At 44.2% G+C, this 143,619-nt stretch overlaps 3 protein-coding genes across 5 annotated transcripts; 1 reads left to right on the top strand and 2 right to left on the bottom strand.

The window, feature by feature from the left end:
- Positions 1–39,366: 39,366 nt before the first annotated feature.
- On the bottom strand, positions 39,367–102,397 carry LOC136606382 (speriolin-like protein). Its single transcript, XM_066589005.1, has 4 exons — positions 102,325–102,397; positions 80,870–81,183; positions 40,259–40,401; positions 39,367–39,736 (listed from the first exon to the last, which is right to left on the bottom strand). Exons 2-4 carry the CDS (start codon positions 81,021–81,023, stop codon positions 39,407–39,409), a joined length of 627 nt encoding a protein of 208 aa, XP_066445102.1. The 5' UTR covers positions 81,024–81,183; positions 102,325–102,397; the 3' UTR covers positions 39,367–39,406.
- LOC136586763 (speriolin-like protein) lies at positions 93,280–103,966 on the bottom strand. 3 transcript variants are annotated; one of them, XM_066584982.1, is made up of 5 exons: positions 103,938–103,966; positions 95,399–95,712; positions 94,300–94,329; positions 93,967–94,109; positions 93,280–93,670 (listed from the first exon to the last, which is right to left on the bottom strand). In XM_066584982.1, the coding sequence occupies exons 2-5, from the start codon at positions 95,589–95,591 to the stop codon at positions 93,341–93,343; spliced, it is 696 nt and encodes a 231-aa protein (XP_066441079.1). In that variant the 5' UTR covers positions 95,592–95,712; positions 103,938–103,966; the 3' UTR covers positions 93,280–93,340. The 3 variants fall into 3 exon arrangements, with proteins under 3 accessions (XP_066441079.1, XP_066441071.1, XP_066441087.1); XM_066584974.1 differs by lacking the exon at positions 103,938–103,966 and adding an exon at positions 102,276–102,344; XM_066584990.1 differs by lacking the exon at positions 103,938–103,966 and adding an exon at positions 102,194–102,213.
- Positions 102,379–141,628, top strand: PAN2 (poly(A) specific ribonuclease subunit PAN2). Its single transcript, XM_066584961.1, has 26 exons — positions 102,379–102,493; positions 106,303–106,613; positions 108,268–108,437; positions 108,554–108,674; positions 109,652–109,729; positions 110,963–111,230; positions 113,000–113,342; positions 113,585–113,681; positions 115,756–115,866; positions 120,632–120,751; positions 121,457–121,585; positions 123,982–124,184; positions 124,890–125,038; positions 125,957–126,066; positions 129,534–129,632; positions 132,993–133,084; positions 135,234–135,381; positions 136,738–136,881; positions 137,211–137,270; positions 137,363–137,453; positions 137,539–137,696; positions 139,114–139,257; positions 139,335–139,514; positions 139,596–139,689; positions 140,372–140,569; positions 141,432–141,628. The coding sequence occupies exons 2-26, from the start codon at positions 106,332–106,334 to the stop codon at positions 141,464–141,466; spliced, it is 3,624 nt and encodes a 1,207-aa protein (XP_066441058.1). The 5' UTR covers positions 102,379–102,493; positions 106,303–106,331; the 3' UTR covers positions 141,467–141,628.
- The last annotated feature ends 1,991 nt before the right edge of the window (positions 141,629–143,619 follow it).

The following is a 143,619-nucleotide window of genomic DNA, read 5'->3' as shown; positions in this document are numbered from 1 at the left end:
TCCCTTCGCTCATGCATACGGATCAAGCTGGGTTTGTGCCGGGAAGGGAACCCAGAGATAATACAATCAAAACACTATCATTGATCAACAAGGCTCGTGGTTCACAAATCCCCCTGTGTCTCCTGGCAGTGGACACCAAAAAGGCCTTCGACAGGGTGAGCTGGACCTTCCTAGAGCAGGTGCTGAGGGGAGTGGGTCTGGGCTCGAGAGTTCTTTCCTGGATAATGGCCGTACATAGTTCCCCCTCCACGCGTATTAGGGTCAATGGCCTCCTGTCTGAGGCCTTTCAAATTCGGAACGGCACTAGACAGGGCTGTCCACTCTCCCTGACGTTATACATCATGGTGATGGAGCCGCTGTCAGTAGCCTTGAGAAACAATCCTGACATATGGGGGGTAAATGGTCAAGACGGGGACCATAAATTATCTATCTTAGCAGATGACCTGTTGCAGTATATCAGGAACCCCAGGGTCTCGTTGCCCGGGATTATATCAGAACTGACCAGATATGGGAATCTTAGCAATTTCAAAATAAATCCCCCAAAGTCAGAAATCCTTAACATATCCATACCAACAACTGAGGCCATTCGGCTACAAAAGATCTTCCCTTTTGTCTGGAGGGAAGACTCCTTAAAGTATTTAGGCATTCATATCCCAACCAATCCTGCAGATACATATGAACTGAATTTCAGACCCCTGCTATCTATATTTGAGACGGAACTAGAGGGATGGTCCAAGATGTATCTCTCATGGTTTGGAAGGACTAATGCTCTCAAGATGAACATTCTTCCTAGAATCCTATATGTTTTTCAGACAGTACCCTGCGACCTCCCCAAACGTTTCTTCATTCAGCTACAGAAAGCCCTGATGATATTTGTATGGAGGGGGTTCTCACCTAGAATTAGTTACAAGATCCTGACTCAAGCCAAGGGGGCGGGAAGAGCGGGCCTCCCAGATCTTGAGTTGTACCACAAGGCGACAATTGGAAATTGTATTCTAGATATATTCCACCACTCAAACAAAAAAGCCTGGGTGAACCTGGAGAGTGAGTAGAATCATTTAAAGGGGCGCCTTTTGGGTCCCCGGCGGGGCAGAATGGAGGGGAATTGGGGCCTCACCCTTCACCCTGAGCCTGCTCAGAGCGTGGAACCGTATAGTACGAGGCAGACAGGTGGTGACGGTACCAGGTCCCCTAACTCCACTAACTGGCAACCCTGAAATCCCCGCCACAATGGGGATAACAGAACTATCTTTCTTACCAAACAGCCTCTTCCCACAGGCCCGAGATTTATGGGGCCCTGGCGGTATGTGCCCATTGGGTGCCCTGGACGGCGGCCACAGACTGAATCCAGGAGCTTGCATACAAGATTTCCAGGTGAGGGACTACTTGGGGTCGTTCAAAGCTCGCGGGCCCCTGAAAGCTGGTCTTACTCCACTTGAGGAGCTTTGCGTTGCCCCAACCCCACCAACTCACGTGATATCTCTGCTGTACGGATTGCTGGTCGATGAGAGGATGAGAGGGGCCCGCCTGCCATGGCAGACGAGATGGGTGGAGGCGCTGCGTGTTCGTTTCTCCGGAGAGCTCTGGAACAAGTCATACATCTTAACCCACAAGCTGTCGATTTCCATTAAGGCAGAGGAACTCAATTATAAAATAGTCTCGCAATGGTAAAAAACTCTGGACAAACTTCACACATTCTTCCCCACGGTACCAGATGAATACTGGAGATGCTGTTCTAAGGTAGGCTCAATGCTTCATATCTGGTGGAACTGTCCGGTAATTGCCTCCCTTTGGGGTGATGTTGCCCGGCTGTATGGAGAGATATGTAGGTCCCCCCTGACCCTGACTCCTGAGATTGCTCTCCTCTCCATGATACCAGGCTCTATCTCACAAACCAAAAATGGTCTCCTAAGACACTTCATTATGGCCATGTGCCACATTATCTCCCAGCGTTGGAGACGGAGGGAAGTGGTCCCGAGAGTTGCCTAGGTAGAGGCTGTAGATTACATCAAATATATGGAAGAGTTGGGAGGCTCTGATCTCGAGATGGGCTTAGAACCTGCCAACACCAACGCCATCTGGGCGCCGTGGATAGACCTCAAGGGAACCTCTTCGCTCCCTAAGTGGCTGGAGGATGGATCCTTATAAAAAGATGTAAAGGTAGCCAAGGAAACTTAATGAGAGACTGCCGATTCCCTCCCCCCTCCTATCACCCTCCCTATTTTCCTCTTCCTCTCCTTACTGTTTTTCCCCTTTCCTTCCTAGTACTTTCTATTATTGTTTATGTTTGCTTATGTCTTCATATTAGGGTTTAGTTCTCTTTCATTATATATTTTTTGCAGTAAGCACAGTTTTACATGAAACAGTCAAAAGGGGAAACCCCCGCTGCTGGTTGGGAGATACCGGGAGGTGGTTCGCCCCCTGGTTGATTCCCTGACGACCAGTAGCTGTCTGGAATTCAAGACTTACGATCAACATTGTTTGTTTCATTGCTTCTAGAAACTAGATGGTTTTTGTTTGCCGTAGATACGAGGAGAACACATAATCTATAGGTTGATATTTCCATCATTGACCATTTCGTATCCCCTGTAACATAATTATATTGATGATGCCAATACATCTATGTAACCTCGAATTGAAAATTGAATAAACGTATTTTGAAAGAAAAAAGGGAAGAAGGTGGATCCAGGAAACTACAGGCCTGCGAGCCCTACTTCTATACCAGGAAAGATCTTTGAACAAATTATTAAACAGCATGTATGCAAGTACTCAGATAAAAATGGAGTACTTAACCAGAGCCAGCTTGGGTTTGTAACAAACAAGTCATGCCAGACTAATCTAATTTCCTAATGACACAATCACCGACTGGGTTGATCAGGAAAATGTGGTGGATATAGTATATCTTGACTTTAGTAAAGCATTTGACAAAGTATCTCATACCATACTTATTGAAAAAATGCATAAATATGGGATTGTCAAGGTAACTGTTAGGTGGATTCACAACTGGCTGAGTGATCGTACTCAAAGAGTGGTCACAAATGGCTGCACATCCAAGTGGAAGAATGTATCAAGTGGGGTACCACAAGGCTCTGTCCTAGGCCCAGTGTTGTTCAACATTTTTATAAATGATCTGGAGGAGGGAATTGATGGTAAACTGATCAAATTTGCCTACGACACAAAGGTAGGAGGGATAGCTAACACTAAGAAAGAAAGGGAAAGTATTCAAAAAAGATCTAGAAAAGCTTGAACAGTGGGCGGCGACTAACAGAATGGTATTTAACAAGGAGAAATGCAAAGTCCTACATCTGGGGAAGAAAAATGAAAAAAACACATATAGAATTGGGCTAAGCAGCAGCACATGTAAAAAAGATGGGTATAGTAATAGATCATAGATTGAACATGAGTCAACAATATGATGCAGCAGCCAAAAAGGAAAACACAATTCTGGGATGTATTAAGAGAAGCATAGATTCTAGATCACATGAAGTAATTATCCTCCTCTACTCTTCCATAGGCCGCCTGCACACGGGCGGAAATCCCGCCGCGGGATTTCCCGCGGGATTTCCGCCGCTGAAAGTTTGCATAGGAGTGCATTACAATACGCACTCCTATGCAGACGGCCGCGGTTTGGCAGCGCGAAATCTCGCGCGACAAACAAACCGCGGCATGTCCTATTTTTCTGCGGGGCTCGCACTCACCCGGCCGCCGGCTCCGGTCTGCGCATGTGCCGGCTGCGCGGCAGCCAGCACATGAAAGAGCTGGGGCCGCCAGGCGCTGGAGAGTACGCGCTCGTCCCTGCAGGCTCTAGGGTCGGGTCCCGCGGCGAGAATTCTCGCTGCCGGATCCGACCCGCTCGTGTGCAGGCGGCCTTAGTCAGACCTCATCTGGAATACTGTGTCCAGTTCTGGGCACCCCACTTTAAAAAAGACGTACACAAACTGGAGCAAGTTCAGAGAAGTGTCAATAAGATGGTGAGTGGTCTGCAAATCATGTCCTATGAGGAACGGTTAAATGATCTGGGAATGTTTAGCTTGCAAAAAAGAAGGCTGAGAGGAGACTTAATAGCGGTCTACAAATATCCAGTTAAGGAGAGCATCTGGACAGCATAGAATCATAGAATGGTCGAGTTGGAAGAGACCTCCAGGGTCATCGGGTCCAACCTCCTGCTCAGTGCAGGATTCACTAAATCATCCCAGACAGATATTTGTCCAGCCTTTGTTTGAACACTTCCATTGAAGCAGAACTCACCACCTCCTGTGGTAACCTGTTCCACTCATTGATCACCCTCACTTTCAGAAAGTTTTTTCTAATATCTAATTTGTGTCTCCTCCCTTTCAGTTTCATCCACCTGCTTCTAGTTTTTTCTTGTGCAAATGAAAATAGGGCTCATCCCTCTGCAGTGTGACAGCCCTTCAGATATTTGGTCAGAGCCATGGAGACGGGGACGCCAACACCGGAGGGGGTAAGTGTATAACTTCTGTATGGCCAATATTTAATGCACGATGTATATTACAAAGTGCATTAATATGGCCATACAGAAGTGTATAACCCCACTTGCTTTCGCGGGACAACCCCTTTAATTATTACCAACTTAAACACCTTGTCAAGGAACTGGCTACATTCCTGTCACTCCCAACCCTATTGGTTGAAGACTTTAATGCAGTCCATAACACCTCCCTAGATAGTTTGAACTCCCTGGATCCGACAAATGCCCCCTTTAATCTGTGCTTCTCTGCATTCAATTATGTAAATAACTGGCAGTGGAAATCCCCAGCAAAACACATTTATTCTTGCTACCGTATATACCGGCGTATAAGACGACTTTTGAACCCCGAAAAATCTGCTCTGAAGTCGGGGGTCGTCTTATGCGCCGGTAATACAAAAAAAAAAAGTGTAAAAAAAAATAAATTCATTACTCACCTCCCCCGGTGTTCTGTCGCGCTCCGGCAGGATGTCGCTCGCTCCGGCAGGATGTCGCTCGCTCCTCGTCCCCGGCGCAGCATTGCTTTCTGAATGCGGGGCTTGAAATCCCCGCTTCCAGAAAGCTAATACACACGCCGGCAGCCATGACAGCATTGAATGGCTGTGATTGGCTGAAGGCGCACGTGTTAGCAATCACACCCATTCAATGATGTCATTGAATAGTGTGATTGGCTGAAGCCACGTGTGTTTTAGCCAATCACAGCCATTCAATGATGTCATGGCTGCCGGCGTGTGTATTAGCTTTCTGGAAGCGGGGATTTCAAGCCCCGCATTCAGAAAGCAATGCTGCGCCGGGGACGAGGAGCGAGCGACATCCTGCCGGAGCGCAACAGAACACCGGGGGAGGTGAGTAATGAATTTTTTTTTTTCTCCACTGTATACCGGCGTATAAGGTGAAAGTTGGGGGGTCGTCTTATACGCCCCGTCGCCTTATACGCCGGTATATACGGTACTTCATACCCCATAAGATGTTATTCCATACTAACTTAGCCCTTGCTTCTCTTAACCTGTTACCCACTATTTCTGAAATGGGTATACCCATAAAGGTGACTCAAATCACTCTGCTTCAGTAATCACCCTTCAGACTGGGCCTTTGTCACAGTTTAAGTTATGGCATTTACATCCTGGGTGGTTACAGGGCATTTTGATTAAGAAGGTTAAGACTGCACATAAGGATTTTTGGAAAGATACTGCTAACCATCCTGACCCTTTCAGGATGGTTACAAAGCCACAAATGGAAACTTGTAAGATGTTTGACTCAATAGAGTGGTCATATTTCTGGTCTTTTCTTACCCTCACCATCATTTCTGTACATGCTCATTTTCTCACTATAAGACCTCTTTCACACGGGCAACAGCTATATCCCCGCTACAAAATCACGACAATATCGCCGCTTTGTACCTGCAATTTTGTAGTGACAGCGATGCGTTGTCTTGTGAAAAATCTTGCATCATTGCCGCCCGCGATAAACTCACGTGATTTTAATGCGAGAGGGTTAAGCCCTACCCCAAAAATAAGCCCTAGCTGCATTCCCTGAGAAAAAGGAATACTTACCTAGCAGGCTCAGTCCGGGTCCTCCTGCTGCTGTCCGGAGGTCCGCTGGGCAACCTGCAGTCCTCATTCGCCCACAGAAGATCACCTCCTGGTTGCGGGATTCATAAATCCTGCCTCCAGGAAGTGATGGCTCTGATTGGTTCATCTAGTGCTGCTCAGCCAATCAATGCAGCACTCAGCTAACATCATTTTTATGGAATGAATACAATTTTCTTCTTTTAACTAAGAGACTACCATCAATGCTGCCACTCTGTACAACTATTTTGGCTTCCACATTCTGACCCAATCATCAGGCCATGTAAAGGGCCCCTTACAGAGAGCCTGCAGGCAGGAAAAAGGGAACAACTGGCTACTGGAAGGTGAGAAAGATGCCCTTTAAAGGGGTTTTGCAAAGTTATAAAGTTATGCCTAATACAAAAGATTGGGGATAACTTTATAATCTTTGGAGTTCTGATCACTGAAACCCCCACTGCTCCGGAGAACAGGGGCCTGGTCGGTCCCAGAGTGAACGGAGCGCAGATTGCACAGATGTGCTGCTGCACCATTCACTTTAATGAGAGCCTTGGAGATTGCCAAAGTACTTGAGCTCAGTAATCTCCAGCGCTGTCATTGAAGTGAATGGAGTGGCAGTGTACTTATGCAACCACTGCTCCTTTCCCTTTGGGACTGACCGGGCCTTCATTCTCTCGAATGGTGGGGCTCCCAATGGTCAGTCCCACACTGATCATAAAGTTATCCCCTATCCTGTGCATGGGAGATAACTTTATCACTTGGCACAACCCCTTTAATTTAAAGGGAATCTTCCAGCTACTTATCACCCTTTAACAAGATACACTGTACATATACTTACATGTACTACTGATTCAGGAAACAAAAGAAAAAAAAGCAACAGGTATGCCTTTAAAAAACTTTGCCAGTTGTCATTTATGTTGTATTTCCAATAATATCCAATAGATTGTTATTACAGGTTACATTAGTTTTTGAGATGACGCAGTAGGGAAAATTGTTTGAAACTGCTGAAGCTATTGTCATATGTACCGCTAGCTGCAGAATAGAAATAATTTTCATATATGCATAATACATTACAATAAAGAGAACTTTGCACATAGTTTCTATGTGCAGCGAAGCTTACAATGCAATTATCCATTGCTTGAATACAGAGAAGCAAGTTCTTTAGTTAGTCTTTTGATGCCGGTGTCTTTCATCGTCAGCTCTTAAGCAAATTCTGTTATATGAATAAATCCCTTCAGGTGCTGAGACTGACATTATATCACCGTACACCAACCTCCGTAGCTAATGTTGCCCTTATTTGCAGCTGAGCAACCAAGCAGATGCATTGATGCCTATCTAGTCGATGAAATCTTGATGTGTGCACATTGAGGAGGCAGGAAGCAGGATGTGCCCTCCTTGTTCACGATCTGACTTCTACACCTGCTACCTCAAAAGCTCTGCTCCAAGCAGTATTGCAAATACTGTAGTCAGATGAGCAACTGAGTCAAAACTTATTTGCCTTACAATGTGAGCCACTTGAGTAACATACTGCATACGATAAAGGACATTTCACTGTTGTGTTGCACAAACATATTGTAAAAAGAAGGGCCTGTACAACAAATTATGGGGAAGATTTAGATGTTAAAAACATTGCCCTACTTAAATGGGTTGTCCAGTAACAAACTATTGATGGCCTTTCCTGACACCCAGGATCTCTACTTATCAGCTGTTTGCTGAGTTGGTGTAGGTGTACACAGAGCTGATTCCTATAGGAAGCAGACAGCTCCATTTTCACTGCATTAGCGAGGCTTGGTATTACAGCAAAGTTCCCATTCACTTCAATGGGAACTCTGTCTGTAATACCAAACCTGGCCACTGCAGGGAGGACATTGCTGTCTGCTTCCTGTTGAATTAGCTAAGTGCACAACTGCTTCGGCCTAGTGAATAGCTGATAGGCAGGGGTCCGAGGAGGTGGACCCCTGCCAAAATACTATTGATGGACTATCCGGAGGATAGGCTATCAGTAGTTTACAACTGGGCAAGCCTTTTAAGTACCAAAGAAAACAGCAAAAAAAGATATATATATGTTACCATGCGGCGGCTGCCGAGTGCGCTCGTGGGTCCGGGCGGCGATGTGTGCGCGCGCGCCTCTAAGTGCAGCTCTATGCACGAGCCCATGGTTATGGGATTCTGCTGGGAGGTGTCGCCTCCCCTTCTCCGCCCCTGGGCGAGGCTTCTGTTTATAAGGCTGGCAGTGAGGTCCATTCACTGCCAGTTATTGGTTTCTGTCAGTGTGCTTGCATCCTGCTCTGTCAGTCTCCTGTTGTCAGCTTGTTTGCTATATCTGCCAGGTTATCCCATCCGCCTCACTCTGCTTGTATTTTGTGTTGGTTTGTTCATCTGCCCATCCTGTCGGTATTCTACCCTGCTCCATCTTGGTACACCGCCCAGTTGCCCGCCTGTGGTTAGCCAGGAGTGGAGGCAAGCAGGCAGGGACAGGTGTTGCGGGTAGTTCTAGGGCAACCCTGGCTGGTGTATCATCGGGTAGGATACCGTAACATAATAACTGGCCCTTAAAATTACCCTGTGGGTTTTTGTTTGCTCTCCAATGGAGACTATGAATTCCCTTGCTAGTCAGTTGCAGGGTCTAGTGGGCGTGATCCAAGACCTGTCCGCTCGTATGGTGGCCCAGGAGCAGCGGGTGTTGGCGCAGGTTCCTGCCGCCCCGTCTATCCCTGAGCCCAAGTGTCCTCTCCCTGAGGTGTTTTCCGGGGAGAGAAGCAAGTTTTTTGTTTTTCAGCAGGCATGTAGACTGTATTTCCGGTTGCGGCCCAGATCCTCCGGCTCAGAGTACCAGAAGGTGGGATTGATTATGTCCCTACTGCAGGGTCCCCCCCAGACATAGGCCTACTCCTTACCCGAGAGTTCGGCTTGCCTGCAGGCTGTTGATTCACTTTTTCGGGAACTAGGAGGTATTTTTGATGAGCCGGACCGAGCGGGGTTAGCAGTGTCTCACCTCATGGCTTTGCATCAGGGGCAGCAGTGTGCTGAAGACTATTGCTCTAAGTTTAGACAGTACGCCGGTGAAACCTCCTGGAACGAAGGTGCCCTCAAAGATGTGTTTTTGTTGGGTCTTTCTAATGCTGTCAAGGATCTAACTATTCCCCATCCCGCTCCCGCAACACTTAATGAGGCGATGGAATTGGCAGTGAAGGCTTACAGGAGACTGGGACCTAGAAAAGGAACGTCAGGCCTGTAAAACTAGGGAGTCCTGCAGACCCGCTCTCACTTCTCCTATGCCAACTCCTGGGGCCGAGCCTAAGAAAGTGGACCAGCTAAGTCCCGAGGAACGGCGACAGTTCCGGATGACTCACTGTCTTTACCTCTGCTGTGGGGAAGCCAGACATCCGGTAGCAACCTGTCCATAGAAGCAACGGCAACATCAGTCTGAACCGGCGGAAAAACTACAGATCCTAGGCGATTGTCGGGAGGATCGCCTAGGATCCTAGGTATTCTCTAAGTTGTTGGCTTCCGGAATTTTATTCGGTCCGGTCAAGCCTTTATTGATTCGGGTGCTGCCGCCAACCTGATTAATTTAAATTTTGTCAGACCTCTGATGATCGAATTTTCCATGCTGAAGCCCCCCATACGCTTCATCAGTATTGATTCGACCCCTCTCTCCGCAGGTGTTGTCCAATGGAGGACTCCCATTCTACAGTTCACTGCGGGTGCTCTCTGATTGCCGACAGTCCCATCCCTAAGGGAGCCATTTTCAATTTGTCGTGACATGAGCACGAAGCCCTTAATTCCTATATCTCGGAGTCTCTGGCCAAGTGACATATCCAGCCGTCCAGGTCCCCTGCCGGGGCAGGTCTCTTCTTTGTTGAGAAGAAGGTTGGGACATTGAGGCCTTGTGTGGATTATCGGGCTTTGAATAAAATCACAGTGAAGAACAAGTGCTCCTTGCCCCCGTTTCTGGACTTGTTGAATCAGGTGGTAGGGGCCCACTGGTTTTCCAAACTGGATATAAGGGGGGCTTACAATTTAATTCACATTCGAGAGGGAGATGAATGGAAGACCATGTTCAATACCCCGTTAGGACATTTTGAATGTTTGGTCATGCCCTTCGGACTCTGTTACGCCCCCGCTGTGTTCCAGGGTTTTATGAACGCGGTCTTCCACGACTTCCTGGGGGTATTTCTGGTCATATATCTTGATGACATTCTAGTGTATTCTCCAGACTGGGATTCACATGTGCGGCACCTGAGGTTGGGTCTGACCCGTTTGCGCGAGTATCAACTTTTTGTCAAGTTGGAGAAATGTACATTTGGTACTAAACAAGTATCTTTCCTGGGTTATGTTGTCTCACCCACGGAGATTCAGATGGAATCTGATAAAGTAGCAGCAATCTCCCAATGGGTCAGACCAGACAACCCTAAGGCTCTCCAGCGTTTTTTGGATTTCGCAAACTTTTACCGTAAATTCATTAAGAATTACTCGGTTATCGCTCAACCTTTAACCGATCTGACTAAGAAGGGGGACGACTTAGTAAAATGGTTGCCTGCGGCCCTAAAGGCTTTTAGTCGTCTAACAAGGGCGTTTACTACTGCTCCGGTGCTAGTACAGCCGGATGAGCGATGACCCTTTTTCATTGAGGTAGATGCGTTTGAGGTGGGGGCAGAAGCTGTATTGTCTCAGGAAGTCAGTGGGAGATCCGGGTATAGTCCATGTTTTTTTTTTCGTGGAAGTTAAGTTCAGCAGAATGCAACCACGACATGGGTAACCATGAGTTACTGGCGATCAAATGGGCTTTAGAAGAGTGGCGACACCATCTTGAGGGGGCTAGACACCCCATTATCGTGTATACCGATTAGAAGAATTTGGTATATCTCGCTAATGCTAAAAGACTCACAGCTCGTCAAGCCAGGTGGGCGTTGTTTTTCGCCAGGTTTAATTTTGTTATGACATATATCCCAGGTGAGAAGAACGTGAAGGTGGACGCCCTGTCAAAAAAAGTTTTGGGGCGCCGGAAAGTGAGACCACGACTCCCGAGAATATCTTGGCACATGGGGTGGTGGTGGCAGCTGTAGTATCTAACTTTGTCCCTCAACTACAGAACTGTCAGCAGGACGCTCCTTCAGGGGTGCCAGAGGGCAAATGGTTTGTGCCAGAGACCTTACGTCTCAGAGTCATTGAAGAATCTTATTTGTTGGTTTTCGCAGGCCATTTGGGGTTTCAGGGGACCCTGGATCTTTGTTCTAGACACTTCTGGTGGCCAGGCATGTCTCAGGAGCTCCGCGACTTTGTTAAGGGATGCTCTGTCTATGCACACAATAAAAGTCGGCGGTGTCCTACGGAGGGTCCTCTGAGACCTTTACCAGTACCTTCTCATCCATGGTTGCAGTTCACCACTATCTTAGTGGTAGCTGACCGGTTCTCAAAGATGGCACATTTTGTGGCGTTAAAGAAGCTACCTTCGGCAATAGAATTTGCCAAGATTTTTGTAAAAGAAATCATTCGCCTACATGGGATTCCCCAAAACATTGTATCTGATCGCGGGGTTCAGTTTGTGGCGCAGTTTTGGCGAGCCTTCTGCAGAAACCTGGGAACGTCGCTTTCCTTCTCATCAGCATTCCACCTGCAAACTAATGGTCAGACTGAGCGGAAGAACCAAGATTTAGTGCAGTATTTACTGTTTTTTTGCTAGCGAAAAGGCTCATCAGTGGGCAGAGTTCCTGCCGTTGGCGGAGTTTGCGCCAAACAACCGCACTTGTTTTTTTACCGGGGTATCTTCATTCTTTTGTGTATATGGTCAGCATCCTTGCTTCCTTACAGCGATCCCTACTTCATCTGTCTGTCCTGCAGCTGACGTCGCCACAGATACGCTGCAGGGAGTATGGAAAGAGGTACAGAAAAACTTGGAAGCAACGGGGGCTTGTATGCAGTTGCATAGTGGAAGGAGTCTGTCAGTATCTGAACCTTACAGGGTGGGGCAGAAGGTATACCTGTCTTCTAAAAAAAGCGGGTGTCCCCGCTTGTCTTCTGCATACAGCTGTTCCCCCGCTCTGGGCGCCTGGCCGAGCGCTTGGAGCGGAGGATGCAGAAGACATGTCTTATGTACCCAGATCCAGATGTTTTCTACACAGAGTGCCCGGCTGTTATACAGCTGAGCGCTCGGAGCGGAGGATGCAGAAGGCAAGCGGAGTGTCCCTGCTTGTTTTCTGTATCCAGATCCAGATGTTTTCTGCACTGAGTGCCCGGCTGTTACACAGCAGAGCGCTCTGTGTCCGGTATGGAGAACAGAGCTGGACCGCTCTGTTCTTCATACCCAGCTGTCATCAGGGAACGGGATACAGCTGAAACAATAGTGTCAGCTGTATCCCGCTGTGAATCCCTGATAAGACTCATCGTTGTCTTTCAGCACGCTGAAAGACAACGATGAGCGACGGCTTACCAAAAACTGCACAATGTCAGTGCAGTTACACACAACGATTATCGCTCAAAAGCCGTCTTTTGAACGATAATTGTTGTGTCTAAATGGGCCTTAAAGGGGTTGTCTTGCGAAAGAAAGTGGGGTATACACTTCTGTATGGCCATATTAATGCACTTTGTAATGTACATCGTGCATTAATTATGAGCCATACAGAAGTTATTCACTTACCTGCTCCGTTGCTAGCGTCCTCGTCTCCATGGTGCCGTCTAATTTCAGCGTCTAATCGCCCGATTAGACGCGCTTGCGCAGTCCGGTCTTCTCCCTGGTGAATGGGGCCGCTCGTGCCGGAGAGCTGGTCCTCGTAGCTCCGCCCCGTCACGTGTGCCGATTCCAGCCAATCAGGAGGCTGGAATCAGCAATGGACCGCACAGAGCCCACGGTGCACCATGGGAGAAGACCCGCGGTGCATCGTGGGTGAAGATCCCGGTGGCCATCTTGCTAAGGTAAGGAAGAAGTCGCCGCAGCGCGGGGATTCAGGTAAGTACTAAACGTTTTTTTTTTTAACACATGCATTGGGTTTGTCTCGCGCCGAACGGGGGGCCTATTGAAAAAAAAAAAACCCGTTTCGGCGCGGGACAACCCCTTTAAGGCTTCATTTGCACACTTAATTGCTACTAAGTAGCTGTGTAGCTACTAGAGATGAGCAAGCATGCTCGTTTAAGGCTGAGCACTATTCATTTTACAATATAGTCTACCCAAAAGTGGCACCAATAAAAACTACAGTTCGCTATGCCAAAAACCGCATCAACAGAAAAATAAAAAAGTTATGGCTTTTGAAAAATGGCATGAAAATCTACCAAAAATCGTTTGGTCTTCAACGCCAAAATAGGCCATATCCTTAAGGGGCTAAACACATGAACGTGTTTTAGTCCCGTTATGTGGTCATGATAATCACAGCCGCATAATCAGACAAAAGTAAGAAAAACACTGATTTTGATTGATTTCAATGGTTTTGTTTTCCCTAACGAGATTCTCGCTCGTTAATAGTATGGGTGAGAAAAGATAGGACACGCCCTATCTTTCCAGCATGTAGTTAAAGGGGTTGTCCCGCGAAAGCAAGTGGGGTTATACACTTTTGTATGGCCATATTAATGCACTTTGTAATGTACATTGTGCATTAATTATGAGCCATACAGAAGTTATCAGAAGTTATTCACTTACCTGTTCCGTTGCTAGCGTCCTCGTCTCCATGGTGCCGTCTAATTTTCAGCGTCTAATCGCCCGATTAGACGCGCTTGCGCAGTCCGGTCTTCTTCTCTTCTGAATGGGGCCGCTCGTGCCGGAGAGCGGCTCCGTGTAGCTCTGCCCCGTCACGTGCCAATTCCAGCCAATCAGGAGGCTGGAATCGGTAATGGACCGCACAGAAGCCCTGCGGTCCACCGAGGGAGAAGATCCCGGCGGCCATCTTCACCAGGTAAGAAGTCACCGGAGTGCGGGGATTCAGGTAAGCACTGTCCGGTTTTCTTTTTTAACCAGTGCATCGGGTTTGTCTCGCGCTGAACGGGGGGGCTGTTGAAAAAAAAAAAAACCCGTTTCGGCGCGGGACAACCCCTTTAATACTACGCGCAGGAAAGTTAAGGCAAGATCTATATTCCTGCTACTTTTTTCAAAGTCCTGCGCTATGGCAGGGAGTTTGAATGGTCGGCAAGGAAAAAGAAATCTAGTTCATGCACAGCTACGCTCCATATTGGAGATGGCCATATGCGCAAGTACGCTCGCCGGAGTGTAGTTGTGCATGAACGAGGTGTTTTTTTCTCCTCTCTGGCTGAAATCACGTGCATGTGATTCCCATTATGCAGCAGTAATTATCATGGGACGTAACTAAACCATTGATTTCAATGCTTTCGTTTTCATTAGCAATATTCTTGCCCGTTAATAGTATGGGCGAGAAAACATATTATCTATCTATCTATCTATCTATCTATCTATCTATCTATCATCTAGCTAGCTAGCTAGCTAGCTAGCTAGCTATCTGTCTCGTGTCTATCTATCTAATTTATATCTATGTATCTATCTATCTCATATCTATCTATCTATCTATCTATCTCATATCTATATATCTCTGTCATATTTATGTATCTCTTTCATATCTATCTATCTATCTCATATCTATCTATCTCATATCTATCTATCTCATATCTATCTATCTCATATCTATCTCTGTTATATTTATGTATCTCTTTCATATTTATCTATCTATCTCTTTTTCTCTCTCTCATCTCTCTCATATCTGTCTCTCATATCTATCTCTGTCTCATCTCTCTCTTTTCTCTTTCTCTCATATCTATCTATTGCTGGTATAATTTATACATCTCCCTGTATATACTGTATATAATTGCACACTTTACACACAATTAAAAAACACATCAAAAACACACGCGGTTTTTATTAGTGTATACAATTTCTTAAAAACGTTTGTGGTCTTTAAATGCCATATGCAGTTTTTTTATTGTGTTTTTCTTTATTGTGGTTCAAAAGTACAACAAAAAAACATGAGCACACCCTAAGGCCACTCTCATACGTGTTTTCGGAAAATGCAACTTGAAATCGTGGCATTTTTATCCCAATTTCGAGCAGCAGTTTTGAACACATGGTATAGTGCTTTTAAATGCACCTCATCATTGTGATAGATAATAATAATAAATAATAATCTTTATTTGTATAGCGCCAACTTATTGCACAGCGCTTTCAGGCATGGATAAATGCAAAACAATACAACAATTGCAACAAATACAATGTGAGGTACATTTGGTTAGACACAAATGGGTTGAGGGTGGTACAGGAGGTGCAGGGGTTGGGGAACACAGGCAATAGGAAATTTCATGTACAGATCATTTATTAGAAGGCAAACAGGGTGGGGCACCTTAGGAAGGGGCGAGGGACTAGGTCAGGAGATTTGGTATGCTTCCCTGAAGAGGTGCGTTTTTAAGGCACGTCTGAAATTTCGTGCATCAGGAATTGTCCGGATGCCTTGGGGTAGTGCATTCCAGAGGATGGGTGCTGCTCTGGTGAAGTCCTGTAGGCGAGCATGAGAGGTTCGTATTACAGGGGTGTTTAGTCTGAGTGTGTTAGCCGATCGGAGTGAGCGGGCTGGGTGGTGTACTGACAGTAGGGAGGCGATGTATGGTGGTGCAGCGCCATGCAGAGCTTTGTGAGTGAGGTAGAGGAGTTTAAATTTAGTTCTGCAGTGGATGGGCAGCCAATGCAGCGACTGGCATAATGCAGAGGCGTCTGAATAATGACTGGATAGAAAAATGAGTCTAGCTGCTGCATTTAGTATGGATTGGAGCGGAGCGAGTCTAGTGCGAGTTGCAGTAGTCAAGCCGGGAGTGGATGAGGGCAACCACGAGCGTCTTTAGCGTGTCCGTGGTTAGGAACGGACGTATTTTAGCAATATTTCTGAGGTGCATGTGGCATGTTTGGGCCAGAGATTGGATATGGGGGGCAAAGGAGAGGTCAGAGTCCAGTGTGACCCCAAGGCATCGGGCATGCCGTCGGGGGGTTATGATGGTGCCAGACACTGGAATGGAGATGTTGAGGGGAGGTCGGTTAGAAGGTAGAAAGACAAGGAGGTCAGTTTTAGAGAGGTTTAGTTTGAGAAAAAGGGAGGACATAGTATTAGAGACAGCGGACAGACAGTCGGTGATCTTTTGGAGGAATGGTCCAGAGATCTCACGAGAGGAGGTGTATAATTGGGTATCGTCAGCATAGAGATGGTATTGGAGGCCAAATTTGTGGATGGTTCGTCCAATTGGGGCAGTATAGATAGAGAAGAGAAGGGGACCAAGGACTGTACCCCAACAGCGAGAGGAAGTGGAGCAGAGATAGAACCAGCAAAGGAAACACTGAAAGAGCAGCAAGAGAGGTAGGAAGAGAACCAGGAGAGAGCAGTATCCTTTAGACCAAAAGAGTGGAACATAGTGAGAAGGAGGGTATGGTCGACAGTGTCAAATGCAGCAGACAGTTCAAGGAGGATTAGTAGGGAGTAATCACCTCTCGACTTTGCAGTCATCAGGTCATTTGTTACTTTTGTAAGGGCAGTTTCAGTCAAGTGTAGAGAGCGGAAACCAGACTGGAGGGGGTCAAGGAGTGAGTTGTCAGTGAGAAAGCGGGTAAGGCGGGAGTAAACCAGGCGTTCCAGTAATTTGGAGATGAAGTATACAGAAACCAACAAACCCCAGCAGAGAACCAAATCACAGACTTCTTCTCCCAACTTAAAATACCCCATCTGACAGAATCGGGACTTTCAGACCTTAATGCTAGCATAACAGACGAAGACATTGACTGGGCAATCAAACGCCTCAAACGAGGCAAAGCCCCAGGACCAGACGGGTTTACGTCCCTATACTACAAAAAATTTGCCCCAATATTAAAACCCCACCTAACTGCACTCTATAATTACATCCTATACAAAGGCCACATTCACCCAGATTTCCTACAAGCCCTGATCACAACCATCCCAAAGCCAGGAAAAGACCCCACTCTCCTCTCTAACTACAGGCCCATTTCCCTTCTCAACGTAGATCTAAAATTATTTACCTCCATAATAGCAAATAGGATTAATAGAATACTCCCCTCACTAGTGCATCGAGACCAGGTGGGCTTCATCCCAGGTAGACAAGCACCCGACAATGTTAGAAAAATTCTTAACCTTATCCACATTGCAAACAAAACCAACACCCCCATGTCGATCCTAGCATTAGACATAGAAAAAGCCTTCGATTCTCTATCATGGCAATACCTCCAAATAACCCTTAACAAAATGGGATTTGCAGGCCCATTCCTAAAAATAATTTCAGCACTTTACTCAAAACCTACAGCATTCCTTAAAATCCCATCGACCCAGCCAGCCCCAATACAAATCCTTAGAGGCACCCGACAAGGATGTCCACTCTCACCCGCTCTTTTCGCACTGGCAATGGAGCCTCTGGCAATTGCCATACAAGAAAACCCCAACATTACGGGAATCCTGACAGGTAACACCAGCAATAAGCTAAGTCTTTTTGCTGACGACTTACTCCTAACAATAACCAAGCCATTAACTTCCCTACCCAACTTAACTGAATTACTGAGAAAATTCAGCCTCATTTCGGGCCTGAAAATCAACCAAAGTCAGAAATCCTTCACTGCAATACCCCCCCCAACACACAAAAACTAATTGAAATTAATTTTCAATTTAAAACCCAGCGACAATACCTACCTTACCTAGGAATCAAAATTACAAACACACTAGACTCACTATACAAACACAACTATGAACCGCTCTTTCGCCAACTAGGACTAGATCTAGAGAGATGGGACTGCCCATACCTCTCATGGATAGGCCGTATCCATAGCGTCAAAATGACTCTTCTACCCAAAATACTCTATCTATTTAGAACCCTCCCAATACCTGTCCCAACCGCGGACCTACAATCCTTCCAGAAAAAAATATTCGCCTTTATATGGGCACATAAACGGCCCAGAATTCCCAAATCCATTATGTGCCTGCACAAAAAATACGGTGGCCTATCAGTACCCTGCATCGCGAAATATTACAAAGCCGCCCGCATGGCACAAATCCCACCCGTTTATGCTGGTCGCCACTCCCCATTGTGGACTTCAATTGAAGAATCTCAATTTACCCCAAATACCTGGCCAACTCTTCTCTGGACAAAAACTCCCCTCCCGCCTGGGCTCAAATCAAGCCCATCCTTCACTTTCTACTCCATTTTACTTTGGCGGTAAGTCAGATTCAAGCTTAATACCAAGAACACCCCCTCTCCTCTCACCCCTTTACTACACAACCAAGAGTTCCCGCCGGGCTTAGAGGGAACCCAATTCACGTGGTGGAAAACAAACAAACTGACGACCTTGTATGACTTCCTAATACATGACAAGCTGACCTCGATGTCTACCTTTACCAACCAATACAAACCACCCCCACAAGAATGGTGGAGAAAAACCCAGGTCTTCCACTATTGGTCCTCTATTCTGCCCTCCGGGACGAAGACAAAAATGACGCAGATGGAGGCAATGTGTAAATTCTGCCCCACTCATCCAGGCATTCTTTCCCACTTCTATAACATGCTAAATACATCATTACGAGACTCTAAACTTCCCTAAATGTTACAGTGGGAATCTGACCTACATTCATCCCTATCAATAGAGAGATGGCGTCACTGCTGTGATACCTTGAGCAAAAACAGCTGGCAGGTCTCCCTAACAGAGACTTCCCTGAAGGTTCTCCATAGAGCATACCTAGTACCAGAAAGAATAAACACAATCTACCCGGAGACATCCAGCCAGTGCTTCCGGGGATGTAACGAGGTCGGCTCACAGCTCCACATTTGGTGGACATGCCCGGTGGCACAGCAACTCTGGAAAAGAGTCTCCCATCTTATAGCCACAGTGAGCGGCACCTCCTTTAGACCCAATCCTTTTGTGCTGCTGTTGGGAGACAAACCGGTTGGAATGCGTAACGCCCCCTTTAAACTTCTTCAACATATTACAATGGCAACACGAATCCTTATAGCACAAACCGACACTCCCATACGAGAGGCTGGAAAACCGCATCAACAAAACCCTCATAAACGAGAGGCTCATTGCCATACGACAGGACATGGTCCAACAATTTGAGAGGGTGTGGAATCCATGGATAACACATATTAACATACCAAACTTGACCTACGTGGTAAGATTATAAATGAAAAATGGAAAGGTCACACCCCAAAAATAACAAAATAGACCCCAATCCCACCCTGCACACCTATTCAGCCATTACACAACAATGGATGGATGACATCGAGGTCAGCTCCCCTCCTCTCTAAAGACAAGGCAAAATGAGATGGCGTTAAACATGAGCATATACCTAAAAACTGTACCCTGTATATATTTCGTTTTGTTAATGTTTATTGTTTCCCCTTCCCCCCTTTCCCAGCCCCCCCCACCTTACCACCCCCCCTCCCCTGCTGACAAGATCGCTATACAATCAAGAATCCTCAACCTTTCCCCCACCCCCCTCTCCACCCTAACACCTTCCCAATATTAATAATGCACATTCGGTTGAATTATGAGAGCTCTGTACTGCAAAATATCCTTAGCCCCCTGCGCGGGGACTCCGAGGCAGAGTGTTGCTAACTGTAAGTTTAAATTCAATAAAACCTTTTGAAACATAATTTGGAGATGAAGGGCAGGTTTGAGACTGGTCGGTAGTTGGCAGCATCAGTTGGGCCCAGGGTTGGTTTTTTAAGCAGAGGGGATATAATGGAGTGTTTGAATGAGGAGGGGAAAGTGCCAGAGGTTAGGGAGAGGTTGCAGATTGTAGTGAGGTGAGTAATGAGAGCTGGGGAAAGGGATCGGAGGAGGTGAGAGGGGAGAGGGTCGCTAGCGCAGGTGGTGGGGCGGGCAGCGGAAAGGAGCCTGGAGACTTCTTCATCTGTCGTTGGTTCTAGCGTAGATAATGAGTGGGTGCTGGGTGCAGTGCTGATGAAACTGGTATCGGGGCTAACCATGCAGCTTTCAGAGATTTCTTTTCGAATGTTGTCGATTTTTTCTTTGAAGTAGGCAGCTAGTTCTCCAGCAGTCAGGTCTGTTACAGGGGCCTGTTCTTTGGGGCTGAGGAGGGAGTGAAAGGTCTCAAAGAGTTGTTTGGGGTTGTGGGATAGTGAGGAGACAAGGGAGGTGAAATAAACTTGTTTGGAGTGGTGAAGGGCTAGGTTATAGGTTTTAAGCATGAATTTGAAGTGGAGGAAGTCTACTGGCAGCTTTGACTTTCTCCACAGCCGCTTGGCGCACCTAGAGCACCGCCGGATGAAGCGCGTTTGGGACGTGAGCCAGGGTTGCCGTGGTCTGCGTTTGACAGCTTGCGTCACGGGCGGTGCCGCTTCATCCAGGGCATGGCTGAGGGTAGTGTGGTAGTATTCGGCTGCCAGGTTAGGGCAGGGGAGGCGAGAGATACGCGATAGGGAGGACTGAATAGTTTCGGCAAACTGTTTAGTGCGGACAGACTGGAGGTTCCTAGAGGTGCTATATATAGGAGGGTCAGGAGAGATGCTAGGGTGCCTGATGGAGAAAGAGAGAAGGTTGTGATATGAGAGTGGAAGTGGGGAGTTAGTAAAGTGAGCTGCAGAGCAGAGATGGAGGAAAACTAAATCTAGAGTGTTACCATCTCTATGAGTGGGGGAGTCAGAGATTAGCGATAAGCCAAGGGAGGAGGTAAGTGTTAAAAGCCGAGAGGCAGATGAGGAGCTAGAGTCGTTAGTAGGGATGTTGAAATCGCCAAGGATGAGGGTTGGGATTTCACAGGATAGGAAGTGGGGGAGCCAGGCAGCAAAGTGGTCTAGGAACAGGCGGGTGGGACCTGGGGGGGCGGTAAATAACTGCGACACGCAGAGGCAGTGGGCGGAAGAGTCGCAGGGTGTGGACTTTGAAGGAGTGGAAGGTAAGCGAGGGAGCTGAGGGAATGACCTGGAAGGTACAGTTCGGGGAGAGGATGATGCCTACTCCTCCGCCGCGTCTGTCATCCAATCTAGGGGTGTGGGAGAACTGCAGGCCATCATAGGACAATGCAGCGGGGGAGGTAGAATCAGACTGCTGTATCCAGGTTTCCGTGAGGGCGAGCAAGTTCAAGCGTTTACTGGTGAAAAGGTCATGGATAGTTGGGAGTTTGTTACATGCAGATTGGGAGTTCCATAGGGCGCATTTAAATAGGGCAGGGGGGGCATTTTGGTAGGGAACAGTACGCGGTGGGCCTGGGTTGGAGGATATGTCCCCTGCAGCTAGGAGTAGCAGAGTGGCAAGGGTGAGCGCATGGCTAGGTGATTTGTGTTGGTGGCTGAGGTGTTTCTTTGCAGTATTGGGGGGTTGAAGGCGTCTTAGGAAGTTGAACAGTGCCTGGGAGCCATACATAGGTGAGGAAAGGAGGGAGGGGCTGATGTGGATGGAGTGTGTTGGGCCTGGGCGTTGGAAGAAAGTGTTAAGGCTTGAAAAGAGGATGGTGAAGGAGATTAGTGCAAAGAGGAGAGTATTTTCCGCCAGGCTTTGGACAGTTGTGCATGTTACCTGTCTCCTGCTCTGTCCAACTGCGCTGTATAACTGCATCATTCGACAGCATAAAACACTTGTTGCTAGATGAGGAGGTGTGTTAAAAAAACGTTGAAATGCAAAAAAAAAACAGACAGCCCTAAAAAATCGGGGCGTTAAATCTGTCCAAAGATCATCTAATTGAGAAACTTTCAAAAAATTCAGTTTGCCCAGACTTGGCCACCCTTGAAAGATCAGCCTGAAAGCAGAAAACAAGATGCTGAAATAATCAAATAATTTTATCACGGTGGCTCTTGCCACTAAATAATGTCAAAGTGGTGGATTCTATCAATGAAAAGAGACTTTTCCATTTTTCCACATGGGAGGTGTTTTAACCTTTGCTGTCCAGAAAGAATACAGAGACAAGACTAAAGCTTGCTAATGAACACCTAAGCAAATGTGAGGATGTCTGTAACAAGGGAGGCAAATTTACTAATCCTATCTGAGGGTCTGTTTACACTGGACCAGTGGTTCTCTACCTTTTTCAGCCCAGCCGCCCCTTTAGGTATTGGGATGGTGGCCAGCGCCCACCAAGCCTTACTAGTTTAAACCTATTCAAAGTTTATCTTGTTTACAGAGTTAAAAGTGCAAATTAAAATACTGAATACTTTTTTTTGGAAAATTTGATAGTGTTTAACAGATTATCATTAATTGTGAAAAATGTCTCTAAAAATTACCAGAGAAGTGTTTTAGTCATCTAAATTTGAGCTGCTAAAATGTAGGTGCTAAGTAATTAAAAACAGGTTAATTGCGGAAACAATAATAAATAGGATTAATTGCTGAAAATATTTTTTGGGGATGCAAGTAATAATACCATATTTAATTAATATCATTCGATAGAAACGTACAACATATAAAGACAAATGCAAGATACACCTTAATCCTTAATGGTCAGAAGACTAATTAAAATGCAAGAACAATGAAATTCAACTAATAATAATGTTTGCCACAATCAATCTGTGTCATTAATGGCTGCCTTGGGCCTGATGAGTGGACGCCAATTTTGCAATATCTGGTTCTATCTACGTCAACCGTAGTCTCTAGTCGCCCCTTACACATATTTGAAGTTTGTTTCTTGGTTTTGTCAGGGGCTGCTGAACCGCACTGAAGCCCCTCTCCACTAAGTTGTAGATAGAAAAACTAACACAAGAAACTTAACTTCCTGCCACAGAAAAGGATAGGAATTCTTCCCTTTCACCCAAAAACATTTATAGCCACATTATTGGAAAAGTGCTTGGGCTTCGCTATCGTGTTTCAAGTCGATCAACTGCTTTTGTAATCTGGGATGAAATTCTCCTGCGCCTGCTGAAAAGGGATTGAGTACCCACGTTGATATTTCAAGGATACATAGATCATGAAACCTAGTTTGCATGTCTTCTTTGGCTTGTTTAAGGTTTGAGCAAAAAAACGTTTAAATCAGCATCTTGAAGTTTGTCTCCGTCGTCGTTTTTGAAGAGTCGGAAACTGGCAAAGCTTGTGTTGACTCAGGTTATTGGTATGAAGGTCTAGTTTGGCAATGAAGGAAGAGATTATACCTTTAGCCTTAATGAAATTCATTTTGTCTCCTTATAGATTTATGTTGACCTCATTGAGTTTGTCAAATATGTCTGCGAGATAGGCAATGTCAAGACATTGTAGTTTGATTGCATCACAAATGCTTGGGTCAATCAACCAATCAGCCACCTCACTTCGATGTGTAGGAATAGACAATCGAATTCTTCGTCATGGTCTTGACAGAGCTTGTCGAAAAGAAGACTTTTCGATGAAAACTGAGGTATCACTACTAGAGATGAGCGAGCACCCAAATGCTTGAGTCCACGTTATTCGAGTCGAGCTTTTCGTAAAATTCGAGAGCTCTACTCGAGTAACGAACCCCATTGACTACAATGGGAGACTCGAGCATTTTTGTATGTGGGACGCCGGGTCCCGAGCTTTTTTTTTCCGAGGTTCGTTTCTCTCTCTCTCTCTCCCCTGCCTGCCAGACCAAAAATTTGCCAATGATGCGCGCTGCGTCACGGCGGGGAGGGGCCAAGACAGGCACATCACAGCGGGGAGGAGCTAAAAACTGGGGCGGGCTCGAACATGGCTTAATGCTCGTTCGAGTAACGAGCACCATCGAGTACGCTAATACTCGAATGAGCATCAAGTTCGGCAGAGTATGTTCGCTCAACTCTAATCACTACTAATTTTTAGAAAAATGTAGTTACTAGACAAAAAGAATAATAGACAAAGCAAACACAAAACACCCCCCTACCACCCCCTTTATGTTCCAACACCCCCCTACTGCCCCTTTTCATTCCACCGCCTCCTTGAGAAGTAAAATTGCCTCCCAGGGGCCAATAATGCCCACATTGAGATCCACAGCACTAGACAACTGTTGGGTGCTTAAGCGCCTAACAGTTGTCCCAAAGATTATCGCTCCTGTGCTTTCACACTGGAGCAATGATCTTTCACTGCATGGAGGTGGGGCACGCCAGAGATCTCTTCCAGGTGTCTATACACCTCTATGAGGCAGTCTTCAGCTGCTGGGAGGAGTCGAAATGCAACAAAGACAGACGTAGGGTCATAGCTCTCGGGTTAGCGACCAGCAGGGGTCTCGGCCGTAGGACCCCCACTGATCAAAACTTTTGACGTTCCTCTGTGATATCAATAATTTCACAAAAGTACTATTAATGCATAAACATTGCAAAGTTGAAAAAAATGTCCATGAAGTTATAAGATGTTTTTTCTATATATTAGAAACCGATAGACAGGTATCAGAAATATCTGCTGGGAATTGTTTTGTCAAAGAATGTAATGCCAGATATAAGAGCCACAGAAGGACATGGCATATCTATGATTTTTTTCTTCTTCAAATTTACGTTTTAGAGCAGATGGGAACAAAAAAGCAAGTGTATGAATGGAAAACAATAATTATTTTTGTGGGTTTGGAAAACCCTCAATCTGTGTAATGTGAGCACATTGCGGCATAGGACAGTAGCATATTGATAGCGTGTCCATTGTATCCAGAATGTATGATAAATGTGTGCCTGCACTGGAAGAGTTTTGGAATTTTGGAAACCTGGCACTTACTGAAATGGCAAAAATATTGTCAAATGGAACAAACACATAATTTCACTTCTTTGTCAAAAAGACCTCCAAAGAAGCTTCCATCTCACATATTCACCACTAGAGTCTGTCCCCATCAGTCCTCATGAAAGACGGAAACCAGAATGGAACCAGCGCTGGATTCACAAAATGCAATTTTGTCACAATCGGGTTTGTGTTTTGCCTAGCAAGACCCAGGAGCTCTGTCATTTGATAGTTCTCTGCTGGGACCAATGGAGTCAGAAATGCTGCCTCCGTTGTATACATAGAGTTCATTGAACAGTGGCTATACAGAGGCTAAGAAGGTAGAAATGGTAAAAACATTTCTGGAGGTCTTGTGGAGTGTTCCAGCAGTGTAGTGGTTAGTACTTACCAAAAGGGGTCCAAGGAGAGGCAACTAGAAAACTGGCACCAGCTCTGATAAATCATGTTTTCTTTCAGAAGGTGTGTGTTGATTGCATACCTTGGAGATAATAAAAGGATGCACTATGGGAAGAAGGCAAGCTGGTAGAGGTAGTGTGATATATTCTGGGCAATGTCCTGCAGGGAAAACATGGGTCCTGGCATATGGATGTTATATTTATACAGTATGTGCTGTACCACCTTTTAAAAAATTGTTGCAGACCGTGTACATTCGGTCGTAGTTACATTATTCCCTAGTGGCAGTGGCCTCTATCAGCAGGATAATGTGTCCTGCCACATTTTAAAAAAATGCTCAGGAATGCTTTGAGGTGTTTAACAGAGGTCAAGACATTTATTTGGCTTCCAAACAAGTTTTATCCATGCAGGCTGCACTTCGCAAGTATTAGGACTTAAAGGGAACCTGTTATGTCCTATGAGCACCATAAACTAAGTTATGGTCAGAGGACATTGAGTTTAGAGCATCACTCTTTTCATCAGTCGGTGCACGTGCAATACTATAGAGTAGAGTGGGTTCCGCGGTTGGTTCTGGGCTTTAATCCAGATTAATGGTAAAACTATTGCATGTTATTAAAGCTCCTGCTAGATTAAAAATCTAGCAGGAGTAGGTTGGGTCCTCGGCTGTGACCCGGAGGAGAAGGCAGAAGCGGTTAACTGCTTCTGCCTTCCGTTTTGCAGACTGCACAGACAGTCAATGAGTGCTATGTAGTGAATAGAGAAAGCAGAAGTGTCACTGATGCTATTAGACCTAGTGATCACATGACCACCAGGCGCCCCCTGCCACAGCAGAGCGGCAGGGTTCTAGCAGACCCAAAAATGCTCTGTCAGTGGCTACTGTCACTACAGGGGGATGTTTTACCCTGTAACTGGGGCTCCTATGAATTCACCAACATGAGTGGAAAATTGTTAAATAATTAAAAGAAAAGGACAATGGGAATGACCCCCCCCCCCCCCCCCAAGAGGTCTTATATGGCGTCATGGGGGACATAGATGTTAAAAAAATAGTTACAATAATAAGTAAAAAAAATTCAATATATATAAAAAAGAAACAACCCATTGCCAACGCCAACCCAAACTGTAACCACATGCTCCCTGTAATCCGAGACAAAGTATATATCAAAACTGAAACAAAATGAGAAACCCATTCCTGTACTTAATTGTCGCGTAAATATAGTAATTTGAAAATGAACAGCTATAAATTAAAAAAAAAATCTTTTTTTTAGCTTTTTATCCCTAATAAAACAAAAACCTTTTATAATATTCAATGAAAAGGGATATAAAAAATGTCCCGGAAAAAAACGCAGCAAAAATTATTTTCTTCACTGAAAAAAATAAAATAGCGCAGTAAAATCACCACATCGGTAAAACCTCCTAAAAAGTATCTGGTCCTTTTGTACCAAAACACTTTTGACCTTAAAGGGGTTCTGTCATTAGAATAAAAAAATCCTATACTTACCTATTCCTCCCCAGGCAGCCTTTTTACTAGATCTTCTCCTCGCTGATATTCTCCTAGCTCCTCCAGTTCCCCCCGGGTCACGTCATCGCAAACTGGCCGAATCTTCTCTTTCTGGTGATGTAGCGTCCATTTGCAACATTTTACTTCCTACATGTCAGTGTACCCAGTCACTAGTGACCTAGCGTTCACTACCTAGGAGGGAATGCCGAAACCTTGGTAGCCTGTTTTAGCGCGTAGGCGCAGAATATTGCACAAGTGTTCATGTGCTAGGAATGGACAGAATTAGCCCTATGAGGGCAGACGTAGCTCTCCAGCGCTAATGCTGCTGGGAAGTGACCCTGCCAGCAGAAAGGAGGAAAAGCTGAAGATGTACACTTGAACATGAAGCTTTAAAATGGAGCATAGGTAAGCATTACTTGTGAAAAATTTGTATAGCTTATGCTATGCAGGGCAAAGTAATTGTAAAAGAAAAATACATATTGTATTGACAAAACCCCTTTAAGGGTTAAGGGATCTGATAACATACTGGTGCCAGATATCACAGGACACCTTCCGAGGTCTTGTGGAGTCCATGCCTCTACAGGTAAGAGTTGTTCTGGAGGGCATAGTGGGACCTACCTATTGTACGTAATATTAGGCAGGCCATTTCAAGGGTAGGTACTGGTGCATAATGTCTCCACTGGAAGTATGCGTGGGGTATAGGTTGGCCGGGTTGAGTTATAGGGGACAGTCAGGTGACGGCCACAGATGCAGACTGGCACACACACCTCCCAAAACACACACATGTACCTGCCATCCCCACTGACAGCTCACACATGTCTTTGGCTTTCTGACATCTACGCTCCTGGCCCCACTGTCACGGTCCCTGGCAGGCGGCCTCCCATCTTCGCTCCTGACCCCCCCCCCCCCGTCACTCTCCCCTTCTGGCTCCTGTTGTCACTTTACCCACCAGCCTACCATCTCCCCTCCTGGCTCCGCTGTCACTCTCCCCGGCAGCCAACTATTTCCGCTGCTGCTGTCACATGTAGGGATGGATTGAGATAACTGCCAGCTCACCTCACTCTTCCCGTCCCCCACCCGCCAGGTGTCACCTGCTGTATTCAGCCGCCGGGAAGGTAGCTAGTCACCAGGTTTGGGCATTCCCTATAACTCAACCTGTCTCAACCCATCTCTCCACCCATACCTTTGGTGGAGACATAATGCACCAGTACCTCAAGGGTATGGGTGATTGGTGTACTGTTTGAATGAAAATTAAATATTGATATAGCCACATACATTTAAAAAAAATAAAGAAAAACTCTTTCATGGGGTGCCTGTGCTTTTTCAGATGACTGTAACTGAGATTTGTCCTCGAGTACAGTAATGATGAAACCTGTGATGTAGACCTCAGAACATTTCTCCTGTAAATTACAATAGAAAGTCTTTCATAAATAAATAAACTTGATAGCATTGATGAGGAAGTTAACAGAGTTAACTATAAATGAGTTGAGTTTAAGTAGTTTTTGTCTTTATCAAAATGTTTTGAATTTACATTAATTGTGATGAACTAAACAAAAGAGAGAGAGAGAGAGAGAGACTGCTAGTAATATAGTTCAAGAAAGCACAATGTCTCACCTCTTACCCTCCCACGGACGGAAAATTTAACCGTAAGCATCATATGTACCTCAGGCGACTTGAAGTTCCCCTGTAGTCAGCAGCATCATTTCATATAACATGGGAGATCCGTGGGTGGAGCAACAAAAGAAGGCCATCTGATAAGATGAAACTTTTGTTTTTTATTACTGAGAATGAATCACCTTCTATTGCTCATTCACGTTTGTTTCTTTTTGTTTCTCCTCAAATGTCAAACTTTTTCTAAATTTTGTGTATTAAAAAGGTAAAGCTGTCAATTCTCGGTACAGATAGTAATCATGTTTATTACCATTTATCTAAAAGAAGACTCAAACTCAAACTTTTACTGACAGTGACATGCCTGCCTACTATATATTCTGTGCTATTATGTACCTCTTCTAGATTGTCACTGTGCCTACTAAAGAATCTTCATATTTATGAAACCAGTACCGCATATCAGAAACTCCAATTCTTCTTCTACTTGGCTTTACTGATTTGCTGAAATCTCAGTCTCCACCACCTCTTCTCTTGTGGTAGTATAGGTTGTTGTCCTTACTCTCACTAAGGACAGAAAAGAGACGATGGTGTACCTGGATGGAAAGGGTAGTATACAGACAGAAAAGGCAGATGTGAATAACCAACACGAACAATACAAAGCAGAACTGAGGCAGATGGAAAAACCTGGCGGACAATAGCAGAAAAGATGACAGAGGCAGGAGACCAACAGAGGCAGACTAGCTAGCACACTAAGGGAAACCAATAACTGTCAGTGATTGCAAGTCTCTGCCCGACCTTTAAACAAAAGCCTCTGCCCAGGGGCAGAGAAAGGGAGACAGCCAATTCCCAACAGAAAATAATAAAAGGGAGCTTGTGCACGGCAGCTGCACTCACAGATGTGCGCACGCACGGTGCCACATGCCACCAGCACCACGCTGGCCAGGCACCCGCGCCCCCCGTCAGCCAGACAACAAGCCAGGGGAACACGCCCCCACCTGCGGGACCCCGCACACCACCGCCCCGGGAGGGACCAGCAACTGCCACATGGTAACAAAAACACTTAGGAAGCAGGAGAAATCAGGGAAGATACTAAAAAGAAAACAAAAAAGCAACAGTTATGTATTGATAACTAAGTAGCAAGGTTCACTGAACCCGAAAGTCAAAGCTCAGCTACACCCAGGACTAACTTCACAGAGACTGGCTAGTATACAAGAGTATAACCAGCATCCTGTGAAAGGAGGAGCTAGTATAAAACCCCTAAACCTCACACTGGTAGGCTGACTGGAATGTATGGCAGCCTAGCCAACCTATCAGGGTTAGGACCTTCTGAGCAGCAAGTGAAAGAATGATACTGCAGGGGTGTGATCAAGAAATGACATTGTGGCTCTATGTGCGAGCGACTGATTGTTTCAGCAATCACATTGAGTGTGGCAGTATGATTGTGTGAACATACAGCAGAAGCGGAGGCTTTTCAATTTCATGTATGACCCTCATCTGTCACGTTCCCCTATAAGGTGAAAATGTAAAATGTAAAAGTTTCAGATATAAAGGTATAGTCACTTACAGTTTTGGATGTGTTTTGGGTTTAAAAGCACTCATGTTCATTCAGAGACCTGCTTACATGACTGCCTGGAGCTCTGATCAATGAAGAAAGAAAAAGCCTTGTGTATTAAAATTTACTTGTGTATTTACAGAAAACTGAAGGTTATTCAGCCAACGTAAAAGCATTTGTACTAGATGTTCTGCTAATTCGCTGTTTGCTGCATAGACACTGGGATAAACAAAGGTGTTATTACACAATAAACAGACCTGTATCTAGAAGGTTCAACAGCTTCATAGCAAAACAACACCAGGATTACAAAGTAACAGTCCTAGCTACTCTGCAACAAAGTTATTGAAAAGTATCACTTGGGGGACAAGAATGGCAGGAGCCCTGCATACAACAGACCATTACCAAACTCTCAGTCACCAATAGTATTAATTAGGTGTTTTGCCAGTAGTAACTTTATTGGAATTTGGTAGAGAAAAACACACAAATTTCAACCACAATTTGCCAGAGACACGTGAGAGTTGCAGAAATCAAGTGTAAAAGATTTTGTTCTGATGGGACAAAAAGGGTCTTGGCTGGTGAAAACCTGAGTTTGGCATAAACTAAGGGGAGGATTTACCAAGTCTGGCATTTCCAAAATCGTCTGCGCTGGAAGAAATAGCGCTGCACGCAGTGTTTTTCTTCCAGTGAAATAGCCAATGGGATCCGTTCTGTGGTGTTTGGTTCCATTTAGATTTGAGTGAACTTACTCTGTCGAGCTTAATGCTTGTTCGAGTATTAGCGTACTCGATGGTGCTCGTTATTCGAACGAGCATCACGCCGTGTTCGACCCTGCCCCAGCTTTTGGCTCCTCCCCGCTGTGACGTGAATGTTTTGGCCCCTCCCCACCGCGACGCAGCGCGTTTGTCAATGGCAAATTTTTGGGAGAGAGAGAGAGACAGACACATGAACCAAGAAAAAAAAAAAAAAGCTTGGGACCCAGCGTCCCACATACAAAAATGCTTGAGCCTCCCATTGTAGCCAATAGGGTTCGTTACTTGAGTAGAGCTCTCGAATTCTACGAAAAGCTCGACTCGAATAACGCGGACCCAAGCATTTGAGTGCTCGCTCATCTCTAGTTCCATCATAAGACGGATCTGTTTGGCCAGAACCCCCACTACAAATGTGAAAGCAGCCTAAGTATAATTTCTGCCGCCACACAATGCAATTAAAGGGGTTGTCCAAATTAAGTGAAGCCCTCTTAGAAGGGCTGTAAAATAACAAATCAGCTGGTACTCACCTCTCTTTTCTCGCCCCCTGCTGCTAGTTCCAGTCTCTGCTGTGTTTCCTTACTCCAGTCCTCAAAGCACCCCAACAGGTCATGTTTTCAGGATTTCCTCAGTATTGCACTGCAGCCTGTAAAGATGATGTCACCAGGGATACCCGAGCTGGCAGTGCAGGACGTGCAGGGGCAACCCCTTTAATATATGAAAATGTGCAGGATCTATGCCAGCAATTTCTGGTAAAATTTACACAGCTACTGGTGTACATTGTACATTAATCTGTCAGCCCAGGGTAACCACAACCCCTCGCAACAGGCCACACCCACTTTTCAGAAAGGAAAAGCCAGCGCAGAAAGAAGAAGAGTTGCAAAGTCTCTGTGCAAGTAGGACTTGCACTAAAATTTGTGACTTTTCTACTCTAAATTCTGGCATAAAGTAGTTTGCAAATGTCCTGCATGTTTAATTATTCCATGCCTGTTAAATGTACAGAATTTTTATATCATGTGGGTGTTTAAAATTGCCTATATGTTACATTATTCTAAACATGAAAATAAAGAAATTAGAAAAAGGTAATCCTACTACATATGGCTACATGTTGATTATTTTCATCAAATAGTGCCAACTAGGATTTATTTTAAAGTTTAGTTTGTGTCCAAATTTTTTTTTTTGAAAGCTGTAAAAATTCTTCAAAAATATGTTTAACACAAAAATGTAATTATTTATATAGAAGTCATTTTCTGATGATACCTTCCCTTTAAGTAGTCTTCTATAAACTATTTAGGATTCATGTAAATACATAGTAATATCTCTGCAGATGTCTGGCTGCTTCTAGTAATATTTCTCTCTACAAACACTGGCATCTCCGTCTTCCATCTGTCAAGACTTGCATGAATGTGTTGCTCCCTCTGATTGTGCTTTGTGTGGGACAAAAAAAACAAAACACGCAGCATATCCTAGAACAGCCCTGTCAGTTAATGCTTCATGGCTGAAACTCAATGTCAGCAGGGAAGCTGGCAAACAGCTCGCATGCATGTACATTATCACCCCTGATACAAAACAGCAGAATGTGGACAGCCCAATAACAAGCACATTTGTCTTATTATTCTATGTAATGTCTAATTTTGCTGTCACATTGCTTTATCTGTAACAGATCTGTAACAGTGTAGCAGCGTTTACACTTATTTTCCCAGTGTGGATTCCTTGGGCTGCTTTCACACCTGCATTAAGGTAGGTTCAGGCTTTCTCTCTCCCTGTCCTGTTTTTGGAGGAGAGAAACTGAAATAAAACTAAAAAGCAAATCCATTTTTTTACTCATTGACTTCAATGGGGTTTCAAAAATGGAAAAAAAAACTGAAAGACTTCTGTTGGCTTCCGTTTTGTCAGGCTTTTGCTTTTTTGGATGTAAAAAAAATGCAGTCTGCAGCGGGACCAGAAATATAAGCTTTTTCATATTCAGATAGTCTGAATATGCATAAAGCTTAAAGAGGTTTTCCAGGGAGAATACTACTTGTGACCTAGTATCAGGATAGGTCATCAATAGTTGATCGGCTGTGGTCAATCGCTCGGGACCCGACCACTCAGCAGGCGCATGCTGTCAGAGCTGCAAATACACAAAGGTTGTAGCGGAAGCAGCTGAAGTCTCCGCGCTGACCTGTGTAGTGGCCAGCACTTATAGCTGCAGGCACGGCTCTCATTGAAATCAACGTAAGCTGTGCTTGCAGTTACAAGCGTCGGCCACTATACGGAGGTTGGCGCGGAGACTTCTGCTGCTTCCGCACTGAGCTCTGTGTATTTGTGGCGCTGACAGCATGTGCCCGCTCAGCTGATCAGTCGGCGTCCTGAGGATAGGTCATCAGTAGTATTCTCCCTGGAAAACCCCTTTAAATCTCTGGTAGTATGGAGCCTGCGCCCTGGATGTGACTGTTTGTGGGAATATCTGAAATGAATGGAGCAGCAGTGTGCATGCTTGGCCACTGCTCTATTCAAGTTCCTCTCCACATGGGTACCTGATGGAATAGAAGCAAACTGAAGCCTTTCCATTTGCCTTCAGTTTTTTGAAACCCCATTGGAGTCAATGGGGAAAAAAATGATCAATTTTTCTCGATATCATTTAAGTTTTTCTCCTTCAAAAATGGAGCAGAGAGAACGAAAGTCTGAATTGAGCCATAATGCAGGCGTGAAAGCAACCTATTGGGAAGTTGCAGTAGGCAGCTCTCTTCCCGAATAAAGGGATGGGGATTTACTAAGTATCTTTTACTTGCTCAAGAGTTGCTGCTCCTATCGTCTGTTGGTTACTTGCACCTATTCGCTGTAAATGAAAGGTAGAAATCAGCTGTGGATCCAGTTCAAGGTCCGCACCGGTGGTGGATGCTTTGATGCGTTTTTAATTACAGCAATGCTGCAGATTTGGTGTGAATCTGCAGCATTTTCATTACAAGTGGACACACCTTTATATACAGTTTTTACTACCTAAGGCTTCCTGCACACAGGCGGGTCAGACCATGCACGCGGGATTCCCGCAGTGGAGTTTGGCGCGCTGCCTGGCTGGTGACCCCTGTGTACCTGTCTGGTGTCTTCTGCGAGCGCTGCGGCTGCGCCCACCGGAACTCCGTCGAGCATGCGCAGTAGGCGCAAGTGTTCTGCAATGGCGCGTATCCCGCAATACTTCTGCACAGAGGCGTAACTATAGAGGATGCAGGGGATGCGGTTGCACCTGGACCCAGGAGCCTCAAGGGGCCCATAAGGCCTCTCCTCTCCATATAGGGAGCCCAGTACTATGGATAAAGCATTATAGTTGGGGGCCCCGTTACAGGTTTTGCATTGGGGCCCAGAAGCTTCAAGTTACACCTCTGCTTCTGCAGTGCTCATTGCGGAAGTGCTGCAGAACGGACGACTTCCATTGACTTCAATGGAAGCTGGCCATTTGTATCCGGCACAAAATCGCAGCATGCTGTGATCTCTCTCCTGTGAGCGGAAAATCGCAATCGATTTTTGCTCATGGGCAGAAATTCACATTCTGCCATAGCTGGCTGTGGGCTGGAGTTGCTGCGGAATCCAGAGGCGGATGCCCGCTCTGGATTTCGCAATGCAAATCCACCTGTGTGCAGGAGGCCATATGTCTAATAATTCCATGTGTCTTTGAGGAGGGATGGATGGCATCTCACCTGTTATATGCTGATGAGGTCGAAAAGACTGAAGCGTACTTGCCCACAGATACTTATTTCTGGTTACCTGTAACCTTGGACAACTTGAGGAGCTAGACATGGATTTATATAGTAATGTAAAAAAGGTCCTTTAGAGACCATTTCCAACTTTGTGAAAGAGAGATATCTGCATAGATTTCATAGGAAATAATCAAATTGTAAATAGCTCCATCTAGTGTCATCTATATCATTTACAACATAGCCAGATGTGCGGTATTAACCATTTACAGCTGAAACTTCAGTTAATGTTTTTCTGGCATTCATCAAAACCAGATTCATCTGTCAGACTGCTGGTCGGTCAAGGAGGATTCATCGTGTCAGAGAAAGCGTTCCCAATAAGCAGTTCTTTGATGTTACTTTCTGACACAATTTGAGACTGAACAGTAAGTGTTTAAAGCAAGAATCCATTACATGAACTAGTCTAGTTCACAACTTTGTAGTTTTTACACATTTTCAGTTCACAGACACAGCACCTACATTTGACCAAGACAGCTGTCATAAGATACAAATGTAACAATCTGAGTAATTTAAGTGGTGGAATTCTATTACACATTAACAGCCTTTATCTCAACAGGTTATTCAAAAGTAACGTCTGTTAGTGCAATCGTGCTCTTAGATATACTGTGGGTGCCATAGTACGTATGGTTCGTACGGCTCGGAGAAAATAATCTTTAACACAACACAATGGGATGTGTTAACCAAGAGATTATTTACTTTATTGTATTAAGATGCAGTTTTTAATAGACAAAATACGTAGCTTTTTAAGTTGAGATAGAAAAGAGGTGTTATAAAGCCAAACACAGTTACATCATTCATTTTGTTCAAACTGGTTTTCCATTGAAGTGTAAAGAATGATCACGTTCTGATGAGTCTTCTCTCTGCTGGCTCTCATTTTTCTTGTCTTTTGGTATTTTTGTCTCTTTCTCTCAGGTGATAGTAAACAATGATAAAATTAGCATTAACATTATGTGAGGAATATACTCTGCAGAGCATTCTTATTGCTGACATAGCTGAAATTATACTGAAATACAAATGAAATCATACAAGATATAATTTTCCTCACACTCCGAAGAGAACCATTGACTTTCGTTTGTCAAACAAAGACAAATAAGGTCCCCCTCTGGCAAGTTTTCCATTAGTTTCGGCTATCTTTGGAGGATAGTATTAGCATGGTCAATAACTGAGCTCTCTAAAAAGGAAAGACAGAGGAAAGAGAAGTTCAGAGTGTGGATTTTCTCAAACATTTGCGACTTTTAGGCCTTATGGGATCTTATAAAAACTGGGCAGGGTAGTGAGAAGTGGGCGTGGCTGCCCCAAACTGAGGGATTTATGTACAATTTATGCCAGAAAGCATTGTAAATTATGTCAAAAATGAACACAAGGTCAGCTCTACTGTACTCTTATATGAATGCTCACAGAGGAAATTTAGAAAGTAAAGGGGGAGAAGAGGTGGAGAAAGAAAGGGGAGGGGGTAGAGAGTAGGCGGGGACAGGGGGGAAGGGGAGAGGGAGGAAGGGGAGAGGGAGGAAGGAGGGGGGGGGATTCCGACCCGTTCAACATCATCGAGCTAGACCGTAGCTCCACCGCCTAAGGAACCTATGGCAGATGGAGTTGCGATTGAGGAGGGGGGTGTTTCCATTCATGACCCAGGTAGTCACGTCCTGTGTGTTCTGACACTGGTTCCAGATGGACCAGACTGCCAAGTATTTGTTATACCTCATCTCATCCCTAGCATATGGCTCCTCTAGATGTCTGATGTTATCTAGTGCCTCTAAACACATAATCCGGGTAGGTGGGGACGTGGACTTCCATTTTCTGGGAATCACCTGGCCTACTGCTAGAATAAAGAATCTCAATAGTGAGATTGGCCTTTATTATATTCTTATATATAAACAACAAAGAAAAAATAATCAGGGCAATATTTTGTGTGAAATATCTCTTGAAAAATCATTAAACATGTCCAGGAACAGAAAAGTTGTAGAAGCAATGACATGTTCAATTAGAACATACATTAGTTAGAAGCTCTGGGCATACATGCTTACAATCAATTGCACCATATACATTAACAACATCTGCTCTATATACAGTACAGTGCCGAAGTTTTAGACAGATTTGTAAAAAATGCAACAACATAAAAATGCTTTCAAAAATTGAATCGTTCATAGTTTATTTTTGTCAATTAATAAATGCAAAGACAATAAAGAAAAGAAAAATCAAAATCACATCAATATTTGGTGTGACCACTCTTTGCCTTCATAAGAGCATCAATTCTTTTAAGTACAGTTGCACAGAGGTTTTGCAGCATTGTAGTCAGGTGTATGATTATCTAATTATATCAAACAGGTGATAATGATGATCATTTTCATATGTAGGTTGAAACGGTCATTAACTGAAAAAGAAACAGCTGTGAAGGAGGCTTAAAACTGGGTGAGGAACAGCTAAACTCTGCTACGAAGGTGAGGTTGTGGAAGACAGTTTTATGTCACAGATCATACATCATGACAAGACTGAGCACAGCAACAATACACAAGGTAGTTATACTGCATCAACAAGGTCTCTCCCAGACAAAGATTTCAAAGCAGACTGTGGCTTCAAGGTGGCGACCATAGGCGCAGTGGTTGGCCAAGGAATCTTAGTGCAGCAGATGAAAGACACATCATGGTTACGTCTCTTCAAAATTGAAAGATCTCAAGCAGTGCCATCTCCTCAGAACTGGCAGAAACCAGTGGGACCCAGGTACATTCATCTGCCATATTGGAGTGGTCCCATTTGGTAATGCAGACACAGTTCCCATTAAATTCAATTGGCTGTGCCTGTTGTACCAAAGCAGGCTGCTGCAAAATGGACAAAGCTATCTGCTTCTAGACTTAGCTGTACTGACGGCAGGCCTGGGAATGAGCTGTTTAGAGGGGATCTGAGCAGCAGCCAATGTTGATCAACTATTGAAGACCTATCCTAAGGAAAGTTCATCAATAGTAATAGTCCTGGAAAACTCCTTTCAAGATATTATTCCATGAAAAGCTGGGGTCAAATCACTACGACTCCCACCAGTCATGAGAATAGGGGGCCCTAGTGTTACCAAATGAATGGACTACCAGAGATAGCTGACTATTTGTTCTCAGCTGTCTCAGGTGGTCCGGTTTGAATAAATGAAGAGGTATTGCAGATGTGTGATTGCCGTGTCATTTGGGGACACTTGGAACTCAAGTTGTTATGATTGTTGAGGATCCCAGTGGTTGGATCTCCACCGATCAGATACTTATCACCTATCGTATGGATAGCAGAGAATTTCTTTAAAGGGAACTTGCCATTGATTCTGAGGTTCAGATTTATGAGGCCTACTCCAGCAGCCAAGACAGTCCAGCAAACCCACTGGACCTCTTGGTCAGGATTAGCGTGTCATGTGAGAAAAGTCTTAAACTCATTTTTACAGGTATGAATTAATCACTGTTTTTAACAAAATACGTTTGTGAATGAGCAATATTGCCATGATGTACAAGTGTAGTCGATTTACTACCCTCAGAATCAATGACAGGTTCCCTTTAAAACTGGAATCTTAGCTTTCAAATGCTATTGTTACTTTAGGTGCAATATTTGGGGTGCTGCACTGGTTTGAAGTTGGGGAGCAGTATAAAGTTGTTTTACTTTCTGGTTCTGTCTGTAAGGGAGGGAGGGGGTGAAGCTGCAGGTGTCATCAGGAAGAAAGATCCCAGCCAGTCACTATCATCACTCCTCTGCACAGACTTCAGTGACCCCAGAGGGAGATGCAGGAGCTTCTCTTCTGATTGCCACAACTGAGGGAAGGAGGTTCTCTTTTTCCCTAGTTAATAGACTAAAGGCATTGGGGGTTCTAATTAGTCTAAAAATAATGATGTATAATGGGACAAAGTTGAACTTTCTTTTTTTGTGACCAGTAGAGGTTTGAGTGTTGGGACACCTGACAGTCATAAAAAAGAAGTCACTGAGTTCTGCCCTTTGTATTTATTAACTTTTTTTTTACACCCATGGTACCACTCTTTTCCAGTTTCTGGGAAAAAAATTAAACGGGCTTCATCTGGTTACCTGCACCGGGAAACATGGCTACATCATTGGATGTAGCTAGGATAGGTAAGTATTCAATTTTATTTCATTTTCAGTTTAACTTTTTTCATGTCCTGGAAAATCCTGTTAATAATCTTAGCCTAAATCTACCATGAGAGATTCAATTACCTGAAAGATCTTTTGAACTAAATATATCCCATTTGTCTAAAAATACTGAACTTAAATGGGTATTCCGGAGACTTACTACATTTACATCCACCACAGAGGTGAAAACTGATAGATCGGTGGCGGTCCCACTACTAAGACTCCCATGGAGAACTGGAATCTCGACGGTCTCCAAGTTAAGGGAGTGGAAGTCGCGCAGGTGCACCACCGCTCCATTTATTTCAGTGAGAGCGTCCCCCCCAATCTATCAGTTTTCACCTTTCCAGTGGACGGGCGAAAACCTGAAAAAACATTACATTTCCAGAATACTCTTCTAATGTTGAAAGGTTTCTGCACTATTCTGAATTAAAATTACAACATGTCAAGCTCATGGAGTGCTGAAGATGTGCTACTTTCAGACAAAATCCATTTTTACTTTAGCCTAGCCTAATGTGTAAGGAGGCTAAAAATATATATATTTACCTAAAATCCCACACACTTCACTGGGGCTTATATATATGAAAATTAGTGCAAATAAGGAATAGAGATGTTCTATATATTAAAGAGTATATGGACTTTCACTATGGAGCGCTCCTGCTCCGTCGGCCGTTTTCGGACAGCCCCTATATAGTGTTATATAAGCACTATATGGGTCCATCTTCAGCTGCCGGAAGGAGCCAAAAAGGACCAATGGAGTAACAGTGCCCCGAAGTGAAAGTACAGGTACACTTTTGAATTTTCTACTGCTTGTTTTATTAAAGTGTTAATTTATATTCATTTTTATAAATAAGTTTCAGTCTACAAATTAAAGGGGTTTTACTAGAATCACAAGTTAACCTCTATCCACAAGATAGGTGGGAGTCCCACCACTGAGGCCTTCATAGATCCTGCAGTGAGCACCAAAAACAGTCAAGAATGGCGCAAAAAAATAAATTTGTTAAACAGTCATGTAAATGTAGTTTGCAGTGTGATGCAGAAAACACCAACAACATAGGATTTGTTAATCATGCTTTTATTTTTCTGTTGCAGAAGGGAAAGTTGGAACCTTCTCTACTAGATGAAAAGAGGCTTTCCGTCCTCTTCTGCCAGACCCCCGAGACAGTCAATGATGATGTTTACATTGTCCAGAATACTGCAGGGCATGCACTCAGCTGCCATTCTTCGTAACTCTATGGGGCAATTATAGAATTCTTGGGGATCGGCTCCAGGGAATGGGCGATGCTTTAGTACCCCATACGTATTCACCAGGTATTCAGTGAAAGTGGGGTGCACTTGTTTATCATACCCAAACTGTCTTAGGGTATTAAAGAGTTTGTGTCTCCTTTCGAACAGTTTAGTTCTTTCAGCCTCATCCACTTTGTTTGTCAGGGGGCAGGTAGTTAGCTGTTTAGAAGAAAGCAGAACAGTTAGGAAGTTAGCATTTGCTTTTTCTAAAGTCCAATTATGCTTAGTAGGCCAATGATGGCTAAAAACCTGCATGGAGTTTATTTGTTCTCCCTGTGTTCTGTGAGTTTCCTCCAGATTCATTTTTTTCCTGTACTCCAAAACCATACTTATGACTTTCTACAAAACTGGCCCTACTATGCATGCATGACATAGGAAATGTAAATTGTGAGCCCTTTGAGGAGAGGCACTAATGTGAATGATGGCAATCTGTGCACAGCACTGTCGAGTATATTGGCGCTATATAAGCGATTATGATATTAAATTGTAATAATATATTATGTGCATCCCAATCAAATGCATTACATTAGTTTTTTTCTTCCCCTCCTTATAATACGCTGACATAATATTCAATCATTTGTTGGTAAAGCCATCCATGCACTATGAGACTACATGCTATATAGAATGAAGAAAACAGCCCCATAACATGTGTTCTGTAAACATATCAGATGTGTAATGTACCTGGAGTATCTTATTTTTGATACGGGAAACCGAAAATCCATAAAGCCGTTCATAGCCGTGAAACATCCGTGTCAGAATTCTTTGGTCGAGCTGAAAGGCGCACTCTCCCACAACACGCTGGCAGTGATGAACCTGCTTAGAGTCTATTGAGAAATACAATAAATTAACATTGTACTAAATTCTTCAGTCAGTGAAAGGATTAACATGGAGTAAAAATTAAAGGTAATGCAGATATAGTAGCTATGTGGCGTAAGCAAACCATATGTGGCTGTCAATCCATATTATACAACCTGTCCCATGGGATTCCTAATTGTAGCACACAGTATACCATTATGTTAGTTTTCTGTTATTTAATGCACATATATTCTACACATATGGATTATCTAACAGAAAGCCCAAAATCAGGACATTTGCTGCTATTACAGATATTTCATGTTTTTTATCTTGAGCTTGGAGCCCCTACAACACTCTATATAATAATATACTCTAGTTATTCATATAGCCACCTCGGTCCCTGGAGTGTTCTCTTCTGGAAACGGACGAGCAGCGCACTTTGCTGTCTTTTACATCAAGAGCGCCATGTAAATCTATGTTGTCACAGACCAGCCCAAGCATCCTGCGAATTTTGCATTTATCTTCGTACAGCTGAGCGTTCTTCATCCTTAATCGCTCCAGTTCGTCGTATTGGTGTGGATTCATGGTGTTCTAAGGGAATTGTCCAGCTGCAGAATTCTGTCTGTTCTGCTTGTCCGTCTCTGGTCTTCACTGGGCAAACTGGAACTGATCTTCCTATCGGCGTAGAAGGCTTTGTGATGTCATCCTGTGTAACACACATACAATTCCAATTAAAGGGACAGGCAACCTATATTGTACCAGTATGAAACTGACCTTCACCATCACCTTAGAACTTATGACATCATTCAAGCTTTCTTCAATTCAAATATCTTACGGTGTTGTACGTACAGCGTCCATGCAGACCGATATGTTCTCTATACTTCACAGAAAGCACGACTTCTAAAAACAATTTTTATTGATTATAGAAATGTCCAACTTCAGGGTTAGCTAGAGACAGAACAAATACGTCACCAGCGGTTGGGGTTATACTCATCAGAGGACCATATTGTACTTGCTCCACATCCTAGACTGCCTTAACACTAATAGGGCCAAAGCAGTAACAGGCAGAACGAACTGTTAGAGGAGCAACCCATATACAGGATGGGATATAAGGTCAGATCAGCCAGTCTCCACTCAGAGTGGGACGCCTAAAGGAGCGCAGCAGATCCAAGAACAGATTCCACACCCTGAAAACCTATATCCTCTGAAGGGTGCGCATCTACAGAATTATTGGGTGCGCAAAAAATGTGACAGAACGGTCCACTAAGCTCACTAAGAAGTCAGATGTCTAGAACTCATTATTTGTAGGAAAAAACACAGGTTCAGGTTGAGTTCAATGCGTTTCATTGGAAAGACCCCGATTCATCAGGAACCCAATGGATATAGAAGGAAATCCTGCAACTCAAATCAGTAACAACTGTAGTAGAAAGCCACTGCCTGTACAAAAAATGTATATGGCTAGATCAATGGCTAAACTGACTAGCAATCGTAACTGTAAAACAGAGTATGAGCCCTACTATGATGGAGTCACAGGGCGACAAAGGACCAAAAAGCCCTACCTGAATTACTGATATAAAAATATGATTGTTCCAAGCAAAAGAAACCAAGTAATCTTGTAGATATGATACCTATTTAATTACTTACAAAAATACATGATGTTAAGGCGAGCTTTCGAACCTCTCAGGGTCCTTCCTCAGGCAAAATGAAATAGGTTCAAAGAGGTATATATATATATGTGTGCATATATATATATATATATATACATATATATATATATATATACATACACACACATATCTTTATGACAAGGCACAGACATGGATGTGATTAATTTGCACATGAAGGGATACTACAACAGGATAAGTAGAGAAATAAAAACACACTTAAATACTCCACTGGTAGACGTCAGGTAGACATTTAAATGGATTTTTAATGTATCCATCCCTCATAGGGTACAATCCTTATGTTGAAATGAAACTGTTACGCATGTTCCACAGTCCTTATGTTAAGCAGAGCATCTGAATGGAGTATAGTGTTAGGTGCAACTACAGATCATTATTTGGGATAGCAGACTGATAAGAATCCACACATAGACCAGCAGAGAATGCTTATGATAATGGGATCACTGGAACATGTAACCATTGAAACAATGAAAGTCCAAATTCCCATATAGCATAATCTATGCAGATTCCTTAAGATATACTAATTCTTCATATCAGTTAGATCTTACTCCTCATACTGAGGGCATAGATTCCAACATTTCTTTATATAGGTTCTCACTCCTCCAATAGAGGTCATGAATGAATTCTGGAGAGTTTATTGGTTCAACGCATTTCTGTTTATATGTTCAACTTCATCAGGAACCAAAATATCACTAGTATTAAGTCATCAAATGGATCTAAGAGTGACTTAATACTGCTTAGTGACAACCAGAAAATATCTAGATGAAGAAAGGTATTCCTAGTTGTTGTCACATTCCCAATACGTATCTAGAGACACTGCACTACCTGAATGAGTGGTAGTAAGATATATCTCTAAGCTAAGCCCTCACTGGTCTTGGTATAATACCATAAGTGTCTAACTGACCCTGTTCTAGTCCCTATAATGGTAGAACTGGAGAGTAATATATCCAGCATCACAGACCAAAACTGAAAATAAATCAATAAACAAAAAAGGGGAGCCTAGCAGAGTCTCCAGCCTCAATGGTAGGCTGGAGATCAATGATCAGTCAGACAAAGTCTGTACTTAATTAAACCTCCCATTATCCTAGCGGGACGTAGATTAGCAAGAGTCCTAGCTCCAATCACCTATTAACCCCACCTATACCACTTATGTATACATGCAACTTCTGTAATGAAATTAATGATATGTTAAATGTCCCCCATTATGTTCCTGGCCCCAGTATCGTTACCAGTCACCAAATTAAACATAAGCATAAGCTGATAGTGAGCCATCTGGTATTGGTGAGCATGAAGGGGTGCTTCCTGACTGAATGGCCTGCTGGAGCACTGCAATGGTTTCAGAAAATGAAGAAGTGTTTTGCTATGGCTCCGTGCTGCCTGATTCTTCTAGGCCTTTTGTTGTTGAGGTTGATGCTTCGGAGATGGGGATTGGAGCTGTTCTGTCTTAGGAAACGGTGACATTGCAAGATCTTCACATATGTGCTTTCTTTTTTTGTAAATTTTCTTCTTCGGAACAAAATTATGATATTGGGGACAGAGAACTGTTGTTGATTAAGTGGGCGTTTGAGGAGTGGCAGAATTTTCTGGAATGGGCACAACACAAGGTGACGGTTTTCACAGACCACAAAAACCTTATATATCTGGAATCAGTGACTCAATCCCAGACAGGCACGGTGGTCGTTTTTTTTTCCCCGTTTCAACTTTTTAGTTACTTATCGTTCAGGTTGGAAGAATGTGAAGGCTGATGCTCTTTTTTGAGAAGTTTTCTTCCAGTAGTTTCTGATGAGCCTCCTGTCCCCATCCTGTCTGAAGGGGTGGTGGTGTCGGCAGTGTGATTGGAGTTAAAGGAGCAAGTCCGTAGAGCATAGGATTTAGCCCCGTCAAAGCTTCCTGCTGTAAAGCTTTTCATTCCAGTTCATCTAAGGTTACAGGTGCTGTCCGAGGTTCTGTATTGGCTGGTCATCCAGGAATTAATACTATCCGTAAGCTACTCTCAAGAACGTATTGGTGGCCATCATTATGACAGGATGTGTTCGTTTTGTTTCGTCTTGTGAGGTGTGTGCCAGAACTACGTCACCTCGTTATCTGCTGGACGGTAAGTTATTACCTTTGCCAATCCCTATGAAACTTTGGACTTTTTTGTCCATGGACTTCATTATGGATTTGCCACCTTTCAAAGGTAACACAAGCATCTGGGTGGTAGTGAATAATTTTAGCAAAATGTGTCATTTTGTGGCACTTCCTGGTTTGCCGAATGCTAAAACGTTGGGCAGTTTGTTCATTTCCCACATCATTAGATTACTAGAAAATATTACTTCCGATCGTGCAGTACAACTAGTTTCCAGCTTGTGGTGAATAGTCTGCTCTCATTTGGGTGTTTAGCTCTCGTTTTCCTCGGCATACCATCCAGAGACTAACGGGCAAACTGAGAGATGTAACCAGAACCTGGAACAATATTTATGCTGGTATGTCTCGGAAACCTGGAGGACTGGTCAAGGTTCTTACTCCTAGCTAAATTTGCTTTAACCCCTTAGTGACCAAGCCTGTTTGCGCCTTAATGACCAGGCCAAATTTTGCAAATCTGACACCAGAAAGGTTTTGCATATCCAAGCGATTCTGACATTGTTTTTTCGCCACATGTTGTACTTCATTTAGGCGGAAAAAAAAGACTGATAGAATTTGTGTTTATTTATTAAAAGCGCCAAAATTGGGAAATTTTGAAAAAATCGTCATTTTTTCACATTTCCAACTGCAATATCTCAAATATGTGCAAACATAATATAGAAATTTTTGCTAAGATATATATTTCCATCTGTTTACTTTATTTTGGGCGCACATTGGAAAAACTTTCGGTTTTTTTTAACCATTTAGGAGACGTACAAATTTAACATTACTTTTCAGCATTTTGAGGAACACTTTGTTTTCCTACACCAAGCCAAGATTGGAAAGGCTCATAGGAGTCAAAATGATAGATACCCCCACAAATGACCCCATTTTAAAAACTACACCCCTTAACGTATTCACTGAGGGGTGTCATGAGTGTTTTAACCCAACAGTTTTTTTTTAGGAGTCAATGCAATTTAAAAGAGAAAAAGAAAAATTTCATATTTTTGCAAATATGTCATTTTAAAGACAGGACTTTTTTCTATAGTACACATGAAAATGAGGATTTGCACCCCAGAATGGATAAGCCTGTTTGTCCCATGCTCAGAAACATACCCATTGTGGCCCTAGTATTACGTCTGTATGCACAATGGGGCCCAAAATGAAAGGAGCAACCGGTGGCTTTCGGAACAGAAATTTTGCTTGAAGGAGATTTAGGCCCTATTGCACACTTGTAGAGCCATTGAGTGACCAAAACGATGGAGAACGCCCACAAGTGACCCCATTTTGAAAAGTAGACCCCTTAACGAATTTATCTAGGGGTACGATGACTTTTTTGACTTAACAGTTTTTGAATGAATCTAAGCCAAGCCGAAGGAAAAAAATTACGATTTCCATTTTTTTGGCAATTCTGTCTTTTTAAAAGCAGTTTTTTTTGTACAGCACATATATGAATGAAGACTTGCACCCCAAAATGGATACCCCTGTTTGTCCTGTGCTCAGAAACATACCCATTGTGGTCCTAGTATTACGTTTTTATGCACAATGTGGCCCAAAATGAAAGGAGCAACCAGTGGCTTTCGGAACAGAAATTTTGCTTGAAGGAGATTTAGTCCCCATTGCCCACTTGTAGAGCCATTTGAGTGACCAAAACGATGGAGAACCCCCACAAGTGACCCCATTTTGAAAAGTAGACCCCTTAATGAATTTATCTAGGGGTACGATGACTTTTTTGACTTCACAGTTTTTGAATGAATCTAAGCCAAGCAGAAGGAAAAAATTATGATTTTCATTTTTTTGGCAATTTTGTCAATTTAAAAACAGTTTTTTTTGTACAGTGTACATAGGAATGAAGACATTCACCCCAAAATGGATACCCCTTTTGTCCCGTGCTCAGAAACATACCCATTGTGGCCCTAATCTACTTAAAGAAAACATGGCTAGGCCTATAATGGAAGGAGCACCCGTTGGATTTCAGGGTACAACGGAATAAATTTCAGGCCCCATTGCCCACTTGTAGAGCCATTGAGCGGCCAAAACGATAGAGAACCCCCACAAATGACCCTATTCTGAGAACTAGACCCCTTAACGAATTCATCTAGGGGTGTACTGTGTATTTTGACCCCACAGTATTTGAATGAATCTAAGCAAAGCAGAAGGAAAAAATTACGATTTTCATTTTTTGGCAATTTTGTCAATTTAAAAACTGTTTTTTTTTGTACAGTGTACATAACTGTCTATTCACACAGGCGGTCATGCGTAGTACACCGTTGTTTGTTTTTATTTCCCGCGCCGTCGCTTAGAGATGACCCGGGTACCCGCAGCCCGTACACAATGTGTTTGCATATGGGCTGCGGGTATATCCACGGTCATAGAGCACAATGGGCTCTAGGTCGCGGATATCCGCGGTAAAATATAGCATGCCGTGTTCTGTTTCTGCGAGTGGATTACGTAATTCCAACCCGCTAATTGGGGGGAATTGTGTAATCCAATGTATGCGATTGATCCGTGGATTACCGCTGATCAAGCGCATGCAGAACCTGTAATTCCTCTTTGGTCATGTGTGACCGGCCTAATGTTAGATGGCTACTTTATCACGTGACCGGGGACCGCTCAACGAGGCCGCCGGTCACTGCTCCAAGCACTCAGCGACCGTTGGTCGCTGGGAGCAAGGAGATTTAAAATTTCCTGGACTCCCCGGCTCCTGCGAATGTGTCCGGCATTTTGCCGGCAGGCGCATGCGCAGCAGCCGGAAGGGTCCATGGAGGATAATCGCATCTGGATTCAAATGCGGAAGCCTCCGAGAAGATGTTTCATCTCCCCTCACCGATTGCATCGGTGAGGGGAGATGAAACTTCCACTTTTTAAAGAACTTTTACGTGATCGCCATTATGCATTGGATAACGGCGATCACATGACCAGTAACCGCATACCGCGGCTCCCCGTGACATCTCCAGGCTCTTGGCTACCTTTGGTAGCCAGCAGCAGGGAGATTTTAAATTTCTTGGGCAATCTCACTTTTGCGCATGCGTCCGCCATCATGCTGACGGGCGCATGCGCCGAAGCTGGGGGAAGGTCCGCGGATGAACATCCCATCAGGGAACAAATCCGGGGCCCTTGGGTACGTAATTTCATCCCCCCTTACGGATATGATCCGTAAGGGGAGATGAAACTTTAAAGGGGTTGTCCCGCGCCGAAACGGGTTTTTTTTTTTTTTAACCCCCCCCCCCCGTTCGGCGCGAGACAACCCCGATGCAGGGGTTAAAAAAACAAACCGCTCAGCGCTTACCTGAATCCCGGCGGTCCGGCGTCTTCATACTTACCTGCTGAAGATGGTCGCCGGGGTCTGCTCCCTCCGTGGACCGCAGCTCTTCTGTGCGGTCCATTGCCGATTCCAGCCTCCTGATTGGCTGGAATCGGCACGTGACGGGGCGGAGCTACACGGAGCCGGCATTCTGCACGAGCGGCTCCATTGAAGAGAGCAGAAGACCCGGACTGCGCAAGCGCGGCTAATTTGGCCATCGGAGGGCGAAAATTAGTCGGCTCCATGGGAACGAGGACGCTAGCAACGGAGCAGGTAAGTAAAAAACTTTTTATAACTTCTGTATGGTTCATAATTAATGCACAATGTACATTACAAAGTGCATTAATATGGCCATACAGAAGTGTATAGACCCACTTGCTGCCGCGGGACAACCCCTTTAACTTTATAAACTTTTTTTTTTTACTTTTTAACTTTATATGATCACCATTATCCAATGGATAACGGTGGTCATATGACTGGAAACCGCATACAGCGGTTCCCAGTCATATCTCCCTGCACTCGGCTAACTGTGACAGCCGGGTGCAGGGAGATTTTGAATTTGCCGGGCTCGCTGGCCTTCTGCGCATGCGCGCCACATCGGCACATCACAGAAGCCAGCGGGGGGTCCGGAGACCGGCCGGAGGACATGGAGGAAGCAAGGTGAGTATTTTCACCTCCCCTCATGGATCCGATCCATGAGGGGAGGTGAAGCTTTTCTTTTTTTACACTTTTCTTTACTTTTCCACGATCGCCGTTATCCATTGTATAACGGCGATCGCGGTTCCTCCATGTCCTCCCCGCGGACATCTCCTGCCTCCCGGCTACCTACAGGAGCCGGGAGCCAGGAGATTTAAAATTTCCCCCGCCGCCGCGCCTTCTGCGCATGCGGCTGGCGTAATGCCGCCTGGCGCCCATGCGCAGAAGGACGGCTACGGGGCCTGGAGCATCGGGAGAGCGGGGAGCAGCGTGCCGGACCCGGGTGAGTAATTTCAGCTGCCCCGATGGATCCGATCCATCAGGGCAGCTGAATATGTAACTTTTTTCCAACTTTTATTTACTTTTTTACGATCGGCGCTATCCATTGGATAGCACCGATCGCAATGCCGGGGGGGGGGGAGGGGGGGGGGGGGTCCGTACAGCCCAGGATGACAGCTCCATGCTGTCGGCTACCTGCGGACACCGACAGCATGGAGCTGTCACGTCCAGAGCCCGAGGGGCTTTATTCTCTGCAGGAAGCATGTTTTTACGTCCTCAGAGAATAAAGCCCACTTCGGGAGGACGTAAAAAGGCTATGGCCCTGGTCGTTAAGGGGTTAAACAATAGATCACTGGAGGCTATGGGGACATCGCCGTTCTTTCGTAATTATGGATCCCACCCATGTTTTGGCCCCTTTTCCCAGCAGGTTTCGGAGGTACCAGGAGCTATTGAGCTCTGTTCTGATATCAAGGCAGGGTGGGCAAGCGGGTATCAGATAGTCATCATTCTGAGGGGGTGGTATTCTGTGTTGGAGACTTGGTTTGGTTGTCTACCAGAAATATAAAACTGAAGCAACCGTCCTTTAAAGATTTAAAGATTAATGTGGTCGCCTTTCGGTTAGAAATTCCCAGTGCAATGAAAATTACCAATGTTTTCCACAAATCTGTGCTTAAAAGATTTATCGATTCCGGGAATGGTTCACCACCCCTGGCTCCTGTTTTAGTAGATGCAAAGGTGCAGTTTGTGATAAGTCGCATAATGGACTCTTGTTGAATCAGGAATTCATTTTAGTACCTTGTCCATTGGCGTGGTTATGGTCCAGAAGAGAGATCACGAGTTCCGGCTGTCGATGTGCATGCAGCTCGTTTTCTAAACAATTTTCCTAGATTGAATCCGATTCGTCCTGGTCCTAAGGGGCCTGGGGCCCCTTTTAGAAGGGGAGGTACTGTTGCAGCGGGTCTGAGATCTACGCCTTACTTTCAGGCCGGACCAGGTTTTAGCAGTATCTCTGTCTTTTCAGGGGCTGAGGGGCACGGTGTCAGGTGACTAATGTCAGTTCTCATGTGTCTCTAGTTGCACTGCCCTATTTAGTCTAACTTAGATTTGATGTCAGTGTGTGTCAACTCTGTTTACTCCTGGATTGCTGGTGAGGAGCACTGCCTGTCTCTGGAGCTCAATTTCCTTTCTACAGACTACTGCATCAGCTGAGTACCACAGTTTGTTACCTTATACAGTTCATTATTGTATTCAGGGATCTCTGGTAGGGATTTATTAGTGGCCAAGGTAGATGTGTAGGTTCGCACTTATCAGAGCAGTCAGCCTTTTTCATTAGTTTCATTTTGTATTTATGCTGCACGGTTGTGCTTGTTGGTTGTGTTGTGCACAGTTGTGCTTATTCTTTTGTTTGTGTATGCTGCATTTCCAGTTAGGATGCAACACAAGTGGAGTAAATGTCAGCCCTGATGGTAGACTGACAAGAGAGACTGAAAAATAACAAATGATATAACTGAGTGAGTGTGGCATATCCATCTGTATGTAGACTTAGTGCAATAAAGTATTAGGATGGCGCTCCAATCAGAGCAAAGTGACTGAAAGGTGAAAAAGATATTATGATGGTGGACTTACCCGGTGAATAGTGAAGCCTGGGGGGGCTCCACTATCACCTCCACGTCCAAGTTGGCCTATAATAATTGGATGTGTTGCTGTTATTCCCTTGCTTCCACTGATCCAGAAGGGCTATTTCCGGAGAGCCGGCTGTAGGTCTGGGTCTCACTGGCAGGTGGGACCAACTAAGTACATGTATATAAAAAAATTAATTCCCTTAAGACCTGTATTAAATCAGTCATTCAGTATTTTTTTTATATATATATATATATATATATATATTTTTTTTTTTATTATTTTCTTTTTTTTTTTTTTTTTTTTTTATTTAACATTCCAGGTCAATATATTCTGTTTCTAATAGAGCCAGTTTTTTAAGTTAGATATATACTTGATAAATTTATATATTTTATATCCATTTAAACTTTGTCTTATAGTATTCTTCCAATATATTTCACAGTATTCAGCTTATTTCTTGTATCCAATCCATTTTTGATCTAATTCAAGTATTAAATACAGGTGCCACTAAAGGGCTATAGTGGCGCTGTCTATTTTTATTATAATTCTATATTTTTATATCTATATATATAAAGACGAAAGCCCTCACTGACTCACTCACTCACTGACTGACTGACTCGCCAAAAGTTCTCCAACTTCCCAATATCGTAGAAACATGAAATTTGGCGCAAGCATAGATTATCTCCAAAATAGGAAAAGTAATTGGGTCCCAACTCGATTATTCAATTCTAGCACAAAAGAATTGGCGTCGAAATTTTACGTACATAATCTAAATCTCTCACTTCCCAATGCCATAGCAACTTAAAATTTGGCACGGGCATTGATTATGACATAAATAGGAAAAGTTAATGGGTGCCAACTCGATTATTTAATTCTATGCGCAAAAGAATTAGCGTCCAAATTTTACATACGGAATCTAATTTTCTCACTTTCCGGTGTCATAGAAACAGGAAATTTGGCACGAGCATTGATTATGTCATAAATATGAAAAGTTCATAGGTCCCAACTCGATTATTCAATTCTATGCGCAAAAGAATTGGCGTCCAAATTTTACGTGCGGAATGTAATTTTTTCACTTTCCGGTGTCATAGAAACGGGAAATTTGGCACAAGCATTGATTATGCCATAAATAGGAAACGCTAATGGGTCCCAACTCCATTATTCAATTCTATGCGCAAAAGAATTAGCGTCCAAATTTTACGTACGGAATGTAATTTCTTCCCTTTCCGGTGTCATAGAAACGTGAAATTTGGCACGTGCATTGATTATGTCATAAATAGGAAAAGTTCATAGGTCCCAACTCGATTATTCAATTCTATGCGCAAAAGAATTAGCGTCCACATTTTACGTGTGGAATGTAATTTTTTCACTTTCCGGTGTCATAGAAACGTGAAATTTGGCACGAGCATTGATTATCTCATACATAGGAAAAGCTAATGGGTCCCAACTCAATTATTCAATTCTATGTGCAAAAGAATTAGCGTCCAAATTTTACGTACGGAATGTAATTTCTTCCCTTTCCGGTGTCATAGAAACAGGAAATTTGGCACGGGCATTGATTATGTCATAAATAGGAAAAGCTAATGGGTCCCAACTCCATTATTCAATTCTATGCGCAAAAGAATTAGCGTCCAAATTTTACGTACGGAATGTAATTCTTTCACTTTCCTGTGTCATAGAAACGTGAAATTTCGCACAAGCATTTATTATGTCATAAATAGGAAAAGTTCATAGGTCCCAACTCAATTATTCAATTCTAGCGCAAAAGAATTGGCGTTGAAATTTTACGTACGGAATGTAATTTTTTCACTTTCCGGTGTCATAGAAGCGGGAAATTTGGCACGAGCATTGATTATGTCATACATAGGAAAAGCTAATGGGTCCCAACTCGATTATTAAATTCTAGCGCAAAAGAATTGGCGTCGAAATTTTACGTGCGGAATGTAATTTTTTCACTTTCCGGTGTCATAGAAATGTGAAATTTGGCACGAGCATTGATTATGTCATAAATAGGAAAAGCTAATGGGTCCCAACTCGATTATTCAATTCTAAGCGCAAAAGAATTAGTGTCCAAATTTTACGTATGTAATCTAATTCTCTCACTTCCTGATGTCATTTTATATAAAGGAAACATCGCATGGTTACCTCCCCGTGGTATTTCCTGGGTAACGCAGAGAACTATGCAAAATGGTGAACATATGTTTTTCCTCAGTATCTCTAAAGTAACCACGACTTCATAAGCTTTTCTGTGTGAACACCAGATAAACAGCAGTACCAAATTAACTCGGGCGAAGCCGGGTATATTAGCTAGTATGTATATAAAAATATATTTTAATTATATAGGAGTTTTATTAAAATCATGTATAATTGTATAAATATGAATCATTTTTTATAAATATGAATTATTTGTTGTCATGACATCACCATATCAGAAATTTATTTAGCTGTTTATATACACTATGCACTCAGATTGTAAAGATGGTGGTATTATAAACTAAAACATTCATTTGTACAAAGGTACTTGTTATCTGCCTGCAGTTCAACTCTATACATTTATCCCACATTACACTTTACTGTATTTGGAAAGGGATTTTCCCGTATAATCAGGGACGTCATAACGTCATGACGGTACACGTCATCACGTTATCAGTAAGTGGTTAATACTGTGGGCCACCCCTAACAGACGCAGCTACGGCATCACGCTAGGTACATGATCATGTGATACAATAGCTTCATAACGCCCATCCCATGTCCCCCACGTGATCGCCCCCATGTGACGGTTCACGTCATCATGCTATCGGGAAGCGGAGAGACTATGGGCCACTTCTAACACACGCAGTTACGTCATCACACTACATGCGTGATCATGTGACACATCAGCGGCAACACGCCCATTCCACGTCCCCCACATGATTGCCTTCACATGACCGCCCACAAACATGGCGGACGCTCCACACAGAACTGAGCGTTTGGAACATAGACAGGTAAATCATTTTTGTAAAGTTATTGTGTATATATACTGGTGATATGTCAGTTTATGTTTATGTGCTTGAGAAAGTTGGTGTACGACGAAACGCGTTGCACAGTGATACTTGTTTTAATAAAAGGAGTTTTTTTGGAAGCATTTAACTTTCCCGGGAGCATTTCTTCCCAGAGCGCTGAAGGTATTTTTGTGCAACTTTTTGCATTTTTTTATATCTATGTAGACTCACGAATTTCCAGGAGTATACAGCGCAAACAGACACTGGGTGTAGTCTGACTCTGTACATTGCACTCTTCCATCTGCCTCTTCTTCTAATCTCTATAGATAGCAATTAAGGAGAGCATTGCACTTGCAGGTTCTGAACACTTGCAGGGTCTGCTTGTTGGTAGTCTGTAACCATGAAAACACAAAGCTTTGTATAGTAGCAGTGTATACTTAAGGAGTTTGTCTGATGAAGAGATACAGACATCATAGAGGGGTACCCCAGATTGGTACCCTCTTCTATGAGTCACAACAGCAAATCATTGGTTTCATAATTTTGCATTTTCACTCTCTCGCATCGCTCAAAAAAGCGTGATTTTATTGTTAGAGTGAAGGCACCCTTAGGCTAATTCCACACAGACGATCAAAGTTTCCCCCTGAGAGAATCACGCCATCTTTGTTCCTGAGATTTTTGGGCATCAGCTATGCTTTCTTTGAAGAATAATCTTGCATCGCATCGCTGCTGCCCATGATAAAATCGCATGATTTTTTAATCGCAAGAATCAATGGGACTTTCTAATGTTAAAATTGCCTTGCAATGCGCGCTTGTTGCATGTTCTATTTTTAACCCTTTCCAATCCATTTATTTTTTCTCATCCATTCTCCCCAGCTCCAAATAAATTAGAGCTGGGGAGAACGGATGTGAAAAAATAAATTTTCCCTGCACCCTCCTGAACTGACAGAGTTCAGGAGGGTGCAGGTGCTCACCGCACCGTGGAGGGACCTGCTTACCTGTTCGGCGTCTTCCGCATTCTCCCTTCTGCCTCAGCGATCATGTGACCACTGGGGTCAGGTGGCACCCAGTGGTCACATGATCGCTGGTCCGGGAGGCAGAAGGGAGAATGCGGAGGACGCCAAACAGGTAAGCAGGTTCCCCCACGGTGCAGGCTACCGGCTCAGCGTTCATGTGACCGCTGGGGGTCAGGTAACACCGGCAGTCACATGATCGCCGGGCAGAATCTCCTGCATTACATAGCACTAATTGAGCGCTATGCAATGTGTAAAGGAGAAGCCAGAAAGGGTTTTTAACCCTTTCTGCCTTCTCCTCGAGGGTCCTTGTTGATGATCATTGCAGGAGTGCATCTGCACTCGATGTGTCTGACGATCGGGTGCAGATGCACTCCTGCACTGCAGTGTCGGGCCTGTCCTGACATCGGAGCTGTGGAGAGAAATTATGATGTCGGGGCAGGCCTGACATTGGATTGGAAAGGGTTAAGCAGATTCCGCGAGGACAGCTTCCATTGAAATCAATGAAAGCCATCTGATCTGCGGCCCTTCTGCAATTTACTTTTGTCATTAGAAAAAAAAACCAATACTTACCTATTCCTCCCCAGGCAGCCTTCCTACTGCATCTTCTCCTCAACGATCTTCTCCTGGCTCCTCCAGTCCTCCGGGTCACCTCACCTCCAGTTGGCTGGATCCTCTGCTTCCTGTTTTGAAGCATCCATTAACTGCAGTTCACTTCCTGCAGTAACATAGCGTTCACTGCCTAGCAGGGAATGCCAAATCTTCAGCAGCCTGCTTTAGCGCGCATGCGTGATATTGTGATAGACATGATGATTAGTCAGTATAAAATGTCTATCGATTTGTATAAACCAAATGTATTATGCTGTTGTAATAACTCTTAGCTCTGTGGAGTTTAAAGGACACACACAATCTAATCATTGTATTTGCTAGACAATGGGATGGTGAAGGATGTATGATATAATGTTAGCTAAGTACATAGGAATTGCACAAGAAGCCTCTAAGAGTTAAGGGCCATAGTGTTATGTGTATATCTGTGTTCAACACTGAGTGTTTACCTAGCCCCCTTCCACTCCCATCCTGAAGCTAGTTAAACAATGATTCATCACTACACGGAGGTGACTTCAGCTAGGACAGAGTCCATGCCACATCAGCACTTGGAGAGGGTGGGCAGAGAGGTGGGAGATTCTATATGATCCGACAAATGAGAATCCTATATGTTACTGATGTAACCTGTTGCACGCCCATTGTGTGTCTTTACAATAAAAGGCCCTGTCTGGCTGTTTCTGGGCAGAGAGCCATTTTGGATATGAGATTGATCGCTTGTGTCTAATCTGCTCGACGATGTGTGCACACTATACAATTCGGAAGCTACAAAATACCCCAAAACCTGCTGGAGAAAACCGTAATCCAGATCAGTGGCGTATCCTAAGTGGACCGAGTTAGAGATTTTGATTTCTTTCATTCTGGAAAAATACAGAGATCGGCGGATGGCACGCAGAACTCAGGGGCCCGAAAATCTACAGAACACGGTAAGATTGCTTTATGTAAATCTACCGATGTGATCTGGGTTCTGACTGCTTTTCTGCCTGTTTCTGATCCAGAGTGATAAATCAATGAAAGGCAGGTAATATAGTTCTTTCTTACTCGGAAAAAAGACCACCGTTTTAACCTGCTTAAGGGGTATTTTGTATGCTGTGGCTGCTATGTCTGAGACGGTTAAAAATTGTGTATACAAGACCAAGAGACAAATTCTGTGAGGGTTAATGTGTCAGAAGGGCGGACTCGGCTGTTTAAGTCTGAGGGAGTGCGCCAGACACTTACTCCTAGGTAAACTAGTGTGAGGTTAGGAAGATTTATGATACGCATATTTACCTTTATGATTGAGCGTGTTATGTTCTCATATGTGAAAAGGTATATACGCGGGAATATAGCCGTGGTGTGACGGCTGATGTCTCCAGAATATTGTTGAGGTTTTGGTCATTGAAAATAATCGTCAGTCTCTGTGTATAGCTAAATGTCCTGTCTAGATCGTGTACAAGGAGTGCTCTTGGGGATTACTAGTAGACGGTGGGTTGATATAAAGGTAGATGAGATATATACCTTGAGCCGTTGTGGGTATTCTCCAGTAATCCCGTCTGTTTGGTATTATAGAAAGAATGTGCAGTGTTTATTATTGGGGGGAGGGTTCCTGATAAGAGAGTGGACTGAAAGCATTTCTCAATTAACTCTTTCTGTTCCCTTTGTCTTGTATTTTGTAGAATTAATGTGCATTGTGATCTGAGTGGGAAAGAGAGGTTATATGGGAAGGATTTGAAGAAAGCGGATTTTACAAGAGAAACACTACTGTGTCCAGAAACTTCGAATAGAATAGAATAAGCAGGTAGCATAGAGTTGAGCAGATTGAGAAGGTTAGGCATAGACGCAGGTTGTTTAGAGAATGGGGAGCAAAGTGAGCAAGGACAAAGGCCATAGAGCTTGTGATTTGGTTGCTGAAGGGAAGGGAGCAGAGTTTACTGAACAATGGGAAAGGACCAGGAAAAGTTGCAGAAAGAAATGTCAGGTCATGGACAGATAAGCAGAAATGAATATGGATAGATAAGATAGACTGTAGAAAGTTTTCAGAAGATGAGCAGGAAGCCTAGCAGAAAGAAAGGTGTTTTTAGCTAGTTTTTTGGTATAACGTAGTTAAGAGATTTAAGAGGAGAAAGCATGTAGTGGGGTATGTGTATTGCTAATGAACAATGTAATGCCTTTGTGTTGACTACAGCCCCTCCCTGTAATGGCGGCCGCGCTTGCAATGTTTACAACTCCACATAGTGTGACTCTGCAGCACTTCCCCCCCATGTGCTCACTTTCAGGGTGTGTGATGTTACTTCCGGTCCCTCCCCATCTGGGACAGGACCTGGCCCGGCCCCTTTCTGCCTCTGGCGGCCATTTTGCTGCACTTGGGAGGCCTATATTCCCCAATGCCACTGTATCCAGTGCTAACATCATGATTGTCTGAAGTAAGGTTTTGTTTGACCAGACTTTGTTACGCTCCAAGATGTGGCCACTTTGGATGTGTGATAAGTTCAGGGAAACAAACCTTTGTGAAGATGCAGCTTGGGACATAGTAGATGACTAAGCTGGTTTATAGTGCATGGAAGATTGGAGTTGATGCATGGGGGGCAGAGGCCAGGAATACATGACAGGGGACGCTCTCTCATGTTCCCAGGGGCTCTGTTTTCCACTGCCCGCTTCTCCAATGGATGCTCAGACAGATGATGTTATGGAAGGCTCCTGCAGATGGAATAATTTCCCTATAGTCACCCAGCAAACTTTTTCACGCAATTTGATGAAGTAATTTTACTTTTTATGTGAAGAAAGAGGGACTGAATTGCCCAGAGTAGGATGTTAATTCATCCGTATTCTTTAGTTTTTCTTTAAGTCTTTTGTATATTCTAGTGTCAGTCTACACTGAAGCTATAATTATATTCCGACAGGAGAGTAAAAGCTAAACGCTGGCCATTCCCTGAAATACTATTACACTGGGTGACGTAAAATTTGAATTGTGTGGCGCCCCCTTGTGTTAAAAAATGCTAACTGCAACCTGAAAAAAAAATCTAAAGGATATTTTCGCTCAGACTTCGCTGCATACAATGTCACCTTGACCTACAAAGTGCTTGTTTTTGTGCCTCTTGGTTTACTAGTTTGAACGCAATTACTCTTTTTTCCATTGAGTATTCCGGTTCAAAAGGGGGAGGCATAGGTGATCTGGGTCATAGATGATCTAGGTGTTGTAGATCAGCTATTGGGCTTTTAAAAAAAATAAATAAATAAAAAAGTAAATAAATAAATGGAATAAGATAACAAGATTCCGAGCAATGTGAAATAGAACATCAGCATGATTATTTAGTACTAATACAGTAAGAAACTGCAGGTATGCAAACAGTTACCAGAACCTCTGTTGATAATGCATATGTTGAACTTTTTGCAGATGGTACCAGGGTGAGGATTGATGACTCCAGATCGGATATGCAGTGGTCACACAACAAGATGTCCTAGAAGCAGAAGCTCTGCCTCCGCATGTCACAGTACAAGAAGCGGAATGGAAGGCCCTCACTGAGGCGAGTAGAGTGGCGAGAGGTAAGACGGCAACCCTTTACACTGACTCCTGGTATGCATTTGGCATAGCTCATGATTACGGCCCAATATGGAAGGCCAGACAGTTTTTACCTTAGCAGGACAACCAATTGAGAATGGTGCAGCGGTACAGAGTCGCATGGAGGCCCTACTTCTACCTGACAAAGTTGAGAGTTCGCACCGATTCCTACACTGGAGAGGCGAGGGACGACACCCTCGCTGACAGCATAGCAAAGGCAGCGGCCCTCAAGCCGTGGAAGAAAGAAGAAAGATACTGACAGCATGAGTCAGTGGTAAAAACTTTGGACATTGACAAAAATTTGGACTTTGATATGCTAAAGACTTTTACAGTTACAAGCCAGCAAGGAAGGAAAGAATAAATGGACTAATATGGGAGCAGCAGAAACAGGACCGTGTATGGTGAACAGTCAACAGCACTTGCCCACCACAGTTCCTGTATCCCATGATGGCCCAGCTGATGGACAGAAAGACCCACCTAGTAAAGCAGCAATGATGACGACGCTTGAAAGTAGATGGGCGACTTCTGGGTTCTCTGTAGCTGCTGCATCATTTGTCCAGTTTAGCATGATCCATGCCATAGGTGAGTCAGGGCAGAAGTAAATTTGCCACATCACACTTGCCGGGACCACTCTACCCATTTCAGGGATTGCAAATTGACTACGTTCAGCTCCCACTTGTTGGGAAGTATGAATACGTGCTTGTTGTTGTTGATGTCTTTGCAGGTTGGAGGCTGACCCTGTTACCAAGGCAAACAAGTAGGTAACCGCAAAGAAGCTCATGAACGAGGTAAACTGTGAATATGGGGTACCAGAAGAGATTCAGAGTCAGACAGAGGTATAAACTTTGCAGGTGAATGTAACATGTCATGTCTGCTCTGGGTGTATCCCAGGCCTTTTACATACTCTACCATCTTTAGAGTAGTGGAAAGGTGGAGAGACTTAGTGGCACGCTAAAAAGTAAGATACTTAAAAATGACGCCACTTTGGAAAGACTGTCATCCAATAGCCTTATACAGTGTTAGATATGAACCCAGGGGGGATCATACATTATCTCCCTACGAGATTGTTTGGGCTAGCCCCAAGGCTAGGTTGTTACTATCCTCAGTAGTTACAATTACAATCTGATGTGTTGACTAATTATGTGATTTCCGTTGTTAAAGAACTAACCAAAGCCTATGCACAGGTGTTCTCTTCCAGACTCAGAGGCAGACACTGGGACACATATCTTGCAGCCTGGGGATTGGGTGTGCGTCAAGAAGTTCCCCAGGAAGCACCCTCTTGAGCCCCGATTTGATGGCCCCTACCAGGTGCTTCTGACTACTGCCACAGCTGTGAAACTAGCCGAAAGACTTACATGGATCCATGCTTCATACTGTAAGAAAGCTTCAGATCCGGGAGACCAGTCTTAGTTGTGCCAAAGACATTACTCTGGTTAGGGCTAGTGAGAGAGGAGGGTGGCAACTGGAATCCTTAGAATATGAGGGTATGGTTACCTTCTGGTATAACTCGTTCAATGCTCAAGTAGCCGCATATTCCTTCGACTATTGTACTGTGGTCCCGTGTCTAGGCGCAAGATCCCACCGCAGGCCAGATTTAGCTCAGTCCAGCTGGTTTTATGACTTATATACCCGGGGAATACAATATGTTCGCGCCACTGATAACGTCTGGGGAGAAGACTGCCGTTATTGGGGATTAGTGGGATGTAACACAGGAATAGACTGGTCCTATAAACCGCGAAGTGCCTTAAATAAGAAAGATAAGAGCGGGAAATTCCTAATTAGTCGTATAACCCTCCTTGAGAATAATAAGGACAGCAGGTATTGGAAGGCTGAACTTAGTATGTTGCTTGGTTTTAATGTGGTTTTTACATTAACCATGGGAGATCCAAGCCCGGGGGACGGAGGGACTTATAGTCTGGGGACATACCGGTATGGGAGGACAGATCCCTTAGGGAAGTTTAAAATAAGGGATATGGTAGATGCACCCGAATGGAAGCCTTCACTTAGTCCCGTGCCCATAATTAACCCCCTCCGCCGTAAGATAAAGACCTTGACGAACATGATGATCATAGCCGACCCTACCTTTGAGGACACCTTGACAGTAGCGACTGGCTACTCTGACCAGAATCTCTGGTTGGAGTTGATGAGGTACAATGTTAACAGGAGCAACAAGTCTAACTGTTGCGTGTGCGGTAGTGCCCGACTACACTCGGGGATGGTCCCCCTAAATCTCCCTGTAGATGCTGAAGAGTGGTTTATTAGTCTCTTCACGAACATTTCCGCTAATTACACTGTCTGTGAGAAGTGGAAGAAGGAATACTCTATAACTACTTAAGTGTTTTGCACCGGAGAGAGTATTACTGACTACCCTGGAAACTACACCTGCCAGGCAAATAGGCAGGGTGGAGGGAGATTTTTGGGGAACTCACCAACGGGTATTGCTCCTCCTACGGTACGATAGGAGGGGAATAGATGCAGAATCAGGTCCAGTCCTTAGAAGACGTTTACTGGCTTTGTAGTGACATGAGGTAGAGGACCCGCCTGGAGGGTAATTGGACAGGGGAGTGTGCCTTAGTAAAGCCCTTATGCTCCTCCACAACTTGTCAGACAGCATTGAGGATAATGAGGTTACCCCCAATAGTTACTTTATCTCGATCCAACTCAGTCTGTGTTTTGTGGTTATCCTGTCATGTTGGTCTATCCTTGTTTTCCGCATAGGTACGGCGGTTCCTTCCAGTCTTGTCACTAGGTAGTGTAGGGTCAGGGTGAGGCGGCCTGGACGTGTTCACCATTAGGACTATCTCCAGGAGGGACATTGGTGTGGGTGAAGATTAGGGAGTCCCAGGCCGTGCGTACCTGTGCACGCTACTAGTATTGTAACATTATACTAGAGCGAGAAGAGAGACCCCTGGTGGTAGTTTTGATCTACACGTATACATTGACATCATAGGATAGCCAAGGGGGGTACCTGACAAGTTTTAAAAATTAGAGACCAAGTTAAAACTAGATTCGAGACCATTTTCCTGGTCATTATGGTAAATAAACGTTGATTGGATTAATTACGTTTTATTATAATTAACAGTGGTTTATAAATTATACTAGAGACGCCTTATAGGGACTAGTCGACCAATAGGACCTACCTCGACTATGACTTTTCAAAATAGAATGGCCTTAGATATGACTTTAGCTAAAAAGGGGAGTGTCTGTAAGATGATAGGGGAGACTTGTTGTACCTACATCCTAGACGACACGTGACCCACGGGTAAAGATGCAGTTGCCATTAAAGGAGCTAACTTTTGGGACCAGTACTCGCCATGGATGAGCGGGTGGTAAAGGATCCTGGCACAGACGGGCGTCGCTGTTGTATGTGAACTGATGGTTACCTTTTCTGTTCTAGTCTGCTGTGTTATCCCCTGTGTCAGAGAGACCTGTGAAACTGATGCTGGAAAAGCTGCTCCCACAATGAGTTTGCTGGATGCATCCCCAGAAGGAGTGGACAAGTCCTACACCCCCTTGAAGACTCTAAAACGAACCTTCAACGCGCTCCAGTTATAGGCTCATGCGCAGAGAACTGTAAAAATCAGATAGAGAGTTAGAGGATAGACATTTTAAGGGGGGATTGTGATAGACATGATGATTAGTCAGTATAAAATGTCTATCGATTTGTATAAACCAAATGTATTATGCTGTTGTAATAACTCTTAGCTCTGTGGAGTTTAAAGGACACACACAATCTAATCATTGTATTTGCTAGACAATGGGATGGTGAAGGATGTATGATATAATGTTAGCTAAGTACATAGGAATTGCACAAGAAGCCTCTAAGAGTTAAGGGCCATAGTGTTATGTGTATATCTGTGTTCAACACTGAGTGTTTACCTAGCCCCCTTCCACTCCCATCCTGAAGCTAGTTAAACAATGATTCATCACTACACGGAGGTGACTTCAGCTAGGACAGAGTCCATGCCACATCAGCACTTGGAGAGGGTGGGCAGAGAGGTGGGAGATTCTATATGATCCGACAAATGAGAATCCTATATGTTACTGATGTAACCTGTTGCACGCCCATTGTGTGTCTTTACAATAAAAGGCCCTGTCTGGCTGTTTCTGGGCAGAGAGCCATTTTGGATATGAGATTGATCGCTTGTGTCTAATCTGCTCGACGATGTGTGCACACTATACAATTTGGAAGCTACAAAATACCCCAAAACCTGCTGGAGAAAACCGTAATCCAGATCAATATCTCGCTGCTAGTGTTTCATATAGTATATGAAACACTACTGGCGAGACTTTGCGCATGTGCAGTTAAGCTAATGCACACTCCCGACGATTCGGCATTCCCTGCTAGGCTTTTAAACTCTGCAATTTTTGTGCGATGCGTTTTAACATTAGAAAGTCCCATTAACATTTGCGTAAAAAAAAAAATGGAGCGATATTGCGAGAAAAAAACACGAGTGGGGAAGAGCCCTAACGGCTCCATTGATTTCAATGGGAAACAGCCTATTTGGAAGTTGCAGTAAGCAGCGCTCTTCCTGATGCAAGGGACGGGGACTTGCTAAGTATCTTCTACTTGCTTCTGAGCCGCTGCTCCTACCTGCTGTTGCCTACTTGCTCCAATTCACTGTAAATGAAAGGCAGAAATTAGACAGACATTTCCATTACATGTGAACACAGCCTTATGTCTAATAATCCCACGTGTCTGTGAGGACGCCCTCACACTAGCGATAAAATTGCACAATTTTCGCGTGATGTGAGAGTGAGTGAATACGCAGAATTATGAAACCAATGATATTTCATGGTTTCCTTCATATTTGTGATGTTGTGATTAAAAAAAAATCTTTCTGTATTTTGCTTTTTTTTTTTTTTTTTTTTTTTAATCTCCCATGTTTTTCAATGGAGCCTACTTTTTATTGCATCACAAAGCAATACCTTCCAATTTTTGTGCAATATGATGCGTTTTTAACATTAGAAATTCCTTTTTAATTTTTGCGCAAAACAATTAACGAAAAATTGTGCGAGAAAATTGAAAATGGCAGTGACGCTTTAGCGAGAGAAAGCAGCATTGACGCTCAAAAATCACAGCAAAAAAGTTGCGATTTGGACGCGATTTTCTCACAGCGATATCACAATCGCCAGTGTGCTGGAGCCCTGAGGCTGGATGGATGGCATCTCACCTGTTATATGCTGATGAGGTCCAAAAGACAGAAGCAGATCTGCTCACAGATACTTATTTCTTGTTACCTATAATCTTGGATAATTTGAGGAGATAGACATGGACTAAAGGCCCATTTACACGCAAAGATAATCGTTCAAAATATAGGTTTTGAGCGATTGCTTTGCATAAACTGATGTCCATTAGCAGCTTATCCCCTTCATTTGCATGTACATGAGCCTTCAGAGCTGGTGGTCTGCTCTCTGCATTCAGGTCCATTGTTCTGCCATGGGCTGCCAAGGCACTCTCTGCTGAATACAATGTAATAAGCAGCTCTCGTGAAGAATTCAGCACCATGGACAGCAAACACAGCATGCGGTCTGTGTTATCTTCTCTCTGGCTGAATGATAGCTTTTTTGCACAGCTAAAAATCATCCTTCAGCCGAAAAGTGAAATATGGCAGCATTTACGCACAATGATTATCGCTCAAACGATCGCTTTTGAGCAAATTTTGAGCGATAATCGTTGCATGTAACTGGGCCTTACACAGTAATGTAAAAAAAGGTCCTTTAGAGACCATTTCCAACTTTGTGAAACAGAGCTTTCTGCATAGATTTCATAGGAAATAAACAAATTGTAAATAGCTCCATCTAGTGTCATCTATATCATTTACAACATAGCCAGATGTGCGGTATTAACCATTTACAGCTGAAACTTCAGTTAACGTTTTTCTGGCATTCATCAAAACCAGATTCATCTGTCAGACTGCTGGTCGGTCAAGGAGGATTCATCGTGTCAGAGAAAGTGTTCCCAATAAGCAGTTCTTTGATGTTACTTTCTGACACAATTTGAGACTGAACAGTAAGTGTTTAAAGCAAGAATCCATTAAATGAACTAGTCTAGTTCACAACTTTGTAGTTTCTACACATTTTCAGTTCACAGACACAGCACCTACATTTGACCAAGACAGCTGTCGTAAGATACAAATGTAACAATCTGAGTAATTTAAGTAGTGGAATTCTATGATACCTTAACAGCCTTTATCTCAACGGGTTATTCAAAAGTAACCTCTGTTAGTGCAATCATGCTCTTAGATATACTGTGGGTGCCATAGTACGTATGGTTCGTACGGCTCGGAGAAAGTAATCTTTAACACAACACAATGGGATGTGTTAACCAAGACATTCTCTGTTTTGTTGTATTAAGATGCAGCTTTTTATAAACAAAATAGGTAGGTTTAAAGTTGAGTTTCTTGCTGTTTCAAGAGAAAGAGGTACAGCAAGAGATGACTCTACCCCCAAAGAACAGAGCAGAAGAGAAAGAGGTACAACAAGAAATGACTCTAACCACAAAAGGACAGAGCAGAGAAAAAAAAGGTACAGCAAGAAATGACTCTACCCACAAAGAGCATAGCAGAGGAGAAAGAGCTACAGCAAGAAATGACTATACCCACAAAGAACAGAGCAGAGGAGAAAGAGGTACAGAAAGAAATGATTCTACCCACAAAGAACAGAGCAGAAGAAAAAGAGGTACAACAAGAAATGACTCTAACCACAAAAGGACAGAGCAGAGAAGAAAAGGGTGCAGCAAGAAATGACTCTACCCACAAAGAACAGAGCAGGGAAAAAGAGGTACAGATAGAAATGACTCTACTCACAAAGAACAGAGGAGAGGAGAAAGAGGTACAGATAGAAATGACTCTACCAACAAAGAACAGAGCAGAGGAGAAAGAGCTACAGCAAGAAATGACTCTACCCACAAAGAACAGAGCAGAGGAGAAAGAGCTACAGCTAGAAATGACTCTACCCACAAAGAACAGAGCAGGGGAGAAAGAGGTACAGATAGAAATGACTCTACTCACAAAGAACAGAGCAGAGGAAAAAGAGGTAGAGCAAGAAATGACTCTACTCAAAGAATAGAGCAGAGGAGAAAGAGGTACAGCAAGAAATTACCCAACCCACAAATAATTTTGCAGTAAGCACACTGAATCCTCTGGAATGGAGAAAAAGAAGTGATGTTGTGAAGAATAAAAGGAGAGTGGTGGTTGTGGGGAATCCCCGATTGATAGGAACAGAGCCTGCTGTCTGCAGACCTGACACCTCACGAGAGATGCGCTGTCTTCCAGGTGCACAATTTAAAGATGTGTCTAATAGGCTGTCAAGACTCTTCAGTCTTACAGAACGCTACCCATTCCTACTAATACATGTAAGGACAAATGACACTGCAAAAAAGGACCTTGCAACTATCTGCAGAGACTTTGAAGACCTGTAAAGAAGGTGAAGGAACAAGGAGCATAGTTGGTCTTCTCATCCATCCCCCCAGTGGATGGTCATGGAATAAGAAGATGAAACAGGATTCTAGAGGTGAACAACTGGCTATGTCGATGTTGCCGTCAGCAAAGATTTGGATTTCTAGACCATGGAGTGAATTACCTATACGATGGACTGCTTGCTAGAGACGGGTTGCACCTTACAAAAACAGGTAAGCGTATATTTGGTGGGTGCCTTGCTTTACCCATTAGGAGAGCTTTAAACTAGAACAATATGGGAAGGGAAGTGAAAGGCCAGGTAAAAATATACAGCTAATTAATACATTTGAGAACCTTGATATTAAAAGTGGAAAGAAAGAACAAAGACAGCGAATTTAGAAGGAAAGTAGGGGAGCAAGAGACACCAATCACAAACTAAAATGTTTTTGCACAAATGCACAGAGCATGGGAAACAAACAAGGAGAATTGGAGCTCCTAACACAGGAAGAGAAACATGATGTCATAGGCATCACTGAAACTTGATGGAATGATACACATGATTGGAATACAAGGCTTAAAAGATACAACTTATTTATAAGAAATAGACCTAAAAAGGGGAGGAGGTGTTGTGTTGTATGTTAGGAAAACATTAATCCCCACCAAGATTCAAGCTTCAGAGCATGGTAGTTCTGTAGAAACTGTTTGGGTAAGAATGCAAGGAGAGAAAAACAGAAAGGACACCCTTGTGGGCATTTACTCTAGGCCACCTGGAAAGCAGAAGATATGGATGAACTCTATATATCAGATGGCCAAGCTCTCAAAAAAGCATGACATAGTGATTATGGGAGATTTTAACTATCCAGATATTTGTTGGGACTCTCTCTCAGGTAGAAGTAATGAATCCAGCAAATTCTTATCCGCTCTGGCTGACAACTTTATCTTCCAAAAGGTAAAGGAGAAAACAAGGGGATCTGCTATCTTGGACCTACTTCTTACCAACAGAGACTCTCAAAGCACAATCGTTACCAATTCCTAAAAGAAGGAAAAATGGGAAGCATGTAAAGAGACCAGAATGGATGAACACAGAACTTGCACACATGTTTAAAACAATGAAAAATATGTTTATCAAATGGAAAAAGGGGGGAATATCTAAAGAATAATATAATACAGTCTGTATAAACTGTAGGGCAAGTGTCATTAAAGCCAGAGCTGATAATGAATTGAGGCTTGCAAAAGGGGCCAAAAGCAATAAAAAAGGATTTGGGGAGTATGTCAAAAGCAAAAGAAAAGTCAAAGATGTTATTGGATGCTTACAAAATGAAAATGGTGGATTGGGAATGATGTTGAGAAGGCGAACTTTTAAACCCCTATTTTATAATTATAAAACAGCATGTATGCAAGTACTTGGATGAAAATGGAGTAATTAACCAGAGCCAGCATGGGTTTGTAACAAACAAGTAATTCCAGACAAATCTAATTTCCTTCTATGACAGAATCACCGGCTGTGTTGATCAGGGCAATGCGGTGGATATAGTATATCTTGACTTTAGTAAAGCATTTGACAAAGTATCTCATACCATACTAATTTAAAAAATGACCAAATATGGGATTGACAAGGCAACTGTGAGGTGGATTCACAACTGGCTGAGTGATCATATGCAAAAAGTGGTCATAAATGGCTGCGCATCCAAGTGGAAGAATGTATCAATTGGGGGACCACAAGGCTCTGTCCTAGGCCCAGTGTTATTCCACATTTTTATAAATGATATAGAGGAGGGAATTGATGGGAAACTGATCAGATTTGCTGACTTCACAAAGCTAGGTGGGATAGCTAACACAAGGGAAGAGAGAGAGTATTCAAAAAGATCTAGAAATACTTAACAGTGGACAGCAATTAACAGAATGGTGTTTAAGGCTGCCTGTCCACGGGCGTTTTTGCATTGCATTTCCCGCGGCGATAATTAGGCCGTGGGGAACGCAGTGAACGCTTTCCATTGTTGAACATGAGTCAACAATGTGATGCAGCAGCAAAAAAGGCAAACACAATTCTGGGATGTATTAAGAGAAGCATAGAGTCTATATCACGAGAGATAATTATCCCCCTCTACTGTTTCTTAGTCAGACCTCAACTAGAATATTGTGTCCAGTTCTGGGCACTCCATTTTTAAAAAGACATCGACAAATTGAAGCAAGTTCAGAGAAGAATTAACAATGGTGAGTGGTCTGCAAATCATGTCCTATGAGGAACGATTAAAGGATTTGGGAATGTCTAGCTTGCAAGAAAGAAGGCTGAAAGGAGACTCAATAGCTGTCTACAAATATCTGAAGGGCAGTCACATTGCAGAGATATCAGTCCTATTCTCATTTGCACAAGGAAAGACTAGAAGCAATGGGATGAAACTGAAAGGGAGGAGACACGGATTAGATATTAGAAAAAACTTTCTGACAGTGAGGGTGACCAATGAGTGGAACAGATTACCATGGGAGGTAGTGAGTTCTCCTTCAATGAAGTGTTCAAACAAAGGCTGGACAAATATCTGTCAGAGATGATTTAGTGAATCCTGCACTGAGCAGGTGGTTGGACCCAATGACCCTGGAGGTCGCTTCTAGATCTACCATTCTCTGATTCTATGAGATAGAAAAGGGATATTAGAAAGCCAAACACAGTTACATCATTCATTTAGTTCAAACTGGTCTTCCATTGAAGTGTAAAGAATGATCACGTTCTTATGACTCCTCTCTCTGCTGACTCTCATGTTTCTTGTCTTTTGGTATTTTTGTCTCTTTCTCTCAGGTGACAGTAAGCAAAGATAAAATTTGCATTAACATTATATGAGGAATTTACTCTGCAGAGCATTCTTGTTGCTGACATAGCCAAAATTAGACTGAAATACAAATTAACTCATACAAGATATAATTTCCCTCCCACCCTGAAGAGAAGCATTGTCTTTCATTTCTCAAACAGAGACTAATAAGATCTCCATCTGACAAGGTTTCCATTAGTTTTGGTTATCTTTGGAGGAGAGTATTAGCGTAGTCATTAACTGAGCTCTCTAAAAAAGAAGGAAAGAGGGAAGAGCACCTCTATATGGAAGTTTTTACCGCGTGGCCAAATTCGCATCCTGTTTCACCATGTATTGCTATGGTTTTCATCAGATGAAAACAATGTGCTTCATCTGTCCTTGTTATGCACAGTGAAACTCCAAAAATACAGTGAAACTGCAGAAATTCTCAGAAAACCAAGAGGGACACTTATAAATCCTCTTACACCATTTTCTAAAATTTAAAAGTCACAAATATTTGCGCAAGTGTCAATTTGCTCAAACATTTTAGGCCTTATGGGATGCCCTCCCAGGCTTATAAAAAGGGGGCAGAATAGTGAGGAGGGGACGTGGCTGCCCCAAAGTGACAGATTTATGTGCAATTTATGCCAGAAAGTGTTGCAAATTATGCCAGATATGCACGTAATGTCAGCTCTACTGTACATTTCTGTGAAGGCTCACACAGGTGCCGAGATGCTCCTAATACACGAAGATATGTGCATCTCTTAATGTATTAGGCGAATCGTGCATCGGGGGGAAATCCTATTAAGGTTGGCATTTAAAAAGGTCAGTTTTAGGAAATTTTCTCCCATATCCGGTTTTTAGCACATGATTCCCGGATCCTCACTCTTATTATATTCTTCATACACAACAAAGAAAAAAAAATCAGGACAATTTTTTTTGAGAAATATTTCTTTTAACAATAAGCAAGAAAAATCATCAAACATGTTCATTTAGAACATACATTAGGTAGACGCTCTCAGCAAACACGTTTACAATCAGTTGCATCATATATATTAACTCCTTCAAAACATTTGCTCTATATACAGTACTGTGCAAAAGTTTTAGGCAGATTTGTAAAAACGCTGAGAAGTAAAATTGCTTTCAAATATAGAAGTGTTAATAGTTTATCTTCGTCAATTATAAAATGCAAAGTCATTGAATAAAAGAGAAATATAAATCACATCAATGTTTGGTGTGACCGGCCTTTCCCTTCAAAACAGCATTAATTCTTCTAGGTACATGTAGTGTTCCAGAGTTAACGGGGCCCCTCCATAAGTGTGAATGCATTTGTCTTGTGCCTACGTGTTGTCAGTGCTTTATATGCTGCATGAATATGATGTGTATTGCACTTCTGCAGCACTGAGTGGGTTAACATCTGGGTTATGTCTGAAAATTGTATCGTGTATATCATGCAATTGTGCTTTGTATATATGTTTGTGCAAAGTGTCTGGAAGAGAAGTCTATTCCAGACTTGTAAGAGATAGGAGAGGAGAGTGATGTGCTGTGAGTGAGCCACACAGACACCATCTGCTCTGTGTGGTCCGGAATGGAAGAGGCTTAAAGGATTCCCCCAACCTACCCTGGGCCTGCTTTACCCAGGAGATGTCAGTGTTACCCCTAAACACTGTGAGAGAGAAAGAGAGAGAGAGGTGCCACCTTGCAGCGTGGAGTGCCTGTCCACCAAATGTGAGTGTTGACTGGTTGAGAGCTGGAGAGAGTGAAGGAGATTGCACCCCACAGATAACCCCGGGAACAGAACCCCACAGATAACGTGGCCTGTGGACTCGTCTGTCATCCCGTGAATCCTCCCTGTCACACCACTTTATGTTTTTGCACCATTTTTCCTGCTGGCATGTATATTTCTGTTGGACTGTTGTACTATTATCTTCAAATAAAGGATCACTGCCAACCGTTCCCGATTTTGATTTATACATTTCCCTGTGTGTAGACTACTTATTTTTCTACCATCTGGATCCACCACAGAGGGGGGAATGGTGGCGTCACAAGTGACAAGTGAACCTTCTGGTAATCCACATCTTGGGTTAACCCCATGAAACTCCTCCAACAGTAACTTGGATGGGTCCTGTGCTACCCCCAAGGGAGGAGATGATAGAGCCCCGTGACAAGGACTCAATCTCCCCTACTTGGCTGTGGGCCCACTCCTCAGATGCTGCAGGGCGGGGCTTATGGCATCATGAACACTGTGATTCCTTTGCACCTATTCCTACAAGATGGAGAGAAAAGTGCCTCCGCCATTTTTCCAAGACTGGAGAAGAAAGTTATATTGCTTGCGTCTGTGTGTCTAAGGACTTTCTATTATTTCCAGCCTTCTGAGCTTCTGAAGGATTTACCGGAGAGACAAGGCTGAGTTCCTGCAAAAGAAAAATGCGGAGAGAAGAAAATCCTCCACTCAAGTCCCATTCCTACATTGCCAGGATGCGTTACACCCTGAGACGGGGAGACGGGGAGACGGGGAGCTGTTGGACCTGGTTGTGTTGCCTAGTTTGAGCTTTCTAACTATTGTTGAAAAAATGGACATGGACTTTCAAAATGGTGCTCAGGCCTTTTCCTCCTGTACTCAAGAGTCTGCGAAAAGTTCCTGTCCCAATGTTACCGCCGTGGCGAAAGAAAGAGTAGGGGGGGGGGGTTGCGCCACCACAGAACAACAGCCCAGTACAGAGGATCACCCAGGGGAGGAGTCGCCACTGCTGTTGAGTGAACCATTTAATCTCTCCCTGCAGATCAGCGTCAGCGACCACCCACCCGAGATGGCAGCTAATGTTGTTTGGAGAGTTCCTACTGGTTACGCTCCTGCTCAACCCCGCTTTTATTGGGGCGATGAACCAGAGCTGCAAGGACTTGTTGCACAAAGACCTGATTCTTCAACTTCAGAGGGTGCCCCTGCTGTTTCTACTGCCATCTTTTCTCTTGTTTCTTCCACTCCACTTGCGAGGGAGCGTCCGTGGAGTCTACGGTGGTACAGCACTTGGAATGGCTACATGGAGAGCTGGTACCCTCCCCGGATACTCATCGACAAGGACAACGAGGAGGTCTGGAATATGTTACCCCCACACCATCTGCCCTTTGTAAGGGAATATGAAGACCAAAATTTTAATTTTGTCTTCGTGGACAACCAGGATGTCTGATTCCCAGGACCACCTTATGTTGTTCCCTCCAAACTTCCTCAGGAAAGGATCCTTAACTGCCTGCAACCTGTGGAAGAAACGTGGCAGTGTTATGCTGACTGGCTGGCCACTCTTCATCAATCCTGTAAAGTACCTCAAATGTTGTTGAGGAGGATATTGAGGGGCCATCCGTTCTGTGTTCATGATGGCGACAGTCAGATCAAAGCTGTTCTGAGCCGGCAACAGACTCGGAGGACATTTCAGACTCTGAGGCGAGAGCCTTCATGCGGGCTAGTCCCTCTTTATGCTCGTCCATGGGGATACGGTCATGGGACAGCAGTGTCACGCCGACTGGGTTCAATACAGAATCCGAGACTGAAGAGTGAGACACACAGACACCATCTACTCTGTGTGGTCCAGAATGTAAGAGGCTGAAAAGTATCCACCAGCCTACCTTTGGCCTGCTTTACCCAGGAGATGCCAGTGTTACCCCTAAACACTGTGAGAGAGAAAGAGAGAGAGGTACTGCCTTGCAGAGTGGAGTGCCTGTCCACCAAATGTGAGTGTTGACCGGTAGAGAGCTGAAGAGAGTGAAGGAGATTGGCTGGTAACAGAACCCCACAGATAACGTGGCCTGTGGACTCATCTGTCATCCCGTGAATCCTCCCTGTCACACCACTTTGTGTTTTTGCACCATTTTTCCTGCTGGCATGTATATTTCTGTTTGACTGTTGAACTGTTATCTTCAAGTAAAGGATCACTGGTGACCATTCTCGGCTTTTTAGCGTTTCCCTGTGTGTGGGCTACTTATTTTTCTACCATCTGGATTCACAACAGAGGAAGAAACGGTGGCATCACAAGTGACAAAGGAACCTTCTGGTAATCTACATCTTGGGTTAACCCTGTGAAACTCCCCCAGCAGTAACTTGGACGGGTCCCATGCTACCCCCAGGGGAGGAGATGGTAGAGCCCAGTGAGAAGGCCTCAAGCTACCCCACTATCTCCTCAGCTGTGGGCCCACTCCGTGGATGCTGTATACACAGGCAGAAAGTCAGAGGCTTTGTAGGATTGTAGTCAGGTGTATCATTAACTTATTATATCAAACAAGTGATAATGATTATCATTTCATATGTAGGTTGAAATACTGTCATTGACTGAAAAATAAACAGCTGTGTAAGAGGCTTAAAGCTCTGTGAGAAATAGCTAAACTCTGCTACAAAGGTGAGGTTGTGGAAGACAGTTTTATGTCACAGATCATATATCATGACAAGACTGAACACAGGAAGAAGACACAAGGTAGTTATACTTTATCAGCAAGATCTCTCCCAGACAAAGATTTCAAAGCAGACTGTGGCTTCAAGATGTGCTATTCAGGCTCTTTTGAAGAAGCACAAAGAAATAGGCAACGTTGAGGACCGTAGACGCAGTGGTTGGCCAAGGAAATTTGGTACAGCAGATGAACAACACACCATGCTTATGTCTCTTCAAAATCAGGAGATATCCAGCAGTGCCATCAGCTTTGGCAGAAACAAGTGGTTCCCAGGTACATCCATCTGCTGTCCATATTGCAGCTGTCCCATTTGGTAATGCAGACACAGCTCATATTGAATTCAATGACAGCTGTACCTGTTGTACCAAAGCAGGCTGCTACAATATGGACATCTGCTTCTAGTACTGGTACTCCCTCCAGTTATGAGAATAGGCTGACTATTTGTTCTCAGCTGTCTCAGGTGGTCCAGTTTGAAAGAATGAAGAGGTAGTGCTGATGTGTGATTGCATTCATTTCGGAACACTAGAGATTCACGTTTTTAGGATTGTTGAGGACCCCAGTGATTGGACCTCTATCGATCAGATACTTATCACCTATCGTATGGATAGCGGATAACTATGTTTCAAGGGACAACTTCTTTAAAGGGAACCTGTCATCGATTCTGAGGTGCGGATTTATGGGACCTGCTCCAGCAGCCAAGATGGTCCGACACGCCCACTGGACCTCTTGGTCGGGATTAGCATGCCATGTGGGAAAAGTTTAAAACTCATTTTGCAGGTATGAATTAATCACTGTTTTTACCAAAATACATTTGAGAATGAGCAATATTGCCATGTTGTACAGGTACAACATGGCAGGTACATTGAAGGTTCTAATTAGTCTAACAAATAAGGATGCATAATGGAAATTGAACTTGATGGATCTTTCGTTACTGTGCTCTCCCCTTCGTATTTATTAATTTTTATTTTTTTTTACACCCATGATGCCGCTCTTTTCCAGTTTCAGCATCTGATATTGGAGCTCAGCCTCATTTACTTTTTTATGTCCTGAAAAAATACTTTAACTAATCAGTTTACTTGTGCTCAAAGGGGTTTTCCAGGACATAAAGAAAAAAAAAATTAAATGGGTTTAAAATAAAATAAAATGGAATACTGACCTATCCTGGCCGCTTCCCGTCCGGCCGTGCAGCACCGGTTCCCAGCGCAGAGAAGACAGAAAACCGGAAAACCCTTTTAAGAACTTAAGCCTAAATCTACCATGAGAGATTCAATTGCTTGAAAGATCTTTTGAACTAAACATATCCAATTTGACCAAAAGTACTGCAGTTTTTACCCATCCACTGCAAAGGTGAAAAACGATAGATCGGTGGCCGTCCCACTACTAAGACTCCCATGGAGAACTGGGGTCTTGATGGTCTCCAAGTGAAGGGAGTGGAGGTCAGGCAGACGCACCAGGGCTCCATTAATTTCAGTAAGTGCGTCAGAGATTGCTGAGCGCTTGAACTCTGGGAACCCCCACCACCCCCCATTCCTTGATATACCAGTTTTCACCTATCCAGTGGATGGTCGAAAACTTAAAAAAACATTACATTTCCAGAATACTCTTCTAATGTTGAAAGGTTTCTGCACTATTCTAAATTAAAATGACAACATGTCAAGCTCATGGAGTGCTGAAGATGTGCTACTTTCAGATATCTTGCGTCAGTCAAAATGCATTTTTACCTTAGCCTAGACTAATGTGTAAGGTAAGGAAGCTAAAAATATATATATTTACCTCAAATCCCACACACTTCACTGGGGCTTATATATAAAAATTAGTGCAAAGAAGGAATGGAGATGTTCTATATATTAAAGAGTACATGGACATTCACTATGGAGCGCTCCTGCTCCGTCGGCCGTTTTCAGACAGCCCTTATGTAGTGTTATATATAAGCACTATATAGGCTCGTCTTCAGCTGCCGGAAGGAGCCAAAAACGGCCAATGGAGTAGCAGTGCCCGGAAGTAAAAGTGCAGGTGCACTTTTATATTTTCTACTGCTTGTTTTAATAAAGTGTTAATTTAAATTCTGACTAGAGATGAGCGAGCGTACTCGTCCGAGCTTGATGCTTGTTCGAGTATTAGGGTACTGGAGATGCTCGTTACTCGAGGCGAGCACCATGCGATGTTTGAGTCACTTCCATTTCCTTCCCTGAAAGTTTTGCGCCATTTTCTGGCCAATAGAAACGCAGGGAGGGCATTACAACTTCCTCCTGTGACGTTCCAGCCCTATGCCACCCCCCTGCAATGAGTGGCTGGCGAGATCAAGTGACCCCCAAGTATTTAAAGTGGGGCTGCGAGCGGCTCACCATAGTCACACACTGGGAGAGATCAGGGACAGTGCTGCTGCTACTGCTATAGGGAAAGTGTTAGTGTAGGATCCTGTGTACAAGAACCCCAACGGTCCCTTTTAGGGCCACATCTGACCGTGTGCATTACTGTTGTGGCTGCTGGGAGCAGTTTTGCCAATTTTTTTTTTGTATATTGGGCGTGCAGCCCCATTACAGCTATAGCGTTCTCAGGCTGCAGTCTGTACTACATAGTATAGGGACAGCGTTGTGTAGGATCCTGTGTACAAGAACCCTTAGTCCTTCTTAGGGCTATCTGTGACTGTGTGCATTTTACAGGTTGTCTGATGGGAGTTGTAGTCCATCACTATTGCACAGCTAGGCCTGTTTGCAGCCTTCCGTATAATTTGTTTCTGGCTGCAGTTAGCGTTACAATACCGCTGTCAGCCTCCAACTGTACGCCAATAATTCCAAAATTTTTTACACCGCTCTGTGTCTGCCGTCAACTTCACGCACAGCGTACGGCGACAGCCCCTAATAGAGGGAAAGTCATATGCACGCTATGTAGCCGGTATTCTTTTTCAAAAAATTTTTAAAATAAAAGCTCCTTCTTACGGCTACCTGTGACTGTGTGCATTTTACAGGTTGTCTCATGGGAGTTGTAGTCCATCACTATTGCACTTAGGCCTGTTTGCGGCCTTCCTTACTATTTTTTTCTGCCTGGAGTTTGCCTTACTATAACGCTCTCAGCGACAAAGTCTACGCACATAATTCCAAGATTATTTACACCAGCCTGTGTCTGCAGTGAATATGACGCTCAGCGTACGGCCAACACAGGTACTTATAGAGGGAAAGTGATATACACAGTATATAGCCTGTCTTCTTTTTCAAAAAAAACCCCAAAAAGTTCCTTCGTTGGGCTACCTCTGACCGTCTGCATTTTACTGGGTGCCTGGTGGGAGTTTTGGTGCATCACTATTGCATTGCTAGGCCTGTTTGCGGCCTTCCTTCCATTTTTTTCTGCCTGGAGTTAGCATTACGATTCCACTCTCTGCCCCTAAATTTACAGGGTGTCTGGTGGGAGTTGTAGTGCATCACTATTGCACAGCTAGGCCTGTTTGCAGCTTTCCGTATTCTTTGTTTATGCCTGGAGTTAGCGCTACAATACCGCTGTCAGCATGAAAGTGTACGCATATAATTCCATAATTATTTTCAGCGGTCTGTGTCTGCTCTATTCGTAATCCACCATGCTGAGGGGTAGGGGTAGGGGTCGAGGATGTGGACGCGGGTGAGGATGCGGAGTTCCAAGTGAGGGTGTGGGCACAGGCCGAGTTCCTGGTCCAGGTGTATCCCAGCCGGCTGCTGCGGGATTAGGAGAGAGGCAAGTTTCTGGGGTCCCCAGCTTCATATCACAATTTATGGGTCCACGTGGTAGACCTTTATTGCAAACAGAGCAGTGTGAGCAGATCCTGTCGTGCATGGCAGAAAATGCATCCAGCAATGTATCGGGCACCCAGTCTTCTACGCAGTCCACTGCTGAAACTCTGAATCTTCTGGCTGCTGCTCCTCCTTCCTCACAGCCTATACTGCTGCTACAAAAATGGTACTGCGGTCTGCATATGCTTCTGCTACATAAATGTTACAGGGGTCTGCTGATACTGCTGCTACAGAAATGCTACAGGGGTCTGCGTATACTGCTGCTAGAGAAATGTTACTGGGGTCTGCCTATACTTCCACTACAGAAATGGTACTGGGGTCTGCCTATACTGCAGCTACAAAAATGTTACAGGGGTCTGCCTATACTGCTGCTACAAAAATGTTACAGGGGTCTGCCTATACTGCTGCTACAGAAATGTTTCTGGGGTCTGTTTATACCTTTGCTACGGGAATGTTACAGCGGTCTGTCTATACTATAGGTGCACTAAGTCTTCCCATCGCGGTCTTTTACCTATGTGGCAGAAATAATACAGTGACTGACTAGGCCAGAATTGCTGGCCGAGGCCAAGTTGCTTGGCGGGGCGAAACTCTCCCATGGTTGGACACTTCCAGTGTTGAGCTATCTATGTTGCGACACATGGATTACCTGTTGCTATGTAACTCAGGGCACCTTGGGTCACAAAGGTGAAGGCTTGGAACCGAGCCTGACCCTGGGCCCGCTAACGTGCTTCCCACACAGACTATAGCGGGTCCTAGTCATGGTGTCTTGGGCTTGTAATGCCACCTCCTCCTCCTGCTTGGGGTCAGGGGATCAGCACTGGGCATCATGTATTTTCTCCCGTGCTACCACAGTTGTCTGACACTGGTTTGGGCCAAAGAAGAGGAGCGTTACTGCATTGATGAGACCTTCACAGCTGTACTAGCATCGGAGTCTGCTCTATGCCCACAATTGCTGAGGGTGTGTGCAGAGGCCTATGTACTTGGCACAGTGAAAGTCTGGCATGTTTGGGCACTATCATTTCTTCATGTTTATTACTGTCTTTGGGTTCCTTCGGCTCGCCTATGCCGTGGGTGCACAAAGACTTCCCATAGCGGTGATTTACCTGTCCGGCACAAAGTCACTGACTGACTTCGGTAGGGTGCAGAGTGCAGATAGCTTTCCCCTTGCGGTGTCGCTAGAGCTATCCGACACCTAGACAGAATGAATACTGTGTGGGCACATGGACTTCCCATTGCTATGTCAGTTGCGGCACCTTGGGTCTCACAAGGTGTTTGCTGGGACCGAGCCTGGCCAAGGGCCCGCTCACATCCTTCCCACACAGGCTACAGCGGGTCCTAGTCATGGTTTCTTGGCCTTGTGAGGCCACCTCCTCCTCCTGCTTGGGGTAAGGGGGTCAGCATTGCGCATCATGTATTTTCTCTCGCGTTACCACAGTTTTCTGAGAAACTAGTTTGGGCCACAGGAGAGGAGCTTAACTGCATTAATGAGACCTTCACAGGTGTACTAGCATCGAAGTCTGCTTCCTGCCTACGATTGCTGAAGCTGTTGGCTGAGGCCTATGTCCTGGGGGAACTGCAACGGCACCAGGTTGGGCCTGTGGAACTTTTTCCTGGCTAATCCAATCTTTGGAGCGGTGAAAGAAAACGTAACGGATTTACTGAGACCTTCACAGGTGTACTAGCATTGAAGTCCGCTTCATGCCTACGATTGCTGAAGCTGTTGGCCAAGGCCCATGTCCTCGGTGCAGTGTAAGTCTGCCATGTTTGGCCACTCTGATTTCCTTATTGTTCATGTCCTGGGTTGCGTTGGACCCACCTATGCTGTTGGTGCACACAGACTTCCCATCGCGGTGTTTGACCTGTCTGGCACAAATACACTGACTGACTTGGGTAGGGGGCAGAGTGCAGATGGCTTTCCCATTGCGGTGTCGATTGAGCTATCTGACACCTAGACAGAATGAATACTGTGTGGGCACATGGATTCCCCATTGCTATGTAACTCATGCCCACGTTTGCAGCTCCTGACGGAGGTTGGCACTTTATTGGAATGAAGATCAAATGTCAATTTCTCCAATTTCTCATTGATTCTCAACTGCATTGTGCACTATCGCCCCACCCCTTTTAAAGAGGGTCGCTACCTGGCCCTGCCAACCCTCTGCAGTGTGTGCCTCCGGTTCCTCCTCACGGCAGACGCACTTATAAATAGACATGAGGGTGGTGTGGCTATGAAGTGAGCGTGTGACATGAGGGCAGCTGAAGGCTGCGCAGGGACACTTTTGTGTGCGCTGCTGACGCAGGGTCGTGCGGGAGGGGGGGGGGGTTGGGCAGCATGTAACCCAGGAGAAGAGGCAGGGGTGTGTCCCGCAGGCAGTGCTTGTGCTTAGTTGGAGGTAGTGTGGTGCTTAGCTAAGGTGTGCCTTGCTAATGAGGGTTTGTCCGAAGTAAAAATTATTAAGGGGGGGGGGGGCTCTCTTGCCGCTGTTGTGGCTGAATAGTGGGACCTGGGAACCTGAGATGCAGCCCAGCATGTTGCCCCTCGCCTGCCCTATCTGTTTCTGTGTCGTTTCCATCACTTTCTTGGGTTTTCCAGATTTTCACAAATTAAAACCTTAGCGGAGCATGGGTCATATACAAAAATGCTCGAGTCGCCCATTGACTTCAATGGGGTTCGTTACTGGAAACGAACCCTCGAGCATCGCGAAAAGCTCGACTCGAGCAACGAGCTCTCGAGCATTTTGGTGCTCGCTCATCTCTAATTCTAACCACTGAGACCTTCATGGTTCAAAAAAAAAAATTGTTTAACAGTCATGTAAATGTAGTTTGCAGTGCGCTGCAGAAAACACCAACAACATAGGATTTGTTAATCATGCTTTTATTTTTCTGTTGCAGAAGGGAAAGTTGGAATCTTCTCTACTAGATGAAAAGAGGCTTTCCGTCCTCTTCTGCCAGACCCCCCAGACAGTCAATGATGATGTTTACATTGTCCAGAATACTGCAGGGCATGGACTCAGCTGCCATTCTTCGTAACTCTACAGGGCAATTATAAGATTCTTGGGGATCGGCTCCAGGGAATGGGCGATGCTTTAGTACCCCATACGTATTCACCAGGTATTCAGTGAAAGTGGGGTGCACTTGTTTATCATACCCAAACTGTCTTAGGGTATTAAAGAGTTTGTGTCTCCTTTCGAACAGTTTAGTTCTTTCAGCCTCATCCACTTTGTTTGTCAGGGGGCAGGTAGTTAGCTGTTTAGAAGAAAGCAGAACAGTTAGGAAGTTAGCATTTGCTTTTTCTAAAGTCCAATTATGCTTAGTAGGCCAATGATGGCTAAAAACCTGCATGGAGTTTATTTGTTCTCCCTGTGTTCTGCGACTTTCCTCCAGATTCATTTTTTTCCTGTACTCCAAAACCATACTTATGACTTCCTACAAAACTGGCCCTACTATGCATGCATGACATAGGAAATGTAAATTGTGAGCCCTTTGAGGAGGGACTAATGTGAATGATGGCAATCTGTGCACAGCACTGCTGAGTATATTGGCGCTATATAAGCGATTATGATATTAAATTGTAATAATATATTATGTGCATCTCAATCAAATGAATTACATTTGTTTTTTTCTTCCCCTCCTTATAATACGCTGACATAATATTCAATCATTTGTTGGTAAAGCCATCCATGCACTATGAGACTACATGCTATATAGAATGAAGAAAACAGCCCCATAACATGTGTTCTGTAAACATATCAGAAGTGTAATGTACCTGGAGTATCTTCTTTTTGATATGGGAAACCGAAAATCCATAAAGCCGTTCATAGCCGTGAAACATCCGTGTCAGAATTCTTTGGTCGAGCTGAAAGGCGCACTCTCCCACAACACGCTGGCAGTGCTGAACCTGCTTAGAGTCTATTGAAAAATACAATAAATTAACATTGTACTAAATTCTTCAGTCAGTGAAAGGATTAACATGGAGTAAAAATTTAAGGTAATGTACATTTTGTAGCTATGTGGTGTAAGCAAACCATATGTGGCCGTTAATTCCTCCTTTTCTTTACAAAACATGTGTCCATCCATATTATCCAACCTGTCCCACGGGATTCCTAATTGTAGCACACAGTATACCATTACGCTAGTTTTCTGTTATTTAATGCACATATGTTCTAAATTACTGGATTATCTAACAGAAAGCTCAAAATCAGAACATTTGCTGCTATTACAGATATTTCATGTTTTTTATCTTGACCTTGGAGCCCCTACAACACTCTATATAATAATATGCTCTAGTTATTCATATAACTACTTCTGTCCTTGGAGTGTCCTCTTCTGGAGACGGATGAGTAGTGCACTTTGCTGTCTTGTACATTGAGATCGCTACGTGAATCTATTTTCTCACAGACCAGCCCAAGCAACTTGCGAATTTCGTGTTTGTCTTCGTACAGCTGAGCGTTCTTCATCCTTAATCGCTCCAGTTCGTCGTATTGGTGTTAATTCATGGTGTTCTAAGGGACTTGTCCAGCTGCAGAATTCTGTCTGTCCTGCTCGTCCGTCTCTGGTGTTTACTGGGCAAACTGGAAATGATCTTCCTATCGCCGTAGAAGGCTTTGTGATGTCATCCTGTGTAACACACATATATTTCCAATTAAAGGGACAGGCAGCCTATTTTGTACCAGTATGAAACTGACCTTCACCATCACCTTAGAAACCACTTATGTTATAATGCAAACTTTCATCCTTTGTGACACTTATATATATATATATATATACATATACATAATTTCAGTGGCATGAGTTATATATTACACAGGAAAGTGCTGAAGTTGTTATGTATACTGGAAAAGTGGTTTCTAGACTGCTTGAATACATTATATAGGTTCTAGCACATATAAAATAGGTATTACATAACATTTACTACAAATGTGAATTCCCATGTAAGAGTTCCAATACAATACATCCCGCGCCCTCCACTCCGCTAACGAAATCAGATTAAGTACCCCTTTAATTTTAACCTATCATTTTTGCCTCCAAGACTTCTCTTGAGCAGTACCAGTCCTCTGGAACGCGCTACCCCAAACTATCCAGGCAATCCCTGACACACATAATTTCAGCATACTCTAAAAATGCACCTCTTCAGGGAGGCATACCATACCCCCTAAACCAAACCCCTCTGTACTCCGCCTGATAACATGCTCCTTGTCCTACTGACTGCAATCCCTACGAGCCACAATCAATCGCCCCCTGCAGTCATACCGACTCGGCCACTATACGGCTTAAGTCTGACCATTGTCTATGTGTATAGCATCCCACCCTCTCCATCTTGCCATACCGGGCACATCTCCAGCCCCTTTACCTTCTCTATCACCCCATTATCTGTAGTATGTAAGCTCGTTGGGCGTGTTTTATTTACGGTATCTCCGCGTAACACCCGTGTGGGAGATCTGCAAATCAAGCCGCCCATAGGGCAGGCATGGGCGTCCACAAAGTAATAAGGCATGTGGATTTGTTTTGCGGACCTTTGCGTAGAGAAAACAAGTCGCAGCATGCTCCATTTTCTGTGCAGTTCCCGCATGGATGGCTTCCATTGAAGTCAATAGACGTGCCACCGAGAAAGAAGGAGATGTAAAGAAAAAAACTGTACTGCACATGTTCGACAGCAAGCCATGTGGACCATGTGCAATACAGCGAACCCTGGAAGCGGAGGGATTTGCGCAGACGTGACTGCTGGGAAAATACAGGTGCACAAGGCTCACTGGCCAAGGGCAGGACTGGGTTCCTACCTGCCTGTGGACATTGGGCCTTACTATAAAAGTCAATTCACCTGTAAGAGTTCCAATACAATACAGCCTGCGCCCTCCGCTCCGCTAACAAAATCAGATTAAGCGCCCCTTTAATTCTAACCTGTTACGTCTGTCTCCTAGGATCTGTGGGACTACAGATAATTCGCAGCTTTCCTGCTCAGGTGCGGGGCATTGGGCTGGCTGGGCATGTGTGTGTCTCCACTCTAGGTCAGTACACCCAGATGTGGGTGTGTTCAGCTATCTCTGTTCTCATTGTCTCTCTGTGTGTGGTGTGAGCAGGTGCTATGTGTTTGGTTGCAAGAAAGATTTGTGTTTTGTGTTTTGTTTGGTTATGTCCTTGGACGTCTGGTTAATGTAGGGATATTTTGATCAAAATGTCAACTAATGCCTGGCATTTATAGCATTTAGATCTGCTACTAGTGGTTGTGTGTTTGCTGCTGTATTGTGTGATTTTGGCTCTGTGTGTCTGCTTACTCTGTCCAGTTGTCCCTGTTGTGGTTGCATGTGTATATGTCCTGTCCTGGGTGTGTGGGTTCGTAGGAGCAGCTAGGACCCAGATTTGAAGACTGCTGGGCTGCCCTTTATTGGGGCGATGTCCCCGCTCAGGTAGATCTGTTTCACTAACCCTAGTAGAAGATAGGGAGAGGTGCTAATCTGTGGTAGTTCACCTTGTGTTCCCTATTCTTCTGGGTCCCATTTGTGTGGGTCTGGTGCTTACCTGCCCACACGAACGTAAGATAGTGCCCTTCTTTTGAAGCTGGGGGCAGTATGTTGCATGATGTTATATTAGTTACATGTCTGTGTCTAGGTCTGATATGTTAGTAACACGTCTGTTGTATTATGTTGCATTATGTTATGTTAGTGACACGTCTGTTGTATTATGTTGCATTATGTTATGTTAGTGACACGTCTGTTGTATTATGCTGCACGATGTTGCACTATGTTGCATGATGTTATGTCATGTTAGTGACACGTCTGTGTTACTGTTGGTCTTGGTTTATGTCTGTATTTCGTTCTATGTCGGTTCCACCCATCCACTAGTTGTTGGATGCCAGTTTCTTGTTCTGTATGTCTACCCACCTGTTTGTGGGTGGACGCCTGATCCGTATTCTGACCGCTTTGTCCATTGGTAGGCAGATGTTAGGGCTTTGTTTGGTCTGTTCTGTTCCTGTGTCCAGCCTCCTGATACTATTCACAGTATGGTCCTGTTCTGTTCTCTCTGTTATTCCTGTTTGCAGTTTACCTTTTGCTTCTGTTCCCTGTGTGTATGTACCTGTGTTTTAGACCCTTTCCTGCTGTACGTCTAGTACTAGGCCCGTATGGATAAGACCTATGTTAAGGTGACCAGATGTCCCAATTTACGTGGGACAGTCCTGCTTTGGGACCCAGTGTCCCGCCTTCCGCCGGGACAGAAGCGGGACAGGCATTCATCCCTCTTTTCGGACATTTGTCCCACTTTTTTGTCCCGCTTTCTGGTGACGTCTGGTTACCATTAAAGTGATTACCGGGCGAGGTGCCGCAGCTCTTTGCCCGGTAATCACTCTGCAGTGCCGCGGACCGGATACGAATTCCCTCCTCCCCTCAGCTCCCCTTTTTGGTTCCGCTAGAGAGGAGATGAGAGCAGAAGGGAGGAGGCGCTGCTGCAGGTGCACACACTTCCGCTCACTGGCAGCAGTGCTGAAAGGATCATCAGCGCTGTGAAGACCTTGAGGAGGGTAAGTATATGGGTCATTGTGGGAGTCACTAGGCTGCTATAGGGGAGCAATAATACTATGGGACAATGTGGGGAGCACTACTATTGCTGGGGCTACTGTGGGGGTCACTACTATTGCTGGGGCTTCTGTGGGGGTCTCTACTATTGTTAGGGCTCTGTGGGGGTTTCTACTATTGCTGGGGCTTCTGTGGGTGTTTCTACTATTTCTGGGGCTTCTGTGAGGGTCTCTACTATTGCTGGGGTTTCTGTGGGGGTCTCTACTATTGCCGGGGCTTCTGTTATGGTCACTATTATTGTTGGGGCTTCTGTGTGGGTCAGTATTATTGCTGGGGCTGGTATAAGGGAGCTATATTACTACTGGGGTCACTGTAGGGGACTCTACTATTGCTGCGGCCTCTGTGTGGGTTTCTACTATTGCTGGGGCTTCTGTGGGGGTCTCTACTATTGCTGGGGCTTCTGTGGGGGGTCACTATTATTGTTGGGGCTTCTGTGGGGGCCACTATTATTGCTGGGGCTAGTATAGGGGAATGATAATACGACTGGGGTCACTGTGGGGGGTCACTATTATTGCTGGGGCTGCTATAGGGGACCATATTACTACTGAGGCCGCTCTGCACTTGGCAGCGTACCTCAAGCTGACCTAGGGTACACGTTTACACATGGCAGAAATGCTGCAGAATGTCCGCAGCGTAAATTTCTGCAGCAAATTCCGCATCTAAAGAAAAGTCAAAATCTCTACCATTGGTGCAGATTTTGATTAGAAATCAGCTGCAGATACGCAGCAGCGCTCCTCAGCTTCTGGTACCCAGTGGCCTGGTCAGGTGTGGTGATACTGGTCAGATGATGGCGCTACTGGCTACCGGAAGCCGGGGAGCGCTGACAGCGGGAAGCCTACGGAGGAGGTGAGGGGGAGTTCCACATAGTATGAAATCAGCTGTGACCACGCAGCTGATTTTCAGTCAAAATCCACACAAATGGTACAGATTTTGACTATTTTTTTGGATGTAGAAATGCTGCAGAATTTGCTCCCTGTCTTTGTTTCGAAACAGCCCTGTACTTTTTATAACACCAGAGATAAAATCATACGTTGTCATAAGACTCGCCCCTCACCACACCCCTCTGTCCTGCTTTGACCCTGGGAAAATCTGGTCACCTACCTATGGGACGTTTTGTCAGTGGGAGTGGTTCCATTTTCCCCCTCTGGGCTGTGCATTCTTTTTGAAGACCTCTGTGACTGAGGCCGGTTGTGTAAGGCACAGAGGTTCTAGTCATAAGTGCACAATTTGTGACTCCTTCCTATTTGCCATCTTTGCCTTGGTGTCAGGGCCTTTTTAAATAAATCCTGCACATGAGCGTAGCTTGGAAGAGTTGCATAATTTTTTTTATGCCTTAAGGGTCCATATGCACCTTTTTTTAAAGGGGGTGGTAGTGTCACATCTGTCTCCTGGGATCTGTGGTACTACAGATGATCTGCAGCTTTCCTGCTCAGGTGTGGGGGATTGTGCTGGCTGGGCGTGTGTGTTTCCAGTGAGCCAATCATTCTAGGTCAGTATACATAAAAGCGGTCTTCCCAGGTGTGGATGTGTTCAGCTCTGTTCTCATTCTCTCTCTCTGTGTGGTGTGAGCAGGTTCTGTGTTTGGTTTCTGCAAGAAAGGTTTGTGTTTTGTTTGTTTGTTTATGTCGTTGGCACTCCTGGTTAGTGTAGGGACTAGCGGTACAGCCAGGAGCCATGACGTGGCCCTCTAGCTTCCATATTTTGATCAAAATGTCAACTAATACCTGGCATTTATAGCCTTAACATCTGCTACTAGTGTTTGCTGTTGTATGGTGTGATTGTGGCTCTGAGTGTCATCTTATCCGGTCCAGTTGTCCCTGTCAGTGGTGGCATGTGTATGTGTCCTATCCAGGCTGCGTGGGTTGCTAGGAGCAGCAACGGCCCAGATCCGAAGACCGCTGGGCCGCCCTTTATTGGGGTGACGTTCCCTGCTCAGGTAGGTCTGTGTCACGTACCTTAGTAGAAGATAGGGAGAGGTGCTAATTTGTGGTAGTTCACTTGGGTCACGTTTGTGTGGGCCCGGTGCTCACTTGCTCACACGAACATCATTCCCATCCCCAAAACTTCTGAGCAGCACCAGTCCTCAGGAACGCACTACCCAAAACTATTCAGACAATCCCTCATTTACAAAACTTCACGCGTGCTCTAAAAAGGCATTTCTTCAGGGAGGCATACCATATTGTCTAAACCAAACCCCTCTCTAGTCCACCTGATAACATGCTCCCTGAGTGCAATCCCTGCTAGCTGCAATCAACTGCCCCCTGCAGTCATACCGACTCGGCCACTATACGGCTTAATATGACCATTGTCTATGTGTATAGCATCCCATCTTTTCTCCTTAGGGAGAGCACCTAGTCGGTGAGTGAGGAGACTCAAAAGGCCATTCATGCTCCCCTGGGTTATATGCAAATAAGGGAGATGGAATAATACCTCCACGGTGCCACCTATTGGAAGGCAGCATTCCTTCAAGTCAAAGGAATGCTGCCTTCCAAAAGGTGGCACTGTGGAGGTATTATTCCATCTCCCTTATAGCATCTCACACTCTCCACCTCGCCATACCGTGCACATCTCTAGCCCCTTTACCTTCTGTATCACCAAATTATTTGTAGTATGTAAGCTCGTTTGAGCAGGACCCTCACCCCTACTGTCTCCATCAACTGATTACTAGATGTAACTGTGGTTTTGTTTCTGTTCCTCTCTTTTGTAAGAGCTGAGGAATATGTTGGCGCTATATAAATAAAGATTATCATTATTAATTTTGTACAGTGTTGTAACCATTTTTAGAGTTCTAGTGCCTTTTAAATAAAAAAAATGAAGCATTTTTCCAAATAGTTGCAAATACCCCTCTGGTGTTGTACGTACAGCGTCCATGTAGAACTACGCATCTCCAGGAGTATACACCGCAAACAGACCCCGGGTGTAGCCTGACACTGAAGTTGTACATTGCTCTCTTTCATCTGTCTTCTTCTACACTAAGTGAATCCATTGTTTAAACAAAAAACGCACAATGCCCGTGCTTACATGTAACAGTTATCACTCATTTTTGGTCGTTTGGACTCATTTTGAGCCGTAATCGTTGAGTGTAAAAAGGCCTTAATAGCTGACAACTCGACCTGCTCCTGCTTGATTGTAGGAGCGGGGGTGGGACTTGTTATTTGTATATAGTAACATAGTTTCTAAGGCCTCACCCCTATACCTCTTTTAATGCACCCCAAGACTTTATTAGCTTTTGCAGGAGCTGACTGGCATTGGTTACTCCAGTTTAGTCTACAATCCACTAGTACCCCCAGGTCCTTTTCTGCCCAGGCCCCCAGCTTATCCAGGTTCTTTTGTAGCCGTACCTTGTCCTCCATTAATTATAGTGTATAATTTTGTGTCATCTGCACATATTGATATTTTATTGTGCAGCCCCTCTATCAGGTCGTTGATAAATATGTTGAACAGAATGGGGCCCAATACTGAACCCTGTGGCACCCCACTAGCGACGGTGGCCCAATCAGAGTATGATCCATTTATTACCACCCTCTGCTTTCTATCTTTGGGCCAATTTTTTACCCACTTGCACATGTTTTCGCCCAGTCCGAGCTGCCTCATTTTGTATATTAGCCTATGATGTGGCACGGTGTCAAAGGCTTTAGAGAAATCCAGATATACGAGATCAATAGATTCTCCCAGGTCCAGCCTAGAACTTACTTCATCGTAGAAGCTGATCAGATTGGTCTGACATGATCAACCCTTCATGAACCCATGCTGGTGAGGAGTTATTCCGTTCTCCTTGAGGTATGGCGTCTCTCAGAAACCCCTCAAATATTTTTCCCATTACTGAAGTGAGACTTATCACCCTTGTGAGATTTGCAGGTTTCGTTTTCCCATATTATATCTGGATAATTAAAGACCCCGATGATAATTACTTCATTGCGGTTTGACACCTCTTCTATCTGCCTCATAGTAAGGTTTCAGTTTCTTCTGTTGCTTTTGGTGGTCTATAGAAAACCCTTATCAGATTTTTTTTCTTTTTTTCTCCCTGTATTTCTACCCACAGAGATTCCACGTGTTCATCTCCTACCCCTATATCTTCCCGTAGTCTCGGCATTAAGTACGATTTAACGTACAGACATACCCCTCCCCCTTTCTTGTTCCCACGGTCTCTTCTGAAGAGATTGTAACCCTGTAAATTCACTGCCCAATCACACTTATCATCCAGCCATGTTTCCGTTATTCCGACTATATCATAGTTTTCATCGGCCATTCTCGCTTCAAGCTCACCCACTTTACCAATCAGACTTCTTGCATTCGTAGTCATACAATTTATACAGTTTTTTTTGTTCTTTAAATTCTTTTTGTTGCTAATGGTACTATTGGCTGATCTGTCAGTTCTAACTTTACTAACCCCATCCCCTGCTCGACCCCCCCCCCCCTTCCCATTGCTTAGACCCAGGTCGCTAGCTACACTAACTACCCCCCTATTTCTCTTTTTGCCCTTCCCCCCCAGTCCCTAGTTTAATCACTCCTCCAGCCTTCTAGCCATCTTCTCCCCCAGTACAGCTGCACCCTCCCCATTAAGATGCAGCCCATCCCTACGGTAGAGCCTGTAGCCGACAGCAAAGTCAGCCCAGTTCTCCAGGAACCCAAATCCCTCCTTCTTACACCAACTCCGGAGCCACTTGTTTACCTCCCTAAGATCCTGCTGCCTTTCTAGTGTGACCTTAGGTGCAGGTAGTATTTCCGAGAAAACTACCCTGGAGGTCCTCGCCCTAAGCTTGGACCCTAAGTCCCTGAAATCATTTTTGAGGGCCCTCCATTGACCTCTAATTTGATATTAGTATAGCGCTAACTAATTCCGCAGAATCTGTTTATCACCCGCCACCAAGATGCATATTCATTTTTCTGACCTCAGAAGGATGGAAGGCTGAGTCAACCTTGAGCAGATTACATGAACAATGCCGGGATTGAGTTAAGTGCATTCTGCTGCACTTAACACTCTGCACCACACGAGGCTTTAATCCTGCGCCATATTTCTGCTATCAGGTGGGATTAAAGGCCAGGACCAAGCGCCGTATATTTACCACTCATTAAATCACAAAGAAAAAGCTAAGAAATGTATTGTGAATAAGGATACGTTGCTTCTTTTAAGTGCACTAAGACAAAGTGACTAATGAGTGATTTTTTTTTTTTTCGCTTAGTGCCCTGCTGGAACTCTTTACCATTGGTCAAAAGTCTTCATTTGTGCAATTTTTTTCAAATAATTTTTGCCATCTTGGAAAGATGTCGGACACTGTGCGCAATCCGTCCGACCGCTTTTACGCGTCGCCGGAAAAGATAGGACTTACTCTGGGCTGCGGCGTATATACGGAATACCAATGTGATAAATCACATTTCGATATCAAGGCGTGACATGTCCCTTCTTGATGGGAAACTTTATTTTCCGCATCGGAATTCCACAAGCGGATTTTGCCCACTGACAGGACAAATTCTGTGTCAAAAACCGTGGTGGTTTCTGCTGTGTGAATGTACGTGCTCACTCACATCAATGTATTTTGGCCCCCTTATTGCGCGTGTATTTTTATGGCGGGCAATATACTGTACGTAGCAAATATTTACTGCGTGGCGCTAATCACCATGGCATCTTGGCATGTTTGTGCGTAGAATACGCACCAAAATAGAAAATGATGTGATTTTTGTTTTGCGCATGTAGTTCACACAATTAATGAACTACGTGTGCCCAATGTAAATCACTTAGCTCCTCTAGACACACCCACACAGCTGTCCCTGCTGATTAGCACATATTTAGTGCACAGAAAGCCTGGTTACAGCCCCCTGCAGGCCATTCTCTGCACAGCCTTGCCACACAGGATGTAACCAGAAATTAAACAGGCCTACAATGAAATACAATCGAATAGTCACCTATCACAGCCGCTCCCCGTCCAGTGATGCACCCTCTGTGCCCGCCACAGAGAACCCGGACCGGTCACGTGCCGTTCATTATGCATATGACCGCTCAGCGGCCATGAAAGAATCACCGCTGTAACCTGGGAGTGACTGAGCAGTCATGTGCACAATAAACGGTATGTGACTGCATGTAGCTTCTTCCGGATTCCCCTAGGAAGACATCAGGGCTGCAGCACTGGATGGGGAGTGGCGGGGTTAGGTGAGTATTCAATTTTAAATCATTTTCAGCCAGTTTTACTTTATGTTCAGGAAAACATAAAATTTTAATAATCTAAGCCTAAATCTACCATGAGACATTAAATTGCCTGAAACTGAACACATCCCATTTGTCTGAAAATACTGAACTTAAAAGGGTATTCCGAAGACTTAATATATTTACAGCTTTTGGGCTTATTCACACGAGTGTATATCTGCCGGCGTTTTCACTGCCAGGTGATATATGCTACTATGTGATGCACGGGTTGGCGTATATGCCATTGGGTGAAGGGAGATAGCTTAGCTCTGCAAAGCTGTCTCCCCGTTCCCTCCCCCTCGCTGGCTCACCTCCTCTCTCCTCCCCTCTGGCTGTTTGAAATTGGGGATGGGGGGACACGAGGACGGAGCTAAGCTTTCGTCCCTTGTCCTCAGCCAGCAATAGGAGGGGGCAGGGAGTTTAGCTCCGCCTCCGTCCCACCTCTCCCATTGCAAACAGCCAGAGAGGAGGAGAGAAGGCCGAAGGCGTTTAGCAGTCATGCTGCTAAACTCCCTCCCACCTCCCTTTTCTGGTCGCTGTCATTGGCTCCCATAGGAGACTATGGCAGTGGCCGTAGTCCAGCCAGGAAGATGGTTCCAGGACTATCTTTTACACCGGGGGAATACGCCTGTGTGATCTGATGCATGGGAATCCAATTTGTCAGATGCTAGCGTATATTTGCCAGCCGTGAAAATGGCGGCCGATATACGCTGGTGTGAATAAACCCTTTCACCCATCCACTGCAGAGGTGAAACTGATTGATCGGTAGCGGTTTGACTGAGACTCCCGCAGATCCTGAGAACTCAGGTCTCGACAGTCTCCAAGTGAACGCAATGTTCATGCAGGCGCACCACCGCTCCAGTCATTTCAGTGAGAGAGTCAGACGTTGCCAAGTACTTGAACTCTGGGACCACCCACCCCAATCTATCAGTTTTCACCTATCTAATGGATGAGCGAAAACTTGAAAAAACATTACATTTTCGGAATACCTCTTTAACCCCTTAATGACATGGCCTATTTTGGCGTTGAGGACCAAGCGATTTTTTGGTATTTTTCCATCTCCATTTTTCAAAAGCCATAACTTTTTTATTTTTCCGTCGACGCGGCCGTATAAGGGCTTGTTTTTTGCGTGGCGAGCTGTAGTTTTTATCGGTGCTACTTTTGGGTACATAGACAATATCGTAAAAAATTTTTATTTTTTTTTATGATAACAGGGAGAGAAAACGCATCAATTCTGCCATAGATTTCTTTTTCTTTTTTTTACAGCGTTAATCATGCAGCATAAATGACACACTAAATTTTTTCTGCGGGTCGGTACGTTACAACGATACCAAAATTGTTATATTTTTTTTTAGGTTTTTACACTTTTTTGCAATAAAACCCCCTTTTTTTTGGAAATCTTTTTTTTCCTCTATAGCTGCATTCAAAGTCCTGTAACTTTTTAATTTTTCTATGTACGGAGCTCTGTGAGGGCTTATTTTTTGCGAGACGAGCTGTAGTTTTTATTGGTACCATTTTGGGGAATGTACGGCTTTTTTGATCACTTTTATTGCATTTTTTGGGAGGCAAAATGCTAAAAATTAGCATTTTGCCTCTGTTTTTTAGCGTTGTTTTTTACGCTTTTTATCGTACAAAATAAAAAGTGTGTTCAACTTTTTGTACACGTCGTTACGGACGTGTCAATACCAAATATGTGGGGGGTTTTAATTTTTTTCCCTTTTTTATGCTAATATTAGAAAAAGCATAAAAAAAGGGTTTTTTTAACATTTTTTTAAACATTTTTCTTTTTTTTACACTTTTCTTTTTTTTATACTATTTGAGTCCCTCTGAGGGACTTACAACACTGTGCCTATGATCGCTGTTATAAGGCATGGCAGAGCTACTGCTCTGCCATGCCTTATCGATTATACAGCGATTATAGGCACAGGCAATACAGGACGCCAGTGTCTGGCGTCCTGTTGCCATGGCGACAGGCCGGGCTTTCGCGATGACATCGCGAGTTCCGGCCGGAGACACAGAGGAAGCGCGATCCCTCTGTGAACTCTTTCCCTGCCGCGATCTAAGTAGATCGCGGCAGGGAAGGGGTTAACAGCGGGGGGCGCATCTCCGATGCCCCCCCCCCGCTGTTGCAGCGGGACGCCGGCTGTGACTGACAGCCGGCTCCCGCTGCGGGATAGCGCTGGATCTTATGTGATCCCGCGCTATCCCCAGGACGTACCGGTACGTCCTGTTGCGGGAAGTACCAGGCTGCCAGGACGTACCGGTACGTCCTGGAGCGGGAAGGGGTTAATGTTGAAAGGTTTTAAAATTACAACACGTTAAGCTCATGGAGTGCCGAAGATGTGCTACTTTCAGACATCTATGATCTTACATCAATCAATATCCATTTTTACCTTAGCCTAGCCTAATGTGTAAGGAGGCTAAAAAAATATATATTTACCGAAAATCCCACACACTTCACTGGGGCATATATATAATAAAAATGAGTGCAAAGGAGGAATGGAGATGCTATATATATTAAAGAGTACATGCTCTTTCACTTTGGAGCGCTCCTGCTCTGTTGGCTGTTTTCGGAAGCCCCATATAGAGTTATAAAAGCACTATATGAGCCGTCTTCAGCTGCCAGACAGAGCCAGAATTGGCCAATGGAGTACGAATGCTCCGAAGTGAAACTACAGATTTAATTGAATTCTTTATCACTTTTGTATTTTCTACTGCTTGTTTTCATAAAGTCTTTATTTACATTCATTTTTATAAATTAAAACTTTCAGCCTAGAAATTAAAGGGGTTTTACTAGAATCACAAGTTAACCTCTATCCCACAAGATAGGTGGGAGTCCGACCACTGAGACCTCCATAGAGCCTGCAGTGAGCACCAAAAACAGTCAAGGATGATGCAAAAACAATACATTTATTAAACAGTCATGTAAATGTAGTATTATGCTGCAGAAAACACCACCAACAAAGAATTTGTTAATCATGCTTTTATTTTTCAATTGCAGAAGGGAAAGTTGGAACCTTCTCTACTAGATGAAAAGAGGCTTTCCGTCCTCTTCTGCCAGACGCTCCAGACAGTCAATGATGATGTTTACATTGTCCAGATCACTGCAGGGCATGCACTCAGCTGCCATTCTTCGTAACTCTACAGGGCAATTATAGGATTCTTGGGGATCGGCTCCAGGGAATGGGCGATGCTTTAGTACCCCATAAGTATTCACCAGGTATTCTGTGAAATTGGGGTGCACTTGTTTATCATACCCAAACTGTCTTAGGGTATTAAAGAGTTTGTGTCTCCTTTCGAATAGTTTTGTTCTTTCAGCCTCGTCCACTTTGTTTGTCAGGGGGCAGGTAGTTAGCTGTTTAGAAGAAAGCAGAACAGTTAGGAAGTTAGCATTTGCTTTTTCTAAAGTCCAAATATGCTTAGTAGGCCAATGATGGTTAAATCCTGCATGGAGTTTATTTGTTCTCCCTGTGTTCTGCGACTTTCCTCCAGGTTCCATTTTCTCCTATACTTATGACTTTTTGCTACAAAACTGGCCCTACTATGCATGGTAGACGTCCATGCAATATGAAACTACCGTAAATGATATATATAATGAATAAAACAGCTCCATAATATGTGTTCTGTAAACATATCAGACGTGTAATGTACCTGGAGTATCTTCTTTTTGATATCGGAAACCGAAAACCCATAAAGCCGTTCATAGTGTGGAAACATCCGTGTCAGAATTCTTCGATTGAGCTGAAAGGCGCACTCTCCCACAACCCGCTGGCAGTGCTGAACCTGCTTAGAGTCTTTGAAGAAATAAAAAATGAATTAAGAACAGTCCAAAAAGTAAGAAAGTGGCACAAGTGAGCTGCAATATCAGATTCAGCCCACAGACAAGAGTGGCGCTGCTTCAGCTGAAAAAGCAGACCTTTATTCTAATCTTATGACATGAAATTATAATAAGGTTCAACTACATTGTTATCCCCCTACACTTACCTCGACAAGGGGATGTAAAGTCTTTCCTGCCTATATATTTATAGATTAAAAATAGAAATAAAAAGATTATTAATATTGTTTATCAAACTTTCATCCACAAAACGAAATGTATGAGATACATTATACATCAGCATAATTTATCATGGTCCGCCTGCATGCAATAGTATCAACATAAATACAGAATCGAGTCACAAAAATAGCGTCACCAGCAAATATCCAAAATAACCGCTGTGTCCTGTATTCAATAAGGTATCTGGAGACATGTTCACTGCCGTGATTGTGGCATGTAAGGGGTTAAACTGCCAGCGTATGAGGTTTCTCAGTTCCTGGCAGTAACAAGAGGATCCATGCTGTTAGTAGTCAGCCAAGCCTCCGCCTTAAAAAGATATATACGCGGCTTTAAAGCACATTAGTGACCACCATGAAAAGACGTACTGGCGGTCACTAAGGAGTTAAACTGCCCTGGAAAAATGTTACTGAGCTTTGATTGGCTGCTATAGGCAACCTAGACAATTTTACGGTTAGATAGTTTTGATAAATGAGACCCTATGGATATAAAGACCTCTGGTCATTACAGAAGGGCCTTAGTATATATATAAGCTTTATGCCGAAATATGGTATATTCTGAAAGGTTATTAGGGGCTAACCATGATATATAGGAATAATCATACTGTTTGACTTGGTTCTTTTTTATCTTGATCGTCAAAAAAAAAAACAGTGATGTCACAAATATTAGCAAAGTCACATTGTACCAAATTCTAAAGTAAGTGAGGGGATTAACATTGACTAAAAATTGAAGGTAATGCAGATTTAGTAGCTATGTGGTGTAAGCAAACCATATGTGGCCGTTACAAAACATATCTATCAATCCATATTATCCAACCTGTCCCACAGGATTCCTAATTGTAGCACACAGTATACCATTACTCTAGTTTTCTGTTATTTAATGCACATATATTCTAAACATATGGATTATCTAACAGAAAGCCCAAAATCAGAACATTTGATGCTGTTACAGATATTTCATGTTTTTTATTTTGACCTTGGAGCCCCTACAACACTCTATATAATAATATACTCTAGTTATTCATATAACTACTTCTGTCCTTGGAGTGTCCTCTTCTGGAGACGGATGAGTAGTGCACTTTGCTGTCTTGTACATTGAGATCGCTACGGGAATCTATTTTCTCACAGACCAGCCCAAGCAACTTGCGAATTTCGTGTTTGTCTTCGTACAGCTGAGCGTTCTTCATCCTTAATCGCTCCAGTTCGTCGTATTGGTGTGGATTCATGGTGTTCGAAGGGAATTGTCCAGCCGCAGAATTCTGTCTGTCCTGCTCGTCCGTCTCTGGTGTTTACTGAGCAAACTGGAACTGATCTTCCTATCGCCGTAGAAGGCTTTGTGATGTCATCCTGTGTAACACACATATAATTCCAATTAAAGGGACAGGCAGCCTATTTTGTACCAGTATGAAACTGACCTTCACCATCACCTTAGAAACCACTTATGTCATCATTCAAGCTTTGTGGTGTCATGCTTTGTGACACTTGTATAGCTGAAAGGTGTATATATATATATATATATATATATACACACACATTTCAGTGGCATGATTGATATGTTCAATTCCCAATGTAGAAGAATATTAGCTGCCCCTTCAAAACCGACTTAGTATATAGGTTCTAACACTTATAAAATAGGTATTGCATAACATTTACTACAAATATGAATTCCCGTGTAAGAGTTCCAATACAATACATCCCGCGCCCTCCACTCCGCTGACGAAATCAGATTAAGTACCCCTTTAATTTGAACCTCTCATTCCCACCTCCAAGACTTCTCCAGAGCAGCACCAGTCCTCTGGAACGCACTACCCCAAACTATCCAGGCAATCCCTGACACACATAATTTCAGGCATACTCTAAAAACGCATCTCTTCAGGGAGGCATACCATACCCCCTAAAACAAACCCCTCTGTACTCCGCCTGATAACATGCTCCCTGTCCTACTGACTGCAATCCCTGTGAGACGCAATCAATCGCCCTCTGCAGTCACACCGATTCGGCCACTATACGGCTTAAAGGAGATGTCTCGAGGAAGCAGTTAATTTTTTTTTTTGCCCAGTCCCCCCCATTAAGCATACATTACTAAGCCCCCCTGTAAATGACATTTCTAGCTGGTTCGTACTTACCGTTCCAGCGTTTCAGCAACTTATAAAAGTTTCCTCAAGATGGCCGCCGGCTCTTTCCCCGTCGCTCGCTGCAGCCCGACGTGCGCGCTCCCGAGACGCCGCCAGCTGTGTCTCCATGGCAACCGGACGCATCGCAGCCGCCGACCGGACGCATCGCAGCCGCCGACCAGACGCCCCGCAGCCGCCGACCAGACAGCAGGTAACCGGCGCTAGCCCCCGGCTCCCCAGCGCTAGCTCCCCCGGCGCAGCGACAGCCCCCCCGGCCTAGCGACAGCCCCCCCCATCGCAGCGACAGCCCCCCCGGCCTAGCGCTAGCTCCCCCGGCGCAGCGACAGCCCCCCCGGCGCAGCGACAGCCCCCCCGGCCTAGCGCTAGCTCCCCCGGCCTAGCGACAGCCCCCCCCATCGCAGCGACAGCCCCCCCGGCCTAGCGCTAGCTCCCCCGGCCTAGCGACAGCTCCCCCGGCGCAGCGACAGCCCCCCCGGCCTAGCGACAGCCCCCCCCATCGCAGCGACAGCCCCCCCGGCCTAGCGACAGCCCCCCCCATCGCAGCGACAGCCCCCCCGGCCTAGCGCTAGCTCCCCCGGCGCAGCGGCAGCCCCCCCGGCGCAGCGGCAGCCCCCCCCCCGGCGCAGCCCGGCGCAGCGGCAGCCCCCCCCCCGACCCATCACTTACCTGGGAGGCTTCTCGGGGCTGCTGGGCTGGGCTGGTCTTCTCCGCTGGGCAGCTCCAGTTTCTGCACCTTCCTCTAACAGAGGATGGTGCAGAATGGCCGCTTCAGCGCGCTCCCGAGCAGTGACAGCTCGTCTGCGCATGCGCAGAAGAGCTGTAGCGGGGAGCACACTGAAGCGGCTCGTGCTGAATGGAGAAGACCGGACTGCGCAAGCGCGTCTAAAAAAGCAAGCTGCCAGCGAATTTAGACGGAACCATGGAGACGAGGACGCTAGCAACGGAGCAGGTAAGTGGAATAACTTCTGTATGGCTCATATTTAATGCACAATGTACATTACAAAGTGCATTAATATGGCCATACGGAAGTGTATAACCCCACTTGGTTTCGCGAGACCACCCCTTTAAGTCTGACCATTGTCTATGTGTATAGCATCCCTCACTCTCCACCTCGCCATACTGCGCACATCTCCAGCCCCTTTACCTTCTGTATCACCCCATTATCTGTAGTATGTAAGCTCGTTGGAGCAGGACCCTCACCCCTACTGTCTCCATCAAGATGTAACTGTGGTTTCGTACCTGTTTCCCCTATTTTGTAAGAGCTGAGGTTGGCGCTTCATAAATAAAGAGTATTATTATTAATTTTGTACACTGTTGTAACCCTCTTTATAGTTCTAGTGCCTTTTAAATACCGTATATACCGGCGTATAAGGCGACGGGGCGTATAAGACGACCCCCCAACTGTCACCTTATACGCCGGTATTCAGTGGAGAAAAAAAAAAAAATTTCATTACTCACCTCCCACGGCGTCCTGTCGCGCTCCGGCAGGATGTCGCTCGCTCCGGCAGGCTGTCGCTCGCTCCTCGTCCCCGCCGCAGCATAGCTTTCTGAATGTGGGGCTTGAAATCCCCGCTTCCAGAAAGCTAATACACACGCCGGCAGCCATGACATCATTGAATGGCTGTGATTGGCTAAAGCACACGTGGCTTCAGCCAATCACACTATTCAATGACATCATTGAATGGGTGTGATTGCTAACACGTGCGCCTTCAGCCAATCACAGCCATTCAATGATGTCATTGAATAGTGTGATTGGCTGAAGCCACGTGTGCTTTAGCCAATCACAGCCATTCAATGCTGTCATTGCTGCCGGCGTGTGTATTAGCTTTCTGGAAGCGGGGATTTCAAGCCGCATTCAGAAAGCTATGCTGCGGCGGGGACGAGGAGCGAGCGACAGCCTGCCGGAGCGCGACAGAACGCCGTGGGAGGTGAGTAATAAAATTTTTTTTTTTTTACACTTTTTTTTTTTTGTATTACCGGCGCATAAGACGACCCCCGACTGCAGAGCAGATTTTTCGGGGTTCAAAAGTCGTCTTATACGCCGGTATATACGGTAGTATATTTACTTTCCAAATAGTTGCAAATATGACTGAAAATATCCTCCGGTGTTGTACGTACAGCGTCCATGCAGACCTACGCATCTCCAGGAGTATACACCGCAACCCTTGCCTGACCCTGATGTTATACATTGCTCTCTTACATCTGCCTTCTGCTACTCTCTATAGACAGCAATAAGGGAGAGCATTGTACTTGATTGCAGGGTCTGCTTATTAGTAGTCTGTAACCATGAAAACACAAAGGAGAGAGAGAAAGATAGAGAGAGAGAGAGAAAGAGAGCAAGAAAAAGAGAGAGAGGGAGAGAGGATAGAGAAACACAAAGAGAGCGAGAGAGAAAGAGAGCAAGAAAAATAGCGAGAGGGAGAGAGAAGGATAGAGAAAGACAGAGAGAGCGAGAGAAAGAAAGAGGGCGCCTGCACACGAGCGGAAATTCCGCGGTGGGATTTCCTGCGGAATTTCCGCCGCTGGAAGCCTGCATAGGATTGCGTTAACAAACGTAATCCTATGCAGACGGCCGCGTGAAATCTTGCGCGGCAAACAAATCGCGGCATGCTCTATTTCTGTGCGGGGCTCTGCGAGCCCCGCACAGAAATAATAGTAATAATAAACTTTATTTGTATAGCGCCAACATATTCCGCAGCGCTTACATAGACAGGGGATACAGAAAGACAAAAGTACAAACATTACAGAACCACGGTTACATAGTAATCAGTTGATGGAAACAATAGGGGTGCGGGTCCTGCTCCAACGAGCTTACATACTACAAGTAATGGGGGGATACAGAAGGTAAAGGGGCTGGAGATGTGCACGGTATGGCGAGGTGGAGTGTGAGGGATGCTATACACATAGACAATGGTCAGACATTTAGCCGTGTGATGGCAGAAACAGTATGACTGCAGGAGCGGTTTATGATGGCTATCAGGGATTGCAGTCAGTAGGTCAGGGAGCATGTTATCAGGCGGCGTACAGAGGAGTTTGTTTAGGGAATACGGTATGCCTCCCTGAAGAGGTGTGTTTTTAGAGCACGCCTGAAGTTCTGCGAGTCCTGGATTGCTCGGGTAGCCTTTGGTAGTGCGTTCCAGAGGACCGGTGCTGCTCTGGAGAAGTCTTGGAGGCGGGAATGAGAAGTTCGAATTAAAGGGGCGCTCAATCTGGTTTCGTTAGCAGAGCGGAGAGCCCGGGCTGGTTGATGGATTGAGATGAGGGAGGCGATATAGGGGGGCGCTGCGCTGTGGAGGGCTTTGTGGATGAAGGTAGCGAGTTTAAATTGAATTCTGTATTTAACGGGCAGCCAGTGCAGTGACCGGCACAGGGCAGAGGTGTCCGAGTAGCGGCTGGACAGGAAGATGAGCCTGGCTGCCGCATTCAGGATGGATTGGAGAGGGGCGAGTCTGGTGCAGGGGAGGCCGATCAGCAACGAGTTGCAATAATCGAGCCGGGAGTGGATGAGGGCAACAGTAAGCGTTTTTAGCGTGTCCACAGAAATGTCACTCACCCGCCGCCGACTTCAGTCTGCGCATGCGCCGGCTGCCCGGAAAGCCGGCACATTAAACAGCCAGAGCCACGTGCGGGGGTGAGTACGGGCTGGTCCCTGCAGGCGCTCAGGTCGGGTCCCGCGGCGAGAATCCTCGCCGCCGGATCCAACCCGCCCATCTGCAGGCGGCCAGAGGGAGAGAGAAAAAGAAAGAGAGAGAGAGAGAGAGGGAGAGAGGGAGAGAGAGAGAGAGGGAGAGAGAGAGAGAGGGAGGGAGAGGGAGAGAGAGAGAGAGAGGGAGAGAGGGAGAGAGAGAGAAAGAAAGATAGAGAGAGAGAGAGAAAGAAAGAGGGAGAGAGAAAGCGAGAGAAAGAAAGAGGGAGAGAGAAAGCGAGAGAAAGAAAGAGGGAGAGAGAAAGAGAGAGAGAGCAAGAGAAAGAAACAGAGAGGGAGAAAGAGAGAGAGAGAGAGAGAGAAAGAGAGATAGGGAGAGAGAAAGAAAGAGAGAGAGAGAGAGAGAGAGAGAAAAGGGGCAGGGAATTTAGCAGCATCCAACACTGGGAAAAGGGGAAAGCTGGCTCTATTTAACTAGGGATGTCCGTGTAGCAGCGTATATATTTGCTAATCTGCCGCAGATGCCAGTGTGAATAGACGACAAAATGCCGGGACCTGCGGGAAGGAGGGGGGGGGGAGTGAAATATAAGCCCTACCTCGAAAATAAAGCCCTAGCTGCAGTAGAAGAACAGCCCCAATACATCCGGGCAGCCCCAATACATCCCCTAAGAGGCGCTGTCATCTCCGGCACATGTCTCCTCTGCATCCGGCACTTGTCTTTAGTCTGCCAGCCCTTCCTGGATAAGAGGATCAAAATCGCCACCTCCAGGAAGAGCTACCTGTGATTGGTTCTCAAGCACCGTGGCTCAGCCAATCAGAGCCAGCGCTCGATGAACCAATTCTGTGTGCGTATGAGCTTATTTAATGTTTTTTTACATGCATGTTGAATACGTATTCAGGGTGTATTTACACAGGTAAGTGCGATATCAGTGCGAGACGCTCAGACTAATATTACGCTTGTACGGCTACATTCACGTGCGTGAGTGTTGCACGAGTTTTGTGTTTTACGAGGCGCACAAAGCTCGTGCGAATATGAACTCGCGCAATTCTTTCCCTCACAGCGACACTGAAGGGTGAAAAACTGCAGCTCGGCAGTTTGAGTGGTCGAAAAAACGCGATGCGGGCGGCCGAAAATCGCAGCGCCCGTGTGAAAGGGGCCTCATACGCAGACAAATTACATTTATGTGAGTGAGTCGTAAGAGTCGGTTCATTCACTGTGACCGCATCAAAGTCCACGGCGCTTTGCGGCGGATGCGTTCGCCAAATCTGCCCAGACAATGGGAAAAATTCGTGTACGGAATTCCAATGTGGAAATTTGCGTCACGTTTCGATGCAGAAACACGATTTTCTGCCTCAAAAAAAAAAACGGCTTCCAAATCTGCAGTTCTCAGTTGCGTTTTTTGGCGCAGATCCACACGCAGATTTGGCCCTGTGGGTAAAATTCGTGTACGGAATTCCAATGCGGAAAATCCCATTCCCATATCAAGGCGTGACGTCACTTCTCGGTCGGGTAATGTGATTTTCCGCATGCGGATTTTGCCCACTGACTGGGTAAATTGCGTGTAGTAAACCGCGGTGGTTTCTGCGGTGTGGATGTACGTGCTCACTCACATGAACGTATTTTGACCCCATATGATGCGTTTATTTTTTACGTGTGCAATGTACAGTACGAAACATGCAACCTACGGATTTACTGCGCAATTTAACAACTTATAGCCTAGAATGGTGTGTAATAAGCACCAAAATAGGACCAGCAGTTTTTTCCTTTACGCGTGTGAAAACCGCACGTCTGCGGCAGCCGTAACTTGCGGTGTGATGCACGCGAGAACGCAAGGACATCCGCTAATCCCCATGCACTATCTCGGTATGTATGTGCGGGTAATACACACCAAGATACATGTGCGATTTTTTTTGCACTCACATTTCGTGCGAACGCCAACACGGGAGCTTGTGGGAGGTTAATACGGTATATTTTACGTAATTCGCTGTGACCGTACGCTTATCTGAACCCAATGTAAATCAATGGGATAAGAGAGTGCGCCCTCACACCAGTGTCTTCCCAGGCTCTCCGTGTGCTGACAGACTTCTCCCTCCTCTCACACAGAATACTCCCCGAGCCCCCTGTTCACCTCAGGCTGCTCCCCATGTCTCCCCCATTACCCTCCGCCATAGTAATACCTCATAGCGAAACTCCACGGCTCACGTTGCTAAGCAACACAGTACTGGCGGTTAGCCTCCCGCTTCCAGTACGATCACGTGATCCTGAGATCATGTGACTGCCACGTCATCAGCCCAACCGGGGAACCTCCATGCTAAATACGGCCGTGCAAAGATGGGCTCCTAACAGGTAACGCGGGCGAGCATGCTGGGCTATCCGGTAGATCCAGTTGTGTGGGTGGCGCAGCCATGGCCGGCGGAGCAGGAGCTCTATTACCCCTGCATAAGTATTTATCGTCCATGCTTGTGTATATAGCTGCAGCCTCTGCTGGTATATAGCCCTGCTGTGCAACGAGTGTGCTGCACTGCAGTCTGCTGCATGTAGGAGTATTGTTACATTGACTAGTGTGTGTGTATATGGATACTATGTATAGGTATCTGCAGTGCATGCTGCTATGGACCCCCGGGGATTCCTCTAGCCCCCCCCCCCCCCCCCCCACCATGGCGTATGCTGCAGTGTATACCTATAGGATGCACGCAGTATCCCGCATAAGTTGGGGGCTTTTAAATGGGCCGATTAATAGGATTCAAATCGGCCCGTGTAAACGGCGTCTGTGAATGGCGCTAATGATCTCACGCGCCTCCTGGGCTTTAACACATTGCTCAGTGAGTGGAGCTGGAACGATCGTTGCTGGAACGGGCTGGTGGGCATCCCCACCTGACCGGTCGCCCCGTGTAAAGTGTCCTTAGGGCTCATGTCCATAGATGGAAGCCCGCAGCTGAGCACCCTGCTTATCTCTCTACTGCGGGTGTGTGCGGAAGCGCCGGCCGTCACAAATGTGCAGTAGACTTTTTTTTTTTTTTTCTTTTGAACTCCTGATTTACCGCGGAATCCACGACCCGTCAACTGTGGATCAGACCACTTCAATGGAACCGCACTTAAATAGAGCATGCTACTAGTTGATGTCTGCAAATCAAATCTGCATGCTTTAATACAGCTGTGGACGCCCATGTCTCTTTATGGGCGGCTTGAGCGGTGGATCATCTATTTGTATATCCATATAATAAACCGGGTGTACATAGCCGCGTGGGCTGGCTGAGATGACATCTAAGCGAAGTTGCGCTTTGGGGTGTATCCTTGCATTCTTGACACTGTGGACCCCCCCCCCCCCCATCGTAGTGAACTATGGGGGTGCTTTTACATGTAACAACTTATGGTTAACTATTAACTAACGATGTTTTTCGTGCTCGCATGAAATGAATGATAAGCGGGCGTCACATCGTTCAGTGTGAACACGGCCAGTGATTGAACGATTAACAATTATCACTTAAATATCAACTATGCAGCGGCTTTTTTTTTTTTTTTTTTTTTAATTCTGGGTAGAAGCACCTTATTCCCCAACAGCTGCAGGTTTTCCACAGACTGCAATCATCAACGAGCCTTGTAAAGGGTCAGCTGATGGTTTTACTGCAAGTTGGAATGGCTTCTAAATGGAGTTACCTGCCTTGTGTGAACAGCAGTGAACGAGCGCTGATCGCCATTGTTACAACTGTCCGATTCCCGGCTAGTGTAAAAACACCTTTAAATGATCTACACAGTAGAGTAACAATCACAGAAAACGGCCGTTACTTACTGACGAGTGCATATAGATGCATCCTCCTCTCACCATGCAGGTAGCTGACTACCAAATGAGGGAGCTAATTACACCTGTGCAGGACACCGATGAGACAGCCACTCACACTGCCTCCTGATAATGAGGGGGGTGGCTGCTTGGCGTACACTCCCACACATAGTGGATACAGGGTGCCAGACCATTCTGATATATGTAGTTCACCATGTAGACCAGCAACCTATTAATGACGCTATGATAATTCGGCGGGTTGCCCTGCATTTCCATCAGTGAACCACATTGGTACTGCCACCCTGGGCTCCCCCTGGAGTCTTAATGCCACACTGCATGTGAATGATAGATAATAAATGCCCACAGTAGAGTAATAGCTGTTGGTCTTTTATACTCATGAGCCCAGTGCTGCTCCTTCTCTTCTCTCCCTCCTTAGGGTATATTTACATGGGCAATGCAAGTTGCGCCCAAGATTCTCGAACGCAAGTCGCACAGCAGAGGGACACTCCGTCCGTGCGCTGTCTGATATGCGGGACGCTGCACGCTTACATATCCTCAATCGAGATTCGCACAAGGATAGAACATGCGGCCCTTTTTAAAACTCGAGTATCGGTCTAACACCCAATGTCCAAGGGTGGATTTGTTTTGCGGAATCTGTGCAGGTCACCTGCAAATCAAGCCGCCCATAGGGAAGCATGGGTGTCCGCAAATTAATTAAAGCATGCAGATTTGTTTCGCGGACCTTTTGGTCCGGAAAACAAATCGCAGCAAGATCCATTTCAGTGCGCTTCTTGCACGGATGGCTTCCATTGAAGTCAATGGAAGCAGTCCAATCTGAGGCTCATCCGCAGATGAAACTGTGGATGGGCCACAGGAAAGCAGGGGATTTAAAAAAAACAAACAAAAAAACTGTACTGTGGATGTCCGTGTGGACCATCTGCAGTACAGAAGACCTTGGGAGTACAGAGGTCTATGCAGCCGCCGCCTGCCCTCACAGGTATGCAGGGTTCTTGGCCACGGGTAGGGTGTGGTTCCGCTGCGGGCTCCCCACGTGGAATCCAACTGGCCTGTGGACATGAGGCCTTACTGAAAAATCGCTGGTGGGTGCACATGAACCCATTCGAGTTAATGGGCTCTTTACCCATTAACGATATACCAGTGCAAGTCGGACGGGGCTTGCACTGGTATATCGCCCTTTTACATGATTGGCTACTGTGGTGTGTGCAGCACAATACATTGGCAGCTGTCCGTTATTGGTGGGGAGTGTTGGGGTCCTTTTACACAGGGTGATTGTTTAGGCTGCTTTCACACAGGCGACAAAATCGCACGACTTTCTCACGATGCGACAATCGCCTGTATGTGAGGCCTATGCTTTCCACTGGGTTCGTCTCCATCACCGATGTTTTGTAGGCTGCTAGATTGCGAGAAAAAAAAATCGTGGCATGCTCTATACAGCTGTGACTTGTGATGTTTTGTAGCCCATGTTTCCCTATGGAGCCCTCCTTTGTGTTGCATCGCACGAAAATGTGGTTTGTGTGCGGTGCGATGCAACTTTTACAGTAGGAAATCCTATGGTTTCCCCTAAAATAAGCCCTGGCTACATTTTAAAAAAAGCAATACATTACCTAACAGGCGCTGTCTGCTCCCCTGCACTTCTCCTCCGGCAGTTCTGCGGCACTTGTTTATAGTCTTGAACCAGCGCGTCCTGCTCAGGGTTCAAAAATTCCGCCTCCAAGAAGCGCTGGCTCTGATTTGTTCTCAAGTGCTGCAGCTCAGCCAATCTGAGCAAGTGCTTCCTTTTTTATTTATTTTTTTTATTTAAAGCAACGAGGTGCTTATTTTTGGGGTATGGCTTATATTTCAACGCCCGCGTGCAATAGTCATTAGGCATTGGAGTGCCTGACAGCCATTCCAGTGAATAGAGGTGGTGCGGTCCGGAGATCGCTGCGGCCGCCTGCCTCCATTCACAGTAAAAGGCAGTCTGTTATAGATGGACTGCCTGTTTACATGGACTAACTGTCAGTATTTATGCCTGCCTAAGCTGAACGACACACGATAAGGAAACAAAGTATCATTCGTTGTTCAGATGACAGATGTATCATTCGATGACAGATTCACTTTGAAGAAAACAGCTCTAGAATGTTATACCTATTTTAGCCGAAATGAGGTGAAAAAAAATGAAATCTGTAATTTTTTTATTGCAATTTTTATCGGCTGGTGTTTTCCTTCTGTTGCCCTGTATCCTGGGTACACTTTGTCTCTGAATGTTAAAGTGCGTGTTGTGCGTTTGTCGGTCAGCCTTTGAATTTGATGATTTCTTGCCCCCCTAACAATACGTTTTATGGGTCTATTGATTTGCACGATTTTTTTCTTCCAGTTACAGAGCAGCCATACGTACCGGTCATCATGAATTTCGATGGACTGGACCCAGCTATGGCGGAGTACCCGCCGACCTTACATGCTCCATTAGATCCAGTCCTTGATCCGCACTTGAACCCTAATCTTCTGCAGCCTGTGGAGCTGGACCATGAGCGAGTGGGTCTGGAAGGGATTCCGGTCCCAGAGACTGTGCGCATCATGGAGGGCATGTACTCCGAACTGCACACCACTGTGTCCGAGGTTGGCGTTCCTGTGTCCGCTATCCACTTTGACGTTCATGAAGAGATGCTGTGGGTTGGGAACCACGGAGTGAGTATTAATATAATCTGTGTGTGTGTGTGTTAGCAAATCTCGTTGGTTTTGGTTTTTATTCGACTTGTACATGTAGTTGTCCTACCCATATATGTGTATGTTTGGCTGCAGCAGCCTTGTAACCTCCCGTGATCAGGCTGTTGACAGACCCAATGTGGAGAATGGAGCTGCGGGGAGCCAGGAGAGCTGAATATATGATCGTTTTAATTATTTTTAGGCATGGGGGAACAGGAATTTAAAGGGGTTGTACCAAGATTGCAAGTTATCCCTCTATCCATTGGATATGTGATAACTTGCTGATCAGTAGGGATCTTACTGCTGAGACCCCTGCTGATCCCTAGAATGGGGGACTTGTGTTCTCTGTCCTCCTCACTGTGGGGTTACTGCAATCCACCTTCAGTGAGGAGGAGACTGAATGGAGTGCACTTGTGCTCCATTAAGTCTCATTGGGGTTGCGGAGATACTAGAGCAGCACCTGATCAAGTATTTCTGTCAGCCCCGTTGAAATGAATGGATCGCTGACAGCACTTGCTCAGCCAGCACCAACTTTCATGCTGACATCACAGCGAGGAGAGAAGTGAACCCTTCAGCAGTGACAGACAGGATGGGACAAGGGAGTCCCGCTCTGGAGATCGAGAGCATGAGCAGCAAGATCCCCACTGATCAGCAGGTTATACCAGTGTTCCCCCCAACTCCAGTCCTCAGGGACCCCCAACAGGTCATGTTTTAAGGATATCCTCAGTGTTGCACAGGTGATGTAATTATTGTCGGTGCCTCAGACATTGCCACAGGTGTTCTTGCCATAGGATATCCTGAGAACATGACCTGTTGGAATAGCTAGCAATCTTGGTACAACCCCTTTAAAAACAAAAAACCTTTGACAACCCCTTTAATTGAAGTTTGCATAGGATCACACAAAATGTTTGCAACATTTTTCTTTTGTACCTATCTTAAGTGTGAGTGGTAGAGCAGAACTACTGTTTCTCAAATAAGGCTTAGCTATACTACTTGAGAGGGGGGGGGGGGGGGGGAAGCAATAGTCTCCTAGTAGACGGCGTTCAAGTCCCTCGCACTGGGCTGTGGAGCTGCTGCAGGTGTCTGTGTAGTCTTGAACACTGAAGAGCATTTCTTCCTGGTAGCGGGGTATGATTACCCCACCTTCAGCAAGCATTTGCCCTGATTGGTTGAGATGGCGCTCGATGAACCAATCACAGCCATTCAATGGATGGCTGTGATTGGTTCATCGAGCACCGGCTCAGCCAATCGGAGCAATTGCTTGTTGTAGGCGGGGTATTCAAGCCCCGCTACCCAGAAGAAATGCTCTATCGGCATTCAGGAGTACATGGAAGCCATCTACTAGGTGAGTATTAGAAGACAACCCTGGAAATAAGACACTGTGCCTCATTGGGGTAAAAGTTAATATAAGACTGTCTTATTTTTAAGGAAAACACAATATCAATTACTGCAGCAGTGGCCTCAAAAAGGGAGTAGTTTGAAAATAAACAAAAAAAACCCATAAAGCGGTCCACATCTAATATAGTACTAGTTTATATACTCTGTATTGCCTGGGTTTCTACTCTTGCAGTATGTTCCCGGAAGCTCTGTAATAACTTTTTTTTTTTTTTTTTTTCCTTCTTCTTCTTTGTTTTAGGGTCATGCCACATCCTTCTTCAGTCCGGCTCTTGAGAGATACTCCTCTTTCCAAGTGCATGGTAGCAATGATATCCGGCAGATCCAAAGCGTGGACACAGGAGTTCTCTTCCTCACCAAGAACAACCTGAAATGCATGACACGGGGTGGACTGACCCTCTTTGACTACCTGTGAGTTTCTGGCTGTAATGTCTTATAGATCTAACCAATACTCCAGATTATTCCTTCCTTGCAATCTGTCATACGTATCCCAGCTTTCTTACAGTATTGGGTTTTGTGTCTTCTAGGATGGATGAGAGTATAGACAACCACAGTCTCTTACTCACAGATAGCAACACCCTCCTCATGGGAGGTATGCAGAACCATGTCATCCAGATGGACCTGAGCACTGTGCAAGAAACACAGAAGGTAACGGTTTTACCTAAGATAGTAGACACATAGTATTATGTGGGGCAGGGTCTTGGGCTCCTAGTAATAGAGTTGGCAGTGTGGCGATTTCCAGATTGAACTGCTGGTTGTCTACTCCTGCTGCTACAGGTAGCAAAAATGTAGAGAGAATCTTGTTTTCTGTGAACTATTTCAACCAGTCCGGAGTGATTCTCCAGTGTAAATTCTGAGATCAGTCAGCGCACAGTCTAATGTTTTGTTTTCTATTTATTTGTCTTATTTTATTTCTTTTTACATATAATAATGAGTCTTTTTGGTAACCAAAACAATAATTCAGCTCCTGAACCTTTAGACTCGGGCCAGTGGTGGTCTATTCATTTTCTTGGCCTGGACCCCTGAGGTGCTTGATTCCAACTAGACTGGTGTCGCCAAGGGCCTTAGGGCTCATGCCCACGAGCTTCGCAGGGTACACCCGTGGATTTACGCCACAGGAGTACCGCGATTAAAAACAAAGATGTGCCTGTGAGTGATTGCGGATTTCTGCAGTCTCCATTAGCGCTATATTAATGGAGACCTCCCGCGGTGTAAATCTTCAGCAAATAGAACATGCCGCGATTTATTTCCCACTGCTGAAATCCACGGTAGAATTCTGCATGTGCGCATTGGCAGGCAGAAGGCTATCAGGTTCAATAGAGCCTAATGGCTGCAGATTTCTGCTGCGGGAAACGCGGTAGATATCCGTCCGTGGGCATTCACCCTCAAGGTGTCCATACACATCATGGTAATCTGCTGTAACCTTATGTGGAGCATCAAAAATTGCTGGGTGATACCTAGACTTGTCAGTTAGTCCACCTTCACATGTGGCGCAGTCACGGCAGACTTGCCACAGCAGAAAACCGCAATTACACTGGCAAACTGGCAGATTTGTGCCTATATGATGCAGATTTGGCGTGGGTGTTTTATATTATAAATCTTTTTATTTTTTTATTTTTACTTAGTATCCAGTTGAAGTTCCCGGTGTTACGGTTATGCGACAATCCAACAGATTCTTCTTCTGTGGACATACATCTGGAAAGGTACGACAGTTATTGAGTATAGAGCTCGCTCTACAATTGTAAACCCGTATTTTCACGGTCAAGAGCGAGTTGTGCTCAAATCTTCGACGCAAATTGCAATGTACAGCACACGGACACCCCAGCTGTAGGATACCGCATATTATAAGCCCTAGTCTATTATGATGCTCACATGAAAATAGAACATGCTGGGATCTATCTTTTTAATTTTTTTTTTTATTTTTTGCAATCTTGCAGAATTGGTGTAAGTGGGGAAAAACACTCATGTACATTAACCCGCTGATATGTTGTAATAACCCATTATTTATGTGCCTCTTGAACTCGCGCGTTAGTCTCAGCCACGTAAATATGGCCCAGGTTGAAATCTTATCTTTTCCTGTTGTTAATAACCCCTATGCAGGCCTGTGACTCCAGCTATGGGATTCTGCCTCCATCCCTTAGTGAAATATTATCTATCTGATGGATTTGTCAGGATTTGAAATTCCTTGTGTCCCTTTTTATATGTTCAGAAATCCTTACTAATTCAATATTTAGCAGTTTCACTAGGATAGAATACATATAAATATTTTTTTTAAAGGTTTTTTTGAGATTTGGGGGGGGGGGAGGGGGGGAGATCTGTGGTTCAGTTTGGTCTGCCTAAAAGATCCGACAAAAAGGGGACCGGGTGCGCATATTGTCTCTTGGGCTTCCGTATGCAGTAGTCTGTGCAGCTTACATCATAGAACCGCTTCATACTGCATACAAATACTTGGGAGACCTCGCACTTACCCTGGTTCCCTGAGTAGTATTTTCTGCGACTTATCTTGTAAAACGTTGTCAAAGACTTCCGATCCATTATCTTGTTTAACCCTTTCCAATCCAATTTTGGATTCAGGGTTTCCTAAAAGACTTTTTGCTGCTATACAATGGTGTCATCTGCTGGCTAAAGCCAGTGTGTGCACGCCAGAGAGGCTCCGACAGCGGAGTGGCTGGCAATAGACGGTAAGAATACCCTGTTGGACTTCTCTTCTAACATTGGAGCTGTACAAACTTCAATGCGAATGTAGGAAGATGTCAGTGGATTGGAAAGGGTTAATAATAGGTGTTTAAAGTACACTTTAATATAAGTGAATTCTCTATTTGGAATTCAACATCGCATTTTGTGTAAGCATTTTACATGAATGCTGACTTTCTTTTTTCCTCCTTTGGTCTGTTTCATAACACACTGCATTTTTTTTACCTCCGTTATCCCTGTAGCTGTCATTACGAGATCTGCGCACATTTAAAGTCGAGCACGAGTTTGATGCCTACTCGGGTAGTTTGTCTGACTTTGATGTCCATGGAAACCTTGTGGTGACGTGTGGATTCTCCAGCCGCATGAACGTCCTTGCTTGTGACCGCTTCCTGAAGGTGTACGACTTGCGTATGATGCGGGCTATCACTCCTCTTCAGGTTCACGTTGACCCTCTCTTTCTGCGCTTCATCCCTACCTACACTTCCCGACTAGCTATTATCTCGCAGCGCGGTGAGTTCAAAGTATATTCCTATAATGATCCAGTGTGTTTGCACTGACTTTTATGAGTCTTCTCCAATCCCAACAAGTTGTTTGCTTAAAGGGGTTGTCCCGCGCCGAGACGTGTTTTTTTTTTTTTTTTTTTTTTCCAATAGCCCCCCCCCCCCCCCCCCCCCCTTCCCGTTCGGCGCGAGACAAACCCGATGCAGGGGTTTAAAAAAAAAAAAACAGATAGTACTTACCCGAATCCCCGCGCTCTGGTGACTTCTTACTTACCTTGCGAAGATGGCCGCCGGGATCTTCACCCTCGGTGGACCGCAGGTCTTCTGTGCGGTCCACTGCTGATTCCAGCCTCCTGATTGGCTGGAATCGGCACACGTGACGGGCCGGAGCTACGAGGAGCAGCTCTCTGGCACGAGCGGCCCCATTCAGAAGGGAGAAGACCGGACTGCGCAAGCGCGTCTAATCGGGCGATTAGACGCTGAAAATTAGACGGCACCATGGAGACGAGGACGCTAGCAACGGAACAGGTAAGTGAATAACTTCTGTATGGCTCATATTTAATGCACGATGTACATTACAAAGTGCATTAATATGGCCATACAGAAGTGTGTACCCCAACTTTGTTTCGCGGGACAACCCCTTTAAGTTTGCTTGGTGAGACGAGTCATTTTTGTCATGTCTCCTGATGTACTGCAGAGAACGCTACTACGGTAACTCTGACTCCATTATCAATTACAGTAGAGAGAAACTTTGCACAACTTTCCCCCATTTCATGACATTGATGCCGACCTCAGGAGCGGGGACACATTCCTCCCCCCCCCCCCCCCCCTCAAAATACATCTTCAAACATTAAAGAACTCCAAGGCTTTGTATGGCCCGGATTATTAAATCCACGTCGCAGAAAAGAATTAACTTGTCAATTTGTGGCACTGGTTTCATGCTCAAATTGCATCAGGCGGCCAAAAATGGCTTTGCCCCACTAAATTTGGAGATTTGCATGCAGATCTGTGACATAAGTCCGAGGACCAGCTTAGTTTCTGTTCTGTGTTGGAAAATTCTGACCTGAATCTGACAGTTTGTAGACTGCGAACATGCCTTTGCAAAAGTGGTAAAAGTGGTACAAAAAAATGCGTTTTTGACAGTGTTGAAACCGTTCCCCATTCATTTCAGTGGGCGATGTATCCTAAAAATGCTGAAACAGACAGCGCTTGAAAAAGCTGCTTTCGAATGCTTGTCTGCTAAGGTGTCTTACACCGTTGGGCTTTTATTTTTTTTAATTTTTTTGGCCTTCGGTTGTGGTGCAACCCCAGAACCTCAGGTAGTTCCTCTGATCGTTTTATCTCATAAGTGCTGGGAGAGGGAGAAATAATTAAGGTGTTTAACCCTTCTTGCCACAGGGTGTAGGTGTACGTCCTGGCAGAGGGGTGCTGAATGCAACAGAACATACACTTAAGCCCTGTGTATAGTGCAGGATCTCTTCTGATCTCGCTCTATCTGGCAGCAGGAGCCGGCTGTCCTGTTTGACCCCAGCCTTATTCTTACTAGTAACTTGATTTCCTCAATCCCTTGACGGCCCCCACAACAGGGGATCTGACTCGGAGCGCTAACTTGTGTATTTGTTATCCACCCTGAGGATGGAGGACCGGTGGATCCTGTCTCTGGAGGGTATAGTCATGGGATTTTATTTTATTTTTTTTCCAATTTTTGAAAAGGTTATCAGTGTATTTACTTGGACATGATGATAAAGTAACAATTTTTCTTTTTTCTGTCCCATACAGGTCAGTGCCAGTTCTGTGAACCCACTGGTCTGGCTAGTCCTGCGGACATATTCCATGTCAGCACCGTCAGCCAGCTCATTATGTCTTTTGATGTGTCTGCTAGCAAACAAGTTTTGGCCTTTGGAGACTCCGATGGCTGTGTGCACCTCTGGGCAGATACTCCAGAAGCAACCTTTAACACATACCCACGCGACTCTGAGTTTGCGTTGCCCTGCATGGTGGACAGCTTGCCACATCTGGACTGGAATCAGGATCTTATGCCGCTTTCTCTTATTCCTGTGCCACTGATAAATGAAACCTTGCTCTCTGATTGGCCATCTGCTAACTCTACGCCAGCTCCTCGGTAGTGTGCCCTGTTTAATTCTTTATTGTATCCTTATTTTTTTAATCTCTACCTAGCTATATATTATATATTTTTTAAACTTGGAAATTCTCTGCACGTTCATGTGAATCAGGCTGTGGAAAACCCCATTGACATGCATTGGATGCTGCAGACTGTCGACAGATTAGCCACGGATGTTGTGTCGGATTTAACGCTTGTGAATGAGATCTTTAGCTGTAACTCACCAGCCTTTCTCCCCTCAGTCATGCTCCTCCTGTAGACCCAGAGATCCTGCGCGCCATGAAACAAGTCGGGTTTATTGGCTACTCTCCTAATCCTAGGACAAAGCTCAGGAATCAGGTCTGTACTTCTAGATCAGTAATAAGTTCGTGTTATTTAAGACATTAATATGGGGAAACATTTAGTACATTTTTACTGACACTTCAGCATTCTCTATCTAGCTGCTAGCCACACTGCTCTCTGAAGAGCTTTTGGTAATGTAGCAGCCTCAGACTTCCTGCAGCCTATTAGTCTGTTTTAGGCTATGGTTGCACAATGGATTTGTATGATGGATAACCCTGATGTGAAAACTGCGGCAGAAATCAGAAACGCCGCAGATTTAGCAGTTGGAGTATGCCACAAATTCACACATGGCTTGGGCCCCATGCAATGGAGTTGCTCCATGTGGCTACCTGCTGCAGTTTCTGCAGGCATAGGTGTCTGTTTTGTTGGAGTTTGACTACTAGGTCCCCAAAAATCATGAGAACAGAGTCCTGAATCATACAATCTGCTGTTCAATTTATCTATATGGGTCTAATGGAAATTGCCTAGCTTTAAATGCAATGGTCACCTTATATGTGCTAAAATGACTTTTGTGTAAGTGCAACTCTTCTAGCCAAGTTTAGGACTGCATTCTTCACGCCTCATATTCAGATACAGTTTGCAGCCTACTCCTAGTTTCAGACTTTTTCTTATGTAGGTACTAGTAATACAATGATATGTGTTGTGCATGTCCAGGATGCTACGACTGCATGTACAAACTCTCAGCACAACTTCATTCCTGCATTGAAAAGGAGAAGATTCAAAGTTGTATTTATTTTTTGACATGCCAAAAGCAGTAAAATGTCTCTAATGCACTCCACATCTTCGTGAGGCGTGCGTGGGCGATCAGTACTTTTCTGTTTCCATGTGCAAGTTTACTTGTTGACGCCAGAATTCACGTTGTAGTTGAACAATGGATTCATACTTGGCAAGACTCCAGCGCTCAAAACGATTCCTCCTGTGGTGTCGGCATTTTCCTATAAACTGTAAATAACAAAGAAATGGTGCTGCAGGGTGGTAATTGATGGAATTTACTGGTATGTCATAAAAAGACTTTGAACCTTCCTCTTTTTAGTGATGTGCTGATTGTTTACCTGTCTTACTTTAGTTTGTAATTAAATCAGCAAGCTAGCTTCTTCTTAAAGTACTGTGTGTGATATATATATATCTATTAAAAATGGCCTGTATGATTTACCACCTCTTTCCTCGAGACTGCCGTATGTGCTCGTTTTTTCTCTATCTATACAGTACAGCCTGTGTGATCTGCCCTTCCTGAGAATCTGGATGCATTCTCCCCTCTCAACACTCTGATCTGCCATGTACAACCTACTCCCCTTCCTTGGTGCAGTTTCTAAAGCTTCCCACACCTTTTCAACTAAAGTCTATGAAAATAATTTTAACCAGTATTAGGTTTTCACGCAACGAACACTAATGGTGAATAATCGTTTTTAGCTGTCCACTGATTCGGCAACATTATCTTCTAGAATTAAAGTCAGCAGGTGTTTAAAAAATGTTCAGCCACTAGTTGCATGAAAGATCTTTCCAGAAAGATTGTTCATCCGTCTTGGTGTAATTAAGCATGATCTGACAGGTTGAACAACTTATCAGCCAATGTGGATTCAAAGGTGTATGGCTGCATTTGCGAAATGACTATTCACATGACCATCCTGTGTCCAATGTTTGTCAGCCATCAACCTATTGTCTGTGTTGTGGCTTCCTTAACACCGAGAGGAGGGAGGAGTAGAGCAACTCCTGTTGAGTCAACATAGCCAGGAGCAGTGTGCGGATTTTGGTTCAGGTCTGCAGCAGAATTCGCTCCTCCAATTGAAAGGGTGAAGTCTGCTGTGTACTGCACCAACATCCACAATGCGTGAACTCACCCTAAGAGTATATTCACCATGGAAATTCTGCCTCTTTAATAAAAACAAAAAAATTTTTTTTAAAAATTTTTTTTTACATGGAATTCCAACGTGGAACATCGCGTTTCTGCATCAAGAGGTGGCATTCCGCCCTGAGAACATGCCCTCAATACTGAATTATGTTGCTATCGTCATCTGTGATAAGTTGTACAAACATCTGTAAATGTTACATGTATCATTGCCTTTTCTTTTAGGTTCCGTATCAATTGGAAAATGATTTTGACAACTTTAACCAGGTTCCTGAATCTCCTATAGGCAGAGAGGAAGAGCCCCATCTCTACATGGTGCCCAAAAAGTACCGGAAGGTTGTGTAGCTTCTTCTATATTACTTGTTGCAATGTAATGCATGAATTAATGCATGCCCCAGAAAATTATGTTCTGTGAATCAATTGAGAAACGAATAGTGATATTTCTCATCAGTGGCCAAGGAGTCTTCGCATGCTTTTACACGGAATGATTTTCGTTCACCTGAGCAAAGGATGTCACTTTAGACACAATTTTTTTATTTTATTTTTTTTTTCCCCCAGGATTGTTCAGTTGTTCTCATGCACTGGTACAGCGAACTGAACGATCTGTAGTTTAAACAAACGATTTGGTGAACAAGGCAACAATTATTTTTCTGCCTGCATGAAATGAACGATAAGCAAAAAATTATCGTTCATTCACTAGTTGGCCGTGTTTACACTGAATGAATCGTTCGTGTAGAAGCACTTTAATAGTAGCTTTAAAATGTGTTTAATCCGTTTCTGTTTATTTGATCCTATGCATCTAAAATATAAGGCCGGCTGCACACGCCCGTCACGGCGCTCCCCCAGAGATCCCATACTTGCCAGCGGATCCGGCGTCCTGGGTCCCGCATGACGCTTCGGCGTGACGCGCCGCAGCGTCATGTGACACGCCGGCCACGTCACAAGACACGCCCACAGCATCATATGACGCGGTAGGCGGAGAGGCGATTTCACGCTGTGCTACAGCGGAAGATAGCGTGAACGGAAGGCTTCCATTGACTGCAATGGAAGCCGGCCGCGCGTACACCCGCGGCAAATAGAGCATGCCGTGGGTGAGGACAGGAGATTTCACGGTGCAGAATTCCGCGATGGAATTCCGCACCGTGAGCATTGAGCCATTAGGTTTAATAGAACCTAATGGCTACGGGCAACGTATTACGCAGCGGAAATCCGTCCGTGGGAAGGAGGCCTAAAATGAAGCAACATTTACCTTTTTTAGTTTTGGATCTCCCCGGTTACATATTACAAACAAACCCTGACTAATCTCATCCTACAGCCCTACCTCCTTCTAAACGGCCTCCTAATTCATTTTTGAAAGAATTGGTAACAAATGAGTGACTGCAGCTTTAGCCCAGGACTTGCTTGTAGTCTTTAATCATGTAGCTGTGCCTGGACGTCATGGTTCTAGATTGGTGATTATTTTTAATGACTCGATTTCGAGGACCTCCAGGCTCTCCTGGCATTCCTGGTTTTGGTAGATTTGTATGCTATGAAGTATTTTTGTGAAATGTTTGTTTTGTTAGTACCCTGCATTGTGTCGACCTTTTAGTCCTCCCAAAAAAAAAATGTATAGCACAAGTCACAAAGTGGACAGGACTGTTTTCTTGTCAGTATGTTATGTCCCTACACAACTCTATACTGTCAACACAGATTGGACTATCGTATTTCTAGGGACACCTGGGTGTAAGTTTATTCATATATTACCAGGAGGAATAACTGACCATCAGCACAACAGAGAACAAAGTAATCGGAATGGTCATTTCATGGGAAATGCTAATCTTTCAGCCAGCTTCAGACAAGCATATCTAAGCCTTAGATTTGGTCTGCGTTTTGGGGACCGCTAATATAAATCTGTATTTTTCAGTGTGAGTTTTGGTTTTTGCATTTCTGCCTCTGTGTTGCTATTTTTCTACCAGACAAACACCGATGACATACGGTTGGGAAGTCATTTTTAACATGACCGTAATATGGATACGTATTTAAATACTCGCCTGAAACCAACATTGTTAACTCTTTCCAAACCACTGTCTGCTGCCTTCCTATTCTGATTGAAGCTTGTACAGCCCCAATGTCAGAAGACGTCCGACAGGGTATTACGATCTGTTGCCAGCCACTCTGTTGTCGGAGACTCTCTGGCGCACACACACTGCTTTAGCCAGCAGATGCCAGCATTGTATAATAGCAAAAAGAGAGCCTTTTAGGAAACCCTGAATCCAAAATTGGGTTGGAAAGGGTTAAGGAGAACCTAAATGCCTACTTCATTCTACTCTCTGAGTAATATACAGGCACTCTGTTAGTGTGCCTGTTATGACTGATTATGCTCTGGTTTGGGAAGGCTTACATTTTGGTCATTGCGCTGGGAGCCATTAGTCTGGTGTATATACTGGAGCTGCACTCGCTCCCTTCCTCTACTGCAAGATTTCTCTCTATGCACTGTAATAGGGAAGGCTGTCAATCAGTGGCAGGACAGCAGGGAAGCCTGAATATATTGAACTTTTTGCTTGCAGTTTGCTTCAATGAATAACATGCACAGTAAGGCCTCCTTCCCACGAACTGATTTCCGCCGTGTAATTCGTGGCGAAAATCCGCTGCGTTGCCCACTGCTATTAGGTTCTATTGAATTCTGCACCATGAAATCTCCCGTCCTCACCCGCAGCATGCTCGATTTGCCGCGGGTGTCCGCGGCCGGCTTCCATAGCGTGAACGGACGGCTTCCATTGACTTCTATCTTCCGCTGTAGCACAGCGGAAGATAGCATGAAAACGCTTCCCGCCTACCGCTGCCACGTCACATGACGCGGACGGCCGCGTCACGTGACGCGGCGCCGGTGGGTGGGAAAGCGTCATGCGGGAGCGAGAACGCCGGATCCGTTGGTAAGTATGGGGTCTCTGGGGGGGGGCGCCGTGACGGGCTTCGCCGCGGAATATTCCGCGGCGGAGCCCGTCACGGCCGTGTGCAGCCGGCCTAAGTGTGGCCAAATTAAAGCATCGTCATACATAAGGCACATTGTTGAAAGCTTGGCTGTCACTACTGCATATATCGGAGTTCCACATAAAGTTGTTGATGGGTTCTCTTTAAAACGGACACATTGCATGTTCTGTGTGACCCTAAATGGAACCAATTACATCTGTGGTACAAAACTACAGCGTCCTCCAGCTAATTTTTATTCTAAAGCCTCTTTAGTTTTCGTCAATCTTGCATCAGTATTTATAAACTGAAGCCTGGACTGAAAAATGAAGTGTCACGGAAAGTTTTCAAAAAAATTTTTTATCCTTGTTTTGGACGCACTCCTGTACTAATGCAAATCGCTGACCAATATATACCCACGGCCCATGTGACAGTGGCCAAAGGCTGTACCAAAACTGATGTAATTACGTGTGCGCACACTTTTATGAAACCTGCAAAAACTCAGCGGCTTTGTGAAACTTGTTCGCAAAACCATATTGTGTTGACACATATCTTAATTGTTTTCCATTGCTGATTCCTAAGCAGGTCCAAAAGTTTAACCCCTTGACGACCGCCGATACGCCTTTTTGAAGGCCTGCATCGGTGGCCTATGTGTAAAGGGAGATCGCAGGTGGACCTTTCTTCATACAGTGCCGGTGTCAGCTGTTTATTACAGCTGACACTCGCAGGCAATAGCTGCAATCAGCTACGCGGCTGATCAGTGCTATTAACGCTTTATGTGCGGCCGTCAATTCTGACAACAGCATTTAAATCTCCCAAACAATGTTCGGTGGTCCCATATGGCCAACCCAAACCCCTCCCCCCACTCCATGATGAGATCGCAGGGAGCTGGCAGGTGTCATGGCAGCCAGGGGCCTTCTGAAAGGCACCAGCACTGCCTTAGCAGACTGCCTATCAAGCCATCCCCATGGGGTGGCCTGATAGACTGCCTGTCAGATTACAGTATGATGTAATGCTATGGCATTAATATCATACTGCAGGAGCATTCAATGCATTGCTAGTTGTGGTCCCCCCCCCCCCGTGGGGGCTAAAACAAGAAGTGAAAATAAGATCAATAAAGTTTTACAAATTGTGAAGACAAAAAATGAATCACCCTCTTTTGCCATATCTATAAAAAAAAAAAAAATTTTTTTTTGGGGTTTTATTGAACAATAAATATACTATACAGTCTATAAATGAATAAAAACTTTTGCATACACCATAAATTTCTCACATTAGGGGAAAATTACATAGGCACCATATCCACATTTGATACATAAGTACAGTACACTAGTAGGTTGGGCTCCTATACCAGTAGGGTCTGGACAAATCCAGGTGCAGCTCTAGTCAATAGACCCTGAAGATACAAAAATACATATTTGGTATCGCCGCGTCCCTAAAAGTCTGATCTATTAGTGCGTTATTTACGCCACATGGTGAACGTCATCTGAAAATGTAAAAAAATAGAGCGCCAAAAATGCACTTGTTCGGTCACCCTGTCTCCCGGAAAAAATACAATAAAAAACAATCAAAAAGTTGTGTATGTATTCCGACATGGTACCAACGTAAACTACAGGATGTCTCGCAGAAGATGGCAGAAAATAATTTTAAAATATTAAATGTCATTGAAAAAAAATACACGTACTACAGCAAAAAAAAAAAAATGGTTGCTATATTAGTAATTGTATTGACCAATAGAATAAAGTTATGTCATTTTGGTGCAGTTTGTGCGCCGTAGAAATAAAACTTACTGAAAGATGGTGGAATGTTTTTTTAAAAAAGTTTTTCAGTACATTATATGGTACATTAAATAGTACCACTGAAAAATACAACTCGTCGCACAAACAACAAGCCCTCATACAGCGATGTCGATGCATAAATAAAGGAGTTACAATCTTTTTTTTTTTTCTCTAAGGGGGGTGGGAGGTGGGGAGGGTCAGGTCCTTAAGGAGTTAATGTGCATTTACAAGGCCAGAAGACATCTTAATTGTTGCTCATGTTAGGTTATACTATTGTACAATTTAGCGTCTCTGTGGGGTGTAATGTTCATTGATGACAATGGGTGCCAAACTAACACTTTATTTTTTTTATTTTATTTTGCTCTACCTTTTTGCAGGTCACCATAAAATATTCTAAGCTTGGCTTAGAAGATTTTGACTTTAAGCACTACAATAAAACTTTGTTTGCTGGTCTAGAGCCTCATATTCCCAACGCCTACTGCAACAGCATGATCCAGGTAAGCGGGAAGCCTGTCCTGCGTGGGTAGTGTGCAGATGAGTGGCCAAATTATGGTGGAGTGAATAAAGTACAATTACCCCTGATTGACATCAAGCGACTGGTGTGACACATTAATACATGTTTATATGTTGCACTCTACGCCAGGAACTCTGAGAAACTTCGGGTGGGCTTCGGCATGATAGAAGTAGCATACTTTGAAGTTACTGCATCACTATCCTATTTACTTTCTCAGTGTTTGGCTGTCTGCAAAACCTGCCACACAGAATACATAACGCTGTTGTTCAACTCGTATAGGCAAATCACTTAACCCTTTCCAATCCACTGTCTGACGTCTGAAGACATTATGATTTAAGGCTGTACAGCTCCGATGTTGGAAGACGTCCGTCGGGGTTCTCTTACTATATATTGCCTGCCTCTCTGTTGTCGGAGCCTATCCAACGTGTCAGCTCATGCAGTACTGGTTTTATCCAGCATATAGCGCCGTTGTATAACGGCAGAAAGAGTAAGCTGTCTAGGAAAACCAGGATACAAATTGGATTGGAAAGGGTTAATGCTTATGTGCGTAGAAGTGGAATTTGTACCCAAAGTTAACGTCAAACATTGCATCCGTCTCCATGTGGATTTACTTCTTTTAATGAGGAAACGTTTAACGCTATTTCCCTGTCCTTCCTTCTTCTTTTTTTTTTTTTTTTTAACTGCATAGGTCATCTACCTGTTGGAACCAGTAAGATGCTTGGTCCAAAACCACCTGTGTCAGAAGGAGTTCTGCTTGAGTTGTGAGCTGGGTTTCCTGTTCCATATGTTGGATTTGTCCCGTGGAGACCCTTGCCAAGTAAGAATTTTAACCAGACATTACTCTGATCGGCTGTAACATTAAACCACTTCTCTAATGTTGTGTACGTTGTGCCACCAAAACTGCACAAGTCCTCTGAAGGTGTCCTGTGGTTTCGGCAACAAGATGTCTGCAGCAGATCCTCAAAGTTCTGTAGGGTATGAGTTGGAGTCTCAATGGATTGGACTTGTTCTTCCAGCACATCCCACATATGATCAATTGCATTACGATCTGGTGATTTTTGTAGGCAAAGTCAATCCCTTTTGAGCTCTTTCATATTCCTCAAGCAATTTCTGAATTATTATTTTTTTTTTTAACTTGTAGTGGGGCATGGTGCATTATCCTCCGAAAAGAGGCCATTGCCTTTCGGGAATATCGTTCTCATGATAGGTGGTATGTGGCAAAGTATACCCATCTAAACATTAATGCAGGCAAAGTAATACCTACATCAATGCCAGGACCAAATTTCCCAGCAAACAATGCCTTCTTCTCATAGTGCGTTGTGCTGCTGTCTCTTTCCGTAGATGCCCACACACACCCAGCCATCCACATGATGTAAAAGCAAATATGATGCATCTGACCCAGCCAAATTCTTCTGTCCAGTTCTGATTTTCATGCACCCATGGTATGCACTTTCGGTGGTGGAGATGGGTCAGCATCGGCACTCTGACCTGTAGACTGCTACACAGCTTCATACACAGCCAGATGAATGTTCCGGTATCTTTTTATCATGGCCAACATTAACAGTTTCAGGAATTCGTTCTACAACAGCTCTCCTAACAGACAGGCTAGCTTTTGCTTTCCGTGTGCATTATTGAACCTCGGGCACCCGTGACTGTGGCAACTGGTTGTCTTTCATTGACCACTTTTTATTCATGCTAACTACTGCACACTGTGAATATCCACAAGACCTGCCATTTTGGCTATGCTTTATCCCAGTCATTTGGCTATTACAATTTTGGCACTTATCAAAGTCCCCTAGATCTTTATTCATACCCGTGCACAAAGGGGTTGTCCGTGTTATGTTTTTTTGTTTTTTTTTTCAGTAAAACCGTGTACCCCATGCTGTAACATAACAAAACTGCCTATACTCACCGCTGCTTGCTGTGTCCTGCAGCGCTGCTTTGTCCTCTGCTTTGTCCTCTGTCCTCTGCGGCCGCTTGTACAATCCCTCCTGGTTTATGGGAAGTCAGACACTGCAGCCAATGACAGAGCTCATTTGTGATGTCCTATAAAACGGCTTGGGACAGCTTGTAAATGTGACGTTGGAGGGATACCTGTAGCAGCGGTGTGGACTCTGCAGGGAGAGGTGAATATATGCTAGCTAGTTGTGTTAGTGTGGGAGCAGGGCTTTACATAAAAAATTACAACTAACAACCCCTTGTCTCCCCGCAAACTTGGCGCACACAGTGACTGTTTTCAGAAGTCTCTGTGCCCACCCTTTCTTCATCTCTTGGCGAATGCGCAAAGGGCCATGTGAAGAGGCATGCTGTTTACGTGCATTCCTGTACACTCAGGCTGCAGGGTGACAGATCTGCAGACCCTGTGATAACTCGCATTCCTGTACACTCAGGCTGCAGGGTGACAGATCTGCAGACCCTGTGATAACTATCTCCACAATTTCTTTCTTTAGACCTGTTACTGTGCTCCGTTGCTCTCTCTGCTCTGGAGGACCTGCAAGATGGCAATCTTGTGTAAGACGCAGGCACTTTTTAGCAAGGTGTTTTCTTACTAAAAAGTGAGTCTTGTACTCTCCAAAACATTGTATATTGAGCTTATGCTAATGAGCATAAGTTGTCTGAAAAGTTAGGTATGCTTTTAAATATGGAAAGCTTATCTAATCCAAACACAGAATCGGATACCAAGTGGTGTCTTGACTTTTTACATGCTGCTTTTGATCCTGTAAAGCACGGCAGTGGTATAATGTCTTTGTTAGAAAAGTGAATCTCAAGATGGCTACACAGCACAGTAAAGATGTAGCAGAACAACGTTGCGTAAACTATAACAAGAATAAACAAATGGTCGTCCCCCCCCCCCCCCCCCTTCCTGCAAACTCTTGATCCTTCTGGTTCGGCTATGTATCCATCCTAGGCAGCTCGTGTAGTCCTTCACGGTATCCAATAGGAATTATAGTAAAGTCCGCCTTCATAGGTATGGAAAAAAATTCTTCAGCCTTTATTAATAATCAGTATCACAGCATAATAACTTGGAACACATTTCGGTCAGCGTCCGACCTTGTTCACCCAACGTTGCGCAAATGACATATTCTGCTGGCAATCTCAACCCTACTACACTACATTCATGAGAAACTTATGTTGAGTGTCCCTTTTAATCATACACGTAGCAATGTGGTTTTTTTTTTGTTTTTTTTAAACTTCTATTTACCTTTTTGACAGGCCAGTAACTTTTTGCGAGCATTCCGAACCATCCCTGAGGCAGCGGCACTGGGACTCATTTTGGCTGATTCAGATGAGGCCACAGGAAAAGTGAATCTCGGTCGCCTGATACAGAGCTGGTGTCGCTTTTTGTTGACTCAACTTCACCAAGAAACACAAGAGCTGGAAGGTCCTCAAGCTTATCGTGGTGTTGGGAGCACCAGGTACAGAACTGGAATTCTTACTTTTTTGCTTATTTTTGTTTCGTGCACGTACTCTAGAAGTGCCATTTACATGGGAATCACTGATTAATGTAGCCATAGTTTGAAGAAATTGTCATGAAGGATCCAGTGGACATCTAATTAGGGCCATCCTCACTGGCTAGTCAGACAAGGGGAAAAAAATGTTCCTAGAGAAAGTTCACAATAAGGGACCATAGATGGATTTGCAGTGAGTGTGCACCTCTAAAGTGTTAATCCACATATAAACACAAATGAGGGAGAAAAAGTGAAGCAAACCCAAGTATGTCCCTGAGGCAGAAAGTGTAGGTAGAAGGGAGTAAAGGGGGCCTGCCAACCAGATTAACGCCTCACCTGGAGAGGGCATGAGAGGCATTGTAGAACACGTGATAAAAGCCTGGTGCATGGTGCGACTCTTCAAATAAATGATCTTATGGAAGATTAAGTGAATTCGCGTTGGGCACTAGGATAGCTCAAACTTTCAGCCTCTGAATATAAATCCTCGCGGAGAGCAAGCAGAGTTGTTGACCGTGGTGCTAAAGCATGCAACAACATATTAAAACGTTGTAGACCTTTTAGAATATCAAAAATTTACAGTGGTAGAGGGATTTAGTAATTTTGTAAACTTTTCTATTAATTTACAACTCTCCTTTAACCTGTTACTGACTTGTATATTTGCTCTTGTCTCAGCTGTTTCCCATCCTCAGGAGGCTCTGTGATTGGTCAGCTTTTCGGATGCGAGGTGGAGAACTGCAGCATGTGCCGCTGTGGTAAAGAAACCGTGCGTTTGTCTACAACTCTGCTGTTCACCTTGTCATACCCTGAGACTACAAGTAATGGTACGTGATCGTCTAATAAAACTACACTATTGCCAATTGGTGGGGAAAAAAGTTCATTAATATAAAAAGAATTATATTAGAACTTCAGCGTTTAGGAAAGTTTATTATGTAAAACCATGGCCGATGATTAAGACGCTTTCCCGAGTCCTCATTTACCCCTAGATGCAGATTTGAGCACAAACCTCACATTGACAGTGTCCTATTGGTCCATAGGTGTGGGGGATGGAAGACCCAATTTCAAAACCTGATCTTTGTTCCCCAAGAGATAAGCTGGCACCAGAGCTCTGTGACTGCTGCTTACCTCCCTAGACACTGAACGCTCAACCATGCTGAATTGCATGTGTATGGCAGGTTTGGGAAACGCATGTCCAACAGATATTGGAGGTGTATGGGTACCATTTAGAATATCCTGTGTAGCTTATATCTGGCTTTTACCATTGTTCAGATGCTGTATTGTGGAAAATAAGATATAGACTTGACATAGCTTTGTTAAACAGTGTGTCTCACCTTTAATTGACAACCTATCCTCTGGGTAGATCATTAATAGCATCTTGGATGGCGTTCGATTTCCAGGACTCTTGGTGATCAGCTGTTTCCCCAGGCCACAGTCATAGTGTATGACGTTGCTGGAAGCAGGTCACTCTGGACATTGTGTAGTGGCTCTTGCTGGCATTGCAGGCTGAGTCTCCTTAACATCAATGGGAATTGACCTGCAATACCAACTGAAGCCACTGCACAATGAACGGAGCCACCTGCTTCCAGCAACAAAGCAGCTTGCTACAGTAGAAGAGCGACTTGAGGAGAACCAAGAGTTCTCGCTAGAGTCCTGGGTGGTCAACCTACACCTATCGTGCCATTTTAATGCTTTTTGGGTTATATAATACAGCTCTGATAGCAATATTTTTCTTTTTCTTGTAGATAAAACCCCTCCTCCAGATTTTGAGTTTGTAGATGTTCTGCGGAAAAGCATTTGCCTGGAGCAGAACACTCAGGCCTGGTGTGAGAATTGTGAGAAATACCAACCTACCGTAAGTGCATTTAGCATGCAACAGGGATCATGTAATGTGATTAAAGGGGTGGTCTCGCGAAACCAAGTGGGGTTATACACTTCCGTATGGCCATATTAATGCACTTTGTAATGTACATCGTGCATTAAATATGAGCCATACAGAAGTTATTCCACTTACCTGCTCCGTTGCTAGCGTCCTCGTCTCCATGGTTCCGTCTAAATTCGCTGGCAGCTTGCTTTTTTAGACGCGCTTGCGCAGTCCGGTCTTCTCCTTCCAGCACGAGCCGCTTCAGTGTGCTCCCCGCTACAGCTCTTCTGCACATGCGCAGACGAGCTGTCACTGCTCGGGAGCGCGCTGGAGCGGCCATTCTGTACCTTCCTCTGTTAGAGGAAGGTGCAGAAACTGGAGCTGCCGTCCTGAGAAGCCGCCCAGGTGTCCAGCTGTCCCGAGAAGCCGCCCAGGTAAGTGATGGGTCGGGGGTGATGTTCACTGACAGGTGAAGGCTCCGGAACCCAGCGCTGGGCTCCAGGGCCTTCAGCTGGGCTCCGGGGCCTAGCGCTGGCGAGCCGGGGGCCTAGCGCCGGTTACCTGCTGCCTGGCGGTGGGTGACTGGTCGGCGGCTGCGGTGGGTCCGGTCGGCGGCTGCAGGGCGTCGTGTTGCCATGGAGACACAGCTGGCAGCGTCTCGGGAGCGCGCACGTCGGGCTGCAGCGAGCGCCGGGAAAAGAGCCGGCGGCCATCTTGGGGAAACTTTTATAAGTTGCTGGAACGGTAAGTACAAACCAGCTAGAAATGTCATTTACAGGGGGGCTTAGTAATGTATACTTAATGGGGGGGGACTGGGCAAAAAAAAAAATCACTGCTTCCTCGAGACATCTCCTTTAACTATTTTTGTATGCCTCGCTCTCGTGCACTTCTTGTGCGAACATTCTTCCTTCCCTAAACTTTGTCTGTTTCTGTTGCATCACATGCAGTTTTTAACTACTTTGTAAACCCTCCATCACTCACTTTTTAATTACACTCGGATACATAAATTTAATATCAATGAAAACTCAAATTTTCATTTCGTTTAACAGTAAGATGTCCTTGTTGCCCATAGCAACCAATAACTGAGCAGATTTCCTTTCTCAAGCCGCTGAGGTAAAGTGCTGTGGGCAACCAGGACAGTTTTGCTGTTGAGCAGAATAAAACCTTTGTGGCCTTCGTTACCAAAACTGTCTTAGTCATCGCAAAAATAAAATAGCTGCCGACAAAGACAGAGCGCTTTTGTGTCCTTGATTCTCACATCTACCAGCCAGTTTGAAGATGACATTGCACATTAAGTCAGAAACGCTCTTTTCTCCTTAGGGAGAGCAACTATACTATAAACTAAGTGAGGAGACTCAAATGGCCACGCACGCTCCTCTGGGTAATATGCAAATAAGGGAGATGGAATAAATCCTCCACAGTGCCACCTATTGAAAGGCAGCATTCCTTCGAGTCAAAGTAGGACTTTTTATACAAGTCTTCTTACAATGACTGGGAATCAAAAGCAAAGCCAGACTCCATGTACATACAGCTGTTTCCGGAGTCTGGCTTTGCTTTTGATTCCCAGTCATTGTAACAAGACTTGTATAAAAAGTCCTACTTTGACTCGAAGGAATGCTGTCCCAGGCCTCTCACTAGCAAAAGCCAGACTCCTACTGTACACTGATGATGGGCAATAACCCGGAAACAGCTGTATGTACATGGAGTCTGGCTTTGCTTTTGATTCCCAGTCATTGTAACAAGACTTGTATAAAAAGTCCTACTTTGACTCGAAGGAATGCTGCCTTTCAATAGGTGGCACTGTGGAGGATTTATTCCATCTCCCTTATTTGCATTGCACATTAAAAAACGTTTGAAGATTTCAAACCCCCCCCTCTTTTTTTTTTTTTTTTTTTTTTTTTTTTTTTTTTTTTTTTTTTTTTTCTTCTTTCTTCTTTCTTCCTTTACTACTTTTTTCTTTCTCTTCTCTGTTAAATTCCTTTCTACTAAGCTATCAATATTCAATATATAGTTCAATCTGGTTGTAATTGAGATATTACCTCCTTTTTTAGTTTGACAACATAGATGTATAGTTATCTATTTAATTATAATAACCTTAGTAAGCCGGATCCATACATTAGGCAATGTAGAAGCTTGAATTGCTGACCTCCTAAGTCCTGGGGGATCTATCCTCTTCCTATAACAATAACCCTTTGAAAGTTGACTAATCATAAAATCAAAAGGAGAAATGTATAAAATAAATTGTGTTTTGAGACTACACAAGGGGTTAAAGGGGTTCTGTCATTAAAAAAGAAATTCTATACTTGCCTATTCCTCCCTTGTCAGTCTACTTACCAGATCTTCACCTCACCTATCTTCTGTTTCCTACAGTCCGGGGAGGTCACCTCACCTCCAGCGGGCTGCCAGCCAATGTACGTTACGTTACAGGCCAGCAAGGGAAGTGCTTATCTACTTCAGAGACTGCTCATGTGTGCGGTTTCTAAAATGGATCAGAATTCCTTCCTAGGCAGTGAAGGCTACAGCACAGGGATGTGACCTTCACTGACCCGGCCGGAAGGAATGTGAGGAATGCAGCCTCCATAACAAGATGGCTGGTGTGTGGTGAGGTGACCCCAGAGTACTGCAGAAGCTCAGCCAGGAGATGATGTGGTAAGGAGTATGACTGGAAGGAATAGGTGAGCATACAAATTTTTTTTATTTTTTATGACAAAACCCTTTTAAATGTTTCATTGAATTTATATGGTCGTGCAAGACCTGTTTTTTTTTTCTTTTTTTTTTTTTTAATTTTATTTTAATACATACACAAACTTTATTAAAGTGATCAAACATTTTTTAAAAATCTATATTTTGAAGGTTTTTCATGCTTTCACATCATTGGCTCTGTTCTCGTTTTCTTCTGTTAGGCCTCATGTCCACTTGCATGCATGGATTCCATCTGCTGAATGCAGCAGTGGAATCCAGCCGTGCCCGCAGACATGGGCAGAAAGACATTTTCTTGCCTGTCCAGATCCAGCGCGGGTCTCTTCTGTGCCGGCCAGATCTTCTTTCTTCAGCACAGCGGATGCATCCAGTGCACCAGCCAACATGCCCAACACATGCGCAGTGCAGTTTTTTATTTTTTAATCTCCTGCTTTCCCGCAGATCCGCGGCATGTCCAGTGACCGCTGCGGGTGTGCCGTGGATCAGATTGCTTCCATTGAATTCAATGGAAGCCGTCTCTGCGGGATCCATAGAAAAATGGAGCATGCTGCGATTTCTGTGCGTGCAATCCACACGCCGGAGGGAAAAAAAATTACATCCGCATGCTTTTAACAGTTTTTGCAGATGCTAATGCATCCCCATGGGCGGCTTCATTTGCCCATCTCCCGCACGGGTTCTGCAAATGAAATCCACCTGTGGACATAAGGCCTAAGGCTTAGCATGTTAACAGAATGAGCTCAATGTTTTCTGATCAACAGGTTCAGACCCGTAACATTCGTTGTCTTCCTGATGTACTTGTCATAAACTGCGAAGTTAACAGCACAAAGGAGGCGGAGTTTTGGAAAACGCAGGCAGAGGTACAATCAATCACACAATATGCTCTTAAACATTTATTTATTAAAAGTACAGTTTTTCAGTGTTTTTTTAAAATATGTTGTGATTTAAATGTAAAAATGACAAACCTCTCCCTTTTGCATACCATTGGAATTCCACTCCTCGTCACCTGTCTGCACTAAGGACCAGGGGTGTTGCTAAAGGCCCATGGGCCCTAGTGCAGAAGTTCCGCTTCCCAGTGCAACTTCTCTTTATGCAGCCCGCCTGTAACATCCAGCTGCATTGCTGGCAATGTTCCCTGCTATGGATGCTATTACACATAGCGTTTCTTCCCTGCAAACCACAAGCAGAGAAACTCTTATTACACCCAACGAGTGGACTGCTCTTATCAAACAAGAAGTCCAAGTGACAGCTGCAGTCGGCAGAGTTCCACCTGCGTTTTGCAGATGGCACCCCAAGTCAGTGTTTCTCAACTTTGCTCCTGGGAGGAAATCGCAGTGGTAAGTATATATTCTGGAGAGTCGCATCTCTTATTCTTCTGATAGGCAGGTTGAAAACCACTGATCAAATAAAAATTTTCTAGCCTAAAGATACAGAGAAGGTGTCAGTCAAAGGCTATAGGGTGGGTGAAGCTCCTCAGCTCGTAATGGGTTCATTGGATGGGGCCCACCGCTCGGGACCAGGGTTGGTCAGCTGATCAGCGGCGCTGTCAGTGGGCACCCATTCACTGGGGTCAGAATGGGAGCTGCAGCTCCGACCCCTGTGTAGTGGCCGGTGCTTGTAACTGCATCAGCAACACTCCTGGAAATCAATGGGAGCTGTGCTAGCCACTACAGAGGTCGACGCAGTGGCTTCTGCAATGACCCAAGTGTATACCAGCGCTGGTTGTCTTTGTCTGCGTTTTGTGCAGCAAGGGTCCCATAGAAGTGAGGTGCGCGAATACGCAAGGGGAAGGATGTGGCACTGCTCAAAATGCCAGAAAAGGACAGCTGGCCCTTATTGGCCTTTAACCCTTTTCAATCCACTGTCTGACATCTAAAGACATTCTGATTGAACGCTGTACAGCTCTGATGTCAGAAGACGTTCGGCAGGGTATACTTGCTGTATATTACTGTCCCGCTCTGATGTCTGGCCTCTCCAGCATGTCCCATACCGCAGTACTGGCTCTAGCCAGCAGATGGCGCCATTGTATAACGGCAGAAAGACAGAGCCCCCTAGGAAACCCTGAATCCAAAATTGGATTGCAAAGGGTTAATAGCAATTCAGTTCCACAAAAAGGGTGTATCACGAGTGTAAAAATTACACGACTATGCGCAGACACGTGCCCAAAACTCTGATTAGAACCCCCTCCAACCCTCATTTAATGCTCTGCGGCGAGCATATTTGCACAAAGATTTGTGTGAGGTTGCCCTAAGATTTATAGGGCACACATTGGTCTATCCCCACTTGGTTTTGTACAGTTTCCTACATGGTTTTTATAATGTCTGTAGATTTTCTTAGTCCTTTAGGATAGAATATTCTTCCTTCCAATCCGGTTGATTTGTCCGCATGAAGGATCTGGTACCTTTTTGCTTGTGATAAATATAGTAGCCGCACAAGACCAGTAGAGACACAATTCTGACTCGCCTTGTGTAAAGAATAAGAATGTTTGTTTTCATCCCCTCAGTCATTTACAATTTGTACAATTTAGCTACTTACTCATGTCCTGAGATCTCATAAGGCCCATTTACACAGAGCGATGATCGCTCAAAGATCACTAAAGTGATTGTTTGAGCGATAATCGTTGCGTCTAAATGTGTGGCCATCATGCACTTTTTGTGCACTGCTAGCTGATCGTTAAATTCAGGTCAATCTAAAAATTGTCGTGCGCTCTTATCAGGACCGCACACTGAGTTCTCTGCGGGTAGTGCTGATGACATTGTTTCCCGTCAGAGAACAAAGGCGCTGAAAGCAGTTAGAGTCCACGGGCTACTAACTGCATTCAGCCTAAGGCTTCATTTGCATGCTAATAAGTTGAGTAGCTACTTAATAGTTTGTGCAACATGATCGCTCAAAGCTGTCGCTTGAGATCATGGCTCTGTGTAGATGGACCTCTAGACATAGCTGGGATCCCTGTCCCTGGCTTATCCTATGAAACAAGGGAGGCATAGTAGGGTCGCCCTTTTTGGGACGGTAGCCCTGTGTATCCCACCCAAAGTAAGGTGAGAATTAATTTGTAGGCAGAGTTGGTACTGTCCTTGGTTTACCCCCACGAAAGCTCAGGACACATTTCAAGCAGCTAATTTGTACAAATCGCAAACGACTGTAAGCAAGAATGTTTGTTGTTCTTTGTCCTTAATACAGTTAAGTATTGACCCCCACCTTGTCTTACTGCTCTACCACATTTGTTCCATATATGTAGGCAACGTGTGTATATCTGAAATCTGCCATCCTTTTGCAGCCCTCCCTGAGAGCAGCACAAGGTAATGACAGGCGCCCAGAATACAGTGATATGGAGGGAGGACAAATGTAAAAAAAAACCCTTAGTGCTTTTAGTGCTTTTTCTCAAATGAGTGTAAAAATTATCCCACATATTTGGTATTGTGTCCGTAACGCCGTGTACAATAAGTTGCACATGATTTTTATTCTGCACGGAAAAAGCGTAAAAAAAGAAATGCTAAAAAACTGAGGCAAGATGCTAAAACGCAATAAAAGTGATGAAAAAAGCCATATGTACCCCAAAATGGTACCAATAAACTATAGCTCGTCTTGCAAAAAATAAGCCCTCACAGAGCTTCGTACATAGAAAAATAAAGTTATAGCACTTTGAATGCAGCAATTTAGAAAAAAAATCCCAAAAAAGGTTTTTATTGCAGAAAAGTGGAACAACCTAAAAAATGTAAGCATTTTGGTATTCATACCGGCCCGCAGAAAAAATGGATTGTGTAGTTTATGCTGCATGGTTAACTCTGTGGAAAAAAAAAAAAAACATCTATGGCAAAATTGATGCGTTTTCTCTCCCTATTATAATAAAAAAATAAGTTTTACGATATAGTCTATGTGCCCCAAAATGGCACCATAAAAAACTACAGTTCCCCACGAAAAAACAAGCCCTCATACGGCCGCATCGACTGAAAACTAAAGTTATGACTTTTGAAAGAAAAAATCGTTGCGTTCTTAAGCCCAGAATAGGCCATGTCCTTAAGGGGTTAATGTGTGGTCTTGTATATGTAATTTTTTAAATGTTTGTCAAAATCAACAAAGCGTAACTTTTTGATACTTTTTCTGTGTAATTTATGAGGTGTGTTAATTGCAACACACTATGGAGTTGCTGTATTTTATATGTCTTTAAAAAAAAGTGTAGAAATGCATCCTACATTCAGTTTTCTTTTTTTATTTTGCAGTATGGGTTTAAAAAGTCCCTGCGAAAAGCTGAACTGAACTACCTGAATCCTAGTATTCCCACTAATCCCAATGAAAGTAGCAAAGAAGGATGGTAAGAACACAATTCAATAAGGTATAAAGTTAAAGTATGTGTGTAATAAATCTATATTTTATTACACACTTGAAATAATTTTTTTTTATTTTTTAAATAAGGGTGACTACCCACTACAGTTTTTTTTTTAACTGCGAAATTCACAGCGTTTTTTCTTCTGCAGGGGTCTACGGGACTTGTAATGTTAAAATCGCAATCGCGCAAAATCGCAATTTACCGCGACTTCACAGTAAATTGGGTTTTTTTTATTTGTTTTTTTTTTTTAACATTACAAGTCCCATAGACCCCTGCAGAAGAAAAAATGCTGTGAATTTCTCAGTTTAAAAAAACTGTAGTGGGTAGTCACCCAAACTGGCAGTACAAAAATATATTGGAATGCCCCTTTAATCATGTGCGTGTGCGCCATCTATGGTCACCTATGAGGCGCAGTCTCCTAAACCAATATAATCTATACTGCTATTCTGAAATGTAGTAGCGTATTATACAAACTATCAAAACTGATGGCTTTTAAGTCCCATGGTGGGACAAATATAAAAAAGTGTGTAAAAATAAAGCCAAAACCTTCTTTCCACTATTACCATATGTTTGTAGCTACCTACAGAACAAAGTTAGTACATTATTTAACCCACACAGCGCACACCATAAAAAAAAAGACTGGCAAAAAAAAAATAATTGTGTATATCGTATACAAAAAATCAAAAAAAATTTTTTTCTTTAAAAAGCTGTTTACATATACTGCCCCTCAGAATTAATTTAACATATTACTTATACCGCACAGTGAAGACCATGAAAAATAAAACAGCAGAATTCCAGATTTTGTTAACTCCTTAATACCTCACAATGTAAGTTCACGTCATAGGCGCATGGTGCTTAGTGCAACAACTCTACTTGCTGCTGGGCGACCAATTACAGTGGTCCTGCCCAAGCGATCACTGTGATTGGTCAGTTAGCACTAACTGACCAATCAGAGCACAGCAGCCCAAGTTCACTTATAGTTTTATGTGTCTCTGCCTACCACAGTATTATTGGTGTGAGAGGCACATCTGAGAGAACATTGTGTGGAGCACTGATATTTTATACCAACACCCTAATATTCTGCATGGCGATGTCAAGGCCCCGTTTTGAAGCGATCATAAAATTCCTGCATTAGAATACGCAGTGCCCACCCAGCGATCACACATTATGATCACTTATATAAAATCAGGCCAAGAGTACCTGGTATATCGCAAAGGGAGACTTCCGATTCTGCCAGTAAGAGGGCTTGTTGGTGTGAAAATGGTACAAACTGTGCGAGAGTACATCAGGGTACCAACCATAAGTTCCGGATTTACAAAGGGAAGGAGTATATGGTAAATGTATAATTAACTATTTTGTGGTGTTGGCTGTCTTAGTTTAAAAAAAAAAAAAAGTTTTGAAAAAAAGAGAGCCACGCATTTTTCAGATTGTTGTTTTTTGCTTTTTTTTTTTTGTTTGTTTAGACTTTTTTTGATCAACTTATTAACAAACTACGAAAAGGCAATCTCAGAAGTGCGTTAAGTAGAAGCTTTCAAAAGTTTATTACCACATAGAGACAGATGTCAGATTAGTAGATGCATATTTTTATTAACTTAGGAAAAAAAATGGCATTTTATGTACCCAAATATTCTGTCATTAAAAAAAATACAACTTATGAAATGACATAAGAAAATGTTAAGGTTACAGTTTTCAGTTATATGGTCCTGCAAGACATTTGTCCTATTGCTTATTTTATAATATTTGCAAAACTTCAATAAAAACTGATTAAACATAAAAAAAGGAAAAAACTTAGCTTGCAAAGAAAAAGCACGTCATACGGCCTTGTCAATGAAGAAATTAAAAAGTTGTGGCTCTAGGAATAGGACGACAAAAAAAACTGAAATTGATTGCTCATTAGTGGACACAATGGGTCTGTCACTAAGTTGTTGACAGGGCTTTCCTGATTCTAGCTGTTGTGCTGCATGACGGCTCCATACATTACACAGTGGCTCGGGTTGGTAGTGCAGGCTGAGTCCTTATATGTAAATGCTTTCCAAAGCAAAATGGCTAGAGCTAGTTAAACCCCTTTTAGCCTCTCTCGGCACTCCTGCTGCAGGTACACTTGGCTGATTACACACCCTTCTTTGTTTTTTAGGAATGATCCTAACAGCTCTGAGAGTGCCCCACCATCCCTTGTACCTTCAGTGGAGGAGCTTCGTAATGTGTGGGTCCCCTATTCCCTAAAGATGAAGCTTTCTAAAAACAAAGGATTAGAAGTTCTTAATTGTTTGGAAAATGAGGAGGTAAGAAACGTCCATTATTTCTTTTCCCCCTTTAACTTGTGTATATAATGGTCCGTTTGTAAAACCTATAAATCTTGTATTGTGCTAAAGCTGCATTTTTAACACCTTACTTGCCTACTTTTGTTTTTGTTTTTTTTTTCCTCCATGTGACTAGTTAATCTTCTTGATGGCACTTTTTGTGGGGTGGAAGGGTGTGGGAGAAAACAGTAATAATTCTGCTTTACTGCTTAAAAAAAAGTTTTCATTTTTATGGCATTCACTGTGCAGTAAGTATCAGAACATTATTCTCTGGGTGGATATTATGGTGTTACCAAATTTCTACAGTTTGTGGATGTTTCTACTTTTGCATAATGAAAACTCTTAAAATCTTGTGTTTGCCGACAGTTTAGCGTTATGGGACTTGGAATGCTGCAAAAGTGTACGACTTGTCAGTTTGTTTTTTTTTTAATACTTTTTAAGATTTTCCATTTTTAAAAACGAGAAGTTTATTCCTGTTAACTTGTATAAAGATATATTAACAAACCGTTACAGAAATGGGGGTACAAAATTCTATTAGATTAAAACATGTAGCTATACGGCCGACAAAATGTTAGACCCCCAAGATTGGGCTGTTCAAATAGTAGGTAGGGTTTTGCGAGGATGATGTGTGATTTGCTTGCTCCAGGGCTTTCAATTCAATCCAATAAAAACATATTTTCAGAAATTCATTATTATTTACCAATGCTGTAAGTACTCCCTCTCTATGGTCTCTCCAACTATGCTCAGCCACACTAGAATCGAGGGAGACCTACTCTGCCGCCATAACCTAGGGATACTGCTGTTTTGTGGTTTTAAGTGTAAATAACATCTTCTTGAATGTGGTATTGTGTTTTTTTTTTGTTTTTTGTTTTTTTCTATTTCTAGTAGCAGACTTGATCAAGCCATCTGCCGATCGCTTCTATAATACAATATACAGTGAAACCATTGTTGGGCCCTCAGCTGCTATGTTGACCCATTGGGGTCAGGTTGTGGGGGAATAGGATGACAGGGAGCCTCCCCTCTAAAACTGCTAAAAATTCACACGGCCAGGATCTGAGACTTCTTTGAACCTGGCAGTTGGCGGTCAATCGGCAACCAAACTCCACCTACAGCTGTTTTTATAAGACTGATGTAGAAACCTGGCACGTTGATGAAGGCCCTTTAGTGACCTCTGTGAGATAGTGTCTTGGAGGTCACAAAAGGGGTCGAAAGCGGTTTTTATTAGACCATTCCATCGCTAAATGGTTTGTAGTCAGATATGTAATAAAAACATTTCATAGTTTAGAAAACATGAACTTGCCATGAGTTTGAATTTTTATTTATTTTGTTTTTGCTTAGCCAAGTCAGTCAGAAGATAATGCAGATGAAGCGACAAATGTGTACGACCTTAAGGCGACCGTCGTTCACATCCTGGATCCCCGAACAGGTGGTAGCCTTGTAGCGCACATAAAAGTGGGAGAGACCTATCACCAAAGAAAAGAGGTATGTATTAGAGGGCAAACCTTGAAGATCATTGGTTGCTACAGTGTAGGCTTCATGCACTGGGGCCTTACGGATTCATAATAGTTCACCAATAGACATCTATAAGCCCATTTTGTATCTCGTTGTGCCTTGGATTTGACATAAAGAGGCATTTGGTATTCTACTAGCCGTATTATCGTACAGGGGTACGCTGAGTGCTGCCGCTTCTGTAGTACAGAGCTTCCGTACTGGTTCTGGCCTCATGGCTTTGCCAGATGCATAAGACTGAATATAGTTCAGGAACTCTTAACTTCTTTGTTTCATACATTAATGTTTTGCTTTGCACTCAGGGAGTAACACATCAGCAGTGGTATCTGTTCAATGATTTCCTCATTGAACCTGTGGATAAGGTAAGGTGAACAGGAAACTGCACAAATGTAGATATATTAGTAACAGAGGTAAATCCTGTTCAATATAAACTTCCTACAATTCCTTATCTTAGTGTGAAGCTGTACAATTTGACATGAACTGGAAAGTCCCTGCTATACTGTTCTATACCAAAAGGAGCCTGAACACAAAATACAGCTTAGGAAGTAAGATTTAATTTATCTCTTCATTGACGTCACTATTTTTTAACTCGTTATTAACCAATCGTTGCTAAAACTAATTTTCCTGCAGTTAAGAACCCAATTGAAGCTAGCGTGTTACTGGCAGAAGCGTCTCTAGCAAGGAAACAAAGGAAGTGCCATGCCACCTTCATTCCATTACTGCTGAATGAGATGCCACAGGCAGGAGAACTGGTCGGGCTTGATGCAGAGTTTGTTACCTTAAACCAGGTAAAGTTCATATGCAAGGTGGTTAATTCGTCGTCACAATTCTAGTTTCATACATCTAGATTTGACCTTTTAGAATAACCTCCCTCTGTCGTCTTCTGATTTAATGTGCCTTTTTATATATTGGACTGATTGCCCATTCTAAGCTGGTACAGAATGTATGGAGCTGGGCCTGGTAAACTTTGAGGCTGCAGTGTTTGCCTGAGCACTGGCGCCTCATCAGTCAGCTGATCAATGGGGTTGCCGGTAGTCTGCCCCCAATAGATCTGATATTGAAGGCCTGTCCTAGTGATGGGCCATCAATTTTTAAACTCACAGAAAATCCCTTTGAACCAGCGATCTGCGCTTCACTTTCTACTGTAGTTAAAGGGTAACTTAATGTCATTATGACATGTCAGGAGTTCCTAAAAAGTTAAGTCTTGATCATTGGGGAAGACCCCCTACCAACCGCCAAAACAAACATGGCCTGTGCCCCTTAAGCTGTTCCCGTCTCTACTCAGGCTACTTAAGGAGTCCATACACCACTCGTGATGACAGCACAAAGGGCATGGCACTCAGATGAGTGCTTCTACCTGTTTATTTTAGTGATTGGTGGCAGTCTCAGCACCTGGAACCCCGCCCACCAATCAAAACTTCTGATGTGTCACTTTGACATGTCCAAAGTTTGGTTGTGGGTTTTTTTTTTGTTTTTTTTTAAAGTTTTCTATAATCTGGTATTTGCTGTAAGGAGAAAAAAGAAAAAGCCTTGTTGCTAATATGGCAAGCACATATGTCTATTCTAGTGATGAGCGAGCATACCCGCTAAGGGCAATTGCTCGAGCGAGCATTGCCCTTAGCGAGTACCTGCCCGCTCGAGACAAAAGGTTCGGGTGCCGGCTCGGGGGAGCGGTGAGTAGCGGCGGGGCGGGGCTGGAGATCTCCCCTCCGTTCCTCCCCGCAGCTCCCTGCCCGCCGCCGGCACCCGAACCTTTTGTCTTGAGTGGGCAGGAACTCGCTAAAGGCAATGCTCGCTCAAGCAATTGCCCTTAGCGAGTATGCTCGCTCATCTCTAGTCTATTCTATCACATCTCACTGTTATGTTTGCTATTGTGGCCCCTTAACTGTTTCCCAGTGTGGACATATGGATATCATGGGGGACTGACTTCATTCAGGTCTCACTACACAATGACCTTAAGTTGCACATGAAATCGCATCACAGCCACATTACAATAATTCAAGTATTTCCTGTGAGCACAAGAGCTTTTAGATTACATGAAATGTAAACTTCTCTGCACCCTTCTGCAAATGGGTTTAATTCATATACAGCTATAGGTTATCCATTTCTCATTTGTGTATTTTTAATCTGCATTTAACCAATAACGCCACATTAAATTATTGGCTAGCTGTCATCCCATCTCTGCCTTATTTCATAACTTAACAGGAAGAAGCGGAGCTACGGAGTGATGGCACGAAGTCCACAATAAAACCTAGTCAGATGTCTGTTGCTCGTATTACCTGTGTAAGGGGGCAAGGACCTAATGAAGGTGTCCCATTCATTGATGATTATATCTCCACCCAGGAACAGGCGAGTTGCTCTATACACCATAAAGGATAAAGCCCATACATGTGTGTGGCTTTTCCTAATGGACTGTTTTCTTGTAGGTGGTGGATTATCTTACACAATACTCTGGAATAAAGCCTGGTGACTTGGATGCCAAGATCTCATCCAAGCATCTGACCACACTGAAGTCCACATACCTAAAACTAAGGTTTCTCATTGACGTAGGAGTAAAGTTTGTGGGTCATGGCCTTCAAAAAGATTTCCGTGTCATAAACTTAATGGTATGAATTGAACGGGACTTTGAAATGTCATGTTTTTAATATCCGTCCGGCTATTAAACAGATCTTGTTTATTGCATGTAGGTGCCAAAGGATCAAGTGATTGACACGGTTTACTTGTTTCACATACCACGTAAAAGGATGATCTCTCTACGTTACTTGGCATGGTATTTCCTTGGTGAGCATCTGATTTCCCCCCCCCCCCCCCCCCTCAAATGTTTTAACCCTTTCCAATCTACTATCTGACCTCTGCAGACACTATGATTTAAGGCTGTACAGCTCCGATGTTGGAAGACATTAGTTGGGGTTCTCTTACTGTATCTTGCCAGCCACTCAGCTGTCCAAGTTTATCCAACGTGCCACCTTATGCAGTACTGGCTTTAGCCAGCATAAAGCGCCGTTGTATAACGGCAGAAAGAGTAAGACCACAAGGAAAACCAGGATGCAAATTGAATTGGAAAGGGTTAAATGGGTAGATTAAAAAAAAACATGTCACTGGTGCTGAGACATTGATAACCTTTTTAGAATGCAGCACTTGAAAAAGGGAAACTTTACTCACTAGAACAATCGGTGGTCCTAAAAGCTAACTTGATTATGGAGTATATTTTAAGAGGTTTATGGCTAGAAGTAAATATATTGTATAGAAGACCCTGGGGTGGGGGTAAAAGGAGGGAAGACTACTCAAGAAGTAGAGTTCTTCCTAGCTACTTTATACACTATGTCCTATTTTGCTCTTCCTATTTTGACCCTGCTTTGCTTGTTGTGTTTGCCAAGTTGCACCCTACTAAAAATAGCTGACAATGCTTTTTGAATAATTTTTTTGCTTTTAATATAGATTCATTGCTTTGCTATTTTTATAGATCTTAAGATACAAGGTGAGACTCATGATAGCATAGAAGATGCCCGGACAGCTCTACAGCTCTATCGGAAATACTTAGAGCTGAGCTGCAATGGAAAAGAGCCAGATAACTTCCGCAAAGTGTTAAAGTGCCTCTATGAAAAGGGACGAAAGATGGACTGGAAGGTTCCGGAACCAGAGAGTCAAAGCAGCCCAAAAAGTAAAGTGGACGTGATTCTTCTTGACCCTGATACAAATGATGATATCCCATCAGCTCAGTGACTGTCCCTTTTTTATCTTGACTGTCTCTATCGCATCTGTTTCTTTAACTGACACTGAACTAGTCGTATTCACCTTCTCACTGACCACTAACACGTGAAAAAATGACATTTGCACTGTGCATAATAGTTTTTTTTTTAAGATGTAATGTGAAAAAATCATAAATTTCTTAGGCTCCCATGATGTGAAGTTACTTACATTCTTGGCTGTGATTGGATTAAGCTTTCGTTTAAATTGACCGTTTCTTGGACAGATAGTTGGACACTTACCTTTCTGCAACTTTCTGACTAACTCTTGCATGAGGGATTGTCTACCTTGGAATGACTGTCTTGGTTTTGCAATGAGACTTGCATCTCCAGTGTTACCTTTATTCTAGATATGTTATCTATTCAATACAGAGATCTACAAATTTCTTTCCTTTTTGAGCTTATTCTTCAGCGGTTGGAGGTCTCTACACAACCTTTTCTAATTTTCTTATCCTGCATCCCAAATCCGATAGGTTATTGTACTGATCCCACCAGAAGTTGAGAAGTTGTTCTGGGGTAGACAGTTTTTTCTTAACCTACTAGGTCCCTGTATATTGAATTAACACTTGCTATGTTAAAGACCTTTTATTTCCAAAAGCATGCATGTGTAGTGGTTTGTCTTCTAGTATTTCTAACTATGTGTGTGCGGATAAGTATTTGCTGCCTTGATATGACTTGATGTGCACGGATAGGTACCCTTTGTCACAGTTTTTCTATGCGTCACAAATTCACATCTGAGACTTGCCTAACTGATTTCCAATTCTGTTTTATCCACAGATGCGCCAGTGTATTCTGCTATGGTGGGACTTTAATGTCCTTTTTTAATTTCTTTTTATGAACTTTTGTAAAGTGGAAACTTAATTTCCATTTACTATTTTTATTGATTTTTTATTTTTTACTTGTAATGAATTGTGAAGCCGTTCTGTGAACGCCAACACATCTACTACTTTTAATAAACCAACCCCCAACCAGAATCCAGTGTCTGTTTTTATTGACCCCATAGCATTGTTAATGGATCAGGGTGATCCTTATTACAGTTTACAGTGGGAAATGTGCTCCCGGTAATGTTTGGTGCCACGGAAAGGTGGATCTCCCAAAAAATTTATGTTTGCTTGTTTATCGGCTGATTTGTCAACCTCTTCACACAGTACAATAACGTGAATGAACAAGGGTATTTTCATTCCAGATCATGAGCTTGTGTAGAAGGCCCTTTTTAGGTTCTACACAGGTTTGGATCATACATTTTTTTTTTTTTTTTTTTTTTTTAGAGTAAGGGTGGTGTGCGCTGGAGTGTTCGTTCAGAGGTTCCGCCACAGATCCTGCACAAAACATTGGATTTCTTTCGGTAAAATGCCGTGCAGCAGAGCAGAAACCATACGGACCCTGTAATAATAATGGGGTCCATTTTGCGCTGTCACAAGACCAACCAGGCGAGTCCGCCTTCGTTGCTTACCAAATGGAGAATTGAAAACTGAATCCCCACCACAGATGGGAAAGCACCCAAACTACACTTCTTGGATCATGCTGCTGAAATGACGGGGCTGCAGCGCTTACCTGAAAACTGTGTTAATTCAGCTGTCTTTGTTGCTTGCTGGTTCTGAAGAGGAACTCGTAGAGGTCTAGACGTCTTCTAAAAACTTCAGCTGCCGAGAGGAGCCGATGGGCAACAAAGACAGCTGAAGGGGTACAGCACTTGATGGATCACTGCAGCCCCCTTGTTTCAGTGATCAGTGGAAATCTCAGTAGCAGGACCCCCACTGATCAAAACTTTTGTCATTTCTTTTTGACATGTCAAAAGTAATTTTTCTTTTAATTTTTGAGTGGATCTATATTTTTAAGCCGTTCCATCTGCAACCAGTTTTTTTGGCCTTCCTGCCCAGGCCCCATTTTTTTTTAAAATTTGACATGTATTATTTTATGTGCTAATAATCTGGAGTTTTTACTCATGAAAGTAATAATTTTTTTAAATTTTTTTATTATATAACTTAAAAACCACAAAACTCCAAAAGCCACGTTTGTGTGAGCATATATTTGTGTGGACAAATCCGTGCGTCCATGGACGTAACAAAACACTGGTAAATGCAGGTCCGTGCCCATTGCCTGCAATGGGGCTGCCGGCGGCCCCACTGACAGCAATGGGCTGCTGGCAACCCCTGCAGTGTTTGTTGGGGAAGGGCTTATATTTAAAGCCATTCTCTGAAAATCATCCTTAACTTGTGTGTAAAAAGAAAAAAAAAACTTAGCTGCCAGGGCTCAGGTGCGCCTAGCTGCTTGAACTACCAGCAGTCTAGTGAAGTTCTTTCAGCAGGTGGGGATTTAAAATTTCTGCCTGCAGAAAGGGCTCTCTATTTGAGTGTTCAGCCAATCACAGGCAGCGCTCAGACATTCATTGAATTCAGTGGGATAACATTGTGATCCTCTGCCACAGCAGTGGCAAGTTTTTTTTGTTTTTTTTTTACTCCCTACGGGGTGTCCCCTTGTCACTGAACACTGGGACAGTGCTGTCAGTGTTCAGTCACAACAGGACTCCCCGCGGGGAATATTGACGCGCAGCATGGACCTATACGTGCACGCATGTCCCATGTTTTGCAGGTGTGCCTGTAAATCACGGACATGTGAACACAGCATAGGGAAGCAATGGTTTCTAATAGATGCGCGGTTATGTGCGCACGGTTGTATGCATATAAACACGCTCGTCTGAGCCCTAAAGGTATAGAAAAGTGACATTTTTCAACGTTCAAATTTTGAATACCGCTAGTACGATAGATACTCATGCCATATAAAATAGTTTTTGTTAAAATTGCTTGCCCATGTCAAAAACAGAAGAACTAATAACAGTGTTTTAACCCCAACAGATGTTTTTAGAAGGGGGGCTTCGAAAATGAAAACATTCAAATATTTTCTTTTAAAACTTTTCACTGTTAAGGGTAATTGGGGAACAAATTGTGGGGTAATTTTTCTCCCA

This window comes from Eleutherodactylus coqui, chromosome 1, assembly GCF_035609145.1.
Source record: "Eleutherodactylus coqui strain aEleCoq1 chromosome 1, aEleCoq1.hap1, whole genome shotgun sequence".
Lineage (NCBI taxonomy): Eukaryota > Metazoa > Chordata > Amphibia > Anura > Eleutherodactylidae > Eleutherodactylus > Eleutherodactylus coqui.
This window is presented reverse-complemented; position numbering and strand designations above follow the sequence as displayed.

Bases quoted from the DNA above. Each gene is read 5' to 3' on its own strand.
- LOC136586763 (XM_066584982.1), bottom strand. From the start codon at position 95,591: ATGAATCCACACCAATACGACGAACTGGAGCGATTAAGGATGAAGAAC. The intron at 94,330-95,398 runs GTAGTTATATGA...ATAAATATATAG, and splicing joins AGGACACTCCAAGGACAGAA to GCAGGAAAGACTTTACATCC. The intron at 94,110-94,299 runs GTAAGTGTAGGG...ATTTCTTCAAAG, and splicing joins CTTTACATCCCCTTGTCGAG to ACTCTAAGCAGGTTCAGCAC.
- PAN2 (XM_066584961.1), top strand. From the start codon at position 106,332: ATGAATTTCGATGGACTGGACCCAGCTATGGCGGAGTACCCGCCGACC. The intron at 106,614-108,267 runs GTGAGTATTAAT...TCTTTGTTTTAG, and splicing joins TGTGGGTTGGGAACCACGGA to GGTCATGCCACATCCTTCTT. The intron at 113,682-115,755 runs GTCTGTACTTCT...CTTTTCTTTTAG, and splicing joins GGACAAAGCTCAGGAATCAG to GTTCCGTATCAATTGGAAAA.
- LOC136606382 (XM_066589005.1), bottom strand. From the start codon at position 81,023: ATGAAGAACGCTCAGCTGTACGAAGACAAACACGAAATTCGCAAGTTG. The intron at 40,402-80,869 runs GTAGTTATATGA...ATTTCTCAATAG, and splicing joins AGGACACTCCAAGGACAGAA to ACTCTAAGCAGGTTCATCAC. The intron at 39,737-40,258 runs GTACATTACACA...TCTTCTAAACAG, and splicing joins TCAAAAATAAGATACTCCAG to CTAACTACCTGCCCCCTGAC.